The 144,179-nt window shown below is 37.8% G+C and overlaps 4 protein-coding genes across 10 annotated transcripts; 1 reads left to right on the top strand and 3 right to left on the bottom strand.

The window, feature by feature from the left end:
* Positions 1–23,783: 23,783 nt before the first annotated feature.
* Positions 23,784–55,702, top strand: csrnp3 (cysteine-serine-rich nuclear protein 3). 2 transcript variants are annotated; one of them, XM_053627120.1, is made up of 6 exons: positions 23,784–24,706; positions 25,893–25,924; positions 50,135–50,301; positions 52,650–52,909; positions 53,009–53,305; positions 54,089–55,702. In XM_053627120.1, the coding sequence occupies exons 1-6, from the start codon at positions 24,704–24,706 to the stop codon at positions 55,247–55,249; spliced, it is 1,920 nt and encodes a 639-aa protein (XP_053483095.1). In that variant the 5' UTR covers positions 23,784–24,703; the 3' UTR covers positions 55,250–55,702. The 2 variants fall into 2 exon arrangements, with proteins under 2 accessions (XP_053483095.1, XP_053483096.1); XM_053627121.1 differs by lacking the exons at positions 23,784–24,706; positions 25,893–25,924 and adding an exon at positions 44,101–45,291.
* A 9,272-nt stretch (positions 55,703–64,974) lies between these two features.
* galnt3 (UDP-N-acetyl-alpha-D-galactosamine:polypeptide N-acetylgalactosaminyltransferase 3 (GalNAc-T3)) lies at positions 64,975–77,562 on the bottom strand. 2 transcript variants are annotated; one of them, XM_053627119.1, is made up of 11 exons: positions 77,053–77,562; positions 73,494–74,093; positions 72,565–72,737; positions 70,221–70,370; positions 69,573–69,807; positions 69,294–69,411; positions 68,110–68,310; positions 66,670–66,801; positions 66,161–66,262; positions 65,704–65,856; positions 64,975–65,260 (listed from the first exon to the last, which is right to left on the bottom strand). In XM_053627119.1, the coding sequence occupies exons 2-11, from the start codon at positions 73,988–73,990 to the stop codon at positions 65,147–65,149; spliced, it is 1,875 nt and encodes a 624-aa protein (XP_053483094.1). In that variant the 5' UTR covers positions 73,991–74,093; positions 77,053–77,562; the 3' UTR covers positions 64,975–65,146. The 2 variants fall into 2 exon arrangements, with proteins under 2 accessions (XP_053483094.1, XP_053483093.1); XM_053627118.1 differs by lacking the exon at positions 77,053–77,562 and adding an exon at positions 75,637–76,511.
* A 164-nt stretch (positions 77,563–77,726) lies between these two features.
* ttc21b (tetratricopeptide repeat domain 21B) lies at positions 77,727–98,284 on the bottom strand. Of its 4 annotated transcripts, XM_053627113.1 has the most exons (29): positions 97,967–98,284; positions 96,396–96,525; positions 94,901–95,011; positions 94,567–94,733; positions 93,499–93,621; positions 93,030–93,187; positions 91,791–91,875; positions 91,603–91,701; positions 90,873–91,065; positions 88,893–88,990; positions 87,947–88,147; positions 86,430–86,559; positions 86,162–86,319; positions 85,401–85,625; positions 85,047–85,285; positions 84,565–84,637; positions 84,225–84,335; positions 82,540–82,678; positions 82,312–82,418; positions 82,026–82,214; positions 81,613–81,723; positions 81,441–81,522; positions 81,125–81,275; positions 80,281–80,442; positions 79,635–79,830; positions 78,988–79,212; positions 78,505–78,625; positions 78,356–78,423; positions 77,727–78,269 (listed from the first exon to the last, which is right to left on the bottom strand). In XM_053627113.1, the coding sequence occupies exons 1-29, from the start codon at positions 97,997–97,999 to the stop codon at positions 78,192–78,194; spliced, it is 3,963 nt and encodes a 1,320-aa protein (XP_053483088.1). In that variant the 5' UTR covers positions 98,000–98,284; the 3' UTR covers positions 77,727–78,191. The 4 variants fall into 4 exon arrangements, with proteins under 4 accessions (XP_053483088.1, XP_053483090.1, XP_053483089.1 ...); XM_053627115.1 differs by lacking the exon at positions 97,967–98,284 and having other exon boundaries at positions 94,891–95,011; positions 96,396–96,524; XM_053627114.1 differs by lacking the exon at positions 96,396–96,525 and having other exon boundaries at positions 77,728–78,269.
* A 10,701-nt stretch (positions 98,285–108,985) lies between these two features.
* On the bottom strand, positions 108,986–142,475 carry scn1laa (sodium channel, voltage-gated, type I-like, alpha). 2 transcript variants are annotated; one of them, XM_053627111.1, is made up of 26 exons: positions 141,791–142,475; positions 140,394–140,512; positions 139,822–139,920; positions 139,538–139,666; positions 136,396–136,490; positions 135,847–136,083; positions 134,681–134,744; positions 133,359–133,500; positions 132,454–132,660; positions 130,216–130,473; positions 129,263–129,617; positions 128,863–128,976; positions 126,365–126,636; positions 124,157–124,330; positions 123,687–124,040; positions 121,419–121,856; positions 118,178–118,307; positions 116,233–116,387; positions 115,892–116,065; positions 115,372–115,494; positions 112,812–113,084; positions 112,643–112,696; positions 112,073–112,210; positions 111,577–111,681; positions 110,558–110,828; positions 108,986–110,461 (listed from the first exon to the last, which is right to left on the bottom strand). In XM_053627111.1, the coding sequence occupies exons 1-26, from the start codon at positions 142,058–142,060 to the stop codon at positions 109,284–109,286; spliced, it is 5,928 nt and encodes a 1,975-aa protein (XP_053483086.1). In that variant the 5' UTR covers positions 142,061–142,475; the 3' UTR covers positions 108,986–109,283. The 2 variants fall into 2 exon arrangements, with proteins under 2 accessions (XP_053483086.1, XP_053483087.1); XM_053627112.1 differs by having other exon boundaries at positions 128,863–128,974; positions 129,261–129,617; positions 130,216–130,452; positions 132,415–132,660; positions 135,871–136,083.
* Between the last annotated feature and the right edge of the window lie 1,704 nt (positions 142,476–144,179).

Raw genomic sequence — 144,179 nt, 5'->3', positions numbered from 1 at the left:
ATGCAATTCTAATGCATAATTTCCAGACAAGCATTGAGTTTTTAGCTGATTTTTTGGCTATGAGGCAGGCTACTGGTTGGCAGTAATTATTGCTGTAAGTTCTGATTCCTTAGCTTAGAGCAGACAGATCAGGGTAAGAAATTGAGTTGTATTGCGAGCAGCACTGGACTGTAATACCATTAAAGACTGAGGAGATGCTCTGATGATCTCTTCCTCCCAGCTTTACTTAGGTGGTCCATGGAAGTCAGATATACTCTTAGTATTTTAAAGTTAATCGGTTAAATGGTTCTTCCGGTTTTTAAATAGGTAATGTATATTTTCCTGTAAAATTGCTGAGTCAACTTTGTGAAAATCATATAGAGGACATTTTAAATTTACATGACAGGTCTTTTGTTGTAAAAGTTCATTGGCATATGATGATTGACTGTGGAACTGGAGCTGTTTTATTACTTTTGTTTATTGAGAGAGACAAGTAAATGTGTTGTTCAAAAACAGCCAAAGCTCTTACTCTGTATTCAGCACGAGCCACAGGCTCAACATCAAAGCCCGCAAAGAAAATAATAGTGGAACGGCAAGATGTTTATATCAATCTTCATCAGGTGCATAAGTATTTGGGTGTATTCATGAGCATTTTTTATTCTATTTGTGTATCTGCTAAGTGTCAAATGGTCAAGACCAATCTGAAACTCGTCATTTTCTCATTCTCTTTCATCCCATTTTTTTATCTACAGCTCTCTTGACTGTGCTCATACTTCAGAAACATTTGCTTTCTTACTTTGTCTTGAGATGAGCTGGTTATATTTCTCAGACATACAGCTTTTCTCTCTTTCTATTCATTATGAGATGATATGATTTGCTGGCTGCAGGGCTTCATCTGGAACTCTTTGGCACCTTTGATGCTTGCAGTATCTTGGGAATACTTGGAAGCCAATCACGTGCACCCCACGCATTTCTGTAGCTGTAGGCCGACTAAACAGCACAAGCTAGTCCCAGCTCCTCAGTCTGTTTAGAGGAGACACGGCTTTGTTTCCAATCAAACCAGGGAGGAGGTAAGAGGACAGATGGAGTAGGCCACAGACAATTTCACTCTTTCTTCCTTACTGTCTTTCTCTCTTTGGTTTTCTCTCTCACCACACTCATCCTCCACTTCCAAAATGCAGTATGGTAATTAGCACTATGCTTGGCAATTAAGCAGTTGGTGTGTTAAAAATAAAATCTGGCAGTCAGTGTATATTATAATTATGATGATACTGTAAGTGCTTTTTTAAAAATGAAAGTAGAAAGTCCAACATCCATTCATTCATATTCAGTAATCTCTTTATCCTGGTCACAGGTTACAGCGAGTCTGGAGCCTCAGGAACACAGGGCACTCTGGATGGGATGCCAGTCTTTCACAGCGCACCATGCACAAACACATTCACATGTTCATTCACATCTAGGAGCAATCCTACCACTGGCATTTTATCGGGATGTGATAGGAAACTGAGAACATGTAGGAAACCCATGCGGACATGGGGAGAACATGCAAAACTCAGCACAGATAGCTCTTACTTTGTAAGATCGCACACATTGTATACTTTACAGCTGTTAATCACACATACTGCATACTATACATCTTAGACAACGAGACATAATATAATGGACAGAAAAGCAATTGGAAAAATGTATAGAGAGGTGAAAATATATAGAGAAGATAGGAACTGTACAGTTATCGAGGAATGAGGAAGTGTTAGCACTGAGAGAAAAGAGCTGAGATGGGAAGCCTGATAGAGAGATGAGATTTTCCAGAGGCTCTGTGTGAAAGAACTGCAGGACTTTGGTGATGACACATTAACAGTCTGGCCACTCATGGATGAGAGTGTAAATCTCAGGACTACAAGTGAACTGGAACACTATTTCCTTAACATGTAGGTGGGATTTTTATAAACATATCAGTTCAACTAGGTAACCTGGCACAGTTTTTAAAATCTTTGTAGGTCAGGAAAAGGATTTTGCTTTGGACTACAGTAAAAAAAAAAAAAAAACGAAAAAGAAAAGAAAAGGGTAATCAGGTCAAATGAAATAGAATAGGTGAGATATGTTCAGAATGGTTAGTGTGTGAAAGAACTCTAGCATCTGAATGTAGGATGTAATGGAGTCTAGAAAAACTTTCATAGGAAGACCAGTAAAAAGAGAACTGTGATAAATTAGGTAGTATAAGAATCCTAGAACCTGAATACATTCAATGTGTCATGATTTTTTCTGTATATATGTTTCGAGTGCTCTATGAATCTCATAGCCTTGTGGTTTTACACACAAGGATGTACATGAAAATGCTAGCTCCTTTAGACCCTCAGTAACTCAGGCCAATCACTGGCAGGACACAGTGGTGTATTATGTTTGAGGTGAAAATCTGGCATGCAAATATGCAAATACACACAAACACAACCACTGCAGATTCTGTAAAGCCTATTTTCACTGCTCAACACTCTCTACCATTTCTATCTGTGCTGAGACCTAATCAGTGCAAATTATGCATCCTTGCATCCATGATCTGCCAGAGGGGATCATGTTCAGCTGTGTGCACGTGTACACATCCGATCAACCATTTGGTGTTAAATCTGGTGTGGGTGAAGGCATCATTTCTGAACACCTACACACTTACGCTGGAGGTCAGTGCTGGTTCAGTTCGCCTGTTGGAGGAGAAAGTGAGAAAGAGACATACTAAGTGGTTACTGTGCATCAATGTTAGTAAGTCGAAGAGAATGGCAGACAGAGGGGGAAAAAAAGGAGAGAGGGGGGAAAGAAAGAGAGCATGTGAGGGGGCATAATTACTGTTAATGCTTTAGTCTGATGCAAGCTGCAGAAATGACCTTCACGCTTCCCATTATAGCCACTTTCACTCAGTCACACAAACAACCATACTCATGCTCATTCTCTCAGACATTCTCTCTCTTCCATGCACATATAACCTCTCTCTCTCTCTCTCTCTTGCTCATTTCTCTTTACTATGGCAACAAGACCTAATTTATGAAAAGTCCTTGCTTTTATATGTGATGCCTTTGTCAGGCACCCTAATGTCTACACATTTGCCCAAGTAAAAAGGGTATTGATTGATTTTACATGCTCTAAGCAACAAGAACCTTGTGTTAATTGAGGCTTTATCATCATCAATGTGTGCCAAATTATTGTGTGGTGTAAACATTTGACACTGGACAATCTCTGTCTGTTTCTGGCTCAATAAGGAGCTGCTTAATTGACTTTTTCCTATTCCATATATTTTAAAATGTACTGATTACTGAATATTGCTTGTGCAGACTGTGTTGGACTTCTGCCAGACGATGCACTCTTTGTGCTAAATAATTGACGTAGTGGCAAAAAAAAAAAAAAGGTCTCATGCCCTCTTTCCACCTCCCTCTCTCTTCACTCTCTCTCTCTCTCTCTCTCACACACACACACATACCCATACAAACACAAAGGATTCTTTGCAATCCCAATGAAGAGCTACATGGAAATTCTCTGTGGATGTACTGTTGTGAAGTCATGGAGATGGTGTTAGGATCCATGTGCAGGAATTTTATTAAAATACACGTACAAACAATCCAAAATTGGCAGGCAGAGAGACATAGTCGAGGTGCAGGCAGATAAATCCAGTAAACCAAACAGACAGTCCAACCAGGCAAACAAAACAAGAGATAATTCAAAAATCAGTCATTCCAATGAAACGGGCAATGATAACATGAAGCAAACAAAAGAAGGCACTGGAAAACCGCTTAGTAAGGCAGGGTAAACTGACAATACTTCGCGCCTATGTAATGGAAATGGCATGTTAAATATAGTGACAAACAGGAAGTTAGTAGAGAAGCACAAGTCCATGATCAGTATTTGGGTGAGGGCTCCCTCTGGTGGGTGAATGGATGAATGAGGGGCAGCCTCATTCATTACAGAACCCCCTACTAACGCCCCCTGGTGTTCTATGATATGGACAACCCCTCGGTCGGGGTGCACTTGGTGGTACTCTTGGATCAGGGACGAGTCCAGAATGTCCTTGGCGTCTACCCACGATCTCTCCTCTGGTCCGTAGCTTTCCCAAGCCACCAAGTATTGCATCTGGCCCCTTCTTCGTCTAGAGTCCATGATCTCCTTGGTCATATATGCTGGTGCTCCATCAACTTCCAACGGAGGCGGAGGCTCAGGATCCATGGTCCTGGGGCCAGATGTCAAGTGGGCCTGCCTGTTTCAGCAAGGACACATGGAAAGAAGGAGAGATGAGATAGTTAGCAGGTAGCTCTAATTGGTATGTTACTGGGTTTATTTGTCTGACAATTTTGAATAGACCCACATACCTTGGGCTGAGCTTCCTGCAGGGCAGCTGTAGTTTGAAATCCCTTGTGGACAACCAGACCCTCTGTCCAGGCTGAAATTTGGGGTGGGGACGTTCATGTCTGGATGCGTTGGGCTTGAACTGCTCACTGCAACCTGGACATGTACACTATTCCACACCCTCTCACTCCTCCAGATCCTATCATACACCAATGGAGCTGTAGATGGTTCTCCTGTCCAAGAGAACATCGGGGGTTGGTAGCCCAGCATGCATTGGAAAGGGGTAAGTCTTATAGAAGAATGAATGACTCATTTATCCTGCTCACGGCTGCAATAGGTCCGAAGGTATCTGCCAATCTCCTGGTTCAGACGTTCCACCTGTTCATTGGCTTGGGGATGATAGCCTCATGTGAGACTCACGTTGATATCCAACTGCCTACAGAACGCCTGCCAGACCCGGGACATGAACTGTGACTCTCAATCTGTGATGATGTCTTCTGGCAATCCATAGACCTTGAACACTTGGTGAAACAAAGCGCTAGCACTTTCCATGGCAGTGGGTAAACCCTTGAGAGGAACAAGTCTGCAAGATTTTGAGAAGCGGTCTATGATTACCAGAATTGTGGTGAATCCGCTTCGCGTTTGGCATGTCGGTGACAAAATCTATGGAGAGGTGGGACCATGGTCCTTGGGGTATTGGTAAATCTGCTGGCAGTTCCTTAGATGTTTTGGACTGAGCACAGATTTGACAAGCTTTCACATAATCAGAAATCAGAGTTGGCCACCAGAACGAGTTGCGTACCAGTGTGATTGTCCTCTGGATACCAGGGTGTCCCATGCTCAATGAAGTGTGGACCCACTGAATGGTTCTTTGATGTAGGGCCTTAGGAGCATAGTGCTTGGAATGGGGGCAGTTAGGTGGTGATGGTTCATCCTGTTGTGCTCATTGTATTTCCTCCATGATGTCCCAGCTGATGGTTGCAATGATGACTAATGGTGGAAGTATGCATTCAGGGTGAGGTTGTGCATGGGGAGGATCATGCTGGCATGAAAGTCCATCTGCTTCGCTACTTTTGCTACCAGGGCGGTAAATGATTGTGAAATTGAATCGGGTGAAAAAACACTGACCATCAGGCTTGGCGTGGACTCAGTCTTTTAGCTGCCTTGATGTATTCAAGGTTTTTATGGTCCGTGATAACTTGGAATGGATTAACTCCACCCTCTAACCAGTGATGCCATTCTTCTAATGCTGCCTTCATTAATAACAGTTCCTTATTCCCCACATCATAGTTGCGTTCTGCTGAGATCAATTTTCTTGAAAAGAATGCACAAGGGTAGAGTTTTCCTGGGGTGCCATGACGTTGGGATAGGACTGCTCCTATTCCACAATCTGAGGAGTTAACCTCAATGACGAAGGGGAGATTGGGATCTGGGTGTTTGAGTATGGGAGCAGTTGTGAAGCTGGATTTTAGGGAGAGTAAGGCATGGTTGGCTGCATCATTCCATGGTAACTTGGAGGGTTTGCCATTCAGCAGTGATGTGAGTGGAGCTGCAATGATGCTGCAGTTGTGTATGAAGCGACGATAGAAGTTAGCGAAGCCCAGGAATCATTGCAGTTCTTTCACAATGCTTGGTCTTGGCCATTCTGTGACCTTTGCGACATCCATCTCGACACCCTGGTGGCTAATATTGTAACCAAGGACAGTGGTAAGTATAAAACTCTCATTTCTTTGCCTTGATATATAGTTGGTGTTTCTGAAGACATGACAGGACTGTCTTGACATGCTTGACATGTTCCTCCTTGCTCTGTGAGTAGATGAGGATGTTGTCGATGTAAGCCACTACACAGTGGTTCAGTAGATCTCTGAAAATCTCATACGGCATCACTAGATATTTATAGTGCCCCCTAGTGGTGATAAATGCAGTCTTCCACTCATCCCCTTCTCTGATCCTGACATGGTTGTATACACTTCTTAGATCAAGCTTAGTATAGATTTGTGCCTCATGGAGTTGTTCTAGGGCTGAAGGGATGAGTGGCAGTGGGTAGTGATATTTAACCATGACTGTGTTCAAACCTCGGTAGTCAATGCATGGGCATAGTCTTCCATGGTTTTTTTCCACAAAGAAAAAGCCAGCTGCTGCAGGAGGGCTGGATGGACGAATGAAACCAGAGGCAAGAGCTTCTTCAATGTAAGTTTCCAGGGCTAGAGCTTTGGGTCGTGACAATGGGTAAGCTTTACTTTTCAGTGGGGCCGTGTTGGGTAACAGCTCAATGACAGTCTCAAAGGAGATGAGGGGCAAGTTGTGTGGCTTTGGCCTTACTAAACACTTTCTATGCTGGTGGTTAAACATGACATGGCAACAGTGACATGAAGACAATATTCTTGACAAAAATCTGACCAGCTCACCCTGGTTCCAGGAGATCGATGGATTGTGGATGGCCAGCCAGGGATGGCCCAAGATGATAGCATGTTTGGGAGAGTTAATGACGTATAGAAAGATGTTTTCAATATGAAATAATGAAATATTCTAATCCTGAGTGTTACAGGAACAGTTTGTTGTGTTATACCAGAACCAATCGGAGTGTTGTTGACAGTGGGGATATTGATGGAAGCGATACATTGTGCTGTGGGTATATTGAGTTCTTGTAGCAGATCTTGATGAACGGGATTTACAGCAGCTCCAGAATCCACTAATGCTGTAATACATTTGACATTCTCATTACTGGAAACTTCTACGGGCAAAGAAAACCTGTGGTGATTGGAGGATACAAAATTCGCTGTACTCACTTTCCATCTTGACTCTGGTGGACTAGATTTCTTGTGTGGGCAGGAAGCATTGAGATGACAGGGTTCACCACAGTAATAGCAGAGACGTTCTTTGTGTCGGCGTTGGTATTCTTCATTGGAAACCCGTGTGAATGCAAACTGCATGGGTTCAGGTGATTCAGGGTATGCTTGGGCTTGTATTGAGACTGTAGACTGTGGACTACATTATCCATCTTGATTGCCATAGTAATGAATTCTGAAAGAGTGGCTTCTTCACCCTTGCATGAAAGCTCAGCTTTGAGTTTGTGGTTCAGCCCCTCATGGAAAACAATATTTAGAGCCACATCATTCCACCTGCTTTGAGCTACTAACATCCTGAACTGCACTGCATAATCCACTGCTGACCGATGGCACTGGAGTAAGTGAAGCAACTGGATTGAAATATTGAGACCACCCGCTGGATATTCGAATACTTCACGGATCTGTTGAGTGAAGTAATCAAACGAGGCTTGGATGTTAGGATCTTTATCCCAGACAATAGAGGCCCAGTCGAACGCTTTTCTGGTAAGTAATGACTTCATTAAAGCACATTTTTGGCGTCTTGATTAAACAATTAGGTTGATTGGAGAAATAAATTGTACACTGGCATAAAAACCCCTGGCATTTCTCAGCAGAACCATCAAACTTGTCAGGAAGTACAAAGCTTACCAGTTTAGCTTGATGAGCAGGCAGTGAGCGAATGTAGTGGGTCAAGACCAGTTGTTCGTTAGCAGCTCATAGGTCGCACAACTGGTCTTGATACCCCTTCAGTATGCCACCTTGGTGTGCAAATGCGGCCTGGAGTTGGGAAACTTCAGTTAGATTCATAGTAGGTGATGTATTCAGCAGGCCATGTTATTGCAATGTGAAGAATGGCATATGAATTGCTAGAGACATTCTGAATAAAAGCAATGGGAATAAGGTAGAAGAGTGATAATTAATTTAAAATGTAGGAGCAAATGTGTGGATGGGTTTCAAGGTGAAAGGCAGTACAAGTTCACTTCTCTCTCTGTCTCTCTTTTAGTCCTTCACCTACAATGTAGGGCTTTAATAAAGCTCATGGTAGAAATATTTATTTTGGACAAACATGCAGTTTGAATGCCTACACTTTTCTGCACATCATTAATAATATATAAAAACTAAACCCTGCTGAAGTATAACATTATCTGTTATATCTCAGCAGGACGTAACTGGTGTTGAGGATGGTAATTAGCAAAAGTATACTGGAAACATTTATTTAGAAAAATATTTCATTCTGAGCTGAGTTTGGAGAGGTTACATCAGCATGCACTGCCTAAAAACCCACTGTCAAACATGTCAACATCCTGAGAAAACTGCCCCCACACAGATTAACTGTCTCTCTCTCTCTCTCTCATTCTCTCTCTTACACACACAGGCACACAAACACAGCTGTCTTTCTCTTGCACTTGGCTCTCAAGAAAATAATGATTTTCCCCATCCCCTGTTGAGCCCAGAAAATTCTCTGGAGAAATCACTTTTCTGTTAGGTGCTGCTCTAGATACTTTGAAAATTGAGAAACTGAGAAACTCTCACATGAAAGTGTGAAAATGAGAAACAAAACAACACAGTCACTGCAAATATCCAAAACAAACTGGCGTCAGAATCTTTTTTTCACAGGGCATAAAATTGCACAAACTTTGACTGTTGCTGGATTTGCAGAAATTGCTTAAAATGGAGAGACAGGTGAAGGAATGTGACTGGCAGCATTTTACAGGCCTGAGAAGCTCTGGTTATGTTAAGATGAGCATAACATGGCATTCATGGTAACAGGATGTATATTTAGCCCTGCTTGTCCTATGAAACAGTCAGTCCTGACACCCAATCGCAGTGCCCAAAATCTCCAAAAGAGAGGCTAAATATAACTGTCTCAAGTGACAAAAGAGCAGGACAAGGACCAGGATGACCTACATTCCCAACACAAGGCCATATGGTTGCTAGCTTGCAAAATTTGCAAAAGTGTTGGGAGGGGAAAAGCTGTTGATATAGGATGACATGAAAATATTCAGATCACTGCATCTCTGTGTCTACGTAAGCAAAGCCATCACAAACCCTGCACACATGGGAGCGCTCAGAGGCTCCAGCAATTCATCATATATCAAAGGCTTGTGAAGGCAGCCAGATGCAGAAATAAGACCTTTGATATCACACTGAGAATGTACACCTACATGTGACTGACATTTATCAAAAAAGAATCATTTCAGTATCTGTGATTCATCCGTTATGTTTGTGTTTTCCTTTTTTAATCGCTGGGGATCTGAAGAGTTGAAAGAAATAATAATAATAAAAATAACGGATCCCTGTCAGATTAATCAGATATGACATAATCAGATAGACTGTTTTCTTTTCCTGATTTTTGTTTTACATCTATCTATATCTCATAAGGGCCCTAGATATCTCTAGCATGCTGTAGATATAGCTAGCAACTTCCATATTGCTTTCTGTATTGCTTTTTGTTGTTTTTTGACATTATGTTGCATCCAACGCTGGGGTCTGACTGGTATATATATACTGATATATATATCAAGCCAGTACAAAAACATTTTAGATTTCCAAACATTAATTTTCTGGCACAAAATTAAATATTACAGATAAATGTTTGTATGTCAGTAAAGAAAGCAGCATGTTACATAAGAGACCACTTTTCAGACAAAAAAACATAATGAAGGCTGCTGGGTTTTGCTGCAAAAATAAGAAGCAAGTGCAACAGTCAGAGTCTCCAGAAGAACTGTGGCTGGTTTTGCAAGATGCTCAACAAAACTTATCAGCTAATTTCCATATAAAACTGCACAAATTGTACCTGAGGCTACTATATACTGTGTGTGTGTGTGTGTGTGTGTGTGTGTGTGTGTGTGTGTGTGTGTGTGTACATATATATATATATATATATATATATATATATATATATATATATATATATATATATATATATATATATATATATATATATGGATAAAAGCGTCTGCTAAGTGAATAAATGTAAAGATATATATATATATATATATATATATATATATATATATATATATATATATATATATAGTTTATTTATTTATATTTTTATTAAAGCAAAGGGTCATAACACCAAATATTTTGTTTGTTTAATTTATTACTGTTTACTGCTCTTGGTCATGTTTTTTAAAATGTAGAAACATTTATTTGAATTGTTTTTAAGGCATATTTGCTCTACAGCATTTCTTTGCATGTGCCTAAGACTTTTGCACCGTATTATATTTGTAATAAATACAGTGTAGTTAATATATACTATATGTTACTGTGGCCAGACCAACATAAAGTGGCTACTGAAGCGGTTACTGAAGATGAATGAATTAATAAATTTGATATACTGTAAGTTTATAAACATACAGTACGTATACATAAAGAACAGCTAGTCTCATAGACACTGCTCTCCTGTGGCGAAACGGTGGCATGTCAAAATCTTTCATTTTATACAGGAAACTGAAGTGTCAGGCATAACCAGTTACACTTGTCTACTGCTGTCACATTAGACAAAATCTATCTGAAACTGTAAACTTACTAACTTCTCATTAGGCATCAAATCATTTCAGAATCATAATACTTCCTTCTCATTTGCAAGTAATGAGATGAGATTATTTAATGAGACGATTTGCTCTTCAGCAGGCCGCAGCTGAAAACACAGTCAAAATTCATGATTTTTCTTGCAATCACTTACAAATACAACATCCCTCTCATCTATCTTCCCTTTCACATATTACCTTGGACTCAGTATTTGTCTTCATTAAAACACATTGCATATGACTGCACATTTCTTCTTCTCTCTATGGAGACAATCAATCTGAGGCATGGCTTTAACCGATCTTTGTGCCATGTCTCACAATTTGTAATTAATCTCAAATAATACCAGAACAAGATAAATAAAGACTGATGAATTTTGTTGTGACCCTGTAGCACATTCTCCTCAAATTACAACAGCTTCTGTACAGGAATCAAAAAGCTATGCTGACACACAAATCAATGAATAAAAATTATAGTTATTGAGTCTACTGAGCATTTTTGACTGATGGCTAAAGCTTTCTTAAGGCTTAAATGTCATACATGTGTTAGCCGCAGCAGCATTTTCTCCTGTGTAATTACCATCAAGGCTTGTCTATCCATTAATTTTCCTCTGGTCACCTTGCCACAACACAGGCAACAAAAATCAATCTTGAGAGAAACAGAGAGGAAGATGAAGTGTACTTCACACAGGGAGAAAAAAAGGCACATAGAGAGAAAGACAGAGAGAAAGGCATGAAGTATCAGCTCTCATTAAGATTCATTAATAAGCAAATGACTGGGCTTTGGGTCAAAAAATGTAATCTGGAAGTTAGGCAAATTAGACATGAGCCATCACTGAATGTAATAAATTACTGCATGGTGACTTGAATCACTTTTCACCAATGAATTCAGTGAGTGGGTGGGAACTATGCTATTTTTCTTTTTACTGTAATTTAACTGCAGTATCTGTTACAGAGTCTCTTAAAAATATTAAATATTAAATCTTAATTCTAATTCATGAATTCTAATTAATCTATTCATTCATTCATCTTATTAATCACCTTATCCTGGTCAGGGTCATGGTGGATCTGGAAAGTATCCCAGGAATATGAGGCACGAGGTGGGAATACACCCTAGATGGAAGGCCAGTCCATACAATGCACACTGACACTTGGGGCAACACAGAGTAGTCAATCCCCCTACTTTTTGGAGGTGCAAAATAAACTGAATGCCCACAGAAAACAAACATGTGGAAAACATGCACAACTCCACAGAAACAGTAACCCAAGCACAGGCTCATACCGGGACCCTGAAGCTGTGAGGTGGCGACACTGCCCACGCCACCCATGGTCGAACTATTTTTCCCAAATATCTCTAAAAACATTTAGTTACGTGACATATTCATGTGTTTCAATGAGGAGCTGTTGTGTTGTGGAGTGTAATCAGTTCTGGCACATTTTGTCTATACCACTGATCCTTTCATTGGATGAATGACCTTAGAGGTAATAGATTTGGATTCATGGGCTTGGAAAACAGTTTTCATGTAATTGGGTTTGCTACTAAGACCCTTTTATATCCTCCTGCTGGATCAACAGCATGGCAGCACTGTAATGCTTTATTAGCCTGCTCTCACTAAAGTTATGTGTGAACATTAGACTATAGTAGTGCACACGTATCATGAGTTAGTGCACAGTCAGACATTGTGGCATGTTATTAGAAAGCCCTGACAAAAACTAGTAGACCAGTCTTTGGAACTGCATTAACAGTATTTACAAGAAAGATGCACTAAACAGAATTGAGCAGAAATACGCTATCACCAAGAGAACAAGGCCAGTTTTGCTCTTTTGACTCCTGGCCAGGGATGGTTGTGGCATCATCAGGATTCGAACTTGCAAACTCTTTCTGATCCATTTATTCATTTTCCATACTGATTATGCTACACAGGATCACAGGGAGCATGGAGCTTATTCCAGAGAACTTGGGCACAAGGTGGGGGACAAACCAATTGCAGGGCACAATCGCACACACATTCACACACCCATTCACACATTACGGACAATTTGGAAATGCCAATCACCCAAGAGCGCATGTCTTTGGATGGGATAGGAAACTGGAGTACCTGGAGGAAACCCCAGAAACACGTGGAGAACATGCTAACTCTGCGCACACAGGGCAGAAGCGGCATTTGAACCCCCAAAACCAGAGGTGCAAGGCAAATATGCTAACCACTAAGCCAATGTACCTCCCCACCCCCCTCTTTTTTAAAAATAAATATGCCAAATATTCTACAACTTGCTGTAATTCCTTGCAAAATCTACTAGGTTGAACCTGACACACAATGTAACTTCATCTCTAAACTACTTCTAATATAACCCTTTAAAAGGCATTTTGACTCACAGATCTGTTCTGTTATTGCCTTGGCAAGAAACTTTGATTGCACCAATCAGAAAAGAAAGGCAGGAAGATGCTGTAAAACCCTACAGTGAAAGATTCGCTGTGCTTAGTTGTGACTTTTGCAGAGATATGGCTCATTTCGTACCTCCACTAATAGGATTTCTTATCACTAACTGTTACACTTTACAAGACGAAGCTCTTGCATTCAGCTCTCAGATGGTTTCCGAAAAAGAGAATAAAAGCATCAATAGGCAAAAAATGCATATCTCTCTGTGCATTAAATCAATCAGTCACTTTCTATTCACTTACTATTTCCTTAACATCCAAAATCAATAAAATGTCAGTAATGACATTTTTTAAAAACAAAACCCATAACAAAAATGACTTTCATACCTCACTAGGTTTCAGATATACATGTAAAATAGGTAGCACTTTTGTAGCTACATCAGTGAGAATATTGCCGCAATCCTCAGACGAGACAAGACTTAGGAGTTTCCGCTTCCCCCCCCCCTTCATATTTATTGCACTCTTGTTGCCAGCATGAATAAAAGAAACTTTCTCTCAAAGAAATACTGATGCCTTATTAAACCCGATTTCAGTGGCAATGCAATATCTGGGAAGCTCTTGTGACTCTGCTAAACAACAATGCAGTATTTATGCATGCTCACTGTATCTTTAATTAAGAATTTCTCTGTTCTCTTGGTACAAGACACTAAAAATAAGACAATAATAAGTCTTAACCAATTACTTGGTGATTATTAATTTTAAAAAACTTGCCTTGTACTGTTTTTGTTCCTGTACTAGATCCTCTCTAAAAGGTTTTTAGCTTGATAGTATTTTTAAACCCTGATGTATTTGTACTAGCATGTAGATTGTTTTTGACTGAGACTTTAAAGCACTCTAGATAACATGTCTTCCAAATGGTGTAAACTAAAATGTACATCACATTATAATGAGTAGTCAAGTGACCTGGCTGTTTTCCATTCAGAGACAACACCGACATAAAACAGTTTTAGTTTGTGCAGTACGCAGAGTTGTGCTTCTTTTCTATCAGCAGTGCAGAAAGCAGCACAGTGCGTATAAGCTCTGCATTTCCATAACCATTTATAGTGTTTCGCTAAGCTGCACTGATTTTAAAACAATATCTCCCCACCCTCTGTTCCCCGTGCCTCACCAGTGCATTTCAATTAAACCTGGCAGGAGAGGACATGGGCTCTGCACACATTTCTCCATATTTACATGATGGTTTTGTATTCAGAAGACAACCGGTGGTATTGTCTGCAATTTAACCAATGAGGCTTTTCCTTTTTCTTTATCAAACCCAAATCTCAGTTGTGCCATGTCACTTCCACCGTACAGCCCATATGTGCCAGGAAATTATAATAGGATCCTTGCTAAACTGATACTGCATTTACTGAGTATGAGCTTAGTACAGAATTGTGGTCCTTAGTGCACCAAAATGCTCACTGACATGATCTGCTACATTGGGGAAAAATGCTACATTGAGAATTTTTTTTTTTAATAAACCAACTAATAACAATGATATTGAACAAACCATCAGTCAATTGGTGCTGTTACACAAGGTGCTGTTTCATTTGTGCAAAACAAAGGACAGAAAAAAAAGATTGATATGATACTGTAGCACAACATCAATACAGTAGTAAAATTTTACTGCTAATCAGAAGAATTGAAACTAATTCTCATCTTGATTGAAGAACAGTGGTATTTAATCCATAGATTTTAATGTTATCAGCAAACATACTCACTGTTCATGAGTTTTCAGGGATAAAGTGAATCCTCCAGTCTCCTAGTAGGCCTTTCAGCTTTCCTGCAACATCCCTGTATTTCAAATTGTGACCCTGCAAGGGGGGGGGCTAGCGGAGGATAGGGTTGATTTGGGGCTATCGCAGCTCCTCCATTTCCTGATTGAATTTCCATTGTTGGGGAAACTGAATCGCTCTCTCACAGGACACATGTACTATGGAGACAAAGTTAAGGATAAAACGAGAACGTTAGATATATAGAAGGAAGATATTTTCAGAATATCCAAAATGCATCAAATCAAAGCAATCATGAGTTATTAAGGCAGAGAAAAATCATCTTACTGAATAATTTGAATACATGTACCTCTTGTGCAGCACCAAATGAGGGCTATAAGATAGCCTTGGTCTATCTGACATCTATGCATAATTCAACATCACCTGTGAAATGTGAGGTTCGCCTGATTGTCTCATATTACTATGTTCTATTCAGGAAAAGCTGCAGCTTTTACAGTCAACTGACTAATAAAAGGACTGAATGAAGCAACTCTATTCATGGTCAGGCACTGAAGGTAAAAGTGAGAAGACCTTGGATTTTCAGCTGCATCCAGGATGGCTTTGTTATGAGCGGACATGTCATATGTAATACATTTGACATGTCAGGGTTTAGTAAATGCAAATAGGGGTCTGTTCTGCTGCTTCGAGATAGAGCCTGACATAATCATTAGCATTATTCCATGCAGCATTCTACAAGCTACACCTGACAGAGCGAGGACACCCAAGGTCACTTGTATCAAACCATAACTATCACTTGCGCTCAATTACCATCAAGAAACAAGGCACACTGAGTGACTGTAATAATGCAATGACTTACCTAACGATGATGAAAATAGGAATAATAATACACATGATTATGTAAAGTAATGAAAACATTTGTGAAATTATGTGAAATTCAGGTTTAAAAAAGACAAATAACTCTTGTAAACCCCCCCATCTCTCCCTCGCACACACAAACACTCACCATTCCACATGCACAAATCTGTCTCACTAACTAAAAAGCCACACAGGTAAATACATTTAATGCATGCCATTTTATCACATTAATACAAATTAATGCACCTATGTGGCAAGAAGCAAGCATCTATCCTGCGAGACACCAATTTCATATAATGATTTAAAGTTTTAATGAGCGCCGGGCTCCAGCGATAACACACATTTCCATTTCCATGTCATGCTCTGTGTGTAAATGAGTCATCTACAAACCACTTACAGTTCCAAACAGGTATGAGGAGTCATGAAAGCTGCAAGACCCACCCTGGAGAGCTGCCATTTCAGAGTTCACACTGCTCAATTAGACAGAATGAGATACATCTGTGCATGATTAGTGCAGACAGTTTAATGAGGTTGAAGTTGCTATCTGTAGATCAAAAATGGTTTATTTATTTACAAAACACAAAACAATAAGTAGGGCAGCAGGGTGGCACAGTGGGTAGAATTGGAGTTTCTGTGCATGTTCTCCCCATGTCCATGTGGATTTCCTCTGGGATCTCCAGTTTTCTCCCTCCTCTCAAAAACATGCAAGTAGGAGGACTTTACATTAAATTGCCCCTTGGTGTGAATGAATGTGTGAATGTGTATGTACCTAGTGCCATGCAATGGACCTGCGCCCCATCCAGGGTTTATTCCCACCTCATGTCCAGGGTTCCCGGGATAAGCATTGAATCCACTGCAACACTGAGCAGGATAAAGTGGTTACTGAAGATAAATGAATGAATGAAAGAATGGAGACAAAAAGTCTGAAGGATTTAATTTTTATACAAATATGCATCAAATTTATTTAATTCACAATATTTTTCCTAATTACACACTCTTCGATAAGAATTGGGTTCTTTCAAAAGGTTATTTGAATAGTTATAGTTCTTAGCTTCCTAAAATGAACATTTTCTGATAGAAATACTCTTGTACACAGAAGCTGTAATGGTTCCCTCAGAGGGACAACTGAAGAACCCTTAAGGTCCCTTTTTTCATTTACATTTAGCTTGTCTTAAACAGACAATGACCCAGATAATAAGCTTTATTATCTTTTTTTTTAAGCCACGCTATATACAGTATAACTGTCGTTTCACTTATAATTTCACTGATACCTAAAAAAGAGCCTATGGTGATTCAATTGGATTGCATGGCTAATTATCATATACTGCTGTAGCTTTTGTAGAAGCTTGCTGTAAATCCATATATAAACCAGTATCCAGTATCCACGTATTGTTGCATTATCATGATTATAGAAAGATGGGTACAGGTGCAGTTATGTTTCACTGGAATTATTTTTAGCTCCCCTAGTATCAAAGGAAAGAGAGTTACTCATGCATGAGTAACTAAGTAGATTATGTATGCCAGCTGAATCTCATTGTAAAATATTTGGAAAATAACATGCTATCCTATAATCATTATGGGTATGGTGATTCATTGTTTATGAGACACAATGCAAAGAACAATCTATTCAGATCAGTAATTTACCTTTGGTACCTCATATGTAGCCTACTACTAATAAAATTGGTATAGATACACACTGTTGTACTGTATTACATTAGAGAACAATATTGTATAAAAAAGACTCAGGAAGCTGTGTATCATAACTGTACAATGATGTTTAAATAACTGTAATTTTATGAAGCACAAAATTCTTTCCATGTAATTAATAAATAATTTAAAGTGGATACAGAATAAGCTGCTTACAGAAGAGTTATAACAAAGGACATTAAGGGGTTAATAATTTGTCTGTCTAATTTATCAGACTTCACTGATGACTTAATCCCTCTTTAGTAGCATCACAGTAATTGGAGTAGCCAACATGGAAATGAGATGACATTCACTTTCTTACAAACATGCTGAAATCCTTAGCATCATTATTCATTTTGGTACATTCTTCAAACACTCTACAGAATCTGGCACAAATTGATCATCTTTGCCAGATGATGACCTTTAATTATAGTTAGCAAAGCATCAGTGCCATCATGTACAATTAACATGTTTGTGTAAGGAAATGATGCTAGTCATACAGGATTCAGGTTAGAGGTTGGCTTCTTATATTACACCAAAAATGTGTGTTCGTATTTTACACCAAAACAGTGCTGCTACTGACACCCAGTGTCAAATTAATAAAATAAAATAAAATAAAATGAAATGAAATGAAATAAAATAAAATAAAATAAAAAGACCAGCACAGGTCTCATGACTGTATAAATGCAAAATCACATACTGTCCTAAGCAAGTCAAAATGCAAAATAACACATCAACACTAAACGGAATCAACACTGATAAAAACACTGACACCGACATTAAAAACAGGTGACATTTGGTCTTCCATCAGTTTTAGCTATGTCAATGATGTAATAGAAATTTTTATTGCCAAGACATTTGTAAGGTTCAATATAAAAATTTACATTCACTACTACATTCTCTTATTTTTATATGGGGCAGTGGTGGTATGGGGCAGTGGTGGTTTAGTGATTAAGGCTCTGGGTTACTAATCGGCAGGTCAGGGGTTCAAGCCCCAGCACTGCCAAGCTGCCACTGTTGGGCCCTTGAGCAAGTCCCTTAACCCTCTCTGCTCTAGGGGTGCTGTATCATGGCTGACCCTGTGCTCTGACCCCAACTTCCTAACATGCTGGGGTATGCGAAGAAAAGAATTTCACTGTGCATATGTATATGTGACCAATAAAGACTCATTATATGTTTGGCCCCGTGTAAGTGATATTTTCCATGAAGGATTATTCCACTGAGAATATAGTTTATACAACCGACATTACAGTCTAAACAAACCATAACATCACTTTGATTTTATATCTACATGGTGTCTAGTTTTAACAGAATGTGCCTTTCCATTACATATCTACCTAAATATTAAATAAATAATGTAACCTAAAACATTAACGTACTGTAAAATGGTTAAATGAAACACACATCACATGGCTACTGATAACCTCTCAATAAGTGTAATTTATAGTGTTCGCCAGCAGAGGGCAGCATTTAATAATTTAGAGAAAAAGATCCATTTAAGCGCTATATTTAGAAACGTAGGTCTATAAATGGCGTTGCACATTTACACACGTTTACAAATGTTTTACAGATTCTTATGGTTTTTAGTCTACATTTGTACATGCGACACATCAAAGATGAGACTTCTTTTTATCGGTACAGCAGTTTTTTTATGGTTTAATACACATGCAGTTCATAATAAGTAATTAGCCTAATTAAATGAAACACACCTAATTCTAGTTCAATTGGTTCCTCAGTGGGAAATAAACAGAATCGTGATGCAGGGACATTTTCACAAGTTAATGCATATACAAATTTAGCAGAAACAATTTAGTTCCTATGATGAGCATGCGTAATTAATACATTGCCTGGTAGGACGATTTGTGGGAATAGGCTGATGTCCCAGTAGACACCGATCTCACTCCCTTTCTTGTGATCGCAGGATGATTTGTACTGCACCTGGCCAAGGCTGCCGGCTTGAAATGAGCAACAGTGTCCAACAGAGGGCGCAATACCGAACACACACCACTCCAGCGGTGCAGACGCATGTACTCCATGAACAAGCATAAATTTTACAGGACAAAGAGGGAGTATGTAATATGTACAGTTGAAACGAGCAAAATTTATATTTATATATATATATATATATATATATATATATATATATATATATATATATATATATATATAAAGAATAACACATGCAATAAGTGATATCTTATTCATTTTGACACAAATTTTTTTTTTTTTTTTTTTAAGGTGGACTAAAAAAATTTGTCACACCCTTACAATTGATATGTTGTATCACCTTCCCTGGAGAGAATAACAATAATAACACTCACTGCAATTTGGTCAGTACAATCTATCAAGCAGAACATTTACCACGTCTTCAGTCGGGTTCAAATCTGGGCACTGAGATGGTCTTTACGAAACACTGATTTTGTGGTTCATGAAACATTTCTGTGTTGATCTGGAAACATGTTTGGCAAATCAGTATGTTCAAAGCTATGGCCAATTCTGAACCTACAAGCAGGGGCAACCAGCTTTTGGGCTGAAATACAACCCCTGGCAAACATTATTGGATCACCACACTTAGAGCATGCTCACCCTTTGCAAATAAACAAATCACAATTGTTTTATGACACAAAACAATTTTTGTTTAATAGCTGAACATTCTGGCTTCTTGAAACATACCTCAAACAAATTAAATTAAATTGTTTTAATTAATGGCGTATTTTTTTCCAGATCAAGTAGTGGAAAATATTATCGAATCACTCAATGTTGAGGAAAAAATATGGAATCGCCTTCGAAAACAAATACCAGTACAAGTCTAAAAATGTAAATTAGTCTGCAGTTAAAAGAGAGTACTTACAGACCTTAACCTTGGACTTTTTGAAAGGAAACATGGCCCCAACAATAGAGCTGTCAATTGAAACAATGGAAAGGATTATAAAACTCCTGCAAGAAGGAAATCCAACATGGAGTGTGGCAAAAGATGTTGGTTGTTCCCAGTCAGCTGTGTCTAAAATGTGGTGCAAGTAGGCTATAAACAAAATGGGAAGGTTATAAAAGGAAAACATACGGAGAGACCAAGGAAGACGTCACGCGTCAGGATGGAAAACTCAAAGCAATATGCCTTGAAAATAGAAAATGCACAACAAAACAAATGAAAAACAAATGGGCAGAAACAGGAGACAATGTTTGTGACAGAACTGTAAGAAATCAGCTGAATGAAATGGGATTTAGGTATAGAAAACCCAAACAAAAACCAGCACTAACACCCAGACAAAAGAAAACAAGGTTACAGTGGGCTAAAGAGAACCAGTCATAGAGTGTGGATGATTGGATGAAACTGAGATTCAGTGATGAATCTTGAATCTACATTGGATCCATGCTGGAACTTTTGTCTGTTTTTTTTTTTTTCTCGTTCCTATGAAACATATAAGGATGACTGCCTAAAGAAAACAATCAAATGTCCCCACTCGTTTATGATATGGGGTTGAATGGAGACCTCAAAGGACCAGAGGAGACCTCAACAGTCTCTCAGTGATGATGAAGTCATTTTTAAGGATGATCATGCATCATTCCACAGAGCAAAGCGTATTAAAGCTTTTCTTCAGGAAAGGCAGATCAACTCAATGACATGGCCAACAGACAGTCCGGATCTCAATCCGATTAACATTTATGGTGGAAATTTAAAAAATTGGTCCATGACAAGTCAACCGCTATTAGAGAAAGTTGGAACCAGCTTGATGGAGAATATTGTTTTTCATTAGTGAAGTCCATGACTCAAAGAGTTCAGGCCATCATAAAAGTACTAATTGTGATTTTTTTTTCTTGATGATTCCATAATTTTTTCCACTACTTGATCTGGAAAAAAAAAATGCCATTAATTAAAACAATTTAATTTGCTTGAGGTATGTTTCACGAAGCCAGAATGTTCAGCTATTAAGCAAAAGATGTTTTGTGTCATATCTGACACATTTGTTTATTTGCTATGAGCTATGAGCATTCTCTAAGTGTGGTGATTCTATAATTTTTGCCAGGGGTTGTATACTGGTACATAACAGAATTCAGGATGCCATCAGCTTCTCAAAAACCACTTTAACTCCTGCCACAAAACAACCCCAGGGCATTAATGATCATATTTTACAGTGGGTATCAGGTGTTCCTTGTATGCAATGTTCTTTTGTGACCAAAAATGCTGATGGTGTTCATGACCAAAAAGTTTGCTCATGGTCTCGTCTGACCACAACACATGATGCCTTTAGGCGTTTAGACACTGCATTTTGTTTGCTCATAGTTAGTTTGTTCTCATGGGTTCCATTCTTGGCAAGTTTTTCAAATGTTTCATACATATGAGACTTTTTATTAGGACCCAAATTGTATTTAATGTTATTTTAACTGCTTATGAAATTTGAATATCCTTTACCTGGTATGTGCAGGTCAACATCCATTTGTCTGCTTTCTGCACCTTGGTTTTCCCCATGCTTATGGATGACAAAGGAATTTAAATGAGCATTCACTCCACGGAGACTGCTCTGCTTTCCGTCACTGAAGCCTTACGACTAGCAAGAGCAACCTCTAGATAATCTGTCCTCATCCTACTCAACCTCTCTGCTGCTTTCGACACTGTGAACCATCAGATTCTCCTGTCAACTCTCTCCAGCCTGGGCATCACCGGAACGGTTCTGCGCTGGGTGGAATCCTATCTCTCAGACAGATCCTTCAAGGGATCATGGAGGGGAGGTATTTCAGAAACTCACTAACTCACAACTGGCGTTCCACAGGGGTCAGTTCTGGGTCCACTCCTCTTTTCTATCTACACTACATTTCTAGGCCAGGTGATTGAGTCTCATGGCTTATCATATCATTGCTATGCTGATGACACCCAGCTCTATTTGTCCTTCCAGCCTGACGATCCATCCGTCTCTGCATGTATATCTGCTTGCCTGTCGGACATCTCGGTCTGGATGAAGGAACACCACCGTAAGGTCAACGTGGCAAAATCTGAGCTTCTCGTCATCCCAGCCTGTCCCTCAATCAACCACAACCTCACTGTACAGCTTGGCTCAACCACACTCAAGCCAACCAGGATGGCCAGGAACCTTGGGGTGATTCTTGATGACAGCTTGACCTTTACAAACCACATCTCAACAACTGCAAGGTCCTGTAGGTTCATCCTGTACAACATCAAGGAAATCAGACCCTACCTCACCGAACAGGCTACACAGATACTAGTCCAGGCTCTTGTTATCTCAGAACTGGACTACTGCAACTCACTATTCTCGGGCCTCCTGGCCAGCTCCATCAAACCCCTTCAAATGATTCAGAATGCAGCAGCACGCCTCGTCTTCAACCAGCCCAAGAGAACCCATATCACACCCCTCTTCATCTCCCTCCACTGGCTTCCTGTAGCTGCCCACATCAAATTCAAGGCCTTGATGCTCACTTTCAAGACCTTGTCTGGAACAGCATCCTAATACCTCAACTTTCTCCTGAAGGCTTACGTTCCCTCACGCAATCTGTGATCAATTAGCGACCGACGCTTAGTAGTACCTACTCGGCGTGGCTCAAGGTCCCTTTCAAGAACATTCAAACTAACTGTTCCTCAGTGGTGGAATGACCTTCCAACCTCAATCCAGACCGCAGAATCTCTCACCATCTTCAAAAAACAGCTAAAAACCCACCTCTTCCGTGAACACCTAACCAACCATAAAAAAAATAAAATAAAAAAATTTGCATTTACACCTCTACTCTGCACACTTTGCTTCTTCTGGAACTCAATTAATGGATCTTGTATGGTAGCACTACTTGTATTGTTCTCTGCTTGATATATCACTTTGCTTGTATTTTCTCATTTGTAAGTAGCTTTGGATAAAAGCGTCTGCTAAATGAAAAATGTAATGTGATGTAATGTAAATGTTTGCAACATCATATTTATACCCCAGGTAACATGATATGGTTAAAGGAGTTCCTGGGGATTAAGAACAAGATAATCATCATCATCATCATGTTTTTATTAATATTAATTTGTTTGCATTTATTCAAAATATTCTTTAGGGGTGTCAATTACTTTAGCACTTATATTTTTGCTAGAGCATTAAAAAAAACTAGTTATGTTAAGAAGCTTTGATGGAAAATTATAAATACAGTAGTTTGTACTGTTGTGTGAGTGGAACTGTTAATTATTGTGTGTAGTTTATTTCATAAATAAATAAATTGCTAATTTCACTGAAGGGTGACAATAATTCCTCAGGGAATATATGTATAATGGACCATATTAAGTAATAGACCAAATTTGGGATTTTATCAGCAGATACAGGAAAACTATTGCAAGTTCTCCAAGAATCTTAGCGCAACCAATTACCTTTGAAAACCTCAAAACAGCATACCTAAGGAAATGTCTTCCATTTAAATGCAAAAGCATTTTATCTTATTGGTTGTTTTACTATTTACAGATTTCTATAGTCATAATTCAATAGTTAGAAACTTCTCAAAATGGCACAGTGGCACAACGGGTAGTGTGATCTAGGGTCATCGATTTGATCCTGAGCTCAAGTTACTGTCTGTGTGGAGTTTTGCATGTCCTCCCCATGTCCACATCAGTCTCCTCTGGGTTCACCGGTTTCCTCCCAGCACCCACAATATGGAAGAAGTTGAACTGGCTAACTTGCCCTCGTTGTAAATGAGTGTGTGAATGTGTGTGTGTGCGCGCGCGTGTGTGTGTGTGTGTGTGTGTGTGTGTGTGTATGGAGCCCTGTGATGGGCTAGTGTCCCATCCAGAGTGTATTTCAGCCCTTCACCCAGTGTTCCCAGGACAGGCTCCAGATCCATCACGACCCTGACCACTATAAAGCGGTTACGGAAAATTAATGAAAACCTTAATTAATGAATGAAATAGAAACATTTCATTTCATTATATATTTTTCGGTGCAGAACAATCCAACATATAACTAATAAATTCTACCCCCAGAGTACAAATTTTCCCCAGCTGTTGCAGTGTAGAAGCCCATGTGGGAAGGAATTATCCCAATCTGGCAACATCTACAGTTAACCGTTCCAAGCAGGCGACCCCTCAAGCCGTGCGGTGATTGGTGGAGCTTGGTCACGTGGCCGGCGGAGCCGTCAGCGCTTCCCTGCCTGCACCATTGTTTGCCTGTCGGCCAGAACAGTGTTTCTGCTCCTCAATCCGTCTGTGAACAGGCGCCGATTGCCGGCTGAGTAAAAGCCTCACCGCTCTCTAACAGTGTCAGTGTCTTTATGATATGCGCTCCTTAAGCAATACTCCACCTACCGCGTATATGATACACGAAGCTGCTCCATCCGTCACTGCTGTCAGGTTTCTTGAGGATCTCAGGAAAATGAATGGTAAGTGCATCCGCTGTTTTTCATTGTCAGCATCATGTGTTAATTCATGGCTTGCAGTGGTAGAATTGACCTAATTAGTCTACACTAATTAGACTTCATCATAGGCATATTTTCTTGAGAAATTGTAAAAACCGTTTAGGATTGTACTGTATCCCTGCAGCCGACTATTATACACAACTGATGTGATCAACTCTCAAACCCAATGCAGCAATCCATTAGAAGAAGGTTTCATAGCACATAGAGGGTACTAATTAGATCATAAGAGTACAGTAATAGAGGGTACTAATTAGATCATAAGAGTACAGTAATCTTTCATTTGTAGGAATTATATCTAAGCAAATAAATATAGCATTTTTCATATGTGTTCCTAAGAAATATACTGTATTTCATATACACTAGTATGATAATTCTGTATATTCTGTTCTGGGGTAGTGTGTGTGTGTGTGTGTGTGTGTGTGTGTGTGTGTGTGTTATATGTAAGGTACACCATTCTGGAAATTAACAAAACAAAGACAATGGATTGATGCTTTTTTAAAAAAAATTCTAATAATGTGTAGGCTGCTATACATAATAGCGAGTGAATCTCATTGTGAGAACAGGCAGCTGTGTCAGGCAGAGATCTGCCTCTTTGCCCAATCCCTTGGGAATTGCTCTCTTCTGTAATGAGGGAGCATTCACAAGGCCCACGCAGGGGCTCAGGCTGACATTCTAGACATTGCTTGTAACCAACATAACAGCCGTTAATCATAAATTTGTTCTGCTGAGATAATAAAAACTGGATTGCATTAGATGATATGTGTCAACTTTATGAACATGACAATATGGCTGTAAGATCTGTACCTGGTAGAGCAAGGTAAGAAGGAGCCATACTATTAAAATGCTACTCTATTATAGATAAAACAGACTACAATAAAAAAAATTAAACAGGATAAAGGGATTTCGCGTCAAGAGAATTAAGTGTATTAGTAAATATTTGCATTGCTGCTGCCAATGCAAGGATAGCATGCAGGCATATCATTATTTGATGTCTTTCTTTTTATATTGGGGAATTGATAGACAGATAGCACAATGTGTCAAACTGTGACGTTGTACTGGATGTGCATTTATCACTCCATGCGTCATACCTTTCCACCCGCCTTCCTTAATGATTTGTATTTAATAAGGAATTTATTTCTGTTTTTTACAGAAATTTGAACTCACACATATTCTTCATTTAAGGTAAGACTATGTCTTATTACATTTTATGTGTTTTTGTGATATTAAATAATTTTGTCAATATTATAAATGTTAACTTAATTAGATTTAGATTCTTGCCTTGAATTTATGATTAAACTATTCACAACTGTTATGACTGTAATTAAAGCCCCCCTGGGATTTCTCAGTGGTGTTCAGTCTTTGAAAGACATTTGCATTTTAGTATCTGTTGTTTCAGAAATAATATCACTTTGACTCATGTTCGTCACTCAGCTGAGTGGATTCTTATCTGTCAATACAGATAATTGCCCAGCATCTGAAACTGGTGCCTCATCTACCGTAGCTGATCATTCTTTTACCATTCGTTTAGCTTGAGACTGTGTTTGTCATTAAGTGGAAAGCTGATCTGATGGGTATTAGTGCTTTCTCTTCAGAGGATTGGTTTAGATCCTTAGTGGCTTTCTTCAATGATGGATTGCCATTAATAGGTTTAAAGGGCAGTTCTGGGTATGATACTAGCTTCTGTCATTAGGTTGATTGGTCATGCTTTACTTATAAGTATGTGATGAAGAAGCTTCAGGCATTATTTCTATTTGGACAGCCTTTTGGTTTGAACCAATTCTGGGTTTTTTTTTTTTTTTTTTTTGTCTGTTTTCTCCCCAGCTTATTTCTTCATTTTTGTGTCCTGTAGTTAAATGTCTTTGTACGTACTTCAGATCTTTCCCCCAGTATAAGTAGTGCTGGAACAATTACTACTCCATGTAGACATTGATATTAAAATGCTTATGGTTTTATTTCTCTTGTATAATTCTTAATGCTCCTAGAGCTTCCTCCACCTCTGCGTTTTCCATTGTGCCTATGCTATCTTTTTATCAACTATAAAGAAACTCTAGCATTTTTGTGATATTATTTCTTACTCTTTGTTATTTGCTGTTCATCTGTTCCAATTCAGGAAACAAGTATAATCTATGATATAATGATTGCTGTTATTTTTGCAATTTTTGGCAACTTTTCAATGGTTTAAATAGTATAGTGGGTGAAACAGACAATATGATCATCCCAGTGAGCAATACATCACTGGGTGTTATACAGTCATGTGGGATCTTGTTGTGGTCCATATTCTGAGAAAAAGCTTTTTTTTTTTGGCAGTGGTCAGGTCAGCAGTGGGTTTTTTTTTATATTACCTAATGTTATAATATGCTTTGTGGTCAGCCAGAATAGAGCATCTGTAAGCTATAACTGACAGCAAAAATGTGAAATCCTGCTTATTGCAGCCATAATTAAATCAAATTCAGTGTAAACGGTTTAACATGGTGCCAGTTGTCTGTAGGAGCGAGGTGAAGAGAGAGGGAGACAGTGGGTCTGAATGTGGCACTGTGCCTCATTATCTGCTTCCATTGTTACTCCTCCACCAGTCCTTTTTCCCTTAAGCAAGGAATCAGCTGAGTGCAGCAACGCTTCTCAGCATGCACACATATAGTCACACACATGCACAAATGCTCGCACTGTGCAGGAAAAAGGCTGGATACTAATGCAGAGGTACACACACACACATTTATCTGCAGAGACACATACTCACTCATGAATAGGTTTATTTCCACACCTCATATTAGTCACCTGATTGCAATCTGAACAGTATTTCTGTTTCTCGTTCTCTCTCTTTTTGTGACTCTACCTGCCCAATTTATTATTACCATCCCTAATGGGAATATAATGTAATTACTAAATCTATATAGTATATTTAAGTATATTTCAATGACACTGACATTGTAACCATTATAATTTATTATATTTACAATTTTGTGCCGATTTAAATAGTCGTCCAAATATTGATGGATGTAGTGCACACACTGATATAATGCAGTGGTAGTCTTTTTTCCACAGTGTAACACCCTGATACACACACACACATTTGTGTGTGTGTGTGTGTGTGTGTGTGTGTATATATATATATATATATATATATATATATATATATATATATATATATATATATATATATATATATCTACCTCCTATTAATTATCTACCTGTCTGTCTCTCTCTCTATCTCTCTCTTTACTTATTATTTTATCTTATTTATATATGTATATTGAAATCTAAAATGTTTTTTATACTGACCCGATAATGTAGAAGTCATAAAATAAAATAAAAATCTGTACCTATATAGTGTGTGTGTGTGTGTGTGTGCACAGAGGCAAATCTATTTGTCTGCTTTTGATGCTAGAATGGCCTGAAATTATGCACAGTTGTTACTTGCATATGACTATATTGCTCCTTTGATGTAAGGTAAGATGTGCTGTGAAGGGTCAGAATTTGTGATTTGTGACAAGGAAAGAGAAAGAGATCAGTGGCTGCTACATTGGCAGAAACAGGCAGCTTGCTTTGGTAAAATGCCCTGTGCCCTGCCATGCATACACGCCTTCAGGGGGCAAAAACAAAGGAGGCAATAATCTCAACAAAAGACTCCTATGGGGTTTTCTTTTTTTTTTTTCTTTAAAAAAAAAAAAAAAAAAAGGGTTTTGCTTTTTCCAGTCTGACAAGTTCACAAGTGTTTTTATGGTTGTGATATTTGCAGGCCAAGACTGTGACAATTATGTCAATTAAACAATTAAATACACAGACTCCTGCATAAATCTTAAGGAAATACAATATACATATTGCAGTACAAATTTAATATAGACAATTGTTAAACCCTTTGTTAAACTGTTAAACAATTTGGTGGTTTCTTTGCAGACTTGTGATTCAGCATTTTATATCAGTGACACATTCCTTTTGTGTAACTTGTTCATATGAATACTGAAACTTGCTTACCTATGCATATAGTACAGCGAATAATCTGTGTCTTTGTTAATGTGATACTGCAGTCAAATCTAGTCTTGATGAAGGAATACAGATATTCACTCGTCCCATTTTGTGTGGAACAAAAGGACTCTTAGAGCTCAATTAAAGTCTATGGGGGGGTTTAATGTGCCCTGTTGGCTTCCTTTCACTGTCTCTGTGTTGGCTCCATATCTCAGTGATTTTCAGCATCTTGCCAGTGGAAGTGGTTGCCATGACGCTTGTTCGGCATGTTTGTATGTGCAGCAAGGAGAGCACATGTTATTCAAAGATTCCTGTCTCTAAGCCTCGCCCTCTCCTATAATGTGATTTACATGGTACTACTTTTAAGGCATTGTAGCATTTGATACCGTGTGTTTGATTGAGGCTTTAGATGCTGTGGTTGTAGCAGTAAATACAGTCTGGTTGTTGCATTTAATTACTTTTGCAGTGTTTCATTATAGTGTGAAGTATCGTGCATTTGGTAGCTCGGTGTAGCTGTCACCACATCACTCCTGCATGGTGCGTCCAGTGTTCAAGCCAGGTGCTGTTTTTTTTTTCCATATATAACAAGCAACAGAAATACTCTTTTCTTAATTTTCACTGAAATGAGTATGCCAGTAATTGATTTAATACTGAACAGATGTTTTCATAAAAAGGAAACATTTCAATGCCTTGTCACCTCTCACCTTGTCTGCAGTTAATTACACTACTCTAAATCAGTGCACTGAAATTCAGTAGCGCTTTGCAGAAGGCCATCATCATTAAAGGTGTGAGAATGTGTCTTTAGAAAGCAGGCTAATAGAAGGACATCACAGAAGCTTTCATAACACCATAACACAATCAGGATTTAGGTTTGAGATATTAAAGAGTTTCTATTTCTTAAAAGATTACAAACATGATTACAATGTCAATATATATTGTTTTCCCACTGACTGGATATCAAAGCCTGGCAGCCCATGAAAGAGCTCAGCCAGTTCATTATATATATATATATATAGGTCTTATAAATATAATCTCATGCAAGGTGTTGTTTCCCAATGGAAAATGTAAATGGTACATTATCAAGAACACATGTTAAAAATGTATTCATGCTATTTAATATTATTTTCAACAGAGTAAATTAATCATGGCCTTGACTAACACATTATTGCATGGCATAGTCTAGGTCTATATGAGTTGTGTTTGTAAATGTATAAATCCTTGTTCTTTACTAATATGTGTAATTTCTCCTCAGACTACCATAGACTACATTTTGAAGGTGAACAATTCTAACATTTTACATTTTAATATTTGTCTTTTCTCTTTAGATTCAATTCTTTCTTTTTTTTAATGTGAACCATTTTAACATTTAACATTTTTCAGTGACATTTGCACATAGATACCGCAATATAACTTACATGCATCTGAACATCACCGCTCATTTTTAGATCTAGCTATCTTATATTTGCATTTCTTTATTTATGTTACAAAAGTGGATGTTAGGTGTTTTTAACCATCAGTTAAATATATTGTAAAATATAGAATATGTAAAATATGTAATGCAGGAGAGCGATCGACTACTTCACATTTTCAATCATGTAGACTGAAAGCAGATAAATGCTTTATATCAGTGATCAAATGCATGAAAACTATTTTAACCAACAGTATTATTTCTGGAGGCAGTATGGTTCCGTAGACATATTTTTCAACACAAAAGGAAGAGAAAGAGAACCAAGGGAAGGACAGTCCATTCAGTGTTGCCTTTCAATATCAGGCTAAAACATCAACATGTGCAGAACACGAGTGAAAAAAAGGCAACGTGACTTAGGGTTGGGGTATTTTGATCAGGCCACATTTGTGCGCACATATGTTCTTTGGATTTTAATGTTTTCAAATGAGGCATTTTATACAAAGCCATTACACAAATGGGGACAATTTTCTTAAAATAATGTTGCACTGTATTGTTCTTTTCAGATTATTCAGAGCCTGCTTTCTCTCCCTCGCTATCTCTTCTCTCTCATATTGCTATGGCAACCAATTTTAATGTGGTTAAAATAACTGCATGGGGAGACAGTTGCCGTATGTTTATATATTCCAGACCATATCAAGATAAACAACTTGGAGTAATATGGCTGTTAGTCAGTTGTGAATTACTATGTAACTAATTGGTGCAGTCTACCCTAACTCCTCTGATGTGTCACTAATATTAATCTGACAGATCATTTGTTGGTTTTTCTAATTGGATGTTCTGCCTTATTCAATATTAACAATCAAATCTGTATATGAATTACATTAAAGCATTAGTTTCAGGTATTATTCTTTAGAGAAGTGTAGGTGTTTTGCATGAGTGAGGGTGTGCAGTGCCAGTAATTGTGTGGGTCTGTCTGTGTGGCTGCAGCTCTTAAGTGTTTTGGACCAAGGTTAACTAAGGTTAACTCGGCTATCCAGGGAACATTGGAATATGGATATTTTTTTTGAATGCAGACATTTTTTCAACAGATACAGTGCCCTCCACTAATATTATACTTGGTCACTTATTTATTGCAGAAAATGATCCAATATTACATATAGTGTCCTCCACTTATATTGGCACCTTTGGTAAATATGAAAGAAGGCTGGAAAAATTGTCTTTATTGTTTAACCTTTTGATCTTTTGTTAAAAAAATTCACACAAATACTCCACTCTCATGGATATCAAACAATTGCAAACAAAACACAGGTTTCTAAAAAAAAAAAAAATCTTTGTTAAATATAGGTGCGCAACAAGTATTGGCACCCTTTTAGTCAATACTTTGTGCTACCTCCCTTTGCCAAGATAACAGCTCTGTTCTTCTCCTATAATGCCCGATTAGGTTGGAGAATACATGGCTCTCCAGATCCTTCAAATTTCAATGTCCATGCTGGTGGACTCTCCTCTTCAGTTCACCCCACAGGTTTTCTATGGGTTTAAGTCAGGGGACTGGGATGGTCATGGCAGGACCTTGATTTTGTGGTCAGTAAACCATTTTTGTGTTGATTTTGATGTATGTTTTGGATCATTGTCCTGCTGCAAGATCCAACCATGGCCTACTTTAAGCTTTTTAAGAGGCAGTCAGGTTTTCATTTAATATCTGTTGATATTTGATAGAGTCCATGATGCCATGTATCCTAACAAAATGTCCAGGTCCTCTGGCAGAAAAAAGCCCCAAAACATTAAAGAGCCACCACCATATTTAACCGTGGGCAAGAGGGACTTTTCCATATGGCTACCTCTCTGTGTGCGCCAAAACCACCTCTGGTGTTTATTGCCAAAAAGCTCTATTTTGGTTTCATCTGACCATAGAACCCGATCCCATTTGAAGTTCCAGTAGTGTCTGGCAAACTGAACATGCTTGAATTTGTTTTTGGATGAGAGTAGAGGCTTTTTTCTTGAAACCCTTCTAAACAACGTGTGGTGATGTAGGTGACTTCGGATTGTAGTTTTGGAGACTTTCTGACCCCAAGACACAACTTACTTCTGCAATTCTCCAGCTGTGATCCTTGGAGATTTTTTTATCCACTCGAACCATCCTCTTCACAGTGCGTTGAGACGATATAGACACACGTCCAATTCTAGGTTGATTCATAACATTTCCAGTTGAGTGGAACTTCTTAATTATTGCCCTGATGTTAGAAAAGGACATTTTCAATGCTTGTGCTATTTTCTTATAACCACTTCCAATTTTGTGAAGCTCAACAACCTTTTGCTGCACATAACAGGTATATTCATTGGTCTTACCCATTGTGATGAATGACTAAGTGAATTTGGCCTATGTGTTCCCTCATATATATATACCCCTGTGAAACAGGAAGTCATGGTTGAACAATTTACTGTTTCTAGTCACCCAGGTGTACTAAAAATATTTTAAATATCAATGGAAATTATATCATATGAATTCATAGGGGTGTCAATAATTGTTGCACACCTATATTTAACAAAGATTTTTTTTATATAAACCTGTGTTGTGTTTGCAATTGTTTGATATCCATGAGAGTATTTTTTTTTTTTTTTTTTTACCAAAAGGTTAAACAATAAAGACCATTTTTCACAGCCGTCTTTGCTCATATTTACCAAGGGTGCCAATATTAGTCTAGGGCACTGTAAGTGCTGCAGTGCTATTGGGTTGTTCCAGCATATATTATGACACTGAAGACCAAATGGTAGCAAATCAGGCTACTAATTAGTGATGCTAACAGGGCTTGCCAGGATAGAGAAATACTGAATTTAAAGAGTGATTAGAAAAGGCTTTCTATGCACAGCTGTAAATGTGTCTTCTCAGCTGGGACAATAATTAATTAATTCACCATCCTATCAATAGTAAATATATGTCAGACACTTCTACTGTATTGTGCCAGCAAACAATACATTACAATAGTAATCTGATTCTGTCATCATACATCGTTACACGTGGCATCTATATAGGAACAATATACCAGTTACTGCTAGAGCTAATAACTGGGTATTGTACTCGAACACTAGCATCACTATTATGGACTTAATTAGATTAACATTAAGTGGTTCATATGCTGGTAAAATAAAAGAAGGATTTATGCTCCTGAAATTCTCTGCACTGTAAGCACGTAGTTGTATAATTCTTCTGTCCCACAGTGATTGGCATGAATGGCAGTTTAGTCATCTTTTGGTGACACACACTCAGTGTCTCAGCCTACACATGCACTCGTCTAATTTTAGACTGCACACACACCCTGGCTGTCAGGTAGCTGCCAATCAGTAACAGTTACCACACCTGGTACTGCTTCAGTCATTTACAGCCTTACTCAGCTTCAAATTACAACCATATCATTAGACTCACTTGACTGTAGCAGTTGATTCATATGTGATGTTAAGGATTTTAAGATAATTGTCACTTTCAGGATCAGACAAAGCTGTTTTTCATTTTGAGGCATGTGTGGAGCGAGTCCTTTCAAAAGTGAAGTATGTATGGGGTTTTTTTCTGAATATTTGATCCAGCTTTACACTATGTTATTGAATCCAATCCAAAGAGAGATGTTTAAAAATTTAAATTAATTATTATTAAGACAAACAAGATTAGCTTCATAGAGCTTCTCTGACACCAGCCCTCTACAGTTAAAATATGAAAACGTTATCAGATCTCAGTGAGAAAGTGAATTAATAATGCGTGTGTGTCTGTGTAGACCCAGACAACCCCAGCCTCCCAGCACTTGGATTAAAGATGAAAGCATTGTTCACTATGTGAGGTGTTGTGCGTCTGTGTCTACTCAGAGCTTCGACTTCTCCTAAGTTTTTTTTTACTCTTGGCATTGGCAAAATGCAGAGATAAATAAAAAATATTTCTATGAATTATTCAGGGGTGTCTTATGATTGACATGAGGGTGAAAGTACCTGATTATGCCACAGAAGTATGTGAGTGGAATGACATTTGGAGTGGAATTGATTCAATCGGGATTTACAACTTCAGGAAGAATCCACACAGCTGCTGAGTGCAAGAATGTTTGGGGGTTTTTTTTCCCTTGCTGTCTAATGTGTGTCCATTGACCTTAGCCTTGTCAGTGCTGTACACAGAAATAAACTTTTCCTTATATTGAGAAAATTCTCAATTCTGATCATGATATGCAAAGACATTTCATCTTAACCATTATCTTAGAACAATCTGAAAATCTTTAATTGTCCCGGTAATATTCCCTGTGTCTAGAACATTCCAGTAGCTATGAATCGATATCACAGGATACTTACTCAAAGGAGCTCTAAATAGACTTTCATTTGTCAAATAGCAATTTTCTTAATGCTTTACTCCAGTCCAGCGATTAGCATACTAGGACCTGATAACACTCAATGTTTGTGTTTCACTAGTGGTGCATATTTTAATGTCCTTCTTAATTTAAGCTCTAACACAAGCCATGATGAGAGGAGCAGCTTCTGTGCATGGCATTTATTTCTATTAAGAGTTCAAGGCTCTGTGTAACATGAGGGAATACAGTCCCCCTTAATAAACACAACCACGAGACAACCAAGTTCAGACTCTGTGTGTCACTGTAAAATTGAATCTGTGCACATGCACAAGGCTGGTGGAGGAATGGTGCTTTTTTCCCTTCCATTGTTCTGGGTGGAGGATGAGGAGATCAATGCTGGGCACTAGCTGCAGCAGTCTGCTCCGTGTGCAGGATACTGAACAGCAGCCAGCGCTGTCTCGTTCCTTTCATGTATGTGTGTGTGTGCGCGTGTGCGTGTGCGCATGTTGATGACTAATGCCTTGCCTTGGGCAACAGCAAGTTAACAAATGTACAGAGCTGGAATGAAGCCTCATTTCCATAAAGCAGTGAGTGTAGTACATTTGCTTAAATGGGCTCCTTTGTCTTTAATTGGCTTGTATATTTTTGCTTGTTGCTCCCAAAAAAGACAAGTTCTGTAGAGTCTCACAGTTTTGTGTTGTTTTTGTGCCAGAGACTAATTTTTGTATGCGTTCTAAGTGATACATTTTGCTTAATGAAGGCTGTGATTAGGAAATTTTTATGTCATTTTAGCAGTGTGTGTGGGCTGTTTGTCTTTTTGAACAATGAGCAATACCATGTGTTTTTGTATAAATTGGAATTGGTATTGATTTACAGGCCCACAGTTCATAGACTGATTGAACGTTCATGGTAAATCAGATAGATTAAGTAACTGTTCAGTAATGTGTCATACCTTAATTTGTCAGTTTATATCACCTGCTTTTTATCCTATGTATGCTTAAATATCCATCTATCCATTTTCTGTACCACTTATCCTTACTGGGTCACGGGGAACCTGGAGCCTATCCCAGGGGGCATGGGGCACAAAGCGAGGGACACCCTGGATGGGGTATGCCTAAATATTTATTTTATAAATACAAAGTACATTCACTTGAACGTAGGGCTGGGTGATATGACAAAAATATCATATCATATGATACATGAGGACATTTCTACGATACACAATGTGTATCACGATATATAATTTAGCTAACAAACTGTTTGCAAAACAGTAGAAAAAAAACAAAAAAGTTAACCTGAGTTTGATGATACTTTTCTTTAATGCCAACAAAGACAAAGTAAGAAAAATTACATCAAATCAACAGCATCCATTCATTACTATTTAATTAATAATAATTAAAAATGTTTTTAAAAATACATCACCATACCAATGATATCTCAGAAAATTGTATTGCGTAATCATTCATCATGATATTGATATATCGCCCAGCCTTACTTGGAAGTACCCCTAAACTTAAAAAAAAAACATGCTGCTAAATAAGTAGTGGATTCCAGTAGGTCAGTGTTTAGCGTTATTTTTTTAAAAATTAAACTTAATTAGACTTTTTTTCAGTGTTCTTAGTACTGATACTGATTTGGGGAGCGTTATGTATTAACTCCATCAGTGGACCAGCATACTAAGCTAGTTAACTTACTAACTTAGCAAATGTTAGTCATTTTTGAGAATATTTAAATGCTAAGTGAAACTTTGATACTGAAATTCTAGTGAGCCAATATAAGTGAAAAAACAAGATAGATATAGATTTACTTTATTGATTACCAAGGGGAACTAGCTAGCTAGCTAGTAGTGATAATATGCTAGGTGATATGAGAACATGAGTGCATTTCCATATTTCATATTTGTGTGTATATTCATAGATTCTGCTGGCTATTAAAAATGAAAGACATGTTCAAATGCAATTTCAAGTAGTTTGCTGGGCATTACAAAAAGAAAGACTTTTTCAAAAAGAAAAACTATTTACCCATCCTACTCCTTCCTTACAGAATACAGCAGCTTTTGAACACTACCCTGAAAGAGTAAGCCATGACCTTTAAAAAAAATTCCTGCCTTGGTATTTTTCATGAAGCAGACCTTGTGTACAGTACAGTTAATACTTCCCAAATCTAATGTCAAACATGTCATGTATCAGCACTGCATTTATGGCCTTTTGGAGCACTTTAGTAAGTTGCAGAAATCAGAAGAGAGACATTTTTGAATATATAATCATTACAGTGTACAGTTTTGTAGGTTGCATGGAACAGCAGAGGGACATCTCTTTTCCCCCTGGAAAGACCTGGCTCTGTGTTGCTGTGTAGGGCTGCTACTTGTGTGTGTGTGTGTGTGTGTGTGTGTGTGTGTGTGTGTGTGTGTGTGTGTGTGTGTGTGTGTGTGTGCGCGTGTGTGCGTGTGTGTGATGTACGAGGTTAAACAGTGTCTGGACTTCTACTACACTTCTCCGGGAGTGTCAGAGGCCTTTTACTCTTCTCTCTTTTTAAGCTCCACTTTCACTGTCTGTCTCTGCTGCATCTACAGTGGGCCAAGACAGCCACTCCACTGACGTATGACACTTCAAAAAAAAACTTGCACAGCCATATGGGAAGAATAATGTTTGTGTTGTGCCATACAACAGTAAAAACACTAACATTGTAGAGATGAGGTGGGCCATATTGAGCTTTAGCTAAAACTGGCAGGCCAAATGTGTTCCTTTTTTGCCTGCTGTCTCTGTCCCCTCTCTCTCTCTCTCTCTCTCTATCTGGATGCAGTGAGGCTGTGCGTGTGTGCTGTACTGTGCAGTTGCCTTGGCTTCACTAGTTTGTAGACTGCAGAGAAGGGGGGTGAGGAAATCAACCTGGCCAGCTCATCAAACACTGTTTTAAACTCTACTCTGATGTTGAGGCAGGCATTCTCAAACTTTTTGCTGTCACCCCTTTAATTGTATAATAAATGTGATGGACTCCGTTTAAACACAATCAAACTATTCAAATATTAGACTCGTTATTTAAACGTGTACAACAATGTGTTGGCTATTTATTGTAGCCACAGTGTTTTTTAATTCATCAAATTTCCATATTATAAATATAATAACTTTGATAATAGTGGGTTATGATTTCCACCCTGAACTTGATTATTTTCCACATTTTATTCCTCTTATATTACAGCTATTTGTCAACAGTTACATTTTTAATTTATTAATGGCTGTCACGCCAGCTATAAACAGCCAGCCACTTCTACCTATATACAGTCTACTTGTCACTTCTCTTTCTGGATGTTAATATGACAAAACAACACAGTTTGTCATGTTACCAAGAAACCAGAACGTGCTCTTTCCTCTGTATGTCTCTTGTGGTGAAACACTGTTACAAAGAACTAACACCCAAGACTGCTTCCAAAAATAATCATCTCCTTACAGAAAGCATCATCAGAAGGATGATACATTTTTCTTTTTTTATTCATTTATTATTATACAGAACTGTGCAAAAGTTTTAGGCACCCTATTTTTTTTAGTACAAACGTATAGTTATAGATTATTATTTTATGATTTCTACATTGTCGAGTCAGTACAAAAACATTTAAGATTTCTCAACATTAGTTTTCATCCCAAAATTAAATGTTACAGAAAAATGTTTGTATGTCAGTAAAGAAAGCAGCATATTATGTAAGAGACACCTTTCAGACAAAAAACATAATGAAGGCTGCTGGGTTTTTGCTGCAAAAATAAGAAACAAATGTGGCAGTCAAAGTCTCCAGAAGAACTGTGTCTGGTTCTGCAAGAAGCTCAATAAAACCTATAGCTCATTTCCTTATAAAACTGCACACATTATACCTGAGACTACAATTTTTTAAGCAAAGGGTCGTCACACTAAATATTTACTTTGTTTCATTTATTACTGTTTACTCCTTTTCTAGTATTTTTTTTTTAAATATAGAAACATTTAATTTCATTATTTTTGAAGGCATGTTTGCTTTACAGCATTTCTATACATGTGACTTTTGCACAGTACTGTGTACAGTATATTTATATACTATCTATAAGATTATATGGAGCATCCACCATACAAGTCCCTGTGAATTAGCAGTTACTATAGAAACGATGAAGTATGAACACTATTGTCAGCAATGCTGTTCTGGAAAATTAATCAACACTTTCTGACCAATCACATTTGAGAATTCAACAGTGCTGTGGTATAAAGACATTATCTGTAAGTGTATGTTCCAGCAACATGGCAGACTTCCTCAGAGCTCCATTTACATTTAAATTTCTCGGGAAAGAAAATATCTGTGTCTAACTCCCTCGGATACACCATATAATAAAATGTTCCAGCTTGAAAAGAAAAATGACTTCAATGTTCAGATTTTTTTATATAATGTTACAATGCATGTTGGCCTTTCACAGTTAGTTCATAATCACTTATACACAGTCATATGATAATGGTTTTAGGTGATTGCAATTAATGATTACATCCAGCAATAATATGTTTTGATGTAGCTATATGTAGTTGGTAAACATGGCATTAATTGTCCGACTGTCCATGATCAGTATTTGATCATTGAATTTGTTGTATTTATGTTTTGTCATTGAATTCAGTAATATTTAATGGTGCTTTAACTTGGCAACCCTTCAAATGTTTTGTTAATGGCAAGATTTGGTGCATGAATACACAGTTTAATTATTTAGTATTATGAATACCCAATATTACAGTAATTGGTTTTTTTTGTCCATGAGACTGTTTGTGTGTTTAAGAATAAGTTGTATATATTTAAATGATAATATCTGCAATGTATTCCCCGTATAATTTTTTTAAGGCAGAGCTGCTTATATATTCAGTGTTTATAAATGTCTGTGTGTGTTTGTGTGCGCACACAATGGCTGTCTGTTATAAAAAATAGTATAGTCAGCAGAAAATAAAGTGTTAATTTCAGTATTGTGTTTGACAGTTACTCATTTTTGTAACCATAATTTCATAATTGTGACAGGGCTGCGTACAGAAGAAGATGCTTTACCACAACAGATCCCTCTGGTATCTCACAGAATAATGTTAGTGGAGTAGGAGTGGCTCAGTGAGTCAGATTTTCATTCCCGGGGTTATTTGCAACAGTGGACATTGGCACTTATTTGTTTTCAGAAGTGTGAGCTCCAGGGCCAGGAAGTGCACAATTGAACTGACCCATGTGATTCAGTGGAGTGGCTGGGCTCAGCTATACTCTGGGCTGAGGCCATTCAGAGGTTAGCATGCTGCTAATTAAAGGCCTTGGAAAAGCCACGGTGACGTAGTATGAAACATTTAGGAGGAAGCACAGGCTGGGGATAGAGGCTGAACAGATGGGGAGACAGCAGAAAGCAAAGGGAGTTAAATAGAGGTGACAAAGGAAGCATGCTGCGTGCTGAGGAGGGCTGGCATCAAAGCAGCAGGAGTGTTTCTCTACTACTTACTACCTTTCCTGTGTTGAGGAGAGATTTCAGCATCTAGTCTGAAGGCCCTATTTGTGTAATGCACTGTGTAAAGCTTCTTACTGGTTAGAGAGTCAGCAGAGTAGCAGTGGGTTAATCAAAGTTGATTCACTAAACATTAAATAGGATTTGTTCATGTAAAAATTTCACATCTGTTTAGGGATTTCTTTGATACGTATTGGCCTTGATTTTATCGCTGCTTGGAGACTGAAAAATGTCCCTCGTTCAATACTCTCACTGATGTCTTTATCATAATCAGACTGTCAAGGAATATCTGCTATTATTTGCTGAAAATATATAAGCATGGCTTTTGCTTCTTGCAGCTGCTATTAAAACCTCCAGTTATTACTAATCACTTTTATTCACACACTTATTAAATCTATAATCTGTATTTCTATGACACAATCATATTTGATTTAGATCTGGACACCTCATTTTCACATGACGTAAATTCAGGTCCACAGTTCCTTATGCAAATGAAGCCCTTCCAGTTGACAAATTCTCACTATTTGACACAAAATTCACACACCCATTCCCAAAATGGATCATTCTTACTGATGCCGTGGCTCCCCAAATCAGTGTAACAAAACTGCTTCCACTTGGCCGATGCTCTGCATTTTTATGAAATGGAGCAGTGAGTATGAGACCCCATAAGGAGGGGAAAGGAAAAGAATGCAAATTAGATATCGCTGTTATACAATAGATGGGTTCCCAAGATGGAGAGGAAATGAGGACAATAATTAAATCTTGTGGGAAAATCAGGTTCCACAATGCTTATGCCCTCATATGAGCATTTATCCTGTGCACTTATGGGAAGGGTCAGGAGCTTTTCTTCCCATTGATTGGACTATGGACAAAAACCAAAGCATTTTGTATGGAACAATATTAGGCTACACAAGTAATATGAGGAAATTGCTTGCTGCTATTATTCTGAATGATTTTCCATTTAGTCTCAGCTTTAGTGTTCATCCATTCAGAGATCAATATTTTATACCCATGGGCTATACACTATCAGAAAAAAGAGTACTAAACTGTACCTTTCTTTGTTGTTGGAGCGGCACCTCAAGGGTACATACATTTATAGTATTTATCCTTTTCCTAAAATGGTGCATGTGGTGTACCTTTTAAAGCTTCGCCCTAAAAATAGTTAGGATCCATTTATGTACCATTTTTAAATGTACACTATATTCATTTCCAGTTGAAAGAGGCATGTTAAAGGTACAAAATTGTGCCCTTGATTGTACATCCCAAAAAACAAGGAAATGTACAGTTTATTATTATTTTTATTGAGAGAGTAACTAGAAAATGTTTCCATTTTGTGTATATAGCAGTGGCCTGCTATATTTCTGGGGAGTGGGTCCTGGATAAATTAAACTCAAGCACAGTCAGACAGAAATGAAACCTAAAACACACATCGGCTTTATACTTATGAGGCAGCTGACCCTTCACAGAGCTTTCTTAAAGCCTCTAATGCTATATAATACACTCATGGTATTACAAACCATCTTATAAGTAGACATAAATTGCTTTCATGCCATATTAACTACAGTGCCCTCCACTAATATTGACAGCTTCGGTAAATATGAGCAAAGAAAGCTGTGAAAAATTGTCTTTATTGTTTAACCTTTTGATCTTTTGTTCAAACCATTCACAAAAATACTCTCATGGATATCAAACAATTGCAAACACAACACAGGTTTATCCAAAAAAAAAATATCTTTGTTAAATATAGGTGTGCAACAATTATTGGCACCCTTTTAGTCAATACTTGTGCTACCTCCCTTTGCCAAGATAACAGCTCTGAGTATTCTCCTCTAATGCCTGATGAGGTTGGAGAATACATTGCAAGGGTTCTGAGGCCACTTCACCATACAGAATCTCTCCAGAGCCTTCAAATTTCAAGGTCCACGCTGGTGGACTCTCCTCTTCAGTTCACCCCACAGGTTTTCTATGGGTTTCAAGACAGGGGACTGGGATGGCCATGGCAAGACCTTGATTTTATGGTCAGTAAACCATTTTTGTGTTGATTTTGATTTATATATTTGGATCATTGTCCTGGTGGAAGATCCAACCACAGCCCATGTTAAGCTTTCAGGTAGAGGCAGTCTGGTTTTCATTTAATATCTGTTGATATTTGATAGAGTCCATGATGCCATGTATCCTAACAAAATGTCCAGGTCCTCTGGCAGAAAAACACCCTCAAAACATTAAAGAGCCAGCACCATATTTAACCGTGGGCATGAGGTACTTTTCCATATGGCTACCTCTCTGTGTGCGCCAAAACCACCTCTGGTGTTTATTGCCAAAAACCTCTATTTTGGTTTCATCTGACCATAGAACCCGATCCGATTTGAAGTTCCAGTAGTGTCTGGCAAACTGAACATGCTTGAGTTTGTTTTTGGATGAGAGTAGAGGCTTTTTTCTTGAAACCCTTCCAAACTACTTGTGGTGAGGTAGGTGACTTCGGATTGTAGTTTTGGAGACTTTCTGACCCCAAGACACAACTAACTTCTGCAATTCTCCAGCTGTGATCCTTGGAGATATTTTGGCCACTCGAACCATCCTCTTCACAGTGCGTTGAGACAATATAGACACACGTCCAATTCCAGGTTGATTCATAACATTTCCAGTTGACTGAAACTTCTTAATTCTTGCCCTGATGGTGGAAATGGGCATTTTCAATGCTTGTGCTATTTTCTTATAGCCACTTCTCATTTTGCTGCTCATCACAGCTATATTCCCTGGTCTTACCCATTGTTATGAATGACTAAGGGAATTTGGCCTATGTGTTACTTTATATTTACACCCCTGTGAAACAGGAAGTCATGGTTGAACAATTTCCTGTTCTTAGTTACCCAGGTGTACTAAATTTCTTTTTAAATATATTTTTCTCATATTAATTCATAGTGGTGCCAATAATTGTTGCACACTTATATTTAACAAAAATATATTTTTGGGGTAAACCTGTGTTGTGTTTGCAATTGTTTTATATCCATGAGAGCAGAGTATTTTTGTGAATTTCTTAAACAAAAGATCAAAAGGTTAAAACAATAAAGACAATTTTCACAGCCTTCTTTGCTCATATTTACCAAGGGTGCCAATATTAGTGGCGGGCACTATATATGCAATGTTTACATTTATGTATTTAATATACAAAACACAATTTAAATTGTAAAAGACAGTTAGTAGCCTAGTAGTGGATGTGAAGCAAAATTAAAAAAAAAAAATTTTTTAATATTCATACAATAGCAACTGATGGTTAAATAACATTTTGTTATAAGTTTGAATGGAAATTATGTTGAGGTATTAATAAGACCTTGTTCTGAACATGCATACACAATTAATCCTATTGTAGCTTGAGGTGATTTAAATAGAGGAGACATCTGTGTACATGCAACAATGTATCTAATTAACTTAATTCATTAATTTTATTCAAAAAGAAATCCACTGAAACATTAAATCACCGTTATATGCCTGGGAGTCTTTTAATCCACTATATATGTATTTGAAATAAAATAATGAAATAGTTTCATGAAAATTTGTACGTTATAATCTAGAGTGCAGACTGTGATTTAGATTGTAAATATATGTACCTTCATTTGTCCTGTATATCTTCTGAGGCCAATCCCATGGGCTTAGCTTTGCCACATGACCCTGCAGATCACTGATTGGCATGTACGTTGCTTAGCAACAGTAGTCTACTATCCATCCTGCCCTAAATGTATAACACCGTTTGAGTTATTGAGGAGCTTTTGCTCAGTTTGGGTTTGAACAGGAATCCCAGCAGTAGTACTCTGCACTATTATGCCGTGCTTCAGCCTGGTGTTATAATGTGTGCTGTAAACTCCTTTTATAACCAAATAATTGGCTGACTGTGTGTGGTCAAAAACTAGGAATGCTCACAATCCTTTTCTTCCACTTTTCCATATGATACCAGTAGCAGAGACTTAGATGTCTTCCAATACCTGATACTAAACCATTACTCATATCCTCTCAGTTACACCTAATAACCACGCTCTGCAGGCTGGTGTAGACAAGTAATGTGAAACATCACAGGTGTGATGACGGTAGACTTGTTTCCTGTGTTTACATGCAATGTCTGTTATGTCAGATCAGAAAATATACCAAAGCCGACTCCATACTGATTTAAAGTTTCAGGCGGGTATTAGGTAGGTGTATCCTGATTAAAAAACACATTCATGTAAAAGTATTGTTTACCTTTTGAAGTGAAGGCAGCCATTAGATAAGAATAAGATTAAAGTGTGTACAAGGTTCAGATATTAATGCAAATATGGAAATAAAAGTATATTTTAGTGTATATTAAATGTCATTTGGGATAGTTGGGAAGAAGTTTTTGGTGCCGGAAGGCATTATTACTCTGCAAACTTGTGGCATTGATAAACCATGTGGCAGCTCATATTAACTGTAGCTCTATGTTTTTTTGTTTTGTTATTTTTTCACCACAAATCCCAGTGCAGCAGTCTCAATCCTGTGTGTGTGTGTGTGTGTGTGTGTGTGTGTGTGTGTGTGTGTGTGTGTGTGTGTGTGGCTAATTTGTTAGTGTACCCATTAATCTCTTTAGATTACTTGCTGTGTGCAGGGTATTGACTTGTAGCTTCCTCTCCTTCCTACATCCCTCCTCATGCAATCTCTGCACCTCTCTTACTCTCACTTTCTGTCCTCTCTCTCTCTCTCTCTCACCTTCTTTTACCCCCTCCCTCCCTTTCCAACACTGGTAAAAATATCTGCAGACAGCAGGAGCACAGAAAAGGGTGCCTCTCTCTCTCTCTCTCTCTCTCTCTCTCTCTCTCTCTCTCTCTCTTTCTCTCTCTCAGACATCCCACCCATGTGATCTCGCAGGCAGGCTGTGCTCAGTCTCCAGCCCTCAGCTGGCTGCACCTAATGAGTCTTTGTGTGGCTGGAACGAATAAGAGAGAGAGAAGCAGAGAGGGAGAGAGAAGCAGGGAGAGGGAAGAGGAGAGTTCTTTACTGGAAAGAACAGTAAAGACTTGGCTGCTGCTGAATGCACAGGTTTCTCTCTCTCTCTGTCTCTCTCTCTCTCTCACACACACACACACACACTCTTCCTTTTACATCTCTCTCTATCTTCCTACTGCCACTCTTCTCTCTTGCTTCCTGACATCTCCCCTTCTCTCTCTCTCTCTCTCTCTCTCTCTCTCTGTCTCTCTCTCTCTCTCTCTCTCTCTCTCTCTTGCACACACATACAGACACACACACATGCTGCCCAGTACAGGGAGAGTAAAATGGGAGGCCTTCATTCATCACGACTCATCCAGGCTTGAATCGGTTCATTCACTCTGAGTGTGAGTGGAGGGAGTAGCGGGTGAAGCACATCAGTGGTGGACGCAGGTCAGTTGGCTCCTTTAAAGCCTGGCATGCAGCCAATTGTTTGCTGCTGAACCCATGTGGCAATGCCAGGCTACAGTAGGGTTTAGCTGACTGTGGCTTAATGCTTAGGTCAATAGGCTTCTCTTTAAACTACATATAGTAGCTGCTAATGTTGCTTCTGTTTCTCAGCTTGTGATACTGTCCATCTGGTGGTGATGCATTATTGACAGTGCCTATGTATGTATACATTTGCATGCATGTGAAATGGTCCTCTTGCTGGGAGTGGCTGAATTTTCTGTGCTGGGTTTTGCTGCAGAATGCTTTAGTTGCAACATGGAGTATATGTGCTGTGGAAAAGTACAGCAGCCTAGCCAGGAGAGAGGAGAGACAAAGGGAGAGAGAGAGTGAAAGAGAGGGAGAGAGAGAAGGGAATGAGGTATGGAGAGGAGGAATAACTAGCTGGGAGAGTTACTGCACTCCTCATCTCTCCGTCTCTCTCTCCCACTGCACACTACAGCAGTCAGCTCTTGTTACCTCTGGGCTACCCATGATGTCATGCCAATTCATTGTGTCAAAAAATGAATAGTTGCTACTCTTGCACTGGTCTCAGATGGAACCAGATCCAGTGAAGGATCTCTGCTTTAACAAGGAGAGATGACCAGTTCTACATGAACCACTTTCTATTTGCATTACAGGTTATTTTGTCATAAGGCTATGATATTTCTTAGTATTATGAGCAGTCATTATTTTAAAAGTCTTTGCAGTCATAATAAAATGTGTACAATATTCTGCTTTGCTAGTATGCATCAGAATCATTGCATATACCCTGAGAGAGATCTTACATAAAGTGACTGATCAGAGATCCTCTTTTCTTTATCAGTGATTTTATGCCACATGATTATATATGTGTGATGCAGAATGGTGCTTGTATTTATTTTTGGATCTTGGGGGTGTGTAGTAGATGCCAGAAACACAATAAAAAAAAAATAATCAAAATGTCTCTGATATGAAATCACTATTTGTGCAAGTATATTAGTATCTCCATAGCAACCACTTTTGGTATGAAAGAGCAGTGCGGCATGCGCCGAGGGCTAAGAATGCGAATGGATTTTCAACAAGGGGGAACTAATTATGATGATTACAAGGAAATAGGCCTACATTGTATCCGAAAAACCTGGACTAGCCATTTTCAGTTATCTCGTTCCCCCTCCTGTAAATCTGACAGGGAGCAGCAGGCCTTGCAAAAATGGACATAACTGAATGATTTTTTTATTTTTATTGGACGATGTCTCACTGTGGTTTTGAATTAGATTAATAATATGACGACACAAAAAAAAAGTAGATTATTGTCAGCAGGGTCATGAGTACAGTAGGTACCATATGCTCTTCCTGCTGGAGAAAGAAGTTAGATTAGTTCAGCCTGACTGTAGAACACGGGCTATAAGAAAAGTACGTTTTTTACTGTAGGGAAAATGCCAGACATTCCATAGCAGCACTGTATGCTGTGGTTTGGAGCTTCTCCAGCTACTCTCTCTCTCTCTCGCTCTCTCCCTCCCTCACTCCATCAGCACACACAGAAGAACAATAGGCTTGTGCTGAGAGCCTAGCCGAGCACCCCCTGCTCCGTCTGGGCTTCTGTAATCAGCCGATAGCGCCGAGAGGTTCTGAGCCTCACCACATGAAACAATACAGCAGCATATCTCAGACTGCCTCTCTCTCCCTCCTTCTCTCCTGGCACACCACTAATCTGTGCTTCCTCCTGCAGCTTTTTCATCATAGTGCCTATTTTAGTTTTGGAAAGCAAGAGAGAGTGAGTGTATGAGAGTTAACTGTTCTCAAAGCTATGCTGCAGGTTTTTGAAATCAGTGTAGGATCTCACTCATCTACATGACAAAAAAAAGGTTTTGACAAAACACTCTGGAGAGTTCTGCCTCGATTATTAAAGCCATACTGGGAACATAATTATGAACTGATTAATACTAGATACTCCTGTTGCTCTGTAAGACAGGGTCATTTAACCTCATCTATTCACCAATGTTTTTTATAAAGCGCAAAAAGTGGTGATTATGTTCATAGTTATCCAGAACTCATTTTCACCAAATAGGATACGTTAACAGACTTTTAAAGATAATAGGTGTATATAAAAACTGTATACACTATATGGACAAAAGTTTGTGGACACCTGACCATCACACTCATGTGTTTTTTGAACATCCCATTCCAGTTTTACTTCCCCTTTGCCATTATAATAACCTTTACTCTTCTGGGAAGGTTCTCTACTGGATTTTGAAGTGTGGCTGTAGAGATTTGTGCCCATTCAGCAACAAGAGCAATATTGAGGTTGGGCACTGAGGTTTGGCGAGAACGTCTGGTGTTCTAGTTCATCCCAAAGGTGTTTAGTGGGCTTGAGGTCAGGGCTCTGTGCAGGACACTTGAGTTCTTTCACTACAGCCTTGGCACACCATATCTTCATGGACCTGGCTTGGTGCACAGGTGCATTGCCATGCTGAAACATGTTGGGGCCCTTTATTTCCAGTGAAGAGCAGTTGTAACGCTACAACATACGAAGACTTCCTGTTTTGTGCTTCCAGTGGCACCAGTTTGGGGAAGAACCACATATGAGTGTGATGGTCAAGTGTCCACAATCTTTTGGCCATATATACAGTCATGACACCTGGATACATTAGACATGTACCTAAGAACTACTGCTGTAATCATAAAGATTATGAAGTTCATACTAAACATCCGTTCAACAACATATAGTATGCAGCGTTTCTTTGATTGATTGACTGTTTGTACAGGAGCAATAAGGGCCAGGCAATATGGCCGTTATTATATTGATATCTATCTCTTATAACATTGACTCACTCCTAGTGACAAGTAGCTGACTGGAGGTTTAAATTTCCTTATTTTCTGTATTGAATTTTCTGTATTATGTTTGTATTGAGTATCTAAGATGAACTTAAAACTGACAGATTTTTGGAACGTGGTTTTACTGTTCTGTTTGTTATTAACAAACTTAAATATTATGATACGTACAGTGTAACATAAAATTGCCATCAAGTACTGTGATATGATATTTTTGCCATATTGCTCACCGTTAGGAAAGATTATTTGCGTGGAAATGTTTTTCAGATACTGAAAAGCAGAAACAAATGTCAGTCAATAGTTTGAGATACCGGGTTTTTGATTTGCATGAGCTGTAAGCCGTAATCATCAAGATTAAAACAAAAAAAGGCTTGAAATATTTCACTTTTTGCGTAATCTAGAATATATGAAAGTTCCACTTTTTAAATTAAATTACGGAAAAAACTTTTCTACTATATTCTAATTTTTTGAGATGTACCTGTACATGCTTTTCCTTTTTTCTGATTCTGCTGTATTATAGAGCGCTGCAGACCAAGAGAATAGTGTGCTATAGTGTGGGTGTGTTTGTACGGATATCAGCATCGTGGTTTGTGTGTGTTCTGAAAATTTTATGTGTGTCTGAACAGTTTGCAAGAAAGAAATGATATTGTACTAGAAATCCCACCCCATATATATATGAGTCAAAGAAGGTTACTGAGCTTTGAATATTTTTGCATTATGTAAAGAAGCCGGCATTTAAAGGGTTACAATTCTGAAAATGAATGAATGTTTGGTAATTATGATCAGAACTGATGCTGGTAAAAAAGCGAATTCAGTGAAAGTGGAAAAAAATATTAATATATAATATTTCTATGACAGTTTTTTGACATCAGGTCCTTTATGGACCTGAGTGGTATTTATTTATTAATTTTTTAAATCTGACACTGCATAAAAATATGAATGCATCAAAATTAATGTTGTTGTTAATCACTGACATATCAAAAACTGTAATAATCAAAGGAAAAATATTCTGCTTAGCATTTAGTATATGGAAAATAATTACTATTTTTCTTTTTTTCATAAAAAAAGACCCATCTGTGGCATTATGTAAAGAAGCCGGCATTTAAAGGGTTACAATTCTGAAAATGGATGAATGTTTGGTAATTATGATCAGAACTGATGCTGGTAAAAGAATCAACATCAGTGAAAGTGGAAAAAAATATTAATATATAATATTTTATGACAGTTTTTGGACATGGACATTTTTGTTCTCTATGGACCTATGTGTAACTTTTGTGTACAGAGGCATAATTTCACCATATACTGTATTAATCACACTAACACAGTCTGTGTTAGATTAGTTGTTACTATAACGTGAGCATACACCCCTTCATATATGTTTATTATGCCTCAAATTGGGACCATTGAAGTGATTTTTACATCCATTTCTTTTCTTAACAAACACATTCACTGTGATTATTTGTCTGCTCATCATTTGTCTGAAATATTAACAGCAATACTAACTAAACTTTTTTAACAGCTTTTGTTGGTTTTTCAGATGTAATTATTTACCACAGCTTACTTTACTTTCTCAATATTCTGTGCCTAGGTGATGATTTGTATCCCAAAGTTAAAGCTTCAACCCTATTTCACCTCATTTTCAGCCACACTATTGTACTCCTGTGATTAATTCATCCTCACAGCAGACAGTTTTTATACCTACATAGAGATATTCAAATGAAGAACCCCTTCTTTTCTGTGGCCGCTCAATAAAGGATGGACTAAACACACTTCCTGGAACTTAGAGGCGTTCAATTAGTAGTTTTTCCTTCTCTATCTTCCATCTGAGGCCATTTGTGGCAAGGTGATCAATCGCCAAAGGAAAGGAGGGAGGAGAGGCAGAGAGAGAGAGAGAGAGAGAGCTTGTTGTTAATTGAGTGCTTTGAGGATTGTAGCACACATAAGCTAAGATATTAAAGAACCTTCCTCTATCTCTGTCTTCCTAACACCCATGCAGGTGTGGCTCAGAAGCAGTCATGAGTGGAATACTGAAGAGGAAGTTTGAGGAGGTGGAGGGAGCGTCACCGTGCTCCTCACTGAGGGAGTCAGAAGAGGAGGAGATATCGAGCAGTGAGAGTGGAGACAGCAGTGACAGCGTCAACCCCTCTGCCTCTCACTTCACACGTGAGTCATCACTGCTTCCTTTGTCGTCATTATTATCATCAATATACATCAAAGTCTGCGATTGTATGTTACAGGGATATAGCTCACCATGCTTAGAGTTTCTACATTTAACAGTGATTCAGCACTGACATTTACTCTATCTTAGACAACATTGTTATAAAAATTTAAGTCTTACCTGATGAATCATATTTAATGTCCCTTGAAAAGACAGTAATAATTCTTAAGCTGCATATTTTCTCAATCACTGCTTTTTCAGTTGGACTCTCAGTCTCTTGATTGGTCCGTAACATGTAAAACAACGAGAAATATTTTTTCTGCATTTACACTCTTGGCAATACAAAAAATGCTCGTGAGGTCCTCCGACAGCTGAATTTAGCACTGCTATTTAATATCGATTTTCATCTGAGTCTGTAGTGGTCTATAATAAAATATTCATTATAACAATAAACCTAAAACTACTGCTCCTCACAAGTTTCAGCATCAAGTGGCTACACTTCACGCGTGCTTTGTGTTTACTGGTATTTGACTTCATTAAACAAAAGAGAGAGCTACTAAGTATTTAAGAGCATGCTGTCCTAAAAACACAACATATTATAATGGATGTGGAAAGAAAAAAAAAAAAGAAAAACCACAGGAAACAAAATCTCTCTTGAGATTTTTTTTAAGAGGGCCACTTTAGCACATTATATCATATATCACAAAAGGGATTTGTGTTGCAATGAGTAGTTTTAGAGATTTTTCATCTGCACCCACTTGCTACTGCAATAAAACCTCAAGCTGTCTCTTATTTAGAGCTACAGCGGGAAAGCCCGGGCCAATGAATCTGTGATTTAAAGCTGCTGCAGGCGAAGCTACACCAATGAATCTGTGATCCTCACCTCTTACAGAGTTCAGTGAAAGAGTGTGTGGGTTTCTAAGAAAAAAGCCACAGCTGAGTAATCCTAAACCCTATTGCTCATCACATTGGCTAGCACATGAGCTGCTCACTGAGCCTGTGGGTAGCAGATCCCTTTTGCTGGCTCATGCCAGCAAAGTGCCTGATGCTGGTACTCATTAATGATTAATAACACCAAAGGTGCCTACCTCAGTGCTAATAGGCGAGCAGCACTTTTGTTCTGCGCTGCTTCAGAGCGGGTAGAGTTCTTTCTAAGGGAAGGAGCACATCCCGCAGGTCTTTCCTCAGTGGCCAGTACAAACAGAGAGGTGTGTGGGGAGTTCAGAGTGATTTACACTCAGGGAATACAAGTGTAACACTCATTTCACTGCCCTATTATCATTATGTAGCCTACTGCAGGATGATTTTATTTGCTCTCTTTAAAAAAAAAAACTCTTTATTTATATTAATTGCCTACCTTACTGTTGCCTGCCTCACTGTCTTTTTCTCATATATTATGTTTATACGTTTGTGGAAATGTAAATCATTATATAAAATTGTTTCTACACTGTGCTTCTGCTTTACACTAATGCTGAAGTTTCTGCTTTCCCACGCCGTGAGAATGTGTGAGTGTAGCATGCTTATGCCTGTAATGAAATATATTGTGCTCATGCTTGTGGGTGGTGGTACTGCAGGACCAGATGGTTTCTATTTGTCCTGTGTGTGTCTGACATGATGGGGACTCAAGGAGGGGTTATAGGGAACTGCATGGACATTAAAGCCAATATGAGAGACTTTTATGCTCTATGTATGTACCCTGATGGCAATTTCTCCACCTTTTTGCATTGCAATCCAGTGAGAAGCACAGGCCTGCACATTCTAAAAGGACCCAGTGGAGGTCATCACAGGGCTGCACTTAAACAAGCCGTGCTTGTGTAGATGGTGTAGATGGCTGCTATAATTTATGTGGTTTGTATTATGAGGTAATTTGAAAGAGGCAAAACACTGTAACAGGAAAAGCAGTCCTCTCAAAGCTGCAGTTGAATTGTTAAGAGCCCATGTGAGTCTCCTGTACCATTCAAAACGGATAATATATTTTAATTCTAAAGTCCATTGCTCAAGCAAGACTACAGTATATAAATCCTTTTGCATTAGATAACATTGAAGAAATATGGGTCAAAGACAATATGTGTTTTTTGGTGTCTAAAGACTGGCATTAATAATATGCAGTAGAATTATTAATGTGGATAAATATTATCAAACATAATTTTTCACAGGGGAAAAATATGTTAAGTCCAAAACGATCTAAGTAACATATTAACCATTCTAACATCTAGTGTTTAAAAAAATATCTCAGAATATCACTAGATCATATCCTTTAAAAAAATTACATTTCAGTTTTTTTCTTCAATTCATTTTTGTATTGTTTTTTTTTTTTATTTAACGTGAATATTTGATTCTCTTTCTCCTCCAGCCTCCTCCATTCTGAAGCGAGAGAAGCGAATGAGAACTCAGAGGGTGCATTTTGAGAAGGTGACGGTGTACTATTTCAGCCGGCGGCAAGGCTTCACCAGCGTTCCCAGTCAGGGAGGCAGCACCTTGGGCATGTCGAGTCGACACAGCTCTGTACGGCAGTACACACTTGGCGAGTTTGCCAAGGAACAGGAGCGCATACACAGGGACATGCTGAGAGACCACTTGAAAGAGGAAAAACTCAACTCCATCAAACTCAGGGTAGGAAGCAGACTCCATTAGTAAAAATGCTCTGGAGGATGACCTGTGTGTTACAACAGGTATATGCAGTAACCCTGTGAACTGCTTTTCTGTTTCTAGCTGACTAAAAATGGTTCTGTTGAGTCAGAAGAGGCCAATGCTCTCACGGTGGACGATATCTCGGAGGATGACCTGGACCTGGACAACACAGAGGTGGACGAATACTTCTTCCTTCAGCCGCTGACCACCAAGAAGCGTCGGGCCCTGCTTCGCTCATCTGGTGTCAAGAAAATCGACGTGGAAGAGAAGCATGAGCTGAGGGCCATCCGAGTGTCACGTGAGGACTGTGGCTGTGATTGTAGACTCTTCTGTGACCCAGAGACTTGCACCTGCAGCCTGGCAGGCATCAAGTGCCAGGTAAACATGTATATGATAAATCAGCAAAGATGTCTGACACACACACACACACACACACACACATATACACACACACTTTTAGAAAAGAGGTTCCATCTAGAATTTTAAAGGGTTTATTGCTTTGTCCCTCTGGGGGACCCCAAAACAGCCTATAACACAGGGTTCTAGGATAAAAACACTTTTAGAAAAGGTTCCATAAAGAACTCTTGTAAAAAGTGTTCCACTTCCTCAAAGGCTTCTGGATAATAATAATGTTCTCAAAGATGCTTAAAACAACATGGTAGTTAATTCTTTGGAGCACCAAAGAACCTTCATATCATTTATAGGGTTCTTTAAATACCTAGAACCAATAACTATCCAAAGAATGCTCGAGAAACCCTTTTGTGAATGTAAGAGTAAACACACACTTCTTTCACACAGTTCCTTATTATTATTATTTTTTTTTTATTTATTTTTTTTTTAGTCACTTTACAGATAAAATACAAGTCCTTATTATTATTATTATTATTATTATTATTTTTATTAGTCACTTTACAGATAAAAGACAAGTCAAACAAAGTACTAAATTGCAGATTGACAAGTTAAAACCCATTAAGTTGCGATCAAGATCATCTTTAATTGAGATATATGCCTTTTCAAATTAAGGCATCAAGCATGAAAGAGATTACACAGATTGAGCTGATAAAATAAGTTAATTGATGTTAAGACATTTCATGCTTCTACTTTGGCCAACATGATGAGGTTTCATAAACCTTAAGGCTTGGTTGTGTTGTTTCCGTGCAGGTGGACCGCATGTCATTCCCGTGTGGCTGCACTAAAGAGGGCTGCAGTAATGCAGCCGGCCGGATTGAGTTCAACCCCATCCGTGTTCGCACGCACTTCCTGCACACTATCATGAAACTAGAGCTGGAGAAGAGCAGGGAGCAGCAGCAGAGCTCAGCCCCTGGTCCTGCCTCTGTCCCTGCCCCCAATAGCAATGGTTACCACAGTGACACCAATGGCCACTGTAGCCCACTGACATCAGGCCAACATGCTTTAGAATATCCTGTCCCTGATTCTGTCCAGCAGAGCGCCATCATGCATCTGCAAGCTGTGGATGATATGGATGAGGCCTTGGAAGAGGAAGAGGATGAAGAGGAAGATGATGATGAGGAGGAAGAAGAAGAAGACGAGGATGAAAATGAAGATGATGAAGACGAAAGCAGCAGTTTGTGTAGCCTGTCAGACTCGAGTACACAGAGCCTGGCGAACAGTGACTCAGAGGAGGAGGAAGACGACGATGTCGACGAAGACGAAGACAAAGCAGAGGAGTTTGAGGATGGCCTGACCATCGCTCCTTTGTCACACAATGAGGTGGTTTCTCCATCCTCTGTGATGTGCTACTCGGAGAACACGGTCACACAGGAGAACCAAAGCAATGGCAATGCTTATTTTATCAACTCCTCAGCTGAATACTATCAAATGGAGAATGCCAGCTCAGCATCACTTTTAGCAGCTGCTAACCAAGCTAGCGAGAGCTATGGAGGAGATTCAACATATCAAGAAAGGGTGAACAACACTAATGGAGTGTTGGCGCCAGGAGTCTTTAACATGACCACTGAGCATTACACTGACTATTCACAGCCACCTGAGGAACAATACACCAATCATCATTTCACTCTCACTAATGGATCCTCAGCCACTATTGGCTGCTGTGAACCAGAACAGGACAAAAGCATGCAATCGAAAGGGACCTACCACAGCCAATCTGGAGAGCTGAGTCAGATGGAGTACCAAAACTATCTGAACAATAACACAGAAGAGGGATACACGACTAATGGAAACTGTTTTGTGGTAGAGCAGCCAAAAGAGGTATCTCACAGCCTTTCTGAGGTTACCTCTTTAGCAGACACCACCAAAGGACCCCCAATACTGGAGCCTTTCCCTGAGCCCACCCCTGTTTAGATACACGCATTACATATATGAGGAGGAGACACAAATGGTAAGCTATCAAGTGTTTGATTCAAATACCACACAGACTCAAATAATGGTCTTTGTTTCTACACTTGACATAGTTTAGTTTGAAGACGTTGACATGTACGATATTCATAATCATGTATTTTTCAATGAGCCAGAAAAAAAAAATCCATAATTCTAAGTGCAAACTGAGATCATATAAACTGTAAGCTTTAGGCCTGTGCAATGTTATCTGGTATTTCAAAAGTCAAAGTTCTAGTTTTGAGCAGATATTGTGGACTTGAACTTTTCTATGTCTATGTGTCAGTGGTGCAAAAAAGAAAATGTTGCTGTTCATTAATATATTAAAGAAAATGTGTATACTTAATCATTTTGATAAAAGCGCATGTTCTTTTGTAGCTTTTGTTGGCAATCTATGGTTTTTGTATTGATTGCATTGATGTACTGTAAAAAAAAAAAGTTACGTTCTCGTTGTTACATATGTATATCATGCTTTTAAAGCATTTGTAAAAGCATGAAGCCTGATCTTAAAATGTTTGCTGTTTTTGCAATACCAAATCAGATGACTTAAGTTGTGAATATAATACACTTCATGAAGACAATGCACTTTTCCAGAGGCTGATGCCATGCAAAACGGCAAATAGTCTTTAGCAGAGCACTGATAAGGTGAAATATCTCTTACTGGACCATTATTTAATCCTTATTACACCATTCAGGTGGTGAGAGAATGAAAGAGTTCTTCATTTTTAGCATTTCCAACTAATATCTTTGGGATTATACAGGGACATCTGATCAAATGCACTTTGAAAAGCATCAAATTAATTTGTTCTGAGGCATTGCATATCTTTTAAAGTGAAGTTATGTGTTCAAATTATTAAAAAAAAAAAAAAAGTCTATTGGAAAAAAGGAATGAAAGAAAGCATATTTCTGAAATTTAAATTGTAGAAAGTTTATTAAGTTAAACTAATCATAATGTGGAGAACCAGAAATGTAGTGATAAAATATTTCCCAATTTAATGTTACTTAGTACTGTAAAAGAAATTGTATATAGGAGGATTTGCTAAAGAGGCATTACAAATTTGCAGTATTGAATTGACTTCTCTGAGCATCAAATTATGATATGAATTCTAAAGTGAACAAATGATACAATTATAATATATGAACAAATGATTTTTAAAGACTGATTAGTCAGTCGAGTGCAATAGCGTAACAGGATAACAAATATGGTCATTTCTGGAGGTCAGCCCTTCATTGCCATATATCACTTTCAACTAATTTACTGATTGATCTTGGAATAAAATTGTATTTCACACACAATTACCATAGTGCTACATATTCCTCAATAGTGTTTCGATGAAATGTAAGCTATTTTTAAAGCAGATAGTTGTTTTTCAAGAAGCAGAAAAGAGGACAATCAAATTCCTGCAGTGATTTTGCCAGTGTATAGAAGAACTACAGAGCTCAGTACAGCCAGAATTTTAGAGCAGATGGATATGCCATGAATTAATTTCTCAAACAAAATTTTTGACTAAATCGTTGAATATATAAGAAAGTGTTTCTTAAAGATAAAAAAGAAAAATAGTTTGGAAGGAAAACTGGAACATTGCCTTTGCTGTGACTTAACACAAAGTAAATGCCTTTCTTTTTTTTTTAAATTCCATTTCCTCTCAAAAGTAAAATGGGTAATCTTCTCAGACAGACTATGTCCTTATAGTTTGGGTTTGCCTTTGACGTACATGTCCCATTGTTTCCATAGTTTGTGTTTTTGTTTTTATGGTTTTTATTTTACCTCTTGACTTAATGGACAGTGCTCGTATTTGACCTCATTCTCTGTTGGAGTCCATCATATGAAGCGATGTCTTGGCCGTGCTGTAGCAGAAGGCAGCACATCCAGCATTGCCACCACACTCTGTTTGCAGTATTTATTCTGAATGATCTATTGAAATGTGTATTTATTGTGATTTCCTGAAATGGTATGTGCTGAATAAAGCATTTCTTTGCTAATGGTGTCCATCGTGTGTTGTGATTTTAAAAATAACCATAGCCTAAGACTGTTTGAAATTGTAAAAGAAGTATATATAACTACACTCTGCACTATATTCTGCAGCAGAATATACTGCCACAGTTATCCTTTTGTATAATCTTGTGACTGCCAGTTGAATTAATTTATGAGCACACTACTTCTGAATGACCTTGCATCATTTAATTATTGAGCATATTTACCATTTCAGTAACTAAAAATGTACCTTTCAGTAGTTAAAGCCAAACATGAGGCAATGAGGAGCTTAAATTGGAATTTAAATACAGTAATCCATAGCAACAATAGCTAATTATTTCTACATTAAGCATTAAGCTGGAACTAAGAACTAAGAAATTTGATGAAGTTTGAGTTTGAGGAGTATTTGAACAGCAAATGGAAATGGCTAGTCTGAGGGGTTTTTTGGGGGTTTTTTTTAAAATCTTGATTCTATGAATATACAAAATGGAATGATCAGCTCTATACACCCACCTCCTTATCCTGATAAACCAGTGTAAAGACAAAATATTTACATACTGAATCATAATAAGCTGTAATGTGACGCAATAACACTGTGTTTAATACTAAATGCAGCAAACCCACTGAAGTGATTTTTACATTTTCACCAATCTATTCTCAAATCAATTCCAAACAATGGGACTAATTAATATTAACATTAATAAATAGATATTTTCATAAATATACATAATTACATACAGACAGACAAAATAAACCACAAGTATTAAGCATACGGATAAACAGACTACATTAATATGTATCATTTCATCTCTGTGGGTGACTTGGATGAGATTGGAGGCTACTGTTTCTGCCAGGCTCACCTTGCTCTGTTCCATCTTTATCATGTGACTCACAGCACTGATGGGAACCACATACAGATCAAAATTTTTTTCATGTATTCACTGGCCTACCTGCATTAGTGTATGAAGAAGTTTTTGCATATTGGGGTGGCAGTTACCCTTCACCTAGCTCTGATCAGAATCAGAACCACCTTTATTGCCAAGTGCCATGCGTTTACATGTACAAGGAATTTATCTTGGTGTACTGGTGTATAACAGTATGTTATTGTTACGTTCTCCTCAGATACATCCTCCTCAGTACTTACTCAGTTCCCTTTCTAAGTTGCACATTAAGTTGAGTTCCATGTTTTTATTTTGGGAGTTTTGAAAATGATGTTTAGGGTGTAGCATACATACTAGCAAAATAAGTAGCATACATAGTAGACTATTTCGGACAGACTCACTATTTCCAAGTCTACAGCTGGGTCCAAAACTCTCATTGTCTAAGTGCCACGTGGAAAATCTGGGAGTTTTATTTATTTATTTTCCCATTTAAAACAAACAGAAGGTTTTAGAATTTTGAAACATTTAAAACAAAGAAAATAAATGTTCAAAAGGTCAGATTTTTCTCACATGTAATCTCTTCTACTGAATCTACTCAGATGATAGATTTAATCTAAAATGGACCATAAGGTTTTACACAAACTAGTGGAGTCCATGCCAGCTCGAGTGCACACTGTCATTAAAGCTAAAAGCGGACACAGTGAATACTAAGAAATTCTGAGGATTCTACTTTTCAATCAAGTTGTTGTCAATAATATAATTTATTAAATAATAAATAGTATAATTTGTAATGAAATTTTTTGCATTTAATTAAATTGAAATGAGAAAAGAATGCAAAATAGAAGCATTTTCACTAGTGCTCTCAGACTTTTGGACCGCACTATATGTCTACCTACAGTACACAGCCTGGCCCATAACCAAAGTTATATCTGATCAACATTAGTCCTATGGAATGGACCTTTCCACTAATGAACAGAATAGAAAGAGCTGACATAGCAACAATCAGATTATACTCAGTAATTGTATACCTACAAAGTGCACCTGATACAAGAACTAATAAGTGTAGCTACTAGGTAGTGACAAGATGAAAATTTATGGATACATAAAATCAACCTTCAGAATAAAAATTATTTAGAATAAGAAACTTAAATCATGGTGTGATTTCACAGCTTTTTTTAGATAAAGTAAGTTTGTGTTATACTATTTTTCATTCCTGAAGAATAAATAGTCTATATAGATTTATGAATTGCTCAATGATTAGCCCAGGGCAACGTTTCCTATTTTATTACGAACCCTATAGTATATGTAAAATTCCTTAGTCTATTAATTTGATCTAATAAAAATTAATACATGAATAAATAAACCTGGAAATCACTGAGATACATCAGACAGAATTTTTACCAGTCGCGTCATGCCATAATGTAAATGTAGTTTTATTTGCCTACAGATACGAACTCAGAAATCTCAGAAATTGTAGTTTTGAATGTCTTGCACCACTGCCAGACCTGCCACAAACTGAAATTCAAATAGGAATTCAGACTGCACCCTCTACTGCTCAAAAACACAACTTACAACGTAGGCCTTCTACCTGTGAAAAGCCTGAACAGTATGATCAGCAGTTGGATGTGTTTTTCTTTATGGTCTATTTGAAAGACCAAAAAGGGGATTTCATTTACTTAATTTATTGTATAACTTAGTGTATTTAAATGTAGTTATATTCATAGTTATATACAAATGCAGTATTTAACAATGGAGCACTGCTGCACAAATTTCAGAAAGGTAAAGCAAACACATGTAGCTACAACAAGGTCTGTGGGCTTTAAAAAATAAAAAAAAAGCTGGTAGGATACATTTACATTTATTCACTTAGCAGACACTTTTATCCAAAGCTACTTACAAATGAGAAAATACAAGCAAAGTGATATATCAAGCAGAGAACAATACAAGTAGTGCTACCATACAAGATCCATTAATTGAGTTCCAGCAGAAGCAAAGTGCACAGAGTAGAGGTGGAAAGTACAATTTTTTATTTATTTATTTATTTATTTTTTATGAGTTGGTTAGGTGTTCACGGAAGAGGTGGGTCTTTAGCTGTTTTTTGAAGATGGTGAGAGATTCTGCGGTCCGGATTGAGATTGGAAGTTCATTCCACCACTGAGGAACAGTTAGCGTGAAGGTTCTGGAAAGGGACCTTGCGCCACACTGAGTAGGTACTACTAAACGTCGGACGCTAATCGATCGCAGATTGCGAGAGGGAACGTAGGCCTTCAGGACAGAGTTGAGGTAGGAGGGTGCTGTTCCTGACAAGGTCTTGTAGGTGAGCATCAAGGCCTTGAATTTGATGCGGGCAGCTACAGGAAGCCAGTGGAAGGAGATGAAAAGGGGTGTGACATGGGTTCTCTTGGGCTGGTTGAAGACGAGGCGCGCTGCAGCATTCTGAATCATCTGAAGGGGTTTGATGGAGCTGGCTTGGAGGCCTGAAAGCAGTGAGTAGCAGTAGACCACTTTAGAGATAATAAGAGCCTGGACTAGTATCTGTGTAGCCTGTTCGGTGAGGTAGGGTCGGATTTTCTTGATGTCTACTTGGATAACCAGAGGTATACTGTGAAAGTTGCCTGTAGTAAATTTAAATATATACACTGGTGTTTGAAAGTATATAAAACCTTTTCATTTTTCTATATATCTGAATAAAATTGACCCAAAACATCATCAGATTTTTACACAAGTGATTAAAGAGGATAAAGAGAACCCAATGAAACAAAGGAGACAAAAATATTATACTTGATGACTTATTTATTGAGGAAAATGATCCGATATTACATATCTGTGAGTGGCAAAAGTATATGAACCTCTAGGATTAGCAGTTTAATTTGAAGGTGAAATTAGAGTCAGGTGTTTTCAATCAATGGGATGATGATCGGGTGTGAGTGAGCGCTCTGTTTTATTTCAAGAAGAGGGATCTATCAAAGTCTGATCTTCACAACATGTTTGTGGAAGTGTATCACGGCACGAACAAGGGAGATTTCTGAGGACCTCAGAAAAAGAGTTTATGATGCTCATCAGACTGGAAAAGGTAACAAAACCATCTCTAAAGAGTTTGGAGTCCACCAATCCACAGTCAGACAGATTGTGTACAAATGGAGGAAATTCAAGACCACTGTTACCCTCCCCAGGAGTGGCTGACCAACAAAGATCACTCCAAAAGCAAGATGTGTAATAGTCTGCGTCATAAAGGAAACCAGGGTTACTTCTAATCAACTAAAGGCCTCTCTCACATTGGCTAATGTTAATGTTCATGAGTCCACCATCAGGAGAACACTGAACAACAATGGTGTGCATGGCAGGGTTGCAAGGAGAAAGTCATTGCTCTCCAAAAAGAACATTGCTGCCTCTCTGCAGTTTGCTAAAGCTCACATGGGCAAGCCAGAAGGCTATTGAAAAAAAAAATTGTGGATAGATGAGACCAAAATAGAATTTTTTAAAAGATTTTTTTTTTAAATGAGAAGTGTTATGTTTGGAGAACCTTATCCCATCTGTGAAAGATGGTGGTGGTAATATCATGGTTTGGGCCTGTTTTGCTGCATCTGGGACAGGACGACTTGCCATCATTGATGGAACAATGAATTCTGAATTATATCAGTGATTTCTAAAGGAAAACGTCTGGATGTCTGTTCACAAACTGAATCTCAAGAGAAAGTGGGTCATGCAGCAAGACAATGACCCTAAACACACAAATCGTTCCACCAAAGAATGGTTAAAGAAGAATAAAGATAATGTTTTGGAATGGCCAAGTCAAAGTCCTGACCATAATCCAATAGAGATGTTGTGGAAGGACCTGAAGCAAGCAGTTCATCTGAGGAACCTTACAAACATCCCAGAGTTGAAACTGTTCTGTACTGAGGAACGGGCAAAAATTCCTCCAAGCCGATGTGCAGAACTGACCAACAGTTACCGGAAACGTTTAGTTGCAGTTATTGCTGCACAAGAGGGTCACACCAGATACTGAAAGCAAAGGTTCACAGACTTTTGTCAGTCACAGATACAGTGTCCTCCACGAATATTGGTACCCTTGGTAAATATGAGCAAAAAAGGCTGTGAAAAATTTGGATAAAAAAATATATTGTTTAAATAATGACATCAGCACAAGTGTATTATGTGGGTAAGAAACCCCATTTGAAGATCTATGTTAAGGGGCAAAGTGTTTGTCTGTGCTTGCATGGGCCTCCTGTCAGTCATTTTATATACACTTCCCAATGCCCCCATCTCAGTCTGCCCCATCTCAGTCTATTCAGAAAGAAAAAAAACATGCTTGTAACATGTGCTTTATTTCATAGTAGTTCTCTAGATTCTCAAACAGTAGGCTAGACAAGGCGAATTGTGCCTAGCTTTAGCTAGCACAAATGGTCACAATGCCAATACTGCATTGAATGCAGTGAACACGGAATAAGGAGGTATGTGGCAAGTTTATCAGCATGAAAGCAGCCACCCTTATGGTATTTGTTTTGTTTTGGGGAGCAATATCTGATTAATTGAATTCTTAATTCTCACATGTAGAGTTTTTAAACTATAAAGCCAGCTTACTTTGCATATTTCTTAATGAAAAGAGATGCATTGCGCAGTACACGCATACACACACCTGGCAGTGTCATTTTGCTAAAAATTATATTTCTGTTTCCTCATTGAATGCATATCATACATTCTCACTGGACTGTAGAATTGCACATGGCATTAGTTAGTATGTGACTTTTATTTATTAATGCCAAAAATGATGTGGTGGGGAAATGCTTTAAGATGGTCATAAACTGATTTACCTTTAATTTTGAAATAGTGAATCATTAGTATATAACTTTTTTTCTTCTGTCTTATCCAGCTGTGGTTGCCAGTTTGGGGCTAAAAACATAACTGATATTAAATATGGCCTACTCTTTAATCAGTTTTCATTTTGAAAAATAAAGTGATCACATTGTATTGAGGAACGCATTATATCACAAAGACAGCTCTGGGTCAGATTAGTACATCATTCAGGAATCATTGACGTACTGGATATTTATACATTCTTCACACCCTGCATTTTACATTACTGCTTTTATTTGGGGATCAGTGTGCATTATATGCCATTTCAAACACAGCCACCATGTATGGTAAAACAATGAGGGTTGTGCACAAAAGATCTCAAAAAAGAGTGGAGCTGGGAACATGGTGAGTGGCTTGACTCCCTCACGTTGTCTTACCCTATGTATATTGTCCAATGTTTAATGGTTAGTTGACCTTTCAAAAATCAGGCTTTTGATTTGACCAAAAATCTTTCTTGGGGGCAGTATTATTCTGAGATTTATCTATTTCTAATAGTAGGAAATGTATGAAAAAATATTTCCAAGAGCAAAACTATCACTGCAGGGGTACTAATTAAACTGACTATGAGCTCTAGGCAGAGGGACCTGAACTAAAACATCTGCATTTTCAGCAGATTGAAAGGGGCACATCCTGCATTTCCATGGGGCCCAGAAATATGTGGAACTCCCCAGACAATGAGTGTGAAAACAACTGAATAATCATAAATGTTACGCATTCTGCCAAATATACTGTAAGCAGGGTTCAAATGATGTCAGTTATAGAGTATAAAGCTTTATCAAGAGCTTAAAGTCAGTCAAGAGTAGACATATGTCAGACAAGAATTTCAAGTTTGTTAAGTTGCAAAACTTTGTTCATACTTATTCACTATCTCATTCACTAGCACTTCCAGTTTGTTCAAATTCACTTGCATGTGGATCTTGTTTCTCGCTAAGATTTCTGATAACTATATTGATTCTTTCAGTGATAAACCTCTTGAACAAAGCAAGAATAGCCTATATACTATTACTATTACATTCTTCTATTACATAACAATCACATATTAATATATAGCTTCTACTGCATTGAATTTTTGTCATTTTAGTATTAGTTTGTTAATATGTCTATGTTTAAACAAAAAAAAGAAAAGAAAACAAAAAACAGCCAGCCTGTTGAAGATCATAAAAAGTTTTTGGAATGTTTATTTTAAAAACATACATTGCCTTTGTTCATTGACATTTTCTTGTGTTGTTAATTTACAGTACATTTTACCACCATCTCTCTGTCCACAATAATACTTTACAAAGTATTATTTAAACAAGGTGTCATGTGTGAACAAAAACATTCACTAACTCAAACCCTGACCCAGAGAGTAAAATGGGAAAAATCGTAACAGTTGCATGGACTGCTGACTAAAGAGGCCAAAGTCCACTTAGTAGTTTCGGTAAACAATTGACAAATAATTGAAAATTACAAGCACTGGTTTTGTTCACTACCCATGGATTTGGTAGTCTGTTAGAAAATACAGTATGTGGGGGACTTCGAACCAATGACAGACACTTTCAATAAATACAGACCACGCGTGTCACCAAAATTGTCTGTCAGTCAGTTCTGTGTTTGAAAAAAGGCTGTCAGTGAAGGAAAGGAATGAGTCAGTGCATGGCAGTGACCTAGATCATCCTATTAATTCAGGATCTCATTTATCAAGACCATTCACGATCAACATATTTGGAGTAGGGGTAATTTATAGTGCATATGGGGGGGATTTCACTTAGTGAAACTGGGCTTACAAATATTCTTTGGTGCATTAAAATGTGCAGTTTAGACCAACTTCAGATTAGAACCCTAAAAAATTGTGAAGGCCTCTGTTTTTGTTAGATTCTTACTATGAGACAGTGGTAACAGCCCTTTCAATAAAGAGAGAAAAAATGTTTGAGAAACATTAATCGTTCAGAAGTCTTCACTTGGTGCTTTACTGTACAACTTCAGCATACTTCCTGAAGGTGCCTCGTTGCTTTTTTTTTTTTACTTTATTGTGCAAGTACTTTCTATACATGCATACCACTTAATGATATTCAAATCTTTCCAGCAGCAGTAATTTCACATATAAAAATAAATTAAAATTTTCTTGTTCAGAAGTTCAGTAACAATAGTGTGTATTTTAACTGGCTTGTCCTCTCAGATGAAAGACCAAAGCTGGAATCTGTCCGCTGGGTTGCAGGGGACCATAGAGGGGTTTTCATAGCGAGCGCTCAGGCACTGCTTCCGCCTGTGGTTATAAAACAGCTGATTCTACAGAGCCAAAGAGGAGCACACAGAGAGGCGATTGGCAACATATCACTACTATCCAATGAAAGCAAACACTAAGAAATTTATAGCAAGAAATACAAGAAAAATACAGCTTCTCTCCATTTCTAAAAACAGAGAAAAGATGCACAAAGAACACAGGTTCATGTGTTTGACTTAAACACACTGTTAAGCAAGGGATATGTCTCTCGTTCATTCTTCTGCTACCTCAGACAACCATGCCCTAACACGTTATTAAATGTAACAGATTATTACGCTTTATCAGACCAAGAAAGGCTGTACAGAGAACTATACAATGCTACAGTGCTTTAGGCCATTCAGAACTCATTAGATTGCTGCTTAAGCACAGATCAAACCGCATCACTAGCCACAGGGGAGATGGATTAGTAAACAGTGTAAAAATGTGGCAGCTCTTAAAGTTTCATTACCTCCTGCAGCTCCCATTTCTGTTCAGGTCCAGTGAAGGAGTTGTGGCCTTTATACTGACAATCCTGGAGTTTCACCAGACCATCAGTTGCATGCAGGCAAAGCTCCTTCTGAATGTTGTGTCGTATTTCATGCTGCGTTGAATACTCAAAGTACTATACATGTATGTTTTGAGAGGAAGAGGAACGCAACATTATTTAACACAAATCCTAGTTGAAAAGTTTGTGTATTTTATATACTGCATACAATGTGTGTGCTATAAAATAGGGATGAAGTAATTCATATTAAATCCCCAAATTCCATTCACCAATTTAAATACTTTAAAATAATAATAATAATAATAATAATAATAATAATAATAATATAATAACAACTTAAAATACACTTTACTTCTTCTTACAAGAGGGAGGGAAGGAGGAAGAGAAATATTAGAAAGAACTATCAGATGGTAATAGTTACCTGGTTGCCTCCCATGCCATGGCATGGGTACATGATGAGCGCCTTGTCTCCCTCGTTGTTCTCTCCTGCATCCAGACATGTGTCCTTCCCTGTGTTCTTTATCTGGGGATAGAGTGTGCACACAGTCAGAAATTAAAAGACAGAGAGATGGGGTAGATAGAGGCAAGAGTTGGATGAAAAAATAAATTGGAGAAGGAGAGGGCCATCAGGGCAGTAAGATCCAAGCTGTTAAAACATGGAACTGAGCTTTCTCCAAGACCCTCTGCAGGGAGAGATGCATTGCGGGAAACCACAGTGGCCAGACACAACATTCTGTGGTCTGGAGTATTGGAACGAGGAGAAAGACAAAGAGAGAGAAAGACTGAAGGAAGAATTAAGAGAGCCAAATGAAGGGGGAGAGATGAGAGAGAAAATGGGCAGAAGTAGGCAATAAATGGAAATAACGAGTGAAAATGAAACATGCCGCTGTGTACACATATACACACACGCATGCACGCGCACACACTTACTGCGCCAAACTGCAGTGGGTTGAGATCAGGCATGAAGACCTCTGGGTACACATTTTTTAAATACCAGTAGAAGCTCTTACACTGTAGCCTCTCACGGAGTTCCAAGCGTTTGGAGACGTCTCCAAATGTTCTCTGTGGAAACAGACCCAGATTGCCATTAATAAAAGTTAATAAAGGTAAAGTGAGGGATTAATTTCTGAAGCAGCTTATGAATCAGGAGAACATCATCCATTCTGTTGCCCCAAGGCTGTATAGGAACTGGTTATAGGCAGTATTTTCCCCTAGGGTTTAAACTAGCAGCAGGTCTTGGCTACATGTTGAAAGTCTCGTGATGGTTTTCAGTGGTTTGGGCCATGAAAGAGCAGCAAGTCTTGGATTCAAGTTGAGAGTCTGGCAAGATGCCTTTACAATCAACTCAACACTGCAAAATGACCAAGGAATTTTTTTTTCCACAGCAAATATGTGGCCACAAATCTTAATAATATGACAGCACAACCATCTAGACATAGAAAATGATGAATATCCAGAGTACATCTAGTATTGTCTTTATGCCGTGCCCATCTAAGTCATGACTACCTAAAAATTGAATAAACTCTCAGTGGAACATTCTTGGATATGTAGAGTATATTCATCATTCCAAAGTGGCCTTGCTGTGCAACCACAACAGTATGGGGTTAAGTGTGATCCAATGTCCATTATAGGAGACCCTACATCTGTTCATAGAGAGTCTAGGCACAGATCAGTGCATGATCTTTGTGTGGAAGATCTCCATTAAGACAAGCACAGCCTTTACACACTTTCAGATCAAAACTTGGTATAATGTGAACATGAGAAACTCGACCCACAGAAAAACAAAGGCTACCAAGAGTATGGAAGTCTAAGAATGACTTTCTTTGTTCCTCCTCTGTTCACTTTATCCAGCACAGACATTATGACCAACTTCTAGGCACATGATTAATCCTAGATTTTATTTAATTGAATTATGCTCATGGTGCTTCATTGAAAGGCATTTTCAGTCTTGGATTTGTCTTAATCTATGTCTGGAAAATACTAAATCCATACATGCTTAACTTGGCCAGCAAGAGTTAAGTGTCAGGTTACAAAAACCAGTTCTTGACAGTCTCAGCCAAAGAAGCTATGTAATTTCTATACATAAGTATTTAGTATAAGTATATGTATACTGTATAATCAAGTGTATTAATGTTCTGTTGCCAGGAAGTACAACTTATGTCTGTAGCATGTTAAAGCCATCAACAGTGGTACCCCCTTGTCACAAAGCGCATTCATCCATCTGTCAACCTGGACATTAATGAAATCTCAGTCAGAGACTATGAAGAAATGAAAAAAGAAGAGACACTGCTTCTGGAAGTGGATGATAACCCTGTACCACTGTGCCAGACAACTTGAATCTAAACTAACAGCATAAAAACCTTGCATTACCTCTTTAGACATCTGCGCCGCCTGCTGGTTCCTGCGGTAGAAGATCTCCTTATAGTCATCCATCCAGACCTCAGCCAGCCTCACCTGATTACGGGCAATCACTTGAGTGCCCTTGGGGAAGGTGTGAGGGCTTTTGGTGCGGAACACATGGCCCACAATGGAGCAGGGGATGATCTCCAACTGACCCCCACACTGCCATACCTGTGGGTATGGAAACAAGGAGGGAACATATGCAGATTATTTCATATACTACTACTTTCTATGCAACTAGGTTTTAAAAAATCAGTTTTGTGGACATTCAGAAAAGCTAATGAATAGCTTTATATTTTAGTCTATGAACTGACAGTATTTTGAAAGAATTTCTCTCAAATCCTAAAAATGATCCAGAACCACGGTTGCCAGGGTCACGGTTTTTTATGCCAAATTGGGATAGCTTTGGAACAAGGTTATGGTAGAAAAAGCAAGTCCATGTGTGCATTTTTGGCTAATTTAAAAAATAGTCTGCAGTTGCCAAGATATTGTTTTAAAGCAAATAATAAGAATCTAAACTTTAAATAAATAAATAAACAATGGGTATGGTAAACAAAGGGAAAGTGTCATTTTTTAAGGATTATGCGGTGGTTAATGGTCAACACATTGGAGATAAGCCGTCTGCAAACCAGAAATGTGTGTGTACCAAGGTGAACTTGATTCCAACCCAAAGCCTGAGAAAAACATGAAAAAAGCATAGCTCCCTTTTCCATTGCCTAAACTTTTTGGGATAGTTTCAGGTCTTGTTGTGCATTTTTTTTAAAGGTAGTTTGGCTGCAAATTTTGCTGTGACCTGGCAAGCTTGTCCAGAACTTTGAATTGTTATCCTTTGAGTCATTACTTAATGAGGACAGAAGGCCATGAGTCACTATATCTATGTCTTCATTCTTCTTTTTGCACAGGATACCCGAGTAAAATATACCAGTTTAAATTAATTTAAAAACTGATTCCTTTTTGTAGAAAACAGATGACAGATGGGAATACTGGGCATGAGGCAAGAACACACCCTAAATGGGATGCCAGTCCATCACAGGGCAGCATGCACACATACATTCACACATTTATTCATACCCAGGGTGAATTTACAGTCACAAAGAGTAAATTCTTAAACACCCCCCCGCCCCCCCCAACCACCCCTGCCTCCCATTTCTTACCCTGAAGGACATTTCAATATTCTCTCCTCCCCAGATCTCCATCTCCTCGTCATAGCTCCCAATGTGATAGAAATAATCTTTAGAGATAGAGAACAGTCCTCCAGCGAATGCTGGTGTTCTGTACAGTACAGAAAAAGACCCATTAATTTACATAAGTAGACTCTGCTTAGATCAGTATGTAAATCTAAGCAAACAGAAGGGTAATTCTCTGCAAAGTAGTCCTAGAGTCCTGGTTTCTTTACAATGCCTTATCTGTTTAATCCATGTTCTGTGTCTTACTTGATGGGGTAGGTCTCATCTTTGCGTCGCTTTTTTTCATGATCAGGCAAACTCTCCCAGCCAAAGGACAGGGCCCAGTCAAAGTTGCCCCGATTGTGGTTCTGCCCATATGGAGAAGGCTTCATGAACTCAAACGTGTTTAGGTCAATAGTGGTGATGTCTGGACTCACCACTGCCGTGTAGTTCTCTGCTATCCGGGCCAGTAAAGGCTCCAGCCAGCCATGAAAACATTCACCTGCACAAGAAGAGCATTTAAGAGATTAGCCCTTTACCCCTGTGGCAGAAGTCGGAACTGAGTGTTTCAAGGATGTTCAATCTTCACGCACTAAGCGGGGGAGAAGTGTGGGTACGGACCAAACTGACATGCCAATAACAACAGTGTAGAGCTGCATGCTTGTGAAGCTTGGGTGCGCTGGAAAATCTCTATGTAAACAGTGTGTGAAACCACACTGACTAATAACAATTTTTATGAGCTTAACCAGCATGACACAAAGGCACACACTTTCCAGTGAGGGCCATCATTACTGCCATCATGCTTGTTTTGCTAGAGAAAAAGCTCTGAGGTGACTGCACTGCAAGGTACAGTTTGGGCATGTATGAGTACAAAAGCCCCAAACTCATGATGACTCAGTATTTTTTTTTACTTACAATGAGCATCCAGGAAAGTGAGGGTGTCTCCGGTGGCTACCGAGGCACCTAGCAGTCGTGCAGTGATGAGGCCTTTCCTTTCCAGTTGTCGCACCACACGCACAATGTGCAGTTGCTTCAGATACTCATCCAGCTCTTCCTTCAACCGTTCTGTATGGTAGAAAACCAAAACACAGAACACAGTCAGGGTGTGCACTTGTGCATACATACACAATTTTCATTTTTAAGGAAACAGAATCTAAGCAATGCCATGTGAAAAGCTGTAGTAAAGTCCATAAATAATCATATAATGGCCATCTTTGCTGATTTGCCTTTGAAGCACAGCAAAGTGCAGTTTAAATAAAACACTGAATTTAAGGTCAAAGGGAAAAACATCAGAGAAACCTTATAGAACATTTATGAAGACTTCAGCAGTGGATGCATGAAGAAAATAATCATAAAGAAAAACTGCTCAACATAATAAGAACACTATGCACTACGTAGGGATTTATATGTCAGAGACGACCATAAATAGAAGCTTACACCAGAATGGCCTCAATTACCCTAGGCCTGTAGGGTCCTAGGACAAAATTATTTTGACAAAAATTAACCTGTACCAGAGAAATAGAATGAGGAAAGTATGCAGAAAAATAACCTACTAATAATTCAAAGAAAATTGACATGCATGACAGCCAGTAGAAATGACTCTCTTCTCTTCACACTGATTGCGAATTTGGTACAGAAGCATCTTTTCTGTTCTATCCCTTTTAATCTTTTCTTTCAAAAAATTACAGACATGCTCTGCTCTCATGGATATCAAACAATTGCTAACAACACAGGTTTAGCAAAAAATAAATCTTTGTTAAATATAGGTGTGCAACAATTATTGTCACCCCTATGAATTCATATGAGAAAAATATATTTCAAGTATATTCCCATTGATATTTTACATTTTGTTTAGTACACCTGGGTGACTAGGAACAGGAAATTGTTCAACCATGACTTCCTGTTTCATAGGGATATAAATATGAGGAAACACATAGGCCAAATTCCCTTAGTCATTCATAACAACGGGTAAGACCAAGGAATATAGCTGTGATGTGCGGTAAAAGGTTGTTGAGCTTCTCAAAATGGGAAGTGGCTATAAGAAAATAGCATAAGCATTGAAAATGCCCATTTCCACTATCAGGGCAATAATTAAGAAGTCCAAATCATCTGGAAATGTTATGAATCAACCTGGAATTGGACGGGTGTCTATATTGTCTCAACACAATGTGAAGAGGATGGTTCGAGTGGGCAAAAATTTCCAAGGATCACAGCTGGAGAATTGCAGAAGTTAGTTGTGTCTTGGGGTCAGAAAGTCTCCAAAACTACAATCCGAAGTCACCTACATCACCACAAGTTGTTTAGAAGGGTTTCAAGAAAAAGGCCTCTACTCTCGTCCAAAAACAAACTTAAGCGTCTTCAGTTTGCCAGACACTACTGGAACTTCAAATGGGATCGGGTTCTATGGTCAGATGAAACCAAAATAGAGCTTTTTGGCAATAAACACCAGAGGTGGTTTTGGCGCACCAGAGGTGGTTTTGGCGCACACAGAGAGGTAGCCATATGGAAAAGTACCTCATGCCCACGGTTAAATATGGTGGTGGCTCTTTAATGTTTTGGGGCTGTTTTTCTGCCAGAGGACCTGGATATTTTGTTAGGATACATGGCATCATGGACTCTATCAAATATCAACAGATATTAAATGAAAACCTGACTGCCTCTGCCAGAAAGCTTAAAATGGGCCGTGGATGGAGCATAGCACAAAGTACCGACTAAAAGGGTGCCAATAATTCTTGCACACCTATATTTAACAAATATTTTTTAATAAACCTGTGTTGTGCTTGCAATTGTTTGATATCCATGAGAGAAGAGTATTTTTGTGAATTTTTAAAACGAAAGATCAAAAGGTTAAACAATTTTCCACAGCCTTCTTTGCTCATATTTACCAAGAGTGCCAATATTAGTGGAGGGCATTGTACTTGGCATATGCCACTTCACTTGTTAGTAGAATGACCACATCATCAAAGATACTCTCTGTTTTAGGGTTCCATAGAGGAAGTATATAAACTTATAAACTACACTGTGTCATGACTCTCACAACAAGTATTACAGCCTCCCCCAAAAACCCTCAACAGATACTGAAAACCGCTATCACGGGCAGATATGCTTTCTGCTCTACAGCCCATTATGAGCCACTGGTACAAAAATACACCCAGGCCATCCTGTCCTACCATAGCAGTTTGCCTAGAGAGCTATAAAGTTTGCCACCTGACTGACTTTAGTTCAGTTAAACACATGGGTGGTCCTGTGAACTTGTTACCGTCTGTGCTGGCGTCATCAACAAGGATGATCTCTTTAAGAAGAAGGACAGGAGAGGTGTGGAGCACACTGTAGACAGTCCGCAGCAATGTGCTCCACCCCTCGTTATGGAACACGATGATCACGCTCGTGGTCGGCAAGGGTGGGCAGCGCCTAAATGTCTGCTCTATGCATCTGAAGGAAAGCGAGGGAAAAATAGAGAGAAATAGTTGGAATAATGCTTGGAGAGATGGAGCAAGACAGATGCATGCCATTCCCCACTGCCATAAAGCAGGGTGTACAACCATAAGGTGAATACATCCATAAAATATCTGTGGCTCTCTGGAAGACAGACACCCTTAACAACAGAAAAGAACAATAAAATGGGGCTTGGTACAGGCTAAAATGCCTAGTCAAACTAATAAGAACAAGAACAGACTTGTGTAATTAGCCAGACATAGCTCAACATATTCCTTCTTTCCTCTTTTTCTCTTCAATCAGTCTCCTCAACTAGGCAGACATGCTGAAGCAATGTCTCAGGAAAAATTCTGTGGTTTTTCAGAGCAACAGCCAAATATAAATAGTGTGTTTGGGTTTTAGCCTCAGTGCGTGCTAGAAATTGAAATATGCATGTTATCATTTCTATTTAATGATGGTCCTTTCATTCATTATGTTTTCTGGAATTTGGTCATTTGTGTCTAAAGAGGACCATATAATACTTAACTAAAGCACTAGATGGCACTATATTTACCAATTAGCAAACATAGTCTAGCACAATATTAGAGTTGAGTTTGGATTATATTAGATTTTATTATATTATATTCTACATCTGGTGCCAATTTCTTATAGTCAGATTCACATTATTGGCCAGTCTAGTCTTTGCTAAAACCAGACAAATACCTTTGCTTAGCTAAGTGTTGTTAGATAACAAAGTACAAAGTGCCTACGTACTCTGGCGGCCTTGTATCAGGGCCGAGGTCTCGACTGAGTGAGATACGATCACTAGCGTACAGGTTAAAGCAGTGTTTCTCCTCGCCTTTCTCCTTCTCCTTCTGCTCAGCTGGTCCGAGGTTCTCTGTATGGAAGGGTTTCCCTGAGGCGCCTGGGGCACTGGGATTCTGTGGGGGTCTTTCCAGCACAGGCCTCAGCTCTGTGGCTGTGTAGTAACCAGACAGACAGGGCTGGCTGACCTTGCTCTCCTGCTGTCTCACTGGGGCTCGGATCTGCATCTTTGGCATGGCGTCCCTAAAGTTATTCATGGCTCCCATTACCATGCCCAGCATGGTGTCCCGTTTCTCTACAATCCCTTTTAGCCAGGGCTCCTCCTGTGGGCCCTGACTGACCACCTCTCTTTGCATCAGGAACAAAAATGTGACAAACACTAGAGCCACAATGGCAATCTTCCATGGGTGCAAACGCCTGCGTAGCAGTCTGCGGATCAAAGTCATTCTTCTGTGGTGGGAATGAATAGTGGTGTGTGTGTACTTCTAGAGTGTTGCAGACAATGATTCACCTGACACAGGATGTGAGTAACATAACTAACTCCTAAACCTGTGAAAGAAGAAAAAAATCAGTGACAAACATTACCTGTATGCACAATCTTATGGGTAATATTTAGTTAAGGTTATAAACAGAGCTGGGTATAACGCGTTACAAAGTATTCTAATTACTTTTTCTGATAATGCAGTAATGTAACGCATTACATTTTAAATTGATGTAATTTGATTACAGTTACTGATGTCAATAAAATTACATTACTTGCGTTACAAATTTATTGTTAAGAAAACAATATTAAGTAAAATGCATTTTTAAAATAAATCACATTTTGCATGGCTGCCAGGGGCGTAACCTAGCCTGGGCATTCGAGGCTGTAACCCCGAAGATTTTTTCTTTAGCCCCGAATAATTCTCCACTTGGAGCGACTTGTCACTATGTAACTGAACGTCAGTAAAAGTAGACTGCGATGTTGTAATTTTATATCTTCATGAACGGAGGCGAGAACAATCAGACAGGCCTCTTCACTGATTTTTTTTTAAACCAGTAAAGGGGTTGAAACAGAAACAGTAATATCCTCTGATGCTGAGCAGAAAAATAAGATGTGTAAATGTCTATATGAGTTCCAGTTTACGGGAACATGATACGAGCAGAGCATGAGGAAAGATAATGTACTTTGCATGGCACTGTAGCAGCTAAACCATACAGTGATAGCTTAGTTGTGCCTCCCCTAGTTTAGTGACACCAAACTAGCCTATTTAGAAAAGTTTTATATTTTATCGGTCTGGTCAGTGACAACACCCGAGGCAAGTTTTATGATAAATCCAAGTATTTCTGATCATGTCATACATTGACGCATGCAAAAATGACTGAAAGAACTATGAGTTTCACTTTGTAGTTTATTTTTGTAGGTTTGATAGATGTTTAAAGTAACTTGAAAGTAATTAATAATCTGATTACTTTTTACATGCAATAATCAGTAATGTAATCAAATTACAATTTTAAAGTAGTAATTAGTCATCTGTAGTGGATTACTTTTATTCTGAGTAATTTACCCAACACTGGTTATAAAACAATTCCATTTTAAAGAAAGCCCAGTTTATATACTTATGAGTATAGGACTGGGAAAGGAAAAACTCTGAGGTATTTTACTCAGTTTCAGTGTCTAAGGGATCCAAAATAAACATTTTCATTGACATTTAAGATTTTTTTTTAGGATGACTGGGAAATTATTCTCAATGAGAGAAACGTGTTTTTATGTCTTTTTATACATTCTCCAGGAAATTACTGCAGAGGTTTCACTCCAACCAAACTGAAACATGGTAACAATAAGGACCTGGGGGGGAAATCTCTATCTATCTAAGTGAAGTTATATGGAGTAATATGAATTGTGAGAGACTGGAGCTCAGCAGTCCCCCTTCATGTCATGCTTTACAAAATAATTTAAGACTTTAAACAAGGTGTAGAATGACGTGAAGTGATGACAGCAAACATATTACTAGGTCAATGCTGCATGACTTAGTAGTGTCAAAATGTCACCTATATAGCCCACACAAAAGATACATTCAAGGGTGGATTTCATTGAAAATCATCGTCTTACCCAGACTACTGCCATAACATACGGCATGCCAGTAAAAACATATAATCCAAGTCTCATCGAGACAGGTGAGGTTTTATTTCAAGCAGAATTCCAACACGGGAAACTTCTAATAAAGTTACAATCCAACCAAAATCGCTTCAGTGTTTGTTACACAATACCAAATAACGAAGATTAAAAATAAATAAATAAATAAAAAAAATGACTCCACATGCGAAAGCCTGGTTTGTATTTGTCTATTCGTGTTTGACCAGCGGTGTTCTCACGGAGATTCATCCGGAATAGTTTTAAAAGGTCAGGTTTTAGTCCAAACAGGATTCCAACCGTCTCAAACCCTGAGGGAACAGCCACGTAACGAAAGACAGCACGTCTCTCTCAGGAATCTCGACTTCCGTATGCTGTATCCAGGTGTGCTTGTCAGGTAAATTCGGAGGCGAGCATGCACCACGCATGCGCAGAGGCCACCTATACAACCACTCCACGCCAAGGCTACATAAAGGTACAAAGGATGTCCCCACGATGGTACCACCCAAGAGATAAGGAAAAGTGCAATTCGGTGCCTTTATTTCTGAAAATGTGAACACTTAACTAACAAATTTACTTTAAAAACCGAGTGCTGCATCAAACATAACAATTTTGCGTCAGGTTTTGATGTACCATAGTCTATTAGGGCATGTTTTGTAATGGCTTTATTGGTTTTAATAGAAACTGTAATGGTCCCTGTGGGTCTCTACTGGTAATTTGTTGCCTTCTATTGGTGGCATGTTATGTCTAGTGGAGACCATTAAGACCTACGTCCTTAATACGTCTTACTACGTAATGGAAACCATTTGGTAATGATTTTAATGGTTAACAGTTGATGGTTTGTAATGGTATTTGGAAACCATTAGAATTTCTGTGATGGTTTCTATTTTGTTTTGTTTTGTTTTGGGATCCCCCCCATATGAAGTTTTCATATAGACTGGGTTTAAATGTGTTGTAAATGTGGGTATGTTAATAGCTGCTTAGGCGACCTACATGTCTGAAACAAGTGTAACCTGTTTAAATTCTCCCAAACCGGCCCCAGAAATGTCTGGTGTTAAGGTGAGCCAGGCTAGGTCCATAAACCGGATGCTATCGTTTGTATTGTATTGTATTAATGTTGTTTAGTGTTATTTATTACACTTTGGGACGTAGTTTGAGGATCCTGATAAGTTAACCGGCTTCTCGCGAGCCCCTCGCGCTTACACGGTTGCTGGGATACCGTGAGCGGAGGAACGCGCGCGAACCGCATCAAAATAGAAGCACAGACAGAGAGAGCGAGAGAGAGAACCAGCGCAAACTTCTAATAAAGTTACAATCAAATCAAATGCACGTCGGTATTTGTTGCATAACAACATTTAACAACGCAAAAATATATATATACCTGCTCAAACTTACCCCACGTGCGTGTTTAACTTCTCGTGTTTGATCGCCGCCAGGCTCACGGAGGTTCATCCGGATTCTTTTAGAGATTACCAAAATCATTGACAACCCCGATGTCTGACAGAGACAACATAGAGATGCCAAGAAGTAATGCCCTATTCTTATATGTGATGCCTATATTTTATTTTGGCGTTTAGGAAGGGAAAAAATGACCATCGCACTCGTGGAAAAAAAAAGAAAAGAAAAAGTTGGTTAATCCATGTTGTCTCCGCACGCGCACGGAGCTGATAGCGTGTAAAGGAGAGACAGCAGAAGCGATGACCATGCGAGACAGAAACAGCGGTGTGTCTGTGGCTGTTCAGCTCTATACACGGACATGCCAAGAAAGGGCACCAGCTTCAGCTCCACGAGACTTCCCCCTCTGTCCTTCCTTATTGGCACCTCACTGAGCAAGCAAAGTGGAGCTGCAGCCACTGCACAATTAGGATTAAAGTGTAATATGATGATTCCTCATCATCTGCCTTGTTGTTTTATTTATTTGTCCCCCCCCCCCCCCCCCCCCCCCTTTAGTTTATTTTCTGGAATAACACCAGAACCAACATTACTCATGCTTAACTCTGAAATCCCTACACAGGGTGTTCTCAAATACAACAAAGGGTGTTTTTTTCCACATGGAAGAGCTAACGCTTGAATAGGAGAGGAGAGAGGATGTCTTGAGAAAGAAAACAAAAGGGCTCAGTCTCCCTGACAGTGAAAAGATAGGCAGACTGAAAGTTCAGAGAGCTTCCTATAGCCTAATTTAATCCCTACTCACTGGAGGTTAAATATAATTACAAATTAAATGAGCCTTGTGCTTAGTGATTCAATTTGTGCTTTATAGAGATAATTATTTGATGTAGAGACATATTAGCAGTATAGACATAACATTATGGATCTATTGTTTTTTATATAACAATTTTTCTGGACAGACAGTTTAATACAGAGTCATTGAGAATAATGACTTAAAACATCAGTCACTCCAAAATATGTAATACTAAAGTATATCACAAGTTATAAATACCAAGGTTGTAGGATTCTAATACATTTCTGGTTTTCAGACAAATAACACAGACAAGGGGACATAAACACATGCACGCACACACACACAAACCATTTCAAGATCGCAAAGCAGCTCTTGCTTTGTCTAGAATGTCCTTTCTTATTCTCGGATAGTTTGGGTGTGCATCCAAGACCTGAAGGAACAAGATTCCCAGTTATTCAGCTTTTGATGTAACCTTTTTTTAATTCAGAAAAAAACCATGAAGAAATAATTACTCACTTTGTGACAAACATCTATGGCATCGACATGTCTCTTTGCTTTCAAATAGTTGAAAGCAAGTTTGTACCCTGCAACGAATACTAAAATATCAATATCAACAACTTTAAGGGCCAAGGAAATTTAGCAAGAAGAACAACTGAACAACATACCGATAGTTGGATTGGTCTGATTTCCATATTTCCAGGCCAGTTCATAGTTCATGGCTGCATCCCTGAAAGATTGCTCCTTCTCCATGATGTAACCCATGTATTCATAAGCTTTGCAGCATGACTATGAAAATGGATAGATAATAATCAGAGATTTGTAACAATATTACTTTTAATATTACAGTTACAATAGGAAGGATGGAAGGATGGATAGATGGATGGAGTAATATACCTCATCTCCATAACTAAAAGTTCTCTTTATGGTATACCATTTAAATAAGATTTCAGAGACCTCATGGTTCTAAAATACACTGAATATTTTTAACTTCATGTCTCCAAATTATGAGTACGATATCACTTCAGTTCTGGACATAGCCATTTCTCCCCATTTCCTCCAAAGGTTCAATAGAACCTGACAAAGAAAGGGTTTAAGCTAAGAGCAAGATCAAGGTATCATAACCACATTTTTTAAAACACAATGCTAACCTTATTGTGGCGCAGGCAGCGTTTTAACAGCTCTCCTGCCATGTCATATTTGCCGGACTGGATGTAGATGTCTGCCAGAAGCAACCAGCTCTTCTCAAACTCATCGGCATCGACAATGTTCCAGTTCATCTTGGCAATGCGTTTTAGCTGGTTCCTGGCTCGAGGAGTCTGTTTGAGGATCATGTAGGCTGTGGCCATCGCCAGCAGTGCAGGGACATGGTCTTTCTGTGGTACAGGAGAGTGAGGAAGGAGGCAGTATTACAATGCTGTAATCATCATAGGATCCACCATGACCCTGACCAGAATAAAGCACAGAAGAGAAATGAATGAATGAATGAATGAATGAATGAATGAATGAATGAGAGTAAATTATTTCAGTTTGTCGTAAAAGGTTTCTTGTGACTTGTTTCTAAAAACACAAAAATACTTAAAATATACACAAACACTTTACTAGTCTGTTTTAAAGACCTATTCTCAGCAGGTGCCTTATCAGTGAAAGTGAAGACTGTGACTTTGGTAAACATAACTGTAAAAACACCTTGGGCTTAAGAGCTCACAAAGCGTGTGCCCATGTGGACACGAGTGTGTGTGTACATTTATATGGACTCTTGTGTACAATTAATCCTGTCCATCAGGTTTTTGCAGACCTCATTGTTTGCGATCTCAATGAACACTCCAAGAGCTTTCTCCACGTTGGCCTTCTGCTTGGTAGCCAGGTAACAGTAATGCTCAAGGATACGTAGCTGTATGTGGCCTTGAGGGGTCTGAGGCTTCATCTCTTTTAACAGTTTCTCTGCTGTTCGAACCGCCAGCTGCTCCGACTCCTGCTTCTCTGTGGAGTTCCTGATATGGCAAATTATTAGTTAGTACATAAAGAAAGTTTACTTAACTTGCTCCAAACCCTTTAATTAAACAATTGAAGTAGAGCATGACGCACTGACTATGTTTGCGTGTATGAAGGGTGCTACCATGAATAACTTTTAGACTAACCATTATTTCAACACATTTACAATGCCTTGATTTCACCAAGTTTTCTTAACATGGTTTTAAAATATTTATATCTTTATTTTATATTATGCTTTGACTAATGAACAGTAGTAGCAAAAAAGGAAAAAATAATACCATGCTACATAAAGTTAACTTTGCCATTATCATGATTAATACATGTTTGTTCATAATCCATATACTAAATATTGAATGTATTATACAAGTCCTGTAGTATTGTTTTACTTTCCACTTATCCCACTGAAATACTCTACAGTGACGTTGTGTAGTGACTCTGTATTTACTTACCCCATGTCTCCATCCAGGTTCTCAAACACCTCACCTCCCATCGTCTCATTATCCGGGTTTAAGCAAATCTCAATCATGTTGTACACTGCATTCTGACCCCAGTCATTGTCCTTACGAGACTTATTGAAGTGACGCAAACCTTCATTGGGTTCACCAGTGTACCTGAGACACGCAGTGTAAGTATAATCACAATAATTTCTCTGATATAATCAGATTCATTTAGGTTATATTATATATATATATATATATATATATATATATATATATATATATATATATATATATATATATATATATATATATATATATATATATATATATATATATAAACACGAATAAGCAATAATCGCTTGTTGGACAAATATTTTTATCATTATTTCTTAATATTGCATGGATATGTTATATAAAGTACTTACCTGATGATATAAAATGTTATAAAATTACAGCTTTAGAGGGAGGTTTCTCATGGTTCCACAAGATGGTTAATGGTTCCAGCTTTATCATTTTAAAACATCTGTTGTAGGGTTCTATACAGAACTTTCAAAGTTTTCTAAACATAGAAAAACTAGGGATGCTTGAGAATACTAAATGTCTAGTTGGAGGAACAAAGCAGTGACTGCATTTGCTCCATTTACAACACGTAGTAGATTTAGGGCTTTCTTGCAAGCACACTGAAATATTCAGTAACGATCTGTGGTCCCAGACTAGTTTTAGTCATATTATAAAATATGAGATGTAGAAAAATCCATAAATTCTAATGAATGATCTGAGTGAAAAGAAATACATTCAAAAATGAGTTGTAACACATTTGTCTGACTCACTGAATTTTACTCTTTATCCTTACCACAAGTAAAGGCCTCTGCAGTAGTTGTACCCTGGCTCAAACCTGGGCCTTGGTGAGTGTTTTTCAGCCATATCCAGAAACCTGGGAATCTCTTCCAGTTTGCCAGCTCTGCGCAGCAGGTCAATCAGCCGGGACAGTGTTGGATAGTTGTCTAGGGGAGATTAGACATGGGAAAGACATCAAAACAAAGCCACAGCAAGCCAGCACATAGCTCTGTACTCAGGTTTCTATCATCACGATCTCATTCTGATGGGATGCTGGATGGGGACTTCAATAAAGATTGACTGTTTGGTATGGGGGATAAAAACTGTCACACCTGGTTTCCTCTCCAGCAGCTGCTGAAAATGGAAAACTGCCTGCTCGTAGTCCTGTTTCCTGAACATCAGATCAGCCATCATCTTCAGACACAAAGCAGAGAGCACAGATGAATTGTGGCTTGTAGAGCAAAATATATTGAGCAAACAGGGAGGTATTGTTGAGAGACTAACCAGTGTTGCTGCCTCATTGACTGGGTCGTTCTTCAGGATGATGCCGCACTGCTGTTGGCAAGCCTCTACATCATCCAGAGTTAGATACAGCTGGGCAAGTTCCAACATCACCTGTTTTAACAGAAAGACAGGAAAAAGAAACTAAATTAAAAAAAGAGACTTTAATACTGCTACATACCAAATCATTAATTTCATCACATATTATGATAAAAAATAAATAATTAAACAGAACACAATAGCAAACATTTCAAATTATAATAATCACCAGATCATTCAAAATACTTTATATTAAACATCCTTCATGAAACATCCTACAGTAAGCCCCATCACACCCACAGTGAGAACTGAAAGGGTCCTGAAACACAGCTGCAGAGAGAGGAGCACACTGCACACACTGATTTAACCGTGCTGACCTTGCTGTCACTCTCACAGTACACAAGCGCTTCTTTGTAGAACTTGACGGCTCTCTCATAGCCACGCTGGTGGCTGCAGTGCTTGGCAATTTCAGCACAGATCTCAGAGGCGAGCTGCTTCTGCATGGGCACTGCATCAGGCTGCTCCAACTGAACACGCTTCAGTACCTTCGCCTGCACATCTCTCGCCTGATCAAACACATCAGTCAATACAAATTACAATGCTTCCTGAAATAAGCTGGATCACACAGACAAATAGCCCATCGGTAAATGACAGCAGACTCACACGATGTAAAGAAAGCAAAGCCTCATCATTTTTATTGACTTTGCTCTGAATCTTGGCCAGCAGTACAAGGTAACGGCAGTCCTCTGTTAGCAAAGGCAGCTCGTTCACTAACAAACACAGAAAATTAAATTCAGATGGTTAAATATTTGCTGTAAAAGTTTGCTTGCATGCAAAGCTGTTGTTTTTTGTGTTGAGCAGGTTTCCACACCATGTGCATTAAGGTCTCACCAGGGTCATGCGAGAGAGCCTCATGCAGAACTTTCTCACAGCATTCATACTGTCTTAGCTTCATGAGAAGTTCAGCCAGATCATAGCGCAAGAAGCTCTGCTGACCAGTCTTAAGAGCAGCCTCATAATAGTTTATGGCCTGAAAAAAACAACACTTCTTGAGTATCTCTGCTTTATCTTGATGGCACAGCAAGGTAGGATTCATGGTCACAGCTCCAGTGATCATCAAGAAATGTACATTTTATAATAAAGTTGTATTTATATAGCATTTTATCACATCCAAGGATACTTTAGATTTAAGCGAGCATAATAAAAGATACAAGCACACATTAATATATAAGCAAAGTTTAAAAGAGAGGAATTAACAAAGGACTCATATGACAATTAGACCTATTGAATAACAAGTCCATAAAATGAAGATGGTAGGGTGGTAAAAAGTAATAATATAGTGTAGTGGCATAACTACTGTAGTTAGGGTAAGACGTGGTGACTTTAAAGCTTGGCTTTGAAAAAGGAGAGGCTATTGTAGGATCTGATGTGGAAGATGTTTAGAAGCAAGTGCACTGAATAATCAACCACCCATGAAGGATAGAGGAGTATGAGGGGTGGTAAGAACACTGATAGCAGAAGACAGAAGAGGTGTCCTAGTGAGAGTATATGGCTGGAAGTGAGCAGATAAATATAGAGTGGTTTTGAAAGTATAAAACAATTTTTTTTAAATAAAATTATTTTAAATTGAATGTAGATGAAATGATGAACCATAACGAATATGGGAAGATTTCTGAATGTATGGAATGTAAAATGTATAGTAATGTAAAAAAAAGTATGGTGAGCAAACTGCTGCCGAGTTCAGAACATACCTCTCATTTTTACTGTTTTGATTTTTATTCTTTTGGTCTCTGAAAGAACCAGTTTTATGTTATTGGTGTACTCAGTGTATTTCTGTAAATAAATCTCTGTTTAGCATTCAAGGTGTCAAATAGATCAAATATTCTGATAAGGTTTCTATATTTGTTTTAGGCGATAGTGAGTCGTAGCGACTTACACATGAACATCATTTAATATCATGTTGAGTATAAAACATATGAGGAGACGTTGTCTGGTATATAATTCAAGGTAAGCACATTTATTCTGTTTGATAAATAATATACAATGGTTGAGCTTTTTTTTTTTTTTTTTTTTAAGTCAAAACAAAGACTCAAGGCTGATGATATCCAGCTTGTCTATACACTGCAGGAAATGGTAATTTGGTGAACAGAGTGAAATATTTTTCCTTATTTTCCATGATTATGATTCAATCATTTAAGATCAGCTCAGTGTGATTTTTGCTTACTCATGGTCTGATTAAGTTCTTGGGTTTCTGTCCTTGATTATGTTTTTGTCAAGGTGTTTTGTCTTTTGTTTTTCTCTTGTATTTTCCTCAACTAGCCTTGGGTATGTTGCTTGCACGTACAGCTGAGTATAAAAGCCAACCTTATCCAACTTATGTTTAGACTAAGATTCAGACTAGGAAATGCTGTAGTGACAGGGTGTCTCTGTACACATAATAAACCATCTCCTTGACTATACCCTCTCTCTTGGTCTCCTGATTCTCCAAACATCTTACTTCTGGTGAAGCATTTGAATCATCCAGAAAAGATTTACATCAACGGTATAATACGAACGGCGTCTCATCCTGTGCTTACCTTAACATAGTTATGGGTCTTTATGAGAGCTTTCCCGATCTTGCTAGCCACAGCACCATCTTTAGGGTTTCTCTTCAAAGCCTGCTCATAAACCTCAATGGCCATCTCAGGCTGAGAGATCACATTTTCATGTTCAGACACAGTAGTAAATGTGAGAGGTTCAAAACCTGATATTCATAACTGAGCCACTCAAATATTGGTAAAATAGTTTTTGAGCAAATATTGCTCAGCAATATTATCTGATGACACATGCCCTATTCAATACAACTATTTGGTTCCTACTCATTTAAAAAAACATGCAAATAAATGTTATATGTACATAGTATAATGTAATGCCAACCTCTTGGATGTTCATATAGGCATCTCCTAATAGTAAGTATGTATGTGAGCTGGGAATCTTTTCCACCAAATCCCTGTTAAATACATAGACATGTTTAGTTTTCCATTAGAATGCAATAAACTGAGGTGTGTGTGTGTGTGTGTGTGTGTGTGTGTGTTGAGAGAGAGAGAGAATTTAAGAAAGCAAAATTAAGTATTTGAGTGACAGAAAAGAAACATGGGGTATGTCTTTTCTCATATGTGTATCTGAGCATGTGAGCTAGAGATTCTCATATTGGATGTTTGTCTAGGTCAGGTCACGGTGGCTCCTGAGCTAATCCCGGTGCATACACTGGGTGCAAGAAGAGAGAATTCACCCTGCATGGGACGCCAGTACATTGCAGGGCATTAATAATACCATATATTATCATTTTAATTTAACGACATCTGTCTGTTCAAAGTTTTCATTTAAATATTGAGGTGTAAAATGCAGTTCCCCCTCACCTATAGCAGCTTACATACAGCCGTTTCTCCTTCCTGTGGTTCAGGTAGATGTCAGCCATTTTCTCTGTGGCTTGCACAAAGTAGGGCTGCTCCTGTGTGATGTTTCTAAGCATGCTCAGTGCAAGCTCCGTGTCCCCCCGCAGCAGGGCAAGGTCTGCGTTAGCGATGGTGACGCGCAGCTCCTCAGGAGTACCAGTAAACTCATTTATAGCATCCTGCATCACTTTCGCTGCCTCATGCTGTGGTTAACACAACAAAAAAAAATTGTATATTGAATGGAGTAGATGAATTACTTAAGCAACAAAAAAAAGGAAAATGTTTCATAGGTACATTAAAAGCCAAGCCAAGTATTACCTGTTCTCCATTGAGCCAGAGTGCTTCTGCCAGCTCCAGATACACAGAAACAAAGTCTGCTGTGCTGAGCTCCACTCTCCTGGCTTTGGTTTTGGCAGAGGAGCCTACTCTTTTCACTCCTGGCATACTCATGGCCAACTGAAGCGTCTGAATGGCCTCCTGCAGCTCACCCATCTTTCTCTGGGTTTGAGCTTTAATCAGATGATACAGAGGGTGCTCCTTTACCTGCTCCACACACACACACACACACACACACACACAGAAGAAAGGTGATTTTGAAGGAACTGACAGTATAAAGAGGAATGAAAGAAGATGAACAACCATACATTATACTGTACTGAAGTATAGCAAATAGTTATCTGAATAGGTTTCCTTCAATATCTTTTACATATAGAAGTAAAATGTATGTACTGCCACTTTTAAAAAGAGCAATAGGATTATTTAATGCATGTTCATCTTTACAGCAAACTCCCAATCAAAGCATGCAGTCAGTTCTTGATTTATTGACAAGTTTGATGAATAGACAAACATTTTCATAATTGTTTTAATGTTCCTAATGAGTGTATTTTTCCTGCAAGGTTTCAAAAATACTGGAGCCATTACAATGACTATTTCCTGAAGTCTTCCTTGTAGAAAATAACAGCACTGAACATTTTCCTGTAAAGCCAAGCAATGTTGGAGCCATTTGTACCTCCTCTCCAAACACAGAGCTTAATTAACTAAACGGTGCAATTCTAAAATTGTGCTATTATCTATGTCACCTCAAAGTTGTGGCTGAGGCAGAGCTCTAGAGACTGAGAAGAGAGTTTGAAGTTGCCCTGGAGGAGATGGATTTGTGCCATGAGGAGGTGGGCATCTGCAAAGGAGGGTTTCTGTTCCAAACAATGCTGCAGACTGCTCTGAGCTGCCTCTATGTTCCCTAAACAGGACAAAGATCAGGTCAACAAAACTGCTAGCAAACTCTACATGACATCATGAGAAACCTGATGTTTGTTTTAGAAAAAAAACCTGTTAAATTTAAAAGTTCACCTGACAGAAGCCTGACTTTTGCCATCAGGAACACAGCCTGGAGAAGTCCAGGGACAATCTTGACCACCGTGTCCAGCACAGCTGCACAACGCTGTAACTGAGGAGCAGGAGCCTGTCCCTGGGCTGGAGGCTGAGGGGTCGAGAATAAGACAGACCAACAGTTTATGCAGTAACAAGGCAAAAAAGAAAACAGATGGCTAGAGATTGCTGCTAAACTTTATAATAAATACTTCATAGAGCAGGAGATCTCAAACCTTTTATAATCAGGGACTCCTTTAATGTAAAACTATAAACCGACCTCTCCAGTACAGATTTACTTTACAAAAAAAAAAATCTAATAAAAATAGACGTTATTGAAAAGTTTTGGCTATGTATTGAAGCCCAAGAGGTTTTTTTCTGAAATTTCCCCCAATTAAACTTACATGTGTCATTAAATTCCAGTCAACATTAATAATAGCAATAATAGCTTTGACAATTGTGGTTTTCCATGATTGTAACAAAATTAGAAAATTACTGACCCCATGCCTATGCTTCACTGTCCCCGGGGAATCTCCAGACCCCACTCTGTGAACCATGTTTCTAGAGAACTAGAGGAGCAACATCTAATTGCGTGTTTAACCAAACATTCTAACTGATTTTGCTTGGTCTCACCTGGGCCTTACAACACTGGTACAAATAAGATGTTGCTAAAATGAAGGAAACCTGCACTGGTCTCTTACAGGATGTGACTTACACATCAGGAAGCAATTAGTGTGATTGTATCTGGATGTTGCAGTTCCTTAGGAATCACTGGCAGTAGCCTGGGTCACCTGCTCCCAGAGAAGAGTCTGAGCCTTTTGTAGCTCATAAATATACTTTTCCACATTCTCTATTTCAGTTTGTTCCAAACACATCATTAAATTGTCTTCATCAGGACACTAGCAGGCAAGTGTTGATCTAACCCACTAAGCACAGTTTCTATGTATGTCTTGTTTTGGTTTGTTACTTGTCTTTGCAGCTAGCCAGTTATTGTTTGGATTAGCTGCTAGCACATGTGATCTATCTTTTGGATTGGTTAATAATGCGTGTGCAATAGTCGCTAGCAATAGCAGTTTATCACTGATAAATAAATCCAAGTAGAATTAATCAGAGTTAACTTGGCTAAAATTAGGTTGTTACTTGGTGCATGAATTAATACTGAGGGGGTTAACTTACAAGGAAGTTTATATCCATAAACTGAGAAGACTCTCAAGCAGTTTAGGGTGGAGTGCAAAAGTTTCTATATCCTTTGAAACCAACAATATTCAGTGGGGATGCAAACCTTTGTGCTTGCTAATCAGATTTTTCAGATCGGCTTCCTAATTTAGTAAGAAAACTGTAAGTCTGGTCTTTGGAATCTCATGAAAAACCTGCAATACCGTTTTGCAAATAAAATTTTCAAATAGAAAACAAGGGAGATACAAACTTTTGCACTCAACTATATATTATAAACAGTGGTTGTAGGTAATGCATCTGTCTGCACGTTATGTGAGACAGACCTTGGCAGGACAGAGTGCCAGGTATTCCTTTGCGATCTCAAGCAGGAAGTCAGGGTTGAGTTTCTCATAGTATTCTACACTGAGTGGCAGGCCCTGGAGAGTGGAGAAGTGTGTGTCCACAGTGACATTCAGCAGGTTGGTCACCTCATCCTGAGACTTCCGTTTCCGAATGGCCAGGACTGCCTGCAAATACAGCAGCTCCTACACACAGCAACATACAAAACATCTAATAAGGATGTTGGTCAAAACATTAGTCAGAGACCAGAAGAGACAAAGTTATCTATAATATAATGTTTCATTACACAATTCTCTTTTATTATGGCTTCCACTGATATCACTTGAGTGGGTTATCTTGATTAACTAACAACTGGAGAGTACATTGTGTGCTCACTTCTACTGCTTAGCTGAACACATACTGTGTCTAACTGATGTCATTAAGAAGAGCCTCACATGTCTGAAGACGCTACAGACTACAGATGACTCCACTTAAACAAAGCACAAGTGGCTGTGCCAGTGAATCACAGCTGTGTTCAAATGATTTAAAGAGGATTTAAAGAGGACTGCCTGAAGCATTGAGCAACTCAACAAAATAAACCATTGCAAAATGTGTATGATTCTGGATTAACCTATTATAGTGTGCATAACAAAGTCAAAATATGGAAATGACTAATATCTAATAAGTTATTTTCCAAGTACTTGGAACATTTTTTGGCTTCAAATAGAGTAATGCATTTAGTTCCTGACTTGTTTCTTGGTGTAGCAAATGGCATATGAGTGTCTGTGAAAGAGAACTACCATGCCATACAAACTACCAATATATATTGAGGATATAGTTGAAGATGCATGCATGAACATTTTAATAATAATAAAAAAATAAGGAAAGAAAATATGGAGAAAGTCATTGTAATGGCATTTTGAGTTGAAATCGATGTTTTTGGTGACTCACTGCTGATTTGCCGATAGATTGCTGGATTTCGGTAAGAAACTCGAGCTGCTGCTCAGCGTCCTGCAGGTGACCCTCACTCAACTGGCAGTGAATAATACCTGTAGAACATAAAGGTCTTTAAAATAGAGACAGAGCATTCCCAAGTGGCACAATGTTTAACCGATCCTCAGGAGATCGCATGTTTGAATCCCGACAATGCCGTGGCTATCAGTGGCCGGGAACCAAGGGAGCGAAACTGGTCATGCTTGGTTGAGACGGGTGGCATATTACCGTGACACTAGTCAATTACAGACATCTGTGACCTTATGTATGCAGAAGAGGGCAGATAGTGCTCTCTTCTTTTTATTTTATTGTGCTGCCAAGCAGCAATTGAGCAGGTTGGCTGGCTTCACGTGCTTCAGAGGAAGGTCGTGTCAGCCTTCAGGCTCCCCCTGTTGGCTGGTGCACTATATAGCCAAAGGCTTGTGGACATCTGACCATCACACTCATATGTGCTTGTTGAACATCCCATTCCAGATTTAGTCCCCCTTTGCTGTTATAATAATCTCCACTCTTCTGGGAAGACCACTAGATTTTGGAGTGTGGCTCTGGGGATTTGCCCATTCAGTCACAAGAGCATTATTGAGATCAGGCACTGATATTGGACGAGGAGAAATGGGGCGCAATCGGTATTCCAATTCATCCCAAAGGTGTTCAGTGCGGTTAAGGTCAGGGCTCTGTGCAGGCCACTCAAGGTCTACCATTTGGCAAACCATGTCTTCACAGACCTTGCTTTGGGCAAGGTCTACACAGGGGCATTGTCATGCTGGAACATGTTTGGGCCTCTTAGTTACAGTGACAGGAAATCTTAATGCTACAGCATACAAAGACATTCTATACAAGTGAGAACTTTCAACTTTGTTGCAACAGTTTGGGGAAATATCACATATAGGTATGATATGCAGGTGTCCACAAACATTTGGCCATATAGTTTAGCTGTCCTATGATAGGGGAGATCTGGCTGGTGAGTGGGAATTTTCAGGTAACCAAAGTGGAGAGAGAAATTGGGCAAAAACAAACAAACAAACAAAAACAAACAAAGAAATAAATAAATATACACCTCAGAAACATTGGATGCCATGCACATTCTGCTAAATCACTGGTTGAATTTGTTCCAAATCCAGAGGACTACAGCGGGACCCAATCACAATCGTTTAGGGGTGAGCAATGTAGAAAAAAAAAATACTTGAAGACATTCTCTCAATACACAATATACAAGACTATATTGAAAGAGCATGCAACACTGTGGAGCTATATTAAAGAAAAACCAAACTCAGACAATTTAACATTTACAAAAATGTAAAGCAATTAACAGTGAAAGGGGTTATGAAACAACTGATTAAAATAGATTTTCGCCTCCAAGCAATTACTTGTTACAGTGAGTAATAATGGCATTACAAACATACTGATACCTTAAGATAGCCAAGAAACTTTACATTAGAAAAAAGTATGTTACTGTTAATATATGATGATATCAATATTATAATGTCATATTGCCAGCCCAACAGATGACCTCAGGTTCCCAACTTAGTCATAAATATCCTGCCAAATTATAATTGTTACTATGACACTAATAAGTGTGAATATTAATAGTCCTAAAACCTAATCAGGCTGCAAGTCCCTGGTATTCACTTACAAATCTCACAGTTTCAGTGGGAAAGTTTCAGTTAATTATATACCAGGCAAACATTACCTTATCAAATGTTTATCTTTATCTGTACATCATTTTGCTTACATAATTTTTATTTACCTCATCTTAGAAACACAGACTCTTTGACTATCTCACAAAGTATCTAGTCATGTAAGGAGACTCCGGATCAAGCTTTCTTGCTTTGCAAACTTTCTGCTAAAGTTGCATTGATGTCTGTTAACTTTCTCGTGACTTTCCTTGAGAGTTGAGAAGTAAAAGGAATTCATTCTTTGAAATGAAGGAATTCTTACCCATCAGAGCAGAGACACTGCTCTCATCCAACTTCATGGCAGTTTTATACCACTTTATGGCCTCCTTGGCTCTGCCCTGAAGGACCAGCTGGTAGCCCAGTTCAGTGGCCAGCTCTGCATTGCCCGACGCCATAGAGAATGCCCGCTCCACCAGTGCATGTGTGTGCTGCAGAACCTTTTCTGCTCTTCCACACTGTAGACAGGATTACATTATCAGTGAGGAGAATACGGTGCACTATAGTAACTGTAATAATCTTATTACAACACATACTAAGGTCCTCAATCACAGTTCATCTGAACATATGGCAAAAATAAAACGATCACAATGTTTACATGTACTAGTAAAACAGTAGTTAAAATGTGAAACTATATTAGTTCAATGATGACTTTTTTTTTTCTAACACTGAACTATCGAGTTCTTGATTCTGACTGGTCACAGAAGATATTGATTAATTTTCTACAATAGCAGCTCTGACAATAGTTCCAGCTGCAAGGTTTATATTTATGTATTCTAATGTTATCATTTATACAATATTACCTTTCACTGGGAATTGTATGGCAGACCATCCTGCAGGATCTTTACGAACCATTTTTGGAAGCAGTCTCCAGTGAATATCTCAGAAAAATGTAGTCATGCAATTTTGCATAATTTTTTTTAACTTTTGAAACAAAGGTGAGACGTTTAACCACAACTATGATGAATTAAAATTAAAATTAAAAGAGACCTTACCCCTCGAGTGAAAGCTAAAGACATTCTGTAAAGAAGTTCTGGGTTGTTAGGCTCTTGTGAGTCCAGGTTGCTGATAAGGGTCAACAAATGCTCCACTGTCTGTAAACACATAACACAGATTTTAATATTATTTTGCCTAATTTAACTAAACTGGCTTTTCATTTTAAGTATAAGAGTAGGTGTCTGACCTCCCCAAGGTCGCCTTCTCGGCAGAGCGAATGCAATGCTAGCATTCTCAGTCCCTCCAGGTTGCTTCTGTCTTTCTGAAGAAGTCTAAAGATAAATGTCGAGCAAAATGGACATAATGCATTAAATAGTTAGCACTGAGTACTCTATGTTTAAAGTCCCTATTCCCATAAAAAATGCTAAACCTCTGGAACTAGATCCATCTAGCAAATTACTCAGCAACACAGTTCTCTGTAATATACTGTACATGTAAGTGCATACATTTTTAAAAACAAGTTCACATACTCTTACATACGCTTAAATACAAAACAGTCTCATGTTTTGTACAACCACATTTCACTTTTAACCAAAATGTTAAAATTGAAATGTGTGTTCTGTAACAAGACTACAAGTCAAAATATTGGCAAAATCAGCAGAAAACTTGTTTTTAAAATGTGTTTACGGCAGTGTATTGCAGGAAGTTGAAGAAATATTTACAGTATATTACAGTACAACTTCGGCCCATGTAATATTTTAGCATACAATATTTGACCATTTTTGTTATTTGTTATTAATAAAAGAACAGCCGTGATACCTGAGATTAAGTTATATTGCAGTATCATCTTTTTGTCTTAAGAGTATGCAATTTTTGTTTGGAGCTTCCTTTATTTTAATTTTCTACTTTATGTTATATCTAACTTTCAAAATTAAAGCTGTGCAACATGGCATACAGTACAACAACAGCACTGGCCAATGATTTTTCATTCTGGAGATCATCCTCATGGCAAAGGCATTTTAATGCGGGGAACAATGAGTGCATGATTCTTTGCTTTCAGGAGGAGCTGGTACATTGGCACTACCAAATCCTAAACCACAGAGTGAATGGTCTTTCTCCCCCCACACACCCCCGCAGCAGTGCACTCTTAGAAATGTGTGGCTTTTGGGCTCGGCCTCAAAGGCTCCTTTGATTCTACCTCCCACTGGCCCTCGTCCAACAGGGAGAGGAGAACAGAACAATGGCCCAGTCTTTCAGCCTGAATCCGTGGCATCACATTTGATTTTCATTTACACTCAAACACAGACTGACTCCCACGGCCCTGCCTTGGCCTATTGACTTTTCAGTGTTTTTGTGTTTGTCTGTTTAGAAATCAGGAACATACAACAGGCTGAGTGTGTTTAAATTAACATATGTATATAAAATCCACTGGAGCAACCTGTTGATCTGAGGCCAGAAGTAAACAAAGCAGTAACAGAGGTGATACCTCTGAGCAGAATCCACAGTCTGTTCCCAGTCCTGCAGGTTCAACAGAAGCTTCATCTTCTTCACCAGAGCAGGTATGAATGACGGGTAACCAACAATGACCTGGTTAACTGTCTCTATGGCACCAGAGTAATTCTGACGGACCTCATTATACTGCACCTGAAAGGAAACAAGAAGTATAATAGTAATCTAAGTCTCCTTAAATGAGATAAGAAAGTCATAATTGTGTGAAGCTTCCAAATGCAAAGAATTGCATCCTATGTATTGTTCTTAAAGTATCAGAATTTCCATATTCCATATTAATATATCCATATAATCTTTTAAAGTTACATAAGAAAATTTCCAACTTCAACCATTAATAAATCATGGTAAGCTATCCCCAGCACCACACAGTGAACTGTGTTTTAACGAGAGTAGAAACAGAATATAGGAGAAAACACTACAGATCATATTTTGTTTTTCATAATTACCTTTCCCATCAGAGCAAAAATACTGATTTTCTCTTTCAGAGCTTCATCAAAGTATTTTCCAGATTTCTTGGTGTAGCCATCTTTACCAGAAGTCAGGTCTATCCAACCTTTCAGTATCAACCCCTAAAACACACACATTAGTCATAAGACAGTCTGGGATATACTGACATATAAATAGGCTTAGATTTTGTCCATGGTCCCAACAATTTGGGAATTTCTCAACTTATGTCATTACATAAAGTTGTCAAAATTGACTTAATGTAAAAATGTTTTCAATATATCAGATTTGGTGTAAAGAGCTTAATTTAATTTAACTACAACTGGGTGGCCAGTCATTAAGTAGCCCTTGCTTGTGAGTAATAAAATATTAGAAGAAGTCTTTATTTGTCACATATACATTACAGCACCATGAAATAATTTTCTTCGCATGTCCCAGCTTGTTAGGAAGCTAGGGTCAGAGCGCAGGGTCAGCCATGATACAGTGCCCCTGAAGTGGACAGGGTAAAGGTCCTTGCTCAAGGGCCCTGTGGCAGATTGGCAGTGCTGGGGCTTGAACGCGTGACCTTCTGATCAGTAACTAAGAGCATTTACCACTGAGCCACCGCTGCCCTTATAACATCTTGTTCTATTTTGTCAAAGATTCATAATACTCTAAAGTCTTTAATTAATGCAAAATGTATATATTTCGCTTCAGTGCTGAAATGTGGCCCACTGGCCCACCATATAGTTGCACTTTTAGGTATACAATTACTAAATGACTGTATCCCATCTGTTGCTATAATGATATTGTTTGTCATTTCCACCTCTACCCTGTCCATCATTGGAAAGGGATCACCACAGTACCATAGGATGTTCTGTGAACAAACCAAATTACATTAAAATGTTCCTATATTTAAAACATAACAAACATGATGTCTGTATGGTAATTGAATTATTATATTAGGACTGAACTGTAACTGAGATAATTTCATTTGTGCTGCATGATTTATTAGTTACTTGTGAGAAATGATTACACTGATATAATTTAATTATTGTAGTTCTTAATACAAATCTTAATATAGTTCTTACCTCTGATGAGCCATTGGAGATTTTGATCATCCTGTCCACATACTCTCTGGCCTTGTCATTTCGACCCAGGAGCCAGAGAAACATCCCAGCATGGTACAGAGCTTTCGGGCTGGCACTCTTACGATTCTCCTTAACCTTCACATCAAGCTCTTGGATGGTGTCTCTGTCTGAAGCCAATATAACAATTATAAATTCATTGACATCCCAATGGAATACATTACTCACTAACAGTGTACCTGAATTCAAGCAGTACATATTAATTACATGCATCAACTGTAACAGATTTTTTTTTTTAAATGTGATAATGTGAGTGAGTTAGGTCACCAGTGTCTACCGGGGTTAGGTCTTTTTTTCTGGGCATACACCAGAGCCATCAGTGCACACAATGATACATCTCTCTTATCCTTCACCTGTTCCAGCTCCTGAATGGCCTCTTGCACATGATCTATCGAATAAAACACGAGAGGACTTAAACATGCACACAAACAAAATGTAATTCACCATTCCTGGGACACAAACACAAATTACTAAAAGCTGTAAACAAGAATGTGTTAAAGAAGGAAATTTTACTTTACTCATTTGCTTATATACATTGGCAGGTGACATATTAAAGCAAAAACCTGAACAAAAGTGTGGCATAATATAACAAGGCCACCTGAGCTCAGGTTACTGTCTTTGCCTGCATCCATGTGGATTTCCCCCAGGTTCTCCGGTTTTCTCCCATGTTCCAAAAACATGTCGCTAGGTAGATTGGCTATGCTAAATTTCCTCTAGGTATGAATGAGATGTTGAATGTTTGTGCACTGGAATCCCATCTAAGATGCATTCACACCTGTTCCTGGTATAGGCCTCAGATCCACCACAACCCTGAATATTATTGAAAATAAATTAAAGAAATATAACAAGTGCAGATGCTTCCAGGCAGGAGTACTGCATGATACACTTTATCAAAATACATGATCCGTGTCATGTATAAATATGCTGAGGAGGCCCAGTTGACTTCTATTTCAAGATGGCGACAGGAAAAGATCTAAGTGACCTTGAAAAATGGTTCATAGACCGCAGGAACTTCAGTCGGAAACACTTGTAACACTGGCAAGTGTTTCAATAGGAACGTTGACTGTGGTATCATTTGTATTTGGATCTGTAGGAAAGACATCAGTGAGTAGGGTTGGAAATTGTATTCCAAACTACACTCTGAATGACTGTGAAGCTTCTGCATTAGTGTGTTATGTAAGGTGATTGAGAATGTCAGTGCAACACATGACCAGGCCATCAGCAACAACAGTTCATCCACAACTTCACAGAGAGGACTTCAGAGTCACCAGATCTCAACCCAAGTGAACATCTATTGGAGATTTTGCAACGAGGTGTTAGACAGTGCTCTCCACCACCATTATCTAAACACCAACTGAGGGAACATCAAATGGAAGAATGCTCTTCATCCCACAGTTCCAGAAACTTTTCGTATCAGTTCCAGTGTGTATTGAAGCTGTTCTGGTGGTTTGCAGTGACAAAACCTTACTAAGACACTGTTTTTTTTTTTTGTTTTTTATTCTAATTTGTCACCTATCTACTTTCTTACTTATTTTATTCTCATTTTTAATTATCATGCCTTGTATTATTTGTATACTGCCATCAGGATCTTAACAGGAGGTAACACATTGGATGAAAATCCTTTGCCTTGTACTATAACTAGCTGATGCTTTCATTGTAGAAGTTCAACCTGTATGCTCCCCACAGCTGCCACTATTTCATGTTTTTATAACCGCTGACTCTCACTGGCCCACTAGCAGTAAGGGCAAATCCTTTGAATATATTCAGTTTACCTTGCATGAGAAGGCCATAAGCGTGGAAGAACATGTAGATTGGGCTACTGCTGAACTTTCGCTGGGCTTCACTTGAAACTTTCAGCACATGATTGGAATACTTCTCCTGGCAGTAATAAATGATCAGGGCCTGAAAAGATTTAAGGTTTGGGCTAGTTTACACTTTTAAAATAGAAAGTCACACAGGATATGCAGGCTGTTTATGTCTTTTCTTTTCAAACATAAACACAACAAGATGCTAAAGTGAAATATACACATATATACATACACATACATATTATGTATGTATGTGTGTATGTGTGTGTGTGTGTGTGTGTGTGTGGATTTAAATAATATTTAAGATTGAATCATTATTTCAGTGATTAATATGTTTCAGGTGGCAACAATTATTTTAACCCTAACTGATGCAGTGTGCTGCTTCTCATTTCTTAAACAATCATGTTGGAAGACACATCCCCTGGTCGTGGAAAAGATGTTACTGTGTTTCAGAAGGGGCAAATTATTGGCCTGCATGAAGCACAGCAAGCAACTTTGAGGAAGAAATGTGTTTGGAAAAAATTTATGTTCAAAATCATGAATGATCCTGATCAGAGACGTTTAAAAACGCTTGGTGAAGTCACATTGTGAAAAATAATCAGTAGAACTCATGGTTGTGTTTAACAGTGAAAGTAAGAACATTTCCACACACACAATGTGACGAGAACTTACAGGATTGAGACTAAACAGCTGTGTGGTCTAATCAGTGTGAGGTTAATCAGATAAAAACGACTTCAATTTGCTAGGGAGCATAAGGACTGGACTGTGGAGCAATGGAAAAAGGTCATGTGGTCTAATGATTCCAGATTTACCCTATTCCAAAACAATGGGTACATCAGGGTAAGAAGAGAAGCACATAAAGCAATGCATGCATCATGCACAGTGCCTAATGTTCAAGTCTTTCTAATGTTCAAGTGGTATGATCTGGGGTTGCTTCATTTGGTCAGGTCTAGGCTCAGCAATGTTTTGCGGCAATAAAACGAAGTCAGCTGAGTACCTGAATGTACTGAATGACCAGGTTATCCCATCAATGGATTTTTTTTTCCTTCCCTGATGGCACAGGCATATTCCAGGATGACAATGCCAAGATTCATGGGGCTCGGATAGTGGAAAAAGTGGTTCAGGGAGCATGGGGAATAATTTTCACACATGAATTGGTCACGACAGAGTCCTGACCTTAAGAATGCACGCTGTAATCAAAGCTAAAGGTGGTGTAAGGAAATTTTACAGTGTGCATGGCCAGGCAGTGTGCATACGTTTGTATGTACGTATGTATGTATGTATGCATGTATACGTTTTTGTTTTTGTTTTTTCAACCAACATAAGCTAACATAAGCTAAATCACCGACTGTGAGTAGCAAAAAGTACATTCGTGTCTACCGCATAAAACATGTAACCCTCAAAAAATTTAAAATATTGTTACTTATATTGTAGTGGAAATGACAATAAAACATTAGCATGTGTCAGAAGGTGCATCCGTTAGGAATCAGTACAGTCTCTCTGAGACGCAAACATTAAAGCACTCACTGACTGACCTGTGTTATTTCTTCGTCCTCAACTTCAGCCATTGTTGTTCACGTTTAGAACAGATATCTGCTGATAAAAATTCAATGTAGCGCCCTGGAAATTGCTTTCTGACTAGTTTTTCGCCATCTTGGAGATCATGCAAAGCGTCTTGGTAACCAGACAACCACCGCCATTTTTGTGTGGAAACACGGAAGTGGATAAAAAAAAAACCTTCCTAACTATTCTTTACAGGTCCACACGATGGCGCACTACTCCTGCATAATTGTATGGCTTTAACGGGTATGGCTGTGTTTCTGGACTTTTCTTCCAACATTTGTACGCCACATGGCTACACCCCAGGGTTACATCTATAGACATTCCCCAAAATTTAATTTTTTATTGCTTTCTAACTATTTTATCAGCCTTTAAACAGCAAAGGCCCAGGACCAGTTAAGGAAAAGTATATTTTGGGCAGAGATGCCACATTAGTGTTATATAAGTATATATATATATATATATATATATATATATATATATATATATATAAGTGTGACAAAGTCTCCAGAAGAACTGTGGCTGGTTCTGCAAAATGCTGAATAAAACGTACCAGCTAATTTCCTTATAAAACTGCACAAATTAGTAGTACCTGAGACTACTATTTTTTAAGCAAGGGGTCATCATTCCAAATATTGTCTTGGTTTCATTTGTTACTGTTTATTGCTCTTTATAGTATATGTATTTTTTGAAGATAGAAACATTTAATTTCATTCTTTTTGAAGGTGTCTTTGCCCTAAAGCATTTCTTTGTATGTGCTTAAGACTTGTGCACAGTTTCAATTAAAATTAAACTTAAATTTATTGGTCATATCCACAACCACACAAAGTATGGCGTACAGTGAAATACAAAGAGGACGTACATAAACCAGAATTCACTTCTATACATCACCTCTATGATGGGGGGGCGGCATGGTGGCTTAGTGGTTAGCACCTCCAGGGTTGGGGGTTCAATTCCGGCATCCACCCTGTGTGTGCAGGGTTTCCTCTGGGTACTCTAGTTTCAACATGCAACATGTGTTGTAGCCTGATTGGCATTTCCATACTGTCTGTAGTGAGTGTGTGTGCAATTGTACCCTGAGATGGGGTGACCTACATCCTTTGCCACGAGTCCCCTGGGATAGGCTCCAGGCTGCCCATGACCCTGTGTAGTATAAGTGGTACAGAAAATGCATGGATGGATGATGAAAGGGATACAAAGATCGGTGCAGGAGCAGTACGACTGTATTTTGAATAAGGTGCAGATATATGCAGTTGTTTGTGCAATATTTGCTATGCAACATCAGGCTTCCCTGAGCACAGCAGAGAGAAGAGTCCATTGTTCAGATAGCTGAGGTCCTTCTATCACTATCTTCCTGGCCTCGGTCCAGCACTGCTTGATGTAGATATTGTGCAGGTCAGGGAGCTCAGTGCGGATGATCTCACCACCATTTGGACAGCCCACCTATCCTGCTTGGTGCTGTTCCGAAACCAGGCGGTGATGCTTCCTGTCAGGATGCTCTCAATGCTGCAGGTGTAATATATTATGATTCAGTAGTTCAATTATGATATTACTGGTGTGAAGACTCCCCTCCATCTTCCTACTATTATAATTATTTATAAAACTGTGTGCTTCCAAAAAAAAGCAAATATCTTGCCTACATTACAGACAACTTCATTTCCCTCACCAATTCTGTCTAGGTCTTAACATTGACACAAAGTACAATATTTTGAATGAATGCAAACTTGGTGTGGAGCCATGGCCACGGTCAAGGACTGTCTTCAACTCGCAACTCTGGAATAAGCCAGATCACATGACAAGGCTTTGAAAGGAAATCAAATGCTGCACAAATGCCTGGGGCTCCCATTTGACTGTAATGATAGTCGTACCTAAATGGAGTGCTACACAGCCTAATAAAAGACACTCGTTTGTTATACTGTGCATAAAATATAAAACAGGCAAGGAATAGGGCTTGGGACCAAATTAATTTATTCCATGACTATTTCAGTAGCTGCTTTATCTTGGTCAGGATACTAAACTGAGAACACTGGGTGCAACATGTGAGAATTCATCCAGGATGGGATGCCAGTTCATTGCAGGGCACCATGCATACATATTCACACTCATTCAATTAGGAATAGCCAGTCTGCCTACTTGCATATTTTTAGACAGTGGGAGAAAACTGGAGAACCTGGAGGAAACCAAAACAAACACAGAGGGAACATGCAAAACCCAAACAGACTGTGACCTGAGCTCAGGATCAAATCAGTAACACTGGATCTGTGACACACAACTATATCAGTTTACACATATTTTACTGTTTGAAGGTGAGATATTTAGCTGTGACTGACTGTTAATTTGACTCTCATGTCAGCCAATTCTTATTAACCATACAGTATGTGGAATGGAAATGCATCTTATTCTCATCAGTGGCAATGAGCATTACACAACAGTTTGACAATATCGATCGTGAAATCCGAGCTCTGGTTGTCTATAATGGTGGAAAACAACACAGGGGTTGGAAGTTCTGAGCCCAGTCCAAAAAAAGGGGTTTGCCCGCATGCTGTCCAAATGGAATTCTTACCCTGTCAGATACCATTCCATACATGCACTGACATATAATCATTAGACTGGAAAAAATTAATCAATTGTGCAAATAATCACATTGTTAATGACCTCAGACTGTGGGACAAAACATGGCAATGAGTTCCTATCAGTTAGTTGCACACGCCTTGTCTTATATAGGCTTTTGGACAGTTATAAATTTGGTTGTTTTATATAATGTTATAAGGACTAAGTAGGTAAATCATCAAAATTGCTTGTAACCACTTGTTATTATTGAAAAATATAAGCGTGCATAAAATAGTGGACAAACAATGGACTAAACAATGATAGAGGTTTGTGAATGAGCAATTTTTGTCAATTATTTGGCCTTTATGTCTGATGAGCATGACTAAATCTACCAGATCATATGACAGTAAAGGACCTGATCAATAACTGTTTGGATTGAGATTAAAAGCATTACATATGCTATCCCCTAAAAGAAAAACCCTATAAACCCTAAGCACATATCTAGTGGTCAGAATCCTTTAACAAATGGCTCACTTCCTGTATGTCGCTTGCTCCATTGTGGTTTTTCCTTAGAGCATTCAAGAGGGGGGTTTATGTACTATAATGTAATGTGTAGGATAACTGCCAGCCCCCATGCTCCCAAGTAAGTGTTACTAGGAAATCATTTAGGTGACTGTGTATTCCATTTCTTTGCAGTTTGACTTTTAAAGACCATGTACACAGAAACCTTCAGAAGTTCTAATTGCAATAGAAAGTGGAGTCATATGAAGAATTACTGGAAAATGTGTTTTTTCATTTCAGTATTTATTGCATTCACTCTTACTAAAGTCATTAACAAAAGATGGACCTTGGTGCATTAGTGGTCTGAACGGGTCTCACAATGACAAAACAGGATGTTGTAAAGCTTGGGAATGGAGCTTGATGTTGAACTAATTTACATGTCAAGTAACTGAAACAGAAGGGTAGCTTAGGGATGTAAGCCATACAGACACAGAACTGCCGCCTAAATGTCAATATACAACTCACCGGCCACTATATTAGGAACACCATACTGGGTAGGATCCCGCTGTGCTCTGAAAACAGCCTCAATTCTCCATGACATGGATTCCACAAGGTTTTAGAAATATTCCTTTGAGATTCAGACTGGCATATTGGCATGATTGCATAACATAATTGCTGCAGATTTGTCAGTCGCACTTTCATGCTGTGAATCTCTGGTTCTATTCTATTGGATTTAGATCTGGTGACCGGGTCAGATCTGGCCACTGAAATCATTGTCAAACTCTAGAAATAGTTTCTGCAATACTCAAACCAGCCTGTCTGGCACAAGCAACCATGGTCACTGATTTCACATTTATTCCTTTTTCTGAGTTTTTGAGCAGAGATGTGAACATTAACTGAAACTCTTGACCTGTATCTGCATGATTTTATGCATTGTGCTGCTTCCACATGATTGGCTCTTTGAGTAATTGTGTGAATAAGTAGGCGCACAGATGGCCATTCATAAAGTGGTCATTCAGGGCCACTGGGATGAAAATGGTAGGGAACTCTATTCTTAAGGCAAAGTAAAAAGAATGCACAGTAACAGATACATACAGTATCTATGAAGGTAGACTAAGTACCTTTCCATTCCTTCAGGCCTTTTTGAATGTCTAGTTGTGGTAAGTCTTGGAGATTTGTGGTATACACCAATTTACACATTCAAAAATCAGTGTCATGTGAACTTCACAAATGTTATAATGTCATAGGTGCAGTAGTGCCACTCTGATGGTGATCAGATGATTGTAAGTTTGAAACCCAGGACTGGCAAAGACCAAAGCTATTAGCCATCAACTGCTTGGAGTGCATCTGTAAAAAGTGTCTGCCAAGTGAATAAATGTAAATATGTGATCTACATACAGAATTTAAATGTGAGTAGGGAAAACTTATGAAGCCCCTTGGATGAATAGCAAAACAGCAAGATTATAGCACAGATCCAGTCAGCTTTATTTACTCGTACTAGCCATACAGAAACACTTATTTCAGTGAATTTCAGTTAGAATGTAGTTAAAATTTTTCATAAGTCAGTGCTGAAATCGCAACTTTTCCTCAAGTAATTTACAGTTTATGTATATTTTGTTCTGTAATACTATACAATTATTCTTTTTCCAGAAGTTATAACATACTATTAAAATCCACATTGACATGAGTACTGTTAGCAATATGGCTGCCAGACACAGTTATGTCTGGTGACTCCATGTAACATGAGTGGAATGAGTAGAGCAACTTCCACATTAACATCCTTATCACCCAGTGGTCAGCCAAACAGCACAGGTCATGTTGCCAGGCAACAGCCAAGAAGAATTTGCAGTCTCACTCTTCATTTAAATGATTCTCTGGCAGATGAGCTTCTTGTGTTTGCCAGTCATGCTGTTATAATAGAGGCTACTGTATGTGATGTTGCTTTTATATTAAATGTAAAAGTGTTGTGGCTTTTGGTGGGAATGAGGCTCTCATTTTGAGAGGGTTTTTACTGACACTAATTTAGTCTGAAGGCCTGTGGTGGCTCATCCATAGGGGCAGAGCTGTTGCTAAAGGGAGGGGCGGTTCAGTGGTTAAGGCAGTGAGCTTCTGATGAGAAGGTCACAAGTTAAAATCCCAGCATCACCAAACTGCCACTATTGGGGCCTTAAGCAAGGCCTTAGCCCTCAAATGCTCAGTTGTATCTTATCTCAATTGTGTGTCACGATGGATAAAAGCATCAGCCAAATGAGGTAAACGTAGCGCCACCATATACAGTACATCAGCCATTCGACAAATGTTAATCTCCACAAAGTTCTCATTCACAAATCCAGACATTTTAAGTTCCACTGAAATACTAATTACCTCTTTTTAGTGACCAGCATTTTTTTTTAAAGTTGCTATTTGACAGATACTTTATAAACCAATATTCCATTGATATGCTTGCCTTACTAGATGTTACACAATTGTGGGGCAGCAAACTGACTGCCCCATTTAGCTCCATAGCCTTATTATTGCACCTAGTGGTAAAAAAAAAAAAAAAAATGCAATGCAACAGGTGCTATTAGAGGCCTATGCTACCCCATGCTCACTCTATAAATATTTTCACTGAAGGAGAAGCAGGACAGGACAGTTAATGACACGTTTGCCAGGGTTGTGGTTTTTATGCCAATTTAGTCTGTTTAGGCTAAAATGCTCCATACTCCACTGTGTCTCCCATTTCCAGTGCCAGATTTTGTGGGGCTAATTTCAGGTATTTTTGCAGGAATTTTTTTTAGATGAAACCTGGCAGCCCTGGTTAATTATATTAGCTCTTTTTGTGTGCACCTTACTCACTGTGATGGAAAACACAACTGCTGTATCAAATGCTATTGAATAAATATATGTCTAAAACTGCTCAATCTCACCCGCCTATTATGGGGTTTCTCTAAAACCTCATTAAATATTAGCCTGTAGCATAAGCCAAGAGTGATAGCATCAAGACATAATTTTGTTTGCATCTATGTCCATGAAACCAATGGTCATGTGCTGCTGCTGGTGAGGCCTCATTATCTGGTAGGGTGACTTTGATGCCACACTTTAGGTGTAACAGTGTTCTAGTCAAGTTGGTTACAATCAAAATTCAAGTTGAGGCTTAAGTCAGCAGGTAATTGTTGAATATCAGTCTTTGAAATTCACTGTGTTTTGATGAAGCCAAGTCCAGTATCCCTAAACACAAGTCAAGTCTAGTCATGTATGGGTTCCTGAGTATGTGTGTGTGTGTTGGTTACACCCTGCCGTACTGAATTACCTTAAGGAATTACTGTACAGCCTGTAGCAGCATTTACACATATCAAAACATGAGGCTTAATTAAAATTACTAATAAATTACTTTTCACTCAAGTCCAAGCCTCTAACTTGAGTCTTACAGTTCTACTTCACTCATATAATAACAAAATCATGCTCATGACAATAGCTTTTAAAAGAGAACATGTAATAGGATCGTTCTAAATGACCAAGACTTCAACAAATAAGGCAAAACTAGGCTGTGGTTGTTGTATTTTACTGGGTCCTTGATCGATCGATCGATCTATCTATCTATCTATCTATCTATCTATTTATTTTCATGGGTAAGATTTAATCAACTAAATCATCATGGGGAAATTAAAGGGTTACAGTAGCATGAAAGTAGAATTAGAAATAGTAAGAATAAGAAATGGGTTGAATAGGCATAATACAAACCTGAATAACTTAGGTTGTCTTTCTTTTTTCTTTTCTTATTTTTTTGATTAATTTTTTTATTTACTCAGTTTATTTCTTCAATCCACTTACATTGCATAGTATTACAATGTGTGCAATGTCTCTGTGTGCAGGTCTCGATAGATCATCTTTGAATGAAAACTGTCTGTGCACTCTAAAAACACTTGGTTAAAAACAAGCCAAATTAGGTTTTTCTACCCAAAGAATGGTTTCATTTTACAAAAACATTGGGTTAATTTTATTTCATATATGGCTTAATATTTTATTTTTACCCTTTGAAAATGTGAAATCTAACACATTATAAGCAAAAATGTCAACATTATCTGACATATATGACATATATGACATAAAGGTATCTCCTTTATTTATACACAAGAAGGTGTTCAGAAATGTATTGCTAGAGCTGCTAAAGTGGTGTTTATATATAGACTTTGAAGGAAATGGCTCAAATAAGTCATATATTTAAGAGGAACACGTCAGATTTTGATCAAAGGAGACGTTTAAAAAAACAAAAAAACAACTGAGTAACCAATTTACGATCCATGGGCATTAGAAACAAGTAAGATAAAGCTAACGACGGTAGCGGTGCATTTAGTGCCATGTAAATTGGACTGTTATCGCACATTTTTGTTTTTTCTAATGTATAGTAATGGTTTTATGAATAAATATATTGATATGAACCTTGTTTCTCCAAATAAATCTTAGTCTGTCTGTGTGAAAACCGCTACCTCCACCTGAGGTGAGTTAATTTGATCCAAGGAGCTGGGCTGATGCATCGTGTTGGGGGAGGGGTGTATTGATTCAACTGTCAGCGAAAATGACCCAGCCAGTAACCTAGCGGTTGGGTTACACAAAACTACCCAAAAACTACCCAAGACTGAGATTAATTAAATGACCCAAAATGCTCAATCCAGCGTTTGGGTCGAAAAAATAACCCAGCATTTTTTATAGTGTGGACTTTATAAAAGCCTATATACTATGTTAATAATTCTTAAAAGTAGCCACTAACCTATTTGCAGACATCATGCATCTAATGAAATACTAACAGCCTATGTTTTGTGGTCAAGTGTCTTAGACTCAAATAAACGCTAGTCAATAAGACTAATAGTTCCTGGACCTCTAAATGAAGTGCAACACAATTAGGGAAGCTTTACGATCAGCTCTTTAAATACACAAACAGGCCATTCTAACAGATACAAGTATTTTGTTGAGTATAAATCAAAGTGCTTTCTATATGTTTGCTTTATGCACACACAGCCAAACACACTCACACACACACACACACACACACACACACACACGCCCTCATTTCACCATCTAAGAATGAGGAGATAAAACATTTAAGTGCTCATTAGCTGCAATAGAAGAAATGGACACTCTAAAAAACGGGTCTTTTCCGGCAACGTGGAAAGCCTAATGCTGATTGTGGTTCAGCTGAAATGAGCACGCTGAAAGTCATAAAAAGGGTGATTGGAAGAGCACAGGGCACTAATGCTTTCATAATTAGGTGTGGTTAGTCACTTGAGACAGAAGATTATGGCCATAAAACAATGTCTCTTGCTCAAACAGGCCATATTGCTCATAGGCCTCTTATTATGTGTGCACATGGACCAGAAAGTCTTTTTAAACTAATGTTTGCAATAGTAGTGAAAAATCTTACATGCTGGGTCTGCAAAATAATATTTATTAGAATATTCATGATAGACATTTGATAAAACAAATGCAAAACAAAGAACAATTCTACAATTCCCTTTTGGACTTTAATCTGCATAGCCTAAATTATTCATCTTTAAATCTCATTTCAAAAATTGCAGCTGGTCCATAGATTTAAACACATTTTAAGAGGAATTCATTCAGCTAAAAGAAGAACACAATAGCGCATAACAGTGCAATCTTTCTATGGCCATTATGTTACTGGACATTCATTAGTCTTGTTTCTTCTAAAATTACAACTATAATGACATTACAGCATTTTTACAGCATTACATGATGTGAATGATGCAACTGGCTATTTAATTAAAAATGAAGATGAAAAAAATAAAGGAATAGGACACGAATTCCCAAGTTACATGACTTCTTTATTCTTTTGTCTTCCTTTATCATTTGACACATGGCAGTATCTTGCATGCAGTAGAATAATAGATTACAAGCTTAATGTATATATAAAATATGTCATCTGTTACCTGTGCTTACGTAATCAAAACATTCATTTCATATAAATGTATATTTCACTGGCAACAAAATGGTGTTAGTACATGTATAACACACTTACAGAACAGGATCATAGCAGTGTTTATGTGAGACATATATAATAGGTCTTTAAGGATAAGCAGTTGATTCAGAACAAAATAGAAATATACTTGATAAAATTTCATTTAAAAAAATGTAAACAAATGCAAGGATTTGCTGAATGTAGCTCACACTATTCCAGGCACAGATATAATCAACCAAAGATATTCTCTATTTCAGTCATAGATAATATTAGTCAATGCACATGGACCATGCTCAGTTTGCAAAGACACCTCTTCAAAGTATAAATGAGAGTCAAATACACAGTACAGAAATTCAGAGTACAGTCTTTGGAAGGAAGTAACTAAATAAAAAAAAGTGTGCATGGTGTGTTTCTTATCTCAAATCCCTTTACAAATAACACACACACACACACGCGCACACACACACACACACACACACACACACTGTATAAAAGCAAAGCAATATACAGTATATTTCAGTAATGCAATATAGGCATTATTCAACACATTGTTTCTTCCTAAATTCCTGCTGACTAGAACAGAACATATTTTAGTACCTGTCTCTGACTAGATTTTAGAAATTTATTTATCAAGCATAATCTATGCTGTATAGAAAATATGCTACGCAATTCATATTCATACAATATATCTGCTAGTATGCATTATGGATGAATTGTACAAGAACAAATGGACTACAAGAACAAATGTTTAGGGAACTTGCACAGTAACTTCCCAAAAGTGGAAGTTACTGGCTCTGAATTTTTGAATGACTTTAAATTGCTATAGATTTTTTTTAAAGGTACAACCAAAGAGTAGTTTGTTTATTAATGGATTTATTTTGTACTGTATGCTCATGATGCAAATAGGCACATATACTAATGGCTTTCTAATATGGCTAAGAGGCACCTGTGAGGCATAGAGCCATCCTGAAATACTGGATGTGATACAACACTTTCTTTCATATAGCTGTCCATGTGTCCTATTTTCTCGTCTTTAAAGCAGTCTTCCACCAAAATTCTTTAGTTGGATATGTTTAGCATTATAATAATACAAATATGTGTTCCATGAATATAATAAAGCTAGTATGACCAATTTTCTGGCAGGATCTAATCTGTGGCACTGCCTGAATGTAAAAGAACACAAATACCCAGAATGCATAGCAAATCCAATCAATCTTTCAGATGAACTGTGTCCAAATGCATGATCTACACTGGTATAATCAAATGGTGCTGATAGGACAAGATTTGTATTCATGCTAAATTAAACAGTGTAGTTACAGCTGGTTATGGCTGATTCTGCCAGTTTATGTTGTGTATGGTATGCTCCTTCATACACAATCAATATTACATTCATAGGCACATTTACATACATTGTCTCATTTGCTGCAGCATGCAGATCCCTCTTTGGTTGATGTTGGAGGATAATTCCTGCATAAGTACCACCAATTCCCCAAGGATTTCATGAGTAACTGTCTGCTTCTGTTTCATGCAGCATTTGAGAGGCTTTGTTTCAATCCTATCTCACTACAGAGTTCAACATAACGTGGCTCAATGTCTCTGCTCATAATCAAGCATGAAAAAAGTTTCATCAACTTCTTCAAAAGATAAAATTCCCTGAAATGTCTGTTGTAAACAAAGTAATTCACTGGAGGTCAAACAGATTCATGTGTTCCAGAAACATCCATGTTTCAAAATCTCTGCACGAGGGGAAGGCATAGTTTGGAAGCATGGTTATTGTCTTACAGCAAAAACATTACACAAGTACATGGCTTAATCGGACAACGACAATAATGTCTGCAAACATAATGGGGAGGAAGTGCAGTTGATAAAACCAAATGACTTCACAAATGCATGGAAATCAATCCTCCATTCATTTTCCAACAAGGTTTGAGATTCAACAGTAATACACGACAAAACCAATGCTGAGAGCAGGAAGGATGTCAGAAAAAAAAAAACTACGGATGGTCCCAGAATGCATGAGTAGATGCTAGAACATATTTAATGGCTTTCTTTCAGTGAAAAAGGGAGGATGCCAAAGTAAGACAGAAAGACAAAATGTTTCCACAAAACAACATCATTAAAGACATTTTTAAAGACAATAATAAGTTCAATAAGATGATAGCAAAATGCAAAACTCAGTTTTCCCACTATGGCATATATACCCACACTTTGGAAAAGAGTATAGTTGATCCATATATATGATTATAATATAAACATAATCATATGAGGTGTTTTTTAAAATCATTTTATCTTTACCACTCCTTGTTATCTTTTACTTTTATTTCCCTTTCCCTCTTGTCTTTCTCATATTTGTTCTTACCAGATTGTGTTACACTGGCATATGATGGTGGGATAATGGTTGAGGATGTTGTGTCAGATTTATCTGAAGCAGAGTGATTGTTAAACCTGTCTGTCACTGGGACCTTGTTTGAAACCATTCCATTCTCCTGTACAACTTCTTTGTATGTGCTGGGGGCTATTTTTACATTCTGTTTCCTGGCATACATCCTGTAGGCCCGCTGAATGATGACAGCTGACACATCCTCCTGCTTGTGGCGTAGAGTTGTAGTGATGGGCTCATAAGATTCTTTGGAAGGGTTAGAGGCCATGAAACGGTTCTCCATCTGCCCGCGAAGGCCATCCATGTCACCACTTTCTCCTAGGACACGCTTTGTAAATGCAAACAAGATGTCCAGGCAGTGGATTCGCTCCCCACTAACTATAGGCAGGTCCATATTAATTAGCTGGATTTTATTAGGCTTAGGTATACGCAGCGGTGGGTCAATGGAATCAGCAAAGTCAGACAACTTTTTGTATTCTATGAACTGTGTAGCATCAGGATCAAATTTTTCCCACACCTCATAGAACATGTCGAAGTCATCTTCACTTAATGGCTCTGCACTCTCTTCTGTGGCCACACTGAAGTTCTCGAGAATCACAGCTATGTACATGTTCACCACAATCAAGAAGCATATTATAATGTAGCTAACAAAGAAGATGATACCAATAGCTGGGTTGCCACAGTCACCTTTACCGTTGCTGCCAGGGTGATCTTTCTGTGGGTCACAGTCAGGTTCCCTGTTAAGAATGGGTGACAGGAGTCCATCCCACCCTGCAGATGTAGTGATCTGAAACAAACATAGCATGCTGCTGCCGAAAGTCTCGAAGTTAAACATGTCATCAATTCCAGCCTCCTTCTTGACATAGGCAAATTGTGACATGGCAACAATTGCGTAGATAAACATAACTAAGAAGAGAAGAAGACCGATGTTGAATAGGGCTGGGAGAGACATCATTAAGGCAAACAAAAGGGTGCGTATTCCCTTGGCACTTTTGATGAGCCGCAGAATTCGGCCAATCCGAGCAAGTCGAACAACACGAATCAAGGTTGGAGAAAACAGGTACTTAATGACTTCAGAGACAAATGTGCCTGTCAAACAGAGGAGGAACATTACAAGTACATTGTATGGTAGCTCCCTAAATATAAAACACAATTTCTGATCACATACAAATCACCAAATCTTACCAACTATTGAGAGAATAACCACTACGAAGTCAAAAATGTTCCAGCCATTAGTGAAGAAATACTGTCGAAGTGTGATCATCTTTAGTACACATTCCATTGTAAACAATGCCACAAACACCACGTTAATCCTTTTCAGATGAGTGCGTGCTTCTTGGCTCTGATCTTCTGATTCCACCACCATAGTGAGCATGTTAAGGCAAATAAGTACCATAATGAAGATGTCGAAAGCTTGATTTGTTACAATGTCAAAGAGAAGAGCCTGGAGCTTGTTCTGTAAACAAAGAAAAAACAAAAACCTGAGGTGTTTGAAAGACAAATATACTGTAAATAGGAATGTTTATGGCCATGTTTAAATTTCATTTATAATGTCATTTTGATAAGTAATTTTTACTGAAAACAAGTAAATTTTACTCAAAATTAAATTGTTTCTTTAATTAAGTACTTTTCATTTAGAAATTAGGGGAAGCTGTGAGGAGCTCGGCCAATTTGGGAAGTTTAACAAAAGCCTCCTGGATGAAGTGCCATTATGAAGCTGGTTGAGAAGATGCCAAGTGTGATCAAGGAATACTGTTAAGAATTTAAAATGTAAAATAGTTTTTGAAATTGAAATAAAATTTGTTACACAATTTTCTTGTTCACGGCATTATTCCACATATATTATTTCATAGACATTATATGAAACAGAATAACTATGAAATGCCATTATTGTCATATTAATGTCATTATTATTATGGCTCTTACACCTCTACTCTGTGCACTTTGCTTCTCTAGAACTCAATTAAAAATCTTGTATGGTAGCACTATTTGTATTGTTCTCCGTTTTATATATAACTTTGCTTGCATTTCCTCATTTGTAAGTCGCTTTGGATAAAAGCATCTTCTAAATGAATAAAATGTAAATGCAAATGTAAATTATTCTAAAATAGTAAATAATAGTAAAAATAATTTAAAAAACACCTTATATGAAATGGTTGGGCCAAACTTTTGACTGGTAGTATATAATCAGTGGAATGTCTTACCGATGGCCGGGGAATTGGTTTTTGAGGCTTCTTTGAGCCAAGTTTCTTCATAGCATTGTAATATTTCTTCTGTTCCTCTGTCATAAAAATGTCTTGGCCTCCAAAGTAATTGAGAAAAGCAAAGTTACATTTCCAATTTATACTGGAAAATCAGACTACTTCTCATGATACTCTGGCCCTTGAATTAGCAAATTTACTGCAAACGACTACATGTGTATTTATTTTATTAATATATTAACATATATGTGTGTGTGTATATATATATATATATATATATATATATATATATATATATATATATATATATATATATATTATGCAAGCATGGTTCTAAATATACCTATGCTTTAATGTTAAAAGAGCTATAGCATAACATCTAACATCTAACAATTAACTGATATAATATGCAATAAACTGTTTAGCTATTTATATTGACAGAGACTTTATAACAGAACAGTTTACAAGAGTTTACATTAATGTTAAAATAAATACTTATCTTTTTTTTCTGCTGATTGAAGTTGTCAATAATGACGCCAATGAAAAGGTTCAATGTGAAGAAGGACCCAAATATGATGAAAATTACAAAGTAGATGTAGTAGTACAGACTTGCCTCAAACTGAGGCTGTAGATTTACCTACACAGGTACAAAGAGCAGTAAATGTCAGGAATATGGAATTATACACTCTCGCCTACTAGCGCAATCCTAAATGCTTATGTTACAATTTTCCACTGTTTTTCTCCCCAATTTGATCATTTGCCAATTCATACCCACCAGCCATCTCTCGTTCTATAACACAGCAGCTACCAACCGGGGAGAGTGAAGGCTAGCATGTGCATCCTCTGAGAGACATGACGGCAGCCACTTCATCTTTTCAAACTGCTACTTGAAGGAATGTGGTCACTGCCCTCTTCCACATACATGAGTCACAGATGCCCACAATAGGTGTGCCCCACCCAGATAGCATGGCCAGTTTTGCTCTCTTGCGATTTTTCAACAATAGGGCAAACACTTTTCTGTTGCACCACTAGGAGCTCACACATAAGCATTTTTAAAGCATAAACTTACACCACGGTGGTCTACTGCAGCATACATAATGTCCATCCAGCCTTTGAAAGTTGCCTGAGAGGACACAGGAAAATAATTTAAAGACTGATATAAATGAACAGAAACACAAACTTTTTTTGACATTTAGATATCAAGCTGTCATTTATTTAAAGAATACTTTATTACTTACCACTTGCAGCAAAGCCAGATATCCTGCTCCAACATTATCAAAGTTGATCTTTACATTTTTCCACCGGGCACTTTCGCCAAACCACAAACATTCGGTCAAGTTCGAGGCCAGGCTCAAATTCAGGCGAGAGCCAGAGGTTGCATTCACACATTCATAAAATTTTCCAGCAAACAAGTTGACACCCATGATGCTAAAGATGAGCCAGAAGATGAGACAGACAAGCAGCACATTCACGATGGAGGGAATGGCACCAAAAAGAGCGTTGACCACCACCTATTGGAAAGCAGTAAAACACTGGATTACAATACTGTTACACCCAGAAAGTCCTCTAATCCATTTTATTTTGCAGTTAGCATTTTCTTAGGAGTGGATCAGAAGTTGCAAAACAAGAATTTAAAGAGAAAGCAAGAGTAAAGTTACTGCCAAAATGCACAATTCAAAGTACCACAATGCCACAAATTGTTGTCAAAAAAGCTAGATCCATGGCCGTAGCAGGGAACACAAAGAGAGGTGAGGAAAGGAAAGCTTCTGTGCAGGCCATACTGTTTTTATTGTGTGTTTTTTTTTTAAGTATGTGTAAAAAAACTCATTGAGGAATTACTATGTCGTGAGTATTTGTTTAGAGTTAATAAGCAAACCTATTTCTAAGAATTAAATACAGGTAGTATATTTAAAAATTTTAAGAAAATGATACGTACAGATTAAATGTGTAGTTTTTCAAACAACAGCACAGATCCAGTAAAGTGATGAAAGGATAGTCTTACAGATGGGAGAGTTTGGTGTTTACCACATAAGGAAAGCCATGCAGCAAACTATAACATGCAATCATTTGATTAATACCATGTCTTTCAAGCTCCTACTGTTAAGCATGCACATATCTATCCTGCACTGTCACCAGCAGTTCCCCATTGTTGTGTAGTAAAATTATAAGGATTGCCAAACATAGCACTGCATCAAGGTAATGTCCAGAACTGAGCAATGCCTTTTTGTCAACCTTTTGACCTACATTACAGTTCAAATTACAGCCAACAATTTAATATGGGCAGCTCTTGTGCAGCTCACCAAACCTTCCTTCAGGATAATGGAGACTAAATCCAATGTTCTGAAACACATTTGGCTGGAGTCAGAAGAGTCAGAAGTGGAGACAAGGATAGAATCTGTACAGAGTCAAAGTGGCCTGCACTAGTGATATACACACTAGGGGTGTAACACAATGCTACTATCTGTATCTGTAATTGTATCTGTATCTGTTTAGTGTACCAAATATTTAAATTTGTATCTGTATTCAGATTTCTACATGAAGTGGCCTAAACCAGACTTATTAAATATGAACCCTACCACTATATCCCCAGAAACAATGGAACACGCTGGGGGAAAAAACCCTAGAGGTACTGTAGAAGTGGCTCTGAGAGTTTCTCAACCTCAGCTACATCACTCGAGTTTATAATGGTCTCACCTACAGGTTTGTGCTGGGATTGTTTTTGTAATCCTGCTCATGCAGTTGGTATGTACCTACCATGATATTTTCTAATACATTTATTTGGTTCTATTTCTGGAAATATAAACAATCTAGTAGTCTAATTTAAAACATTGTGACACAGTTACTAATGATGAATGGATGAATATTGTAAACGTATGGCACGGTGACTCGTCTTTACGTTAATGAATGTGTTTTTTCTTAGTCTTGTAAGCTTCATATCTTACCACTCACCTGCATGAAAGTAAAAACCTGCTGCTCATGTGCCAAAACAGTTAAACACACAACATAGCTTTGCACTTTTCGGTTACATCCGTAATACACACTTACTAACGTCAATGCTTTAGGGATCTCATTAACACTGCGGCCCTGCTACAAATGACAGGTTCCAGTTGTTCACTTAAACCACTATTTTTAGCACAATTACTATCAGCTATGAACAATCAGCTTTAGGTGCTGACTAACCAACTGGTCAATGCTTACTCAGCCACCATGGAGAGCATCCTCACCACCTCCATCTCCATCTGGTTCCAATCTACATCTGCTTTCTCCAAGTTCAGACACCAACAGGTCATTTGCTCTTCTGAGAGGATCATCTGTCACAAGTACCCCTGTATCAAGAGCCTATATTCCTCCAGAGCTAAATACAGAGAGCTGAAAGGATCTGTGTAGACAATATCCACACTGGCAGACACCTTTCTGCCCTGCTACCATCTCGTAGGCAGTACAAAGCAACTGCCCCTCCCCCCACATCACACCACCAGCAAAGCTTCTTTCTGGAAGCCATTTTATTATTGAACTTTTGAACTGGTACACAGCACCTTATATACACCTACTGACACCTACTGTCAGTTGCACACACCTTAATTACTACATTTGCATATCTGAATTCACTACTGCAAATTCCTGTCTATAAATCATACTGGCTATTAAGAGATTCTGATTCTGATAATTAAGGGCTTTAGTATTATTATGCTATAATTTTATGTGCTTCATTTTCCATATTGATTGCCAGTCACCACAGTTGCGATTTATTTGTGCAGCAAGTGGCCAGGAAGCAAAAGTAATAGATGTGCCTCTTACCCTCATGCCTTCAAAGCGTGATAGAGCTCGAAGGGGTCTCAGGGATCGCAGTGTACGGAGAAATTTAATGGGAGTGAGCTTTGAAATATCGAAGGCGTTGGCCACTAGGCTGATCAGGGAGACCTACAAACACACACACATTCACACCAACATACACACACACACACACACACACACACACACACTGGTAAATATAAATGATGTAATCAGGAGCCACTTTTCTCATTTGTCTCATCTTATCCCTCTTTCCTTCCATCAGTTTAGTCCCATGAGTAGTGGCCTTAGACCTACAAATGGGCAATCAATTCACTCACTCAATCCCTTTCAAACAGAATCACGCTCAGATACACATCAAATGCAGTAGCACCCATCTCCCTGACATACAAATGAATACACACAATACACAGGCACAAATAATATTGCCCACAAAAAGGTAATTGCAGTAAGTATGAACATGAATCAAATCAGCGTCAAAAATAATTTTCAAACGTGCTTGTCAATTTTCAAAATTAGTACATACGCCAACTATCAAGAAGTCAAGCCAGCACCACGCATTGGTGAAGTATTTAGCAAATCCATACGCCAGCCATTTCAAAAGCATCTCCAATATGAAGATGTAGGTAAACACTTTATCTGCATATTCCAAAACAGTCTTTACAGTCTTCTTTTTCTCAATGTATATGTCTTCAAAGGCCTAAAACAAAATCCAGAAAATGTATTACATTGCAGTACATTACATTACACAGTACCAAATATCACACATTAAATATAAATCTTATTGTTCTTTTCAGTGCCTTAATAAGATCTGTTATGACCACGTGCACACGTACGCCTCATTGACAAAAGTACACTACTCCTCACCAGTGCTGCACTGCTCAGCAGGATCATAAAGATGATGAATGACTCAAACCAGTTATGCTCCACTATCCTGTAACTGGTGTGTCTGATGTTCCACCACGTCTTCCATTTGCCTTTTTCCACATTCACATTGCAACAAGGAAACCTGTTCACACAGGCTGGGAAAAAGAAGAACTTTCATTCTTAGGTAGGGGATTCATAAATTTTTTGATATGCATTTACAAAGAAAACATCTGGGTTCCATAGAAACACACACACACACACACACACACACACAGATATATACTGGATACTTGTTGGGTACACCTATATTGTATCTACATTCACTGTCCATTTAGTATATTAATACAGATATATACATCTGTGATATAGGTCCATTTTGCAGATATACAAAATTATGGACTACATTCTGCTGTTATTTTTTCACTACCCCTGTATGCCATACATCATTGGAAAGAGACCTGCATAGAACCACTGCTGATACTGGTATCAGGTATCAGTCTGACGCCATGCTTATTTACTTTTAAAAAGTGCTCCTAAACCAACATCCAATACCATGTGATACTATTTGACAAAAGCCTAGTATATACCAATTATAAATCTTGCATGGTAGCACTACTTGTATTATTCTCCGCCAACTGCTTATCGCTGAAGCGTTAATGAACATGACTGACATCTCAAACTTAAACATATCGGCGCCGGCCTGACATATAGTGATCTGAGCTGCAGTAGTGGTTAGTAACCAAATCCATAACAGTTTTACGCAACTAGTATAGCTATTATCTTATCATTGTTATTGGTAAATATTGTAAATAAATTGTAAAGATAAAGTTATGTTTGGTTATTTGCATTCATTTTTTGTTTATTTATAAATCTAGATTCGGAGGAGCTTGCAATTTTTCTAAATTTTTCAAGATTTGGGCCATGTGACGTCATCTCAACGCGCATTTAGCCAAAGCCCTCTTCGATTTATAAGCGTCGAACAGGATTACAGCTAAAAGGTCTCATTTACCAACAAACATCACTGCAAAAGACAAAACAATTTAATGGAATTGCAATTTCACCAATTCAAGCAGTTTTCCACAAAAACAGCACAAAAAACTCCGCAAATTTTTTGTTGCAATACAAATTTTGAAAAAACCTGCAGCAAAATCAAGCAATTTTAGCCACAACAATCACAAATAAGTCTGCAAATCCTGTATGGACTGAATCATGTGGCAGCAGTGTAATACATAAAATCACGCAAATACAGGTCAAGAGTTTCAGTTAATGTTCACACCAAACATCAGAATGAAGAAAAAGTGTGATCTTTGTGGCTTTAATCCTAGCATGGTTGCTGGTTCCAGATGAGCTGGTTCGTGTATTTCAGAAACTGCTGATCCCCTGGTACTTTTAAAACAAAACAGTCTCTAGAATTTACATAGAATGGTCTGAAAAACAAAAAGACATCCAGGGAGCAGCAGTTCTGCGGGTGAAAACGCCCCATGATGAGAGAGGTCAGAGAAAGGCCAGACTAATTTGAACTGACAGGAGCTGACACGGCAGTAACTCAAATAACCACTATTTACAACCATGGTGAGCGGAAAAGCATCTCAGAACACACATCATATTGTACCTCGAGGCAGTGCAGCTCCAACATGAGAAGTCAAGATCATGCTCTTCTACTGTCAGCAAAGATCAGTAATCTGAGGCTACAGTGGGAACAGGCTCACCGAAACTGGGCAGAACTGATGTTTTATCTATCTTCAACTGTCCAGTTTTGGTAAGCCTGTGCCCACTATAGCCTCAGATTCCACTCTAAATATAATGAAGCTCTTGACCTGTAATGAATTAATGCAATGCACTGCTGTGACATGATTGGATAATGCATGAATGTGCTCGTGTACAGGTGTTCATAATAAAATGGACGGTGAGTGTAGTAAGTTTGTCCCTGCAGTGATTCTCTCACCTTGTGTAAAACAAGCCTCTGGATCATCCACAGGTAATTCAAGCTCAAAGTCAAGTGATTCTCTTCTCTCCTTCAGGGGCTGGAGGTCCACTGTGCTGCCCTCTGAAGAGCTCATACCATCTGACAGCTTCTATAAGAGCAATGCACACACACAGCACATCTCCATGACAACATCTCGGATGGAGCCAGTCATCACGGCATCACTGAGGAGATGACACACAGTTCCTCAGAAGTCCACCATCTGAGGCAAGTCATCGGCTAATGACCATCATGAGGCCAAGCTCAGCCCATGACTGTTTTTCACATACCAAAGTGCATGCAAAGGCAATCAAATGATGTACCCACAGACTGTTTCAATATGCAAATGCAGCTTCGAATATCTTCAAACAGATTTTCAATAATAAATCAGTTCAGCTATGATAGATACTGTAGGTAAGAGCTTGGTTGCAATAAGGAACATTCTGTAGGTAAACTTGATAACACTTTATTTGAAAAGCATGCATTAAGAGCATGGTTCATTTAAAGCTTTGATATCCACAAATATATGAACACTTCAGTACATTCAGGACAGTTTTTACATGAACAAATAAACTGACTCAACAATTACATGTTTTCCTTTTTCATATGTAATATTCATATAATTTTAGACCTCTCTAAAAGATGCCATTAGGTTACTGGCACTCTGCACCTCTTCAGAGAGACATTCCTAGGACTACAATTTTAATGTCTGTGAAATTTAATTTATATACACCAAGCAAATATTTGTCGCATTTTTTACTTTCTAAGAGATTTTCATCATGCTAATACTGAATTTAAAAAAGCTGTATTATTGTTGCTAGTTATCTTTGGGGACAAAAATGTGAAAATTCAGTTACCTTTATTGTATGCAACTCTTTTAAAACACATATGGTTCTTGGGGTGAGCAAAAGGTCACCCATCAGTGCCACTCGGAAAACACGTAGCAGCCAGCAGCATTTTGCTTTTAATGAGGTTCTCCTGGGTATGATGTAAGCAGGCCACCACCAAATCCTCAAATTTTACTTCCAGAATATATATATATATATATATATATATATATATATATATATATATATATATATATATATATATATACATACACATACACACACACACACACACACACACATTGCCTTGCATAATTATTCATCCTCCTTTAACTTTTCTACATTTTGTAGTGTTACAATCTAAAACCTCGAACTTACACTTAATTGGGATTATATGTCATGAATCTTATATTCCATAAGAGAACAATATAGTTTGCACTTATAGTGTGAACTTTATTCAACTAATTATGCGACTTCAGATGGCAAGTGTTTGCACCGCAACTAATTTAGACATTTCACAGTAACAGGGGTGAATACTTATTGAAACACATGCTGACATTTTTTGTTTGTAAATAATTCTCCAAACTATTTCGATTTTTCTACCCACTGCAATATTATGGACTCCACATTAAAAAATATGGAAACATTCAAGGAGGGTGAATATCTATGCAAGCCACTTTAGTCTCTGCCTATTGAATAAAGTAGAAAGAAAGCTTATTTATCTTTTACCTGCTTACAGTATTGCCAAATTCTGCTTTCATCATTCCAATATGGAGAATGTGAAATGTCATCAGACATGTTTTGACACTCATTTAATGATTTTAACTGAGGAATTTTGACATTAGGAACCAAAACACATTCCTTCAGGTTAAAGTAATCAGTAAGAGCATTCTGTGACATTTGAGTGAACAACAGGAAAAGTCAAACCAATCAAACATACATCCATCAATGAAATAAGCAATGCTGCTCATTCAAGATGTGATAGTCCCACAGAAACAACACATATACAATGAAATAAAATAAAAAGAATGAATAATGGAGAACATATTCTTCCTGCATATATCAGGAAATATGAGAGGACTGAAAAGAGACAAAAAAATCTGAGTTCAGTCACAAAAACTACATGGGACTATGTATCCCTTCTCATGAGTGGTAAATGCAATCTATATGGTAGGTGTGGTACGTTCAGTAAATGAGTCTTACAAGTCTCCTGTCTGAAATCCTGAGAGCATCTCTGAAAGAGCTGTAATAACAAACCAGGTTAAGAGGAGTAAGCATGAGAAAAAATATATCAGCATGCTCTTCCGGGACTGCAGGAAGAAAGCTTTATTTAGTACTACATATGTGGCACCTTAGGAAACTATTTAACATAGTACAATTTAGACATTTTCTACTATATATAATTTTGAGAACTACAGGCCTTCCTGAACTGAACTATACTATTTCCTGTTTGCATGTATTATATGTCAACCATAAGTAAAATCCTAGAATTTTATAATTCTAGTTACCAAAAGTATATTTCAAGATTCCATACATGAGCATCATGAACACATGACACAAACCGAATTGATTAGGATTATGTCCATTTTGCTATGACACATAACTTTTCTACAACTTGATCAAAAACTGACATTCATTGTATGAGACAGACTGTTTTTACCGCTGCATTTTGTTAACTGGCTCCTTACCCAACATGATCTTCCCAGGAAAACAGCCAAGACAAGATTAAAAATTAAATAAGAAATTTCCACATCGCTCTGACATATTTTTCTGGTTCCAGTGTCAAAATATATTATAGGCAGAAAAACCCTATTTTAGTTTCAAAATAAAATTTTTCCTCTTTTTATCTGTTTTCCAGATTTTAGCCATAACAGTTTCCAGTGTTTTTGTACCAGGCTGCTACACATACACCAAAAAATATTAACTTATTGGCCATTTTAACTAAATGTTATGCTAAAGCTCATTCATTATAAACATCAGGAGAAAATATTACACTATATAAAAGGTTGCAGAAAACCACCAACCACCAGTCTTTTCTCCTATTTAAATAACACAAAGCAATTATGTATGTTTTCAAGAGGAGCCCAAAACAAGAAGCACCACACTTGCATGCTTAAATGGCGCATAATGTAATCTAGAGTTCCTGATCCTAAAATGTCAAACAGCTATAGCCTTCTTCTCAGTCTAAGACAGTGGAAGCATATGTGTATGAATATACAACTTTATACAAAGCCAAACTGTATGGACTCTATGGATCTCTTCAGTCTACACAATGACATAAAATCTGATGATCAATGTGTGATCATTATGCACACTATTTGTGTGCACACTATTTATTGTGCACACTATTTATTTACTAATTATCTATTTGTAACTAATAAAGTCAGCTACTTTACCTCATTATCTTCCTCCATGTCAGAAGAGCAACTGCTTAAATCGTCCATGTTGTGGCACTCAGGGTCAGAGTCTGCAGTGGCTATGGGTACAGAGATAGACAAGCTAGAATTGAAGATGAAATTCTCAGAGCCAGTGTCTGCACCTGGTGCCTCCTTCTCACACCCTGGGTCTTTAATCAGCTCCACTGTGGTATGAGTAGACATTTCAGCCTGCTTCTTGCCATCTTTCAGGCCATGTTCCTCCTTTACTTTATTCTCTGTCCTTCTAAAACAGTTGCTGTGAAAGAAGCTGTGCAGACGGGCTTTACTGTACGCGACACCCTTGCGGATACGAGCAATAGCAATCTGCAAGTTGTTCCTTTCACAGTCATCATTTGTGGCTGCCAGGTTATCTGCACTAAAAGAGCTGAGCAGCAAGGCCAGGAAGAGGTTCAAAACCTAAAAGAGGTAAGATAAGATGTCACTACATGCATATAATACAGAGATCTGATTCTATTAGGTATCATTTTGTAAGGGGTGCTAGTAAAGAAACAATTAATGTTCCTGTATTATAGACAATGCCTTCTGTTTATAGACATATAAAATTAGCTGGAAATAAAAGATTAACATACAGTGTCGTCCACTAAAATTGCTCCCCTTGGTTAATATGAGCAAAGAAGACTATGAAAAATTGTCTTTATTGTTTAACCTTTTGATCTTTTGTTAAAAACATTTTTAAAAAATACTCTGCTCTCATGGATATCAAACAACTGCAAAAAAACCCCACAGGTTTATCAAAAATGATATCTTTGTTAAATATAGGTGTGCTACAATTTTTGGCACCCCTATGAATTCATATGAGAAAAATATATTTGAAATATATTCCCATTAATATCCATTTATATTTTATATTTTAATACACCTGGGTGACTAGGAACAAGAAATTGTTCAACCATGACTTCCTGTTTCACAGGGGTATAAATATGAGGTAACATAGGCCAATTTCCCTTAGTCATTCATAACAATGGGAAAGACCAAGGAATATAGCTGTGATGTGCGGCAAAAAGTTGTTGAGCTTCACAAAATGGTAAGTGGCTATAAGAAAACACCACAAGCATTGAAAATGCCCATTTCCACCATCAGGGCAATAAATAAGAAGTTCCAGTCAATTGGAAATGTTATGAATCAACCTGGAATTGGACATGTGTCTATATTGTCTCAATGCACTGTGGAGAGGATGGTTCGAGTGGCCAAAAGATCTGCAAGAATCACAGATGGAGAATTGCAGAAGTTAGTTGCTTCTTGGGGTCAGAAAGTCTCCAAAACTACAATCCGAAGTCACCTACATCACCATAAATTGTTTGGAAGGGTTTCTCAACTTTCATACAAAAACAAACACAAGCATCTTCAGTTTGCCAGACACTACTGGAACTTCAAATGGGATCGGGTTCTATGGTCAGATGAAACCAAAATAGAGCTTTTTGGTAATAAACACCAGTAGTGGTTTTGGTGCAAACAGAGAGGTAGCCATATGGAAAAGTACCTCATGCCCACGGTTAAATATGGTGGTGGCTCTTTAATGTTTTGGGGCTGTTTTTCTGCCAGAGGACCTGGATATTTTGTTAGGATACATGCCATCATGGACTCTATCAAATATCAACAGATATTAAATGAAAACCTGACTGACTCTGCCAGAAAGCTTAAAATGGGCTGTGGTTGGATCTTCCAGCAGGACAATGATCCAAAACATACATCAAAATCAACACAAAAATGGTTTATTGACAACAAAATCAAGGTCCTACCATGGCCATCCCAGTCCCCTGACTTGAAACCCATAGAAAACCTGTGGGGTGAACTGAAGAGGAGAGTCCACCAGCATGGACCTCGAAATTTGAAGGATCTGGAGAGATTCTGTATGGAGGAATGATCTCAGATCCCTTGCCATGTATTCTCCAACCTCATCAGGCATTAGAGGAGAAGACTCAGAGCTGTTATCTTGGCAAAGGGAGGTAGCACAAAGTATCGACTAAAATGGTGCCAATAATTGTTACACACCTATTTTTTTTTTTTTTTGATAAACCTGTGTTGTGTTTGCAATTGTTTGATATCCATGAGAGCAGAGTATTTTTGTGAATTTTTTAAACAAAAGATCAAAAAGTTAAACAATAAAGACAATTTTTCACAGCCTTCTTTTCTCATATTTACCAAGGGTGCCAATATTAGTGGAGGGCACTGTATGTTCAGGAAAATTAGGATAAATGTAAAACAATACAACAAATATATGCCTACCACAAGGTTTCCAATCACCATGACCATGAGGAAGACAGTTAGGCACATGGGCTGTCCAGCCACCATCATGCAGTCCCACATGGTTTCGATCCACTCACCACACAGCACACGGAACACTATCAGAAAGGAGTGGAAGAAATCTTTCATGTGCCAGCGAAGTTTACCGTCTGTGGAAATTTTATGCTTGTTGGCTTTGTAACTCTTCCCGAACAACTGCATGCCTACTACAGCAAAGATGAAGACAATGATGGCCAGGACGAGTGTCAGGTTGCTGAGGGCACCCACGGAGTTGTGAATGATTTTGATCAGCATTTGTAAAGTGGGCCAAGACTTGGCCAGCTTAAAGACTCTAAGCTAGGATGAAAAAATGACAGGTTACAAACTTTTCAGCAATCAGTTTAAGTAAAAATGATCATGGGTTCTTTGAATGTTTCTATTCAATATAAATAATTCCAGGTAGCTTTTCTTACCAAACGAAATGACCTAAGAACAGACATTCCGGGTACATTTTCCAACCCAAGCTCCATAATACTCAGGGTTACAATGACACTATCAAATATATTCCAACTTTCTTGGAAGTAGTTATAAGGATCCAAGGCTATAATCTTGATGATCATCTCAGCTGTAAAGATCCCTGTGAAAACCTGGACATAAAGGTGTACAATAAATGTTATGCAGTGGAGAGTCTCTATACTCTTGGATATAAAGGTAAATTATACAACAGTTACTTCCAGTCCACGAATTTGATTGGTCGAGCTGCATTAATATCTTGTTTATAGAACTGTTGTACAGAAGCAGTATTGCACTTACAATCGTGCGGTTATACTGAATATTGGCACAGCTGTGATTACAGTCATGGAAAAAAGAATGTACACCCTCCTTCAATTCTGTGTTTTTATTTATCAGGGCCTAAAGAACAATTATGTGGTCCTCACCAATGTCCATAAACAAACAAATAACCTCAGGTGTCAACAAAAAAACCCACAACAGATTTCAATATGTAGTCATTTTACCCCAAAAAGTAAACCAACATTCACAAACAAGGTGGGGAAAAATAAGTACTCCCTTCCTACTTTTGCAATCATTAAGAGAGTAAATAGTACCCAGGTGTTATTAATGTAATACACAAGATTAATTCATCATAAATAAGTGTGACTACCTATATAAATGCAGAACTTTTTGTAGTTTGGTGTTCTGGAGCACTCAGGTGTGTTTCTATATCGCCAAGAAGAAAAGACATCAGCTATGACCTCAGAAAATCAATTGTTGCTGCTCATCAATCTGACAAGGGTTATAAGGCCATCTCGAAACAATTTGAAATTCATCATTCTACAGTGAATGGAGAGTCTTCACGACAGTTGCCAAACTTTCCAGGAGTGGGCATCCCAGCACATTCAGTTCAAGGTCAGACCATTTAATGCTCAGAGATATAAAGACCAAAAAACCAAAACCCAAGAGCTACAACATGTGACCTACAAGCCTCTGTAAGCACATTAAATGTTTATGTTCATGATAGCACAATCAGAAAAAGACTGAACAAGTATGGCATTCATGAAACGGTGGAGAAAAGGCCCCTTCTGGCAAAAAAGAACACAGCAGCGTGAATTAAGTTTGCAAAATTGTATCTGAACAAACCACAAAAGTTCTGGAACAATATCCTTTGGACTGATGAGACCAAGGTGGAGATGTTTGGTCATCATGCACAATGCCATGTTTGGTGAAAACCAAACACATCGTATCACCACAAACACCTTGTACCAACTGTCAAGCATGATGGTGTAGGGGTGATAATTTGTGCCTGTTTTGCAGCCACAGGACCTGGAAAACTTGCAGTCATTGAGACAACGATGAACTCCACTTTATACTACAAAATTCTTAAGACAAATGTGAGGCCATCTGTCCAGCAATTTAAGCTGGGCTGAAATTGGGTCATACAACAAGACAATGATCCCAGGCACACAAGCAAATCAACATCTGAATGGCTAAAGAAGGAAAAAAAAAAGTGCTGGTATGGCCAAGTCAAAGTCCACACCTCAGCCCCATTGAAATGCTGTAGCGGGATATTAAGACAGCTGTGCATAAACAAATGCCCTCAAACATCAATGAACTGAAGCAATGTTGTAAATATGAGTGGGCCAAAATTTCTCCAGACCGATGTTAGAGACTGATAAACTCAGTTATTGTTGCTAAAAGTGGTTCTACGTGTTACTGACTTAGAGGGTGTACTTACCTGGATTCTGAATTTTGGTTTACCTTTTTGGGGAAGAATGACAACATATGGAAATCTGAGGTTATTTGTTTGTTGAGGACCACACAGTTGTTATTTAGACCCTTTTAAATAAAAACATAGAATTGAAGGATGGTGTTATTTCTTTTTCCCATGACTGCAGCTAAGGCACTTACAGCACAATATTTAGCATAACCGCACTTGCTCATGCAGTATTGCTTAAATCTAGAACCCTTACAGGTTCGTTGGTTGTACCTCTGGAGGAATTATTAAAGCTTCTATGTAGAACCTTACAACAGACAGATTCTCTGTCAGAATGGGTTGGAAACTAGAGCCCTTTTAAGAACCTGTAACTATTTAATGAGTAACTCAAAGGACTCTTAATAAGGGCTTTCGAACCGTGTACATTACAATGCAAAAAGTGACTTAAAATAAAAAAAATTGTTCTTACATAATTGCCCACTTTAAGAACTACGGACAAATCGGAAACATCCTTGTTGGGATCCTTGTTGCTGGGATCCTTGTAGGTGTGATGCTCCATGGCCATGAATATTGTATTGACTACAATGCAGATGGTGATGAACAGATCCACAAATGGGTCCATAACAAACGTGTGAATTAATCTCTTTATTTTCACCCATGCTGGAAAGCAATCCCAGATTAGAAATGCTTTCGCAAACTTATACCAGCGTGGATGGCACTTCCGCCTGGAATCCTCCAGCACTGCAACATTAAAAAAAAGATGAAAACAATATGAAAAAAAAAAAACAGAATAATATTTATGGCATATTATGCTACTGGGGTAGATAAAAAGAAAAGATTTATGATGATATTGTGAAGCTAATGTACACAGCACAGGTGTAGAATGATTTTTAAAATAATATTAGCATAATTGTCTTGTTGAAATTTAAACAAAGATGTGTGGACTGCTTTGAAGAAAATGGTCTATTCTGGATAAATGTACTAACTTGGATTTACTTTTCTTTTCCAATGTTTATGGAAAAGAGCAGGTTTTACAACACTAAGATATAAATTTTGTTTATTATCCAAACCATCAAAGGAACTACATGTACACTTTAAGGTTGTTTTTTTTTTTAATTTAATGATGAATCTCTTTATTTTAAGTACTCTTTTCTTTTGCTTGTCCTTAAATACTTCTCCTGCTTCTCCCTGCAGAGGTTCTTTGTATTGTGTCAACAGATTAGCAGGTAAATTTAATCTACTGATATTCATCAGTTGAAATAAATTTTATAATGAAAAAAATCTCCCCAAAATTTGATTGAATAAACAATGTCTCTGACCCCTGGAAAATGATGAAAAAGCTCTTCTTAATGATTATAGTGTGGTTGTGTAACCAAATAACCTATCATGCAATTCTGGGACCAGTGTGCTCTCAATGTATTATTTTATATCTCTATATATAAACTCCATGGGTTAAGCAGATTGGGACCTTTGGTGTTCAAACAGTGTAATTGCATTTGACCCATAATTAATAGAATGCTGATTTCCATGATGTGAATCGCACATTTCCACGATGCACAACGTCACATTTTTGCATCATGTCACACCCCTAGTGTTTAGTTAATGCAGTTTTTACACATTTTAATCAGTCCATTCTTGAAAGTCTTTTGACCTTCTCTTTTGTCTGCTGGTATCACTATCAGTCAGCATGACTGATGATGTTCTCCCTTTGATAGCCTAATGACTGCAATTCATAAAAACAGTTTACACTTAAGTCTCAATCATTGAATAGTTGATAACTTCAGTTTGATACTATAGACTTAAATTTACAACGCTGCTCATGCTCAAGTTCCTTTTCAGACAATTAGCACTACTTGACCCTAGACTATACAGTTATAGAAGAGAAATTATGAATAATAGTACTATTCAGTGTCACCCAGAAGTGGATGAGTTTCCTTTTGATTCTGGTTCATCTCAATGCTTCTTTCTCTTGTTGCCTCAGGGAGTTTTTGTTTGCTACCTTCACCTCATTGGGGATAAATTTAGATTGAAATTTTGTACCCAGATTTCTGCAAAGCTGCTTCGGGACAATGTCCATTGTTAAAAGTGCTATATAAATAAAATGTAATTGAATTGAAGTTAACTATTGCTATTAATAGATTTTTATTCCCTTCGCAATACACTCACTGCATACACAAATATAAACCAGTAATTCCAGTAAATAAAACAATGTATTTTTAAAGAATGAACAGCAGGATAAATTATTTATAAATTTTTTATTATTATTATTTTATTTTTATTTATTTTACCTTATTTATACTGCAAACACTTCAGGGTATTCAGGATTTTATTCAATAGCCCTGAACTATTGTGTATGTTGTCTTGCTTATATGTCCATCCACCAATCCATAATGGGCTTTTGTATTTTTACTCTAAGCACGTACTAAGTGTTTACTTACTGTGAAAAAAAGGCAAAGTATAAGGACAATGATTATTTCCAAAATGTCCACACATACACACAAAAAAAAAATTCTAAACTTATTTCCTGTCCAAAAGCTGTATTGGATTGTACAGTTGGCACTGCCAAAATTGTCTTATGGGATAAATTAAGTTGCATTGAAATAAGTTGTGGTCCTTTATGTGTGTGAGATATATTTTGAAGAGTTATGTTTTCATTTACTTTTTTAATCTTTTTCAAAGTCATAGCCTTACACCTTACATTTTGGAAATAATTGTTATCCATATACTCTGCATTTTCTCATAGTAAGTAGACTACTGGCTATAGTAACAATAAAAAAGACTGTCATGGCTTGGCACATGAAACAGTACGTTTTTAGGATGTATGTTTCTGTTGAATAGTCTGGATTTTACCAAAACATTCTGAATTACATTTTTATTTATCAATATTCTGAAATTCTGATATTCCCATTTAAATAAATAAATAAATAAAAAAGCCAGATACAGTAGTTCAACCTGTAGTGTACATACCTTCCATTGTGTTGGTGATAATACTAGCTACACTCAGAGCCCTCTGTCTGGATGTCCGCTCATTCAAAAAACCTGGTGAGAGTTGTTCGGCTTCATATCTCCTCCTGTACTCCTCTTTTCTCCTCTGAGGAAGAAGGCATAATGAAGGTGTTACAAAGTGTATTTAGACCATTTGAACTAAAACATAGTATCTATAGCACACCATACATGAGGTGAGGTGTAGAAAATATACTACAAGGTTTAATTTTTAAAAAAAAATCCTTTTGTAGTTTTAAGCCTAGGAGGCATATTCTGTCTCTTCTGCTGTTCAGGAGGCTATGGTGAGATGTTTACTATTGTGCATGTTGCTTCAACTGAGTGCATAGTTGAAGTGTCACAGAACATGCAATTTTCCTTACACTGTCATCTGTAGTGGCTTTTTCTATGGTCACCTCAGGCAACTGCAGAACATCCGGAGAGCTTGGCAGTGAGTTCACATATGACACTGTGCCATTGCAATCCACAGAGCTGCACACTTTTCCATTTGGGGACAGGAAAACGCGTGGGGTCAAGCTGTTTCTGCTGCCAGTACTGTAAAGACGCTCAGAGCAGTGTGGCAGAAACAACGAGCCACGGCGGCTGCCTGTGTCCTCAAACGGACTGTGCTCATCATCTGCAAATCCATTCTCTGATCCCAGGCGGCCACGAAAGGTAAAGATGCTAGTCCTACTGTTGCGGCGTGGAGAGAAGACTGAGGGCTGAATACTCACAAGTGACTGCAGAAAAAAACAGGCCTGAGGCTCACTTCATATGTAAGCATCACACAAGGAGGCCATTTATTGACTGTTAAGATGGTCATGCGGTGCATAAAATGGACATGCGGAACATAAAATATGGCAAACGATGATGATGATGATGATGATTGATGATGATGATGATGATAAGACCAAACAAATAAACTAAATAAAATCAAAACCGATGCTGCAAAGATTTTGGTGGATAACTATATTTATGGCATTGACCAAAAAAGTACTGAAAATTGCCATGGGAAAATCAAAAAGACAGCAAGGTGGAAAGTAAAGACACTGCATGGAAAACTAAAATGAAGCTGAATGGAGGAAGCATGTAGAATAAGAATAGCAATGCAATGATTAACTATGGCAGTCGCACTCGGCCCTGATCTTTCTTTTAAAGGTGACATGAAGCTTAAATACATGATCATGACCATGAAATTATTATTTATCTCACAAAACAGTAACAAATATCCAGTACAAAATAATATAATCTCTGATTAGGATCAGATAAATGCTTGTAATGCATCAACAGAGCATGCAATAGGGATCAGCACTACAGCAGCTGAGAATCATTCCTGACCTGATGAGGAGATTGATATGTCCTATCATATGACAGTATGTTTCCATCCTCAGAATATCGGAAGCTGGTTCTTGTAATGCTGTTTTCTGGGTCAGAATTGTGGACCTTTTCATTGTCCCCTTTCTCCCCTTCCTCCTCTCTCTGTTTCCTCTTCTTTCTCCGGTTGCATCGTTCTTTGGCACTTTTGGAACTGAGTTTGGAGGCCTCAGAGGAACTGTCTCCACTAAGTTTGCCACTCTCAAATACTGCAACTGCCGCCTAGTAGAAATGTATTATATTATAATGGGTGATTCCCATGGGATTTCTATTTGAAATTTTCACATTATTATGAAGAAAATTTACATTGGGTATTCAGTTGGAATACTATGGTAAACTGACATGGGACTTCATAGTAGATTATTGGTATCAATTGGATTTTTGTGGGCTATTCTTTGGAATATGGTCTTATTTTGATATAAAGTTTTCAGTTTTGACTTTTGTGGGTTCTTAATTGGATTTTAATGGGTATCTAACAAAATATACCTTTTGTTATTTAGTTATGTCAAATAATATACATCCATCCATGCATTTTCCATACTGCTTATCCTACACAGCGTTGTGGGGGAGCCTGGAGCCTATCCCAGGGAACTCAGGCACAAGGCAGGGGACACCCTGGACGGGGTACCAACCCATCACAGGGTACAATTGCACACACACTCGCACACTACAGACAATTTGGAAATGCCAATCAGCCTACAGCACATGTCTTTGGACTGGGGGAAGATACTGGATATATACAAATATTGATAAAATATATTTTACTATCTTGTACAGAAATATAAGTTTCATAAGAATGTCATATGTTTTAAAACAGATATTAATTGGTGATTATAGGAATTTTGTGAAAGTCCTATTTGTTTTAATAATTCTGTGCTTTAGGTATCTTTCATCACCGTGTAAGTGGGGATTGTTAAAAGGGAAAGTCTATGGCACAACTGCGACTCAGTGAGCAGGTATTTAGGGCATTATTCAGATAAGCAACCAAGAAGCCAAGGGTAAATCTGAAGAAGCACAAATGCAGGAGATGCTGTTCACAGGATAACCATAGCCCGGTCTTTTTGGAAGAGTGGTGAGAAGGAAGCCATTTTTGGCTAAAAATTTTTTTTTTAAAAAGCTATATGAAATCCCATGTTGGCCACTCTGCAAGTATGTGGAAATAATGTTTGTTCTGATTGAATGAAAGTCAAACATTTTGGCCTTGGCACAAAGCTTAACAATTGACAGAAACCCAACTCTGCTCAGCACCTTGAAAACACCATCTAAGCAGTGAATCATGGTGGTGGGAGCATCATGCTGTGCATACATTTTCATCTGAGACTAGGCACTGGTCAAAGTTGAGGGCAAGATTGATGGCGCAAAAACAAGCAATCCTAGAAGAAAATATCTTCCAGTCTGCAGAAGACTTGAGATGGAAGCAGAAGTGGGGGTAACTTCAGACCCAGGAACTTAAATGTTCAGACCCAGGAACCTAAATGTGTCTGAATGGCCAAGTTAAAGCACAAATCTCAATCTGAGTGCGAATCTGTGGCAAGGCTTGAAAATTGCTGTTCACCAACGGTCTCCATCCAATCTGACACATCTTCAGCAATTTTGCCAAAAGAAATAGAGAGAAATATCAGGATCCAGATATGCAAAGCTGATAGAGACATATCCTAGAAGACTTACAGCTATAACTGCAACCAAAGGTGGTTCCACCGAGGAGGGTAAATGCTTAGGAAAACAACAAAGGTCTGCTTTTTGGTTTATATAACCTTTGTGTCACAATAAAATATTTGGCACCTTGGAATGTTAGACACATTGTGTAAATTACAATTAAGTCCATTTCAATTACAGCATGTAACACTACAAAAATGTGGAAAGGTTTAAGTAGGGTAAATATCTATGGAAGACACTGTAGGTCACAGGATTTTTCCATGAGGGATCACAGGCTTGATAAGGCAAAAAAAGAAGGTCTAGATAAACTATTATAGAAATAAATTAATGTACATTTTGTTAGGGGATTTTTTGAAATCCTGATTCAAGATTCAGCACACTGGCTGGAAAAAGCTGTTTGAACCTAAACCATAAACCATCTGCAAAATGAAGTGGAACTCTTACCCATAACATTATACAGTACATGCTACCAGCATTTTAATGGACGTACTATTCTACTCTCTATACTGTACATCTGATATATCTACATTTAATGCTGTGCAATACCTGGGCCTCAGCTTGTTGCCTCCTGAGCTGCTCCATCATAGCCTGGAACTTTTCTTCTTTTTGCAGAGCCTCCTCCAGGGTGGCCTGGTTCTGCTCATCATAGGCCATGGCCACCACAGCCAGGATCAGATTCACCAGGTAGAATGATCCCAGGAATATCACCAGCACAAAGAAGATCATATAGATCTTCCCTGAAGCTCGAAGAGTCTGAAAATGCAGCTCACTGTTAGCCATTATCAAACTGGTACAGTAATCTCAAGGTGCTCTTGGGTCCTTGTTTGGATTTTTTAGAAACTCTCTCACCAATCAGAAGTAGTATTATAAAAGGTAGATTTTGCATTTGGTTTAATTAAAAAAGGTAATAGATGTTTCACTGATTTAAATACCATCACTTTCTATATAATACAATATATAGCCAACATAATAATCTCTGCATCTTCACTACATATATGCCAACTGCTTTTTTTTTACACTTAGTTTTGTTTTACAGTTTTTTACACTAATATGCGATGATTTTAATTCTCATCCAAATTAATTCAATCATAGTCAAAAATGCATTGTATAATGCAATGAAGCACTTGCTCCATACCCAACTAATTTTACTTTATTTAAACGTCAACCTTAATATATTTGCTTTTAAATTGATGTATGTACAGCTCACATGCCAATAAAAAGCAAAGTTGTTTACGGTCAAATGTTATATTAGGTGAACAAAGACAGAAATGAAAGGAATCCAATTAACTAATAAACCTCTTACAATAACCCACACACAGGTCTCCAAACAGAACACAAACAAGCACATAAACATAGTGCCATTGGTGACTAACAACGATAGATTTCAAAATAAACTGGCTTTAAACTCAAGATCAGCCACTGAGTGGGTGAGAAATACATACTGTACATACCTGTTGGTATAGATTTTCCCAGTAGTCTTGAGTCATCAGTCTGAAGAGAGAGAGGAAAGCCCAACCAAAGTTATCAAAGCTGGTGAAGTTGTAATTCGGATTGGGGCCTGCTTTGTGACAGAAATAACCATCTGGGCATTGCCTGGAGCACAGTTAAAAAAAAAACAACTCATTATATATATATATATATATATATATATATATATATATATATATATATATATATATATATATATATATATATTACATCTTTTTGTCAAGTAGTCTTTTTTTTCAGAAACAAACACGAGCAAATGTTACAGATTTTTAGAATACTATGCTGAAATTCAATTCAGTTTTATTTATATAGCACTTTTAACAATTGACATTGTCACAGCAGCTTTACCAAAATCCGGATATAAAATTTTAATTAATTTTTTTATTTATCCCTAAGAAAGGTAATGTATGTATTTTCTGTTTTCTGTATATGTTTTCTTTTTCTGTTTTCATGCTGTTATTTATTTATTTTCTAGTCATTTATTTGTTTACCTGATTTTGTTCACCTGTACTTTGTTCTCCTTAATTATGCTCTGTGTTTCTTATACCTTCTGTGTTATAGTCTAAAGCCTTCACAACTTTGCATTCATGCTTTTACTTCTGAGCCATGGTTAATGACAATGGATTATCCTGTGCTAACAATCTGCCTGTGTTTTGACCCCTGCTGCTGACTACAGTTATGATTCATAGATTGCCCAATATAAGCATCAGAAATTTTACACACTTGTGTCCTGCCTCTATCCAACTGTTACAAAGTTATTATACTTTCACAATTTGTAGTTTATTGTGTGCCAAGCATGATATTATACTCTGCTTTTCTTTGAATAAATGAGAGATCTTGCCATTGGAACTTTGTGTATCTATGTGTCATTTGGCAAACTCTCCCAAGGTTTTGGTGTGGGAAGTGTGTGCGGGGCAAGGGCACCGTCATTTTATGTATTTTAGTTTTCTCTTTTCTTAAAAATCGTAACCTGAAGATTTTCTATTCTCAAATCCAAACAATGAAATGTTGAATATTTCACTTCAGAAGAGGAAGAAGACTTTAGTGTCACATACACAAATACAGCACAGTGAAATCATATTCTTCACATATCCTAACTTATTAGGAAGCTGGGGTCAGAGTACAGGGTCAGCCATTATCCAGCTCTCCTGTAGCAGAGAGCATTAAGGGCCTAAGGGCCTGGCTCAACACAATGGTGGTATTTTATAAAAGGTGAATCAAAGTGTTTATAGAATGATGATGATGATGATGGTTGTTGTTGTTATTATTGTTATTATTTACTTACCCTGCATCACTGTTATTTCCACAGAGCAGAGGGTCTTTCCTTCCTTCCATTTTATAATAATTATCTACAAGAAAAAGAGAAAGGTAGTGTTCAGTTTTGAATATTTTATTAATTTATTTGTGTGAATTAACTTCTACAGAGCCAGAACTTAAGCAAATATATATATATATATATATATATATATATATATATATATATATATATATATTTATATATTAATATATATATATATATATATATATATATATATATATATATATATATATATATATATATATATATATATAATATAAAAGAATGTAATATAAAAGTTGAATAAACATGGATGAAAAGTACAGTTAGTGGCAGCTTGGCTGTGGTATCAGGCCCAGTCAAATCATGTCTTACTATTAGCATCAGCATGCCATGAAACTTTTGCTGTTTATTGTGATAGAGTTCTTTAGAATGAGGATCACATTTCCTCCCCTTAAGTAACCATGATTGTCTTCCTTTGTCTTATTCTTTCTCTTTTCTTCCATACTAACAGTCTCCTACATCTCATAAATCTGACAGAATTGTTGACAGAATTGCCTCGCCAACCATATTCCCATTAACCAGTATGTTAGATCTTCCATTGCACATACAGTTACACACTCCCTTGTGCCACTTCTGTCAGTCATTGTTAGCTACTGGATAGCCATGAACTCTCACCTTCTGAATCTAAACTATGCCTCAAGGGATCTGAAGACTAAGTCTGCTAATGCATGCTAATGGCTGCGGGATGGTGAGGGCAACAAGTGAATACTGATGGAAAATGTCCCTGCTAGTTTCAGCACAGTTGGTTTATTTTAAACAGGAAAAATTTCCATGCTTTATAGCTCCCAATCCCAGTCCTGGGAAATATTCATGCAATGTGCTTATTCTGTTTTCCTTGTTCTAACCTTTTTAACTCAGCAATTAGCTGATGAGCACAAAAAAAAAGCACAAAATCCCAAATAAGCAGATAATGTTACTGTATGTTCAAGACTGTATGACTGTAATGCTGTAATGGATTGTAGCCCACTAATTTTGGAGATGGATTAATTAGTAATACTATTGGGGTTTATTTAACTGTCAGTGCAATAGCCTTATACTGCTGACTTGACCTATTCTAATAATTTCTTTTTCACCACAGCAACAACACTCACCCGCATCATTATAGTATTGTGTGCGATTGAATTCAGTGACGTTTGTAGTAAAAACCAGCTGTCCCTTCTCAGTTATACTGCCATTTATTGGTATCTTTATGCATTTATTCCTCAGGTTGCCCATAAAAAGCTGCAGGCCAATCAGTGCAAATACACTCAAGCAAAAGACGGTCAGAATCATCACATCTGAAAGTCTCTTTACTGACTGGAACAGAGCGCTTACAATGGTCTTCAGGCCTATGAGAAAGAGAATGTTATCCAGTGAATGGAATTCATACATTTTAAAACAATTATGTGTGATCAGGGAAAGTATTATTTTATTTCCATAGAAAATACACAAGCATATAATAATTTGTAAAAATACAAGCAGGTTTAATAGGTTTGTTATCATTGTTAACATTAATCAATTCCCTTATTAAAGGGTTTTTTTTATAGAAAATAAATAGGTTGTATTAAACAATAAAATAAGGTATGCACAAAACCCTGTTAATTTAATGCAAAACCTGCTACATAAAGACAAACTACAGTTAGCATTGAGCATGCTCTTACCTGGGATAACTGATATTGTTTTCAGAGCCCGAACAACTCTGAAAGATCTCAAAGCAGAGACATTACCCAAACCCTTGGCAAACTCTGTCACATACCTGATATAAGACAGTAAGAGGTAAGTGGGTCAGAGATAATTTTGCAACTTATATAGGGTTACAACAAATGTATTCCAAGATCTTAGTAGCTAAACATACAGGAGGCATTGTCTAAGTAGGTTTACAGTTACGTTAGATGAATCTTGTATATGAATGTACAGATTTGGAAGACTGTCCATCGCTTGGTAGTAAAAAGACACTGAATCTACTCTGGGCAGATAAGTGTCTACTTATTGATAGGATTAATCAATAAAATCATGTCTGCCACAGCTTTAAGGTAATTAAAACACATCCATCAAATCAAGCATGCTTTTATAGACTGGCTCAAAGCTGTTGACTGCAGAAAGGGGATTATTCAAAATCGATGAGATTGACTTCTCAAATTTCACTCCAATGCTTGTCCAAAGCAAGCACTGAGAAAGAAGTAGATATGACACATTATTCTATATTGCATATAGGAAATGTTGTTGAAGCTATTTGCAACATTTGTCAAGCTACAAGTTTACCCTTGATTTGAAGTAGCTAAGCTACAGCCAAACTACACTTTTGATACTGGTATCTAGCTACACTATACTACACTAACTACTTTTTCTTAGTACACTGAAGCTATTGTCAAATTGAGGAAAATCCACTTGTCATGTCATGGCAAACTCATGACTCCATTTCCAAGAATGCACCATGAACTACAAACATGACCGACAACTAAAACTCCCAATGGAACACACAAACATGTCACCTTCTCCTGAAGACTAATCACACACACCTGTTCCCAATCACACTGATAATCATAAAGCACTACTTAGGAGTCTGCTCATTCACAAGGTCTTTGTGAATTAATACGCTCGGTTAACTAGCTATACCAAACTATACCAAACCTTGATATCGTGTTAGTTTTTCTGGTTTTGACTTTGCTCTCATTTTTTGACCTTGTCTCTCTGCCTAAACTTGTTTTGACTGTTTGCCTGATCGTCTGACCTCTGTCTGTTTAAGTTTGTGGATTTTGCATTACCCTTCGGACTTGTTGTTTTTGGTATAAAACTATGTAACCTGCCCGTGCTTCTGTCTTCGCCTCCACTTTGTAACACGCTGACATTTTCATTTTTCCATTTTAGTAATTTCAATTTGCTATACATATAATTTATGTATCTTTATCTGTCTCAAGAGAGATATAGATATAATATAATGAGACACATACAGGTGCATCTCAAAAAATTAGAATAGATTTGATATTTGTTTGAGGAAAAAGTAACTACACCCTTGACCTCAGAAGCTAGTATTGTCCCTTTTAACAGAAATAACTTGTAGGCATTTTGCATGATTGACCAACAGTCTCTGACATCGGCTTTCTGGATTTTTTGACCACTCTTCCATGCAATATTCTTTCAGTTGCAGGATGTTTGAAGGTTTACTTGCATGTACTGCCATTTCAAAGCCCCCCCCCATTTAAGTGGGATTCAAATCCAGGCTTAGTCTAGGCCATTCCATAACCCTCCATTTTTTGTTACTGAGCCATTCCTTGGTGGATTTGCTAGTGTTCTTAGGATCATTATCCTGTTGAAAGGTCCACTTTCGGCTCAACCTTTGGACAGATTAAAAACACTATCACACTATCTTCAAGCTCTCTTTGATATGATGCAGAATTACTAGTTGAATTAACAAATGCAAGCTGTCCAGTCCCTGAGGCAGAAAACAACCCCAAACCATAACATTTCCACCACAGTGCTTCATAGTTGGTATGAGGTACTTCTCCTAAAAAGCTGTCTTTGGCCAGTCCCAAACATGTCTGCTGTTACTGTTACAAACAACTCTATCTTTGATTTGTCTGTCCAGAGGGCATTATTCCAAAATGTTCTTTTTAGGCAGCAAAGGCTTTTTTCTGGCACGCCTCCCATGTAGGTCAAATTTGTGTAATCTCTTTCTGATTGTAGAAGCATGCACTTTGACACCAACAGTTGCAAGACTTACTAGCAGATCCTGTGATGAAATTTGGGGTTCTTTTTGCATCAGACGGTGGGCTCTTGGGCTGAATTTGCTGGGACGGCCAGTCCTGGACAAATTGGCAGTCTTTTGAAATCTGCACGATTTGTAGATTATTTTCATTACCTGCACTCCCTAAGCAGGTTTTAATCACTGGCACCCAATTTGAACACGTGATTCTAATTTTATAGATTTGAAGGTGTGACTCTTTTGTACATCCACAAATGCACAGGACGCAATTCACAATTGAATGCCAGGCAGAGTTTTGTTTGTGACATAAAAATATATTTGTTAAAAAAAAAAAAAAATTATCTGCAAATCTCATTTTATTTATTTGTGAATTTAATTCATTTTTGTGAAACTTCTAACATATATTTGTGGATCTCATTTATTTGTGAATTTGTTTATTTTTTGTGAATCTCGTTACATTTATTTTTGGATCGTAATCTATTTATTTGGAAATATGTAACAATTCTAAACCCATACAGACCTTGTCAAAATAATTCATGCCATTATTGGTGTGAACATGAAGTTGAGTTATCACCCCAAAGTGCATTATATTCTATAATCACATCTGTAGTGTGTGATTCTGCTTATTCCACAGCAAATTCCAATTAAAAACGATTAACAATTATTATATTTGATTTATTAATGAATGCCACATCTTGCATTTTACTGGCTTATAATTAAGAGTTAATGTTGTGGAACATCTCCTAGACAGTCATTCCCTTATATAACATGGTATTTCTACATTCTTAACAAATCTATGCAACCCTTTTGGCTTAGTCACAGCTACACTGTATATTCACTTCAGCTTTATTTTTTTTGATAGTGAGACCAAGAAACTTTGTGTATCATGGCTATACCACTGTGAAAACGCCACAGTGAATGCTACACACTACTTTGTGAAAAAATTACTGGAAAATATATATTATTTGGAAAATAACTCACCTACTGCCACACTACTAAACTAACTCCTCGCTAACACATCATAAAAGAACTGCAGTTAAGACAGTGTATCAAGTCACATTGTATACATGTTAGACATTTGTGTACTGTCCTGTACTTACGCCATCACAATCACAGTGAAGTCCAGCCAGTTGAATGGGTCTCTGAGGAAGGTAAACTTGCCTATACAGAAGCCCATGGCTAAGATCTTTATTAATGAATCAAATGTATATATTGCCGTAAACGTGTACCTGTAAAAACAGCACCATATCAATCACACCAAAAAGACTATGGGTTTTACTGAGTCATCTGATGCATTATAAGTTCATCTGAGGTATTAAGTCCTACTCCATTCTCCATTCTCATTCTCAATAATAATTCAATGCAAATAGTGAGAGAGACTTACTCTATATTCTTGAACAAGGCTCTCCTACTCGAATCTTCAGTAAAAGTCATAAACACACAGTTCGCAAGGATAGTGCACATGATTATTATGTTGAACAATGTGACAGTTGCAGTCAAGAAAAACATTTTTTAAAAATAACGGATTTCAGAAAACCTAAAGGTAGACTAACAACTTAAAAATGTAATTTATTTGTTTACAGGTTATTAATATTAATGAGTCTTTATTTATCACATATACATTAGAGCACAGTGAAATTCTTTTCTTCACATACCCCAGCATGTCAGGAAGCTGGGGTCAGAGCGCAGGGTCAGCCATGATACAGCACCCCTGGAGCAGAAAGGGTTTAGGGCCTTGCTCAAGAGCCCAACACTGGCAGCTTGGCAGTGCCAGGGCTTGAACCCCCAACCTTCTGATCAGTAACCCATAGCTTTAACCGCCAAGCCACCACTGCCCCTTATTTATGATTAATACTAATTTTTTAGTCACAATTGTTATTACTGGATAAGCACTATAGGACAACTGTAGGGTAACGATAACTCTTTAATAATTTTAGCAGCATAAGGAAAGGATATGAATGTACCAAAATCTTAATTGATATTCTTCTGATTGGGTTGAATGGACTTAGCACGTACAAGGCAGAAGTGGCATTAAATCGGGAGATTGTCTTCCCTTTGTTCAATACTATAAAGGTCTGAAAGAAAGACAAGACAGAAACAAAGCCATTGCTAGCATATAATCACATATTTTTCAGAAGATAGGTCAGTCTTGGTGCTCGGTGTGTTTCTTGTGCATTCAGTACTGACTTACATAAAACCTGAAAAACAGATTACCAGGTCTATTAGAACCAATCCTTGTTCTACTAATTTAAACAAAAGAAGTATTTAATTTAATATAATACTTTTTCTACATTTTATCAATATTTCAGTTTAACAAATGCTTTTGTACCAACATTTAGAGCTACAAATTTGGTACAAAACCAACACAATCGATTTAAATGGAACATTAATGCAAAAAAAGGAATATGTAATACTATATTGTTGACTGAACACTTATGTTATCTAAGTGGGGTCAGGTTTCCCCAGAGGTCCATGAAGCATTTTTAATTTTTTTTAAAACCCTTGATATTGCAGCTGTTTCAGTGGGTAACATTTATTATAATTCTAAGCCTAACTGGCTTGGCACTTAAGGTGAATGGGTTTAATCTAAAGCTCATTAATTCAACAATCTAAAACAGCTTAATGTCAAGTCACGTCTTAACCTTACTGCAAGTAACTACAAAAAGGTGCGGTTTTCCTTGCCACCATCACCTCTGGCTTGCTCATTAGTTACAAATTTATAAATTTGTCATTTATATTCTGAATTCATATATTTCTGTAAAACTGCTTTGGGATAATCTCCATTGTTAAAAGTGCTATACAAATAAAATTGAATTGAATTAATATGTTACAGAAAATTGTGAATCCATATTTTCAACCCTGTGTAACTTGTTTAGGTTCTGTGGGTAGAAAACATATCTCATGACTCCAATAAATAAACATGATGTTACATTTAACTAATATGTCTGATATATAAGCAATTGGTTTATGCTCATGATATTAATGTTTATTGTTTATGGGTCCATGAATCCTTTTTTACTGGAAGGGGTCTTTGGCTGCGAAAAGTTTGAGAACCCTGATCTAGATAAAAACCTCATATCTAGCTTGGTTTAGTAAAAGATTTTGCTTTAGGTTCTTTATATTCAGCTGTAAGTTCTTAATCTTTAGCAATCATGATACTCATGATAAGTCCATGCATTATCCAAATAACCCAGCGCTAAAACCTTTTATAAGTCACTGCATGAATAACCATTCGCACATTAGCAACGTAACAGCAGTTGCCAACCACCCATGTCAGCACTCAAATTCTACTAAAAGCCCATTAGACAGAGCACACCCAAATGCATTTCTAGACTGAGTGAAAAAAAACTTACTTTCTGATTGCAATAATATGGATCCAGATCTTCCAGCGGTGTGGACACCATTCCATTGGGAATGTCCCCATATATAAATGGCAATTTCTTCCCTTGCCCCAGGTCACTGTTAGGTTGTGGCTGATCCTCATTAGCAGCATTTCCCTCTTGCTCTCCTTTTTTAGGCTTTTTACTCTTCTCCTCTTTAATTCGTTTTTCAATGGCCTTGAGTGACTCCCGGGTAAACGGGCGGAAGCTTTGTGGTCCCAGCGGTGCAAGAATCTGTGCCATCTTTGCATCCTGTATCTTCTGATTGTTTTGCTAGCCCACTACATGAGAAGCATCTACAGCCATAATAATACAGACAGCCAAAGTTAGACAGAAATACAAGTGCAGAAGGTATTATTTTGTTTTCATTTTAAATATTACTTGTAATAGTAGCTCTTCCCCTTAAGTTTTAGACAGAAAAGTGCTATATAACATTCATTTAACATTATCAATCAACATTTAATGAAAATGAAAGCAGGCACAAAACCTTGAGAAGAGGAATAGTTTTATTGAAGCTTCATGTAACAAAAGGTTACAAAAGGTGTTGTCCCTTCAAGGTTCAATCCTCAACTCACTTCACACATACAAAAAAAAATCCCATTCTTAGAACATCTTATATATGCTCTGTAAGGAAGTTTTTATTAACACATGAATCTTGAGAAGTGATTAACATGCTCCTGTAAGTCTGAAAAGTACATACCATACCATGCTGTTAATATGAACAGTAAGAAGAGCCATAAAGAGCTATACTGAAAAACCACAACTATTCTTCACCTAGGAACACTGGGCATGAGACAGGGTTGGGTGCCAGCTCATTGTAGGGCACCACGCACACATACATTCACATACTCATTCACACCTTGTGGCAATTTAGATATGACAATCCAACTACTGGTGTGGTTTTGGGTGGTAGGAGGAAACTGGACTCCATATCATAATTGTTATTGTTATAGTTATAGAGACCCAGATAAGCAAGACACACTGAACTGAAATATAGGCTGGACAGACAACTGAGTTATGACACAGTGTCACCATTTTCTCCTTAACCCAATTAGGTTGTTGTAATGGGGACAGCACTGGGAAAAGGAATAGTTCTCATGTCGAACAACTAATTCTTGTTAGTCCTAACAAGGATTAAATAAAAACCAAAAAAACAACTAAAGCCAACTTCCACAGCATTACATGATTGCTCAGATACCAATTCACGAGTAACACTAGGATAGCTGAATTGTAATGTGCCAGAAAAATATATGGAAATAAAAACTCACAGTATCACAAAGTACTTGTCAGAATATTTGCATGTAGCTTAAGTATATATTTCACACTGACTCTATAATGGAATAATGAGAGCTAAGCAGCATATAAAACTGTTGATAATGATATAGATATTAGTAAAAACCTTGTACATTTTTAAATTAGCGTACATTTGAATTCTGTGAAACAATTTAAATTTCAATGTATTAGTGTTGGTTTCAACAGTTCCCTCAAAAACTATTGAATGGCAAGGGCAATTCCATTGTTTGTGCTATATACCAAAGACATTTGGTTTTGAGATCAAAAGATTGATATGAGAAGAGAGTTTAGGATTTTAACTTTTATTTCCTGGTATTTACATGTAGATGTGCTAAACAACATATAACATAGAATCTTTTGTATCAGACTACCCAATTTTTAGATGAGCAAAAGTATAGAAAGACATAAGTCTTGAAGTAAATTAAAGTAAATAACACTTAATATCTGGTTGCATATCCCTTGTAGTAAATGCGTTAAACCTGCGACTCAATGACATCACCAAATTGTTGGTTTCTTAACTCATGATGCTTTTCCAGGCTTTTAGCACAGCCTCTTTCAGTTGTTGTTTGGTTTAGGGGGTTTCTCCCTTCCTCAAAGTTCCTCACAATTCATTTGGATGAATTTCTCTGTAAATTGGCAAACAAAATGTTCCTGTAAACTTCTGAATTCATTTTGCTGCTACCATCATGAATTAGATCTTCAATAAAGATTACTGAGCCTGTTCCAGAAGCAGTACTGCAAGCCCAAGCCATGACACTACCTCCACCATGTTTCACAGATGAGCTTCTATGTTTTGGATCATGAGCAGATCCTGTTTCTCTGTATTTCTTTAAAATAGGTAGGTGCATTGATTATACTAAATTGTCCCTGGGTGTGGGTGTGTGTGTGTGTATGTGTGTGTGTGCGTGCGCATATTGCCTATGATGGACTAGCATCACATTCAGAGTTTATTCCCGCCTCATGCCCAGTGTTCCTAGGATAGGCTGATCAAGATGAATGAATGATTGATTTTATTATCGGTACAAAAACTTCAACAGCAAAGCAGAAGGATAACAGTGTACATGCACAG

This window comes from Ictalurus furcatus, chromosome 6 (assembly GCF_023375685.1).
Source record: "Ictalurus furcatus strain D&B chromosome 6, Billie_1.0, whole genome shotgun sequence".
Lineage (NCBI taxonomy): Eukaryota > Metazoa > Chordata > Actinopteri > Siluriformes > Ictaluridae > Ictalurus > Ictalurus furcatus.
The sequence above is the reverse complement of the archived record's forward strand: the minus strand, read 5'-3'. Positions and strand labels throughout refer to the sequence as shown.

Bases quoted from the DNA above. Each gene is read 5' to 3' on its own strand.
- csrnp3 (XM_053627120.1), top strand. The intron at 50,302-52,649 runs GTGAGTCATCAC...TTTCTCCTCCAG, and splicing joins CTCTGCCTCTCACTTCACAC to CCTCCTCCATTCTGAAGCGA. The intron at 52,910-53,008 runs GTAGGAAGCAGA...TTCTGTTTCTAG, and splicing joins TCAACTCCATCAAACTCAGG to CTGACTAAAAATGGTTCTGT.
- galnt3 (XM_053627119.1), bottom strand. From the start codon at position 73,990: ATGACTTTGATCCGCAGACTGCTACGCAGGCGTTTGCACCCATGGAAG. The intron at 66,802-68,109 runs GTAATGCAAGGT...CTGTTTCCACAG, and splicing joins CGGCGCAGATGTCTAAAGAG to AGAACATTTGGAGACGTCTC. The intron at 65,261-65,703 runs GTAATGAAACTT...TTGGCTCTGTAG, and splicing joins AGAAATGGGAGCTGCAGGAG to AATCAGCTGTTTTATAACCA.
- ttc21b (XM_053627113.1), bottom strand. From the start codon at position 97,999: ATGGCTGAAGTTGAGGACGAAGAAATAACACAG. The intron at 93,622-94,566 runs GTAAGAACTATA...TGTGTGTTTTAG, and splicing joins TCTCCAATGGCTCATCAGAG to GGGTTGATACTGAAAGGTTG. The intron at 84,336-84,564 runs GTTGGCATTACA...GTGATCTCTCAG, and splicing joins CCTATATGAACATCCAAGAG to CCTGAGATGGCCATTGAGGT.
- scn1laa (XM_053627111.1), bottom strand. From the start codon at position 142,060: ATGGCACAGATTCTTGCACCGCTGGGACCACAAAGCTTCCGCCCGTTT. The intron at 140,513-141,790 runs GTAAGTTTTTTT...TCTTTCTTTCAG, and splicing joins CATATTATTGCAATCAGAAA to ACCTTTATAGTATTGAACAA. The intron at 113,085-115,371 runs GTAAGAGGCACA...GCTTTCCAATAG, and splicing joins CACGCTTTGAAGGCATGAGG to GTGGTGGTCAACGCTCTTTT.